The sequence below is a fragment of the Pholcus phalangioides genome, unplaced genomic scaffold (genome assembly GCF_987345545.1).
Source record: "Pholcus phalangioides strain wild (caught in Gottingen) unplaced genomic scaffold, Ppha-v1.0 ptg000002l_1, whole genome shotgun sequence".
In the NCBI taxonomy this organism is placed as follows: domain Eukaryota; kingdom Metazoa; phylum Arthropoda; class Arachnida; order Araneae; family Pholcidae; genus Pholcus; species Pholcus phalangioides.
Genome location: NW_028301595.1, coordinates 12,979,330 through 13,123,508, shown reverse-complemented (window position 1 = coordinate 13,123,508; position 144,179 = coordinate 12,979,330). Strand labels below are relative to the sequence as shown.

The 144,179-nt window shown below is 36.0% G+C and overlaps 2 protein-coding genes across 4 annotated transcripts; both read left to right on the top strand.

The window, feature by feature from the left end:
- The first annotated feature begins 48,080 nt into the window (after positions 1 to 48,080).
- On the top strand, positions 48,081 to 97,505 carry LOC149089434 (uncharacterized). Its single transcript, XM_089238542.1, has 6 exons — positions 48,081 to 48,682; positions 80,573 to 80,822; positions 87,045 to 87,280; positions 90,659 to 90,948; positions 95,771 to 95,905; positions 97,068 to 97,505. Exons 1-6 carry the CDS (start codon positions 48,467 to 48,469, stop codon positions 97,237 to 97,239), a joined length of 1,299 nt encoding a protein of 432 aa, XP_089094668.1. The 5' UTR covers positions 48,081 to 48,466; the 3' UTR covers positions 97,240 to 97,505.
- A 16,785-nt stretch (positions 97,506 to 114,290) lies between these two features.
- LOC149089433 (beta-1,4-glucuronyltransferase 1-like) lies at positions 114,291 to 143,656 on the top strand. 3 transcript variants are annotated; one of them, XM_089238540.1, is made up of 3 exons: positions 114,291 to 114,631; positions 128,585 to 129,722; positions 143,069 to 143,656. In XM_089238540.1, exons 2-3 carry the CDS (start codon positions 128,598 to 128,600, stop codon positions 143,261 to 143,263), a joined length of 1,320 nt encoding a protein of 439 aa, XP_089094666.1. In that variant the 5' UTR covers positions 114,291 to 114,631; positions 128,585 to 128,597; the 3' UTR covers positions 143,264 to 143,656. The 3 variants fall into 3 exon arrangements, with proteins under 3 accessions (XP_089094666.1, XP_089094667.1, XP_089094665.1); XM_089238541.1 differs by lacking the exon at positions 114,291 to 114,631 and adding an exon at positions 118,024 to 118,213 and having other exon boundaries at positions 143,069 to 143,655; XM_089238539.1 differs by lacking the exon at positions 114,291 to 114,631 and adding an exon at positions 118,067 to 118,172 and having other exon boundaries at positions 143,069 to 143,655.
- The last annotated feature ends 523 nt before the right edge of the window (positions 143,657 to 144,179 follow it).

The following is a 144,179-nucleotide window of genomic DNA, read 5'->3' as shown; positions in this document are numbered from 1 at the left end:
ATTGGTGGAAATTCTTTGAAGCGGGTTTTAAACCCACTTTTTCTATTTCCCATGTGAACGGGCCTATAGACTCAACAGTTCGTCAGTGAAATGATGCACCTAGTATATAAAATATTTTGTCCTGATTGATTGATTGATCTGATTCATCATCGCCGAGTCGGACTGACTGATTCATCATCACCCCGCTAAGGGGATCATAAGGGAGAGTAAAGGTTATATAGAGGGCCGCGGCCCGGTCCCGGGCTCTGACACCTGTCAAAGCCGCTTGAAGCAGCAGCTTCGCATCAGCCAAACCCGGCCGCGAATAGTTAACCGATTCATTTTTACCCATTTATGACCCATTAGGCGTGCGTATGACCGGGACTTTCACTCGCATAAAAGCCGCACTGGGCCGCGGGCTTCCAAAGGTTGAGAACCACTGATATAGAGAAATCACACAGAGCCAAACCCGCTGAACATATAACTATGAAATTCGATAAACTGTTTTATTTTATGATGTAATGACTTAGCAGAAGGTTGTTTTCGAAATTTGAGTCCCTAAAGGAGTCATGGGGGCGGCGCTCAAAGGTTTTATGGGGAAATCATCGCTGAACAATTTAACAGATTACCAAATCCACGCAAACGAAGCCGCGGTAAACTGCTAGTTTGATACAAATCAGTGTTTAAATAATAATTTTAATTATATCATCCGATATCCCACATTTAACAAAAAATCTCCACAGAGAAGAACACTTAACAGCAACAGGCCTCTACAACGATATAATTATTCAATCATTACACTTCACTCATGGAGAAATTGATGGCAGATGGCAGCACTACACATAGCAAGCATTACACTGACACAAACTGCACAGTTAGGTTCACAACACTTACACGCACATTCCAACATGTACCGATGAGATGCATGTGCGATTTAATGGTAGTGTCTCTCGGTCGAATTCAGAAAGGGTGGGAAAAATGACACTTTTAGCATTTAGTAAAATTACGCTTACTATTAGCACGTTCTAGAGATAGAAGGCCTCCGCACGCTGCTCGTGACGTCACGCCAGTAGTGGAAAAAAAATTCGCTGCTCGTGCTAGTATCATCGTTGTGTGGAAAGGAAACGATAAGGCACCGAGTTGGTGATTTCTCTGTCTCAAATCCAATCATCGTGTGGTATTTGTGCACCAACTCGAAAGATTCTACGCCAAAATAAGAAGAAACGAAACAGGATGGTGTGTTTCAAAATGTGTCGAACTTGGTAGGTAGTCTTACCGGACTACTCTCATGACGTTCAGATGAACTTGGCGACCCGTACTATCTAACCCGCACCTTCTGTCTCTAGGAGGTGCTGCCTACTAGATCCATTCAAAACCAATCATTTTGTGAAACTGGAAGTTAAAATTATCTCTATCCACCTTTCTGTGTGTGTGTGTGTCTTGAAAAGATGCATAAGCACAATATTTGAATAGTTTAATGATTTCGTGAAGATTGCTCATGTCTCGTAGGAGAAGTCAAACAAAGATTCTTTGAAGACTCTGAAACTCCATCGTCGCGTCGTTTGGACATTGAACAACAACAATTCCTGGAGATGGAAAATCTTCTCCACTCAGTTCTTGGTCAACATGGAGAAATATCGCCTTGAGGAAAAATAATTCCTTCTATCGAAGGTATTCAAGAAAATGTTCAAGGTGAAATATATTTTGAAATTGAACTCTCTACCCCCCCCCCCGTATTTCCCAGAGAATACACATGTATACAGAAGCACGAGAGCAATGGAAACAAAATATTGTGACGGGAAGGGAGGGGGGGGGGGTATATACCTCCTTCTTGAGTTAACATTCAGTCAGAATCATTCTTGAGATTATCCATTGCTGTAGTGTATAGTCCCCGTACTGATGTGTTTTTCCTCGCGTGCGGAAAATTCATCGCCAACGATTCACCGACGGGAAAATTTACCCCTGGGAAAATTGGCCTCCATGCGATTTACTGAAAGGAAAATTAACCGGTTGAGAATATTCACCGCCACGCAATCCAACGACATGATAATTTATTATAAGGAAAATTCGCCGTCGAAAATTCACCACTAGGAAAATTCATCGTCAGAAAATTCATCTACAGGAAAATTTAACGCTGTGAAAATTCAACGCCACACAATTCGCTGACATGACATTTCACCTCTAGGAAAATTCACCAACACGCAATTCACCGAAAATTTACGGCCACGCGTTCCACCGAAAAGACAATTCTCCACTAGGAAAATTCATCACTAACAATTCACCACCGGAAAATCCACTGACAACAATCGGAAAATTCACCGACAACAATTCACCATAAGGAAATTTTGCTGATGAACAATTCATCGGCAAAGTGACATAGTGAGTAAGTGGATGAGCAGGTGAGTGAGCCAGTGAGTGTGTGAGTAATTGATGACGTGAGTCAGGGAGTAAGTGAAAACGAACAGGTGAGGAAATGAATGAGTGAGTGAATGAGTAAGTTGCTCAATCGCTCACTCACTCACTCAGTCATTCATACTGTCACTCACTCACTTAGTCACGCACACGATCGCCGGCTCACTCGATCCTTCGTTCCCTTGAGCTCTCACCCATTCACATGTTCACTCATACGGTCACTCAATCACTCACGCGATCACTTACTCAATCACTCACGCGATCACTTACTCAATCACTCACACGCTTATTTGCTCACTCAGACACTCACCCAATCAATCGATCACTCATACGGTCTCTCAATCGCCTTACCCACTCGGTCATTCATACGGTCACTCACTTCGTCATTCATATGATCACCCACTCCATCACTCACTTCGTCATTCATATGATCACTCACTCGCCCACTCTCATACGGTCATTTACTCACTCCCTACCTAATTCGGTTATTCACCAATTCATTCTATCGCTCACACATTCACTCACCTGCTCAATCACTCTGTCATCGGGTACTCACTTGCTGTTGGCGAACTGTTGTCCGTGAATTGTATATCATTGGATTTTTCCGCTGTTGTGGTCGAGTGGTCATAGTGGAAGACTCGCCAGGTTCGAATCGCACCGTCGCCACAGTGGTGGAAGGCTGAAGTTGGTTTCCTGTGATTCCCAACTTCGAGGCGCAAACGCGAGGCGACCACCTCATTAAAAAAGTCTCGCCGCAGGGAACAACAGGCCTACAACGGTACAATTATTCAATCATTACATACACTCACTCATAGTTAAAAAAAATTGATGGCAGATGGCAGCACTATACATAAGTTATTACACAGAAACAAACTTCACAAAACGTACACACATTTCTACATGTACCAATCGTTAGAAGTTTCACGGAGGAATGTAGACGAGGCGCATTTGTGGTTTAGTAGTAATATTTGAATTTTGCCAGTGGTGATTTTTCGGTCGGCAAATCTTCAAATTACGTGTTACTGGATTGTTGGCGGTAAATTTTCCGTAAACCGTGATTTTTTTTTTCAAATAATTTATTCATACAAGAAGAAACTTAACGGGGAATAGAATATATTTTGAAATTTTGCAAAGTACACCCCTTGAAATTTTTAATTGAATTAAGGAGGAGACGTGACGATTTCTTATTACTGTATATTTCTTTGCTAAAAATACTTTAATGACATTTCAGTATTGATATAATAACAAGCTGGTGTTTCAACAAGCTGGTGCGTTATTTTGATGCCAAACTGGAACGGTAATTTTTTAGTCATTTTTTGTCCCCTGCATCTCAAATTTGATTTAAAAGCATCAATTTTTGTTATTTCGCTTTGTAGCATATATCAATGATTTTTAGAATCCATTTTGTATTATGAGAAACCATTAATGAATGAAAATATATAAACCTGGTTTTATGGATTAACTTTGCAAATTTTCCTTCATGTTCACCGTATTTTTTTGGTTTTTTTTGCCAAAATTATCATGGAAAATAAAACCACACAGTAAAATGTGTGTGTGTGTGGGTGCTGCTATTCATTGATATAAAAGTCTACATGTTCCAGACTCTGTCACGAAGCAGGGCTGGAAGAGATCTCGGCAACGGGATAAGTCCAGTGGCAAAATTCTGGCGTTCACATATTTATATAAGCCTACAGAGCAAAGTAAAGAAAAAAAATAATGTTTTTCAATGAAATTTGAGACTCGGGACAAAAAAATGCCTCCTTCAGTTTGGCACCTTTTGGTGGCTAAATAAGTCGCCAAGCTTGTTGAAGCACATATTTTTTAAACTAAGAGACATGAAATTGTTATTATATTGATACTGAAATGCCATTAAAGCATTTTTAGCAAAGAATATAAAGTAATAAGAAATTTTCATTCGAACGTCATGTGTTCCGCTTAAGGGGTCTCATACCTTTTAATATGGCGGAAATGCTCTCTAATAGAAATATGATTAAAAATACTATTTAGCCATCAATTTATTCCAAATGTTTTACACATGTTCTTCATTTTATGTGATATCCTATGCTCGTATAAAATTTTACTTATCTTAGATACTCAATCTTTTGTAAATTTTCAAAAAAGTGCAGTAAAAACAGCTTGTGCGCATGATAAAGCATCATGACATCAATGTAATTGAAGAAAAAGTGATTAAAAATAAAGGAAACCTTTCAATTCATGAAATTAAGCAAAATTTTTAGATTTCATTAACTCAATATTATTTAAAATTCAATTTTAATTTAAAAAATTTTTGGAACATAATATTAAAATTTTAAAATTTAATTTTAAATAGGATTGAGTCAATGAAATGTCAACCTTTTGCTTAATTTCATGAATTGGAAAGTTTCCATCATTTTTAATCACTTTTTATTCAATTACATTGATGTCATGATGCTTTATCATGCGCACAAGCTGTTTTTACTGCACTTTTTTGAAAATTTACAAAAAATTAAGTATCTAAGATATGTAAAACTTTATGCAGCATAGGATATCACATACAATCAAGAACATATGTAAAACATTTGAAATAAATCGATGGTTAAATAGTATTTTAATGATATTTCTATTAGAGCATAGATTTTCACCATGTTAAAAACGTAAGAGAGCCCTTAAGTACTATATTAAGACGAGCAGAATTCAATACTGCTTGAAGAAATCTCACGAAATCCTAAAGAAATTTATAATTCAATCATTTAGAGGAACAAAAATCTCCCTTGGAATATCTTGTAGTATAATCGAATCATTTAAAATGAATATCGCAATGGAGGAGGGATGATAAATTGAATATTTTAATGACGAAAAGAGTAAGATGATATATCATTAAATGGCTCAGTGAATATTAAGATGCGACGTTAACGTCGTTATCCCTCTTTCCTATTCATTAATGTCATTATATTATCGTTAAATCATGTTGGATAGTGTGTATAAGTTGTGAAAAATATACAATCAAATCTCGATAAGTCCAATGTGTAGCGGCCGACAGAAAACTTCGAGTTATCGTTAGTTCGACTTATCGGGAACTCCAATTTTCTGAGTGCGATTTATTAAAATGAATGCGCTATTTGTACGAGAATGTCGCGTTATTAAAACATGCCGAACTACTTGGAGATGGAAAAATCCGAAAATATAAGTTATCCTAACTCAATTAAATTTAGTTATTGAAGCACAATGTTTAGAAATAAACTAGACGTATATGTAAATTCTGAACTTATACGAGTATCATGTGTATGTGTCCGTTTCCATAGTACATATACTGCATCATGGAAACGGGCGCATACACATGATACTCGTATAAATGAAACGAATTATATATAAATAAAAGTATATAATATATACAACATTATTTTCTGTCAAAAAAATGCAGAGATTTTTTGATTGTCCTTCTTGCGGGATAAAGTCATTCACTTTTTGCAAGCACATAAATGAATCTGTTAAATTCTATTGCTATATGCTGGATTCTAGTGCTAAATGCTGGATTCTAGTGCTCAATGCTGGATTGTAATGCTAAATGCTTAATTCTATTGCTAAATTCTGTTGCTGAAATATATTGCAGAATTATATTGCTAAATTCTGTTGCTAATTCTGTTGCTAGAATTATATTGCTAAATTCTGTTGCTGAAATGTATTGCAGAATTATATTGCTAAATTCTGTTGCTGAAATGTATTGCAGAATTATATTGCTAAATTCTGTTGCTGAAATGTATTGCAGAATTATATTGCTAAATTCTGTTGCTGAAATGTATTGCAGAATTATATTGCTAAATTCTGTTGCTGAAATGTATTGCAGAATTATATTGCTAAATTCTGTTGCTGAAATGTATTGCAGAATTATATTGCTAAATTCTGTTGCTGAAATGTATTGCAGAATTATATTGCTAAATTCTGTTGCTGAAATGTATTGCAGAATTATATTGCTAAATTCTGTTGCTGAAATGTATTGCAGAATTATATTGCTAAATTCTGTTGCTGAAATGTATTGCAGAATTATATTGCTAAATTCTGTTGCTGAAATGTATTGCAGAATTATATTGCTAAATTCTGTTGCTGAAATGTATTGCAGAATTATATTGCTAAATTCTGTTGCTGAAATGTATTGCAGAATTATATTGCTAAATTCTGTTGCTGAAATGTATTGCAGAATTATATTGCTAAATTCTGTTGCTGAAATGTATTGCAGAATTATATTGCTAAATTCTGTTGCTGAAATGTATTGCAGAATTATATTGCTAAATTCTGTTGCTGAAATGTATTGCAGAATTATATTGCTAAATTCTGTTGCTGAAATGTATTGCAGAATTATATTGCTAAATTCTGTTGCTGAAATGTATTGCAGAATTATATTGCTAAATTCTGTTGCTGAAATGTATTGCAGAATTATATTGCTAAATTCTGTTGCTGAAATGTATTGCAGAATTATATTGCTAAATTCTGTTGCTGAAATGTATTGCAGAATTATATTGCTAAATTCTGTTGCTGAAATGTATTGCAGAATTATATTGCTAAATTCTGTTGCTGAAATGTATTGCAGAATTATATTGCTAAATTCTGTTGCTGAAATGTATTGCAGAATTATATTGCTAAATTCTGTTGCTGAAATGTATTGCAGAATTATATTGCTAAATTCTGTTGCTGAAATATATTGCAGAATTATATTGCTAAATATAATGTAAATTATATTGCTAAATTCTGTAGCTAAATGTCGAGTTCTATCGATAAATTCTGTAGGTAAATGCCAAATTTTATTGATAAATTCTGTAGGTAAATGCCAAATTTTATTGATAAATTCTGTAGGTAAATGCTGAATTCTATTTTGCTAAATGCTAAATTATATTGTTAAATGCTGAATTCCATTGCAAAATTCTATTGCTGAATTCCATTGCAAAATTCTATTGCTGAATTCCATTGCAAAATTCTATTGCTGAATTCCATTGCAAAATTCTATTGCTGAATTCCATTGCAAAATTCTATTGCTGAATTCTATTGCTGAATTCCATTGCAAAATTCCATTGCAAAATTCCATTGCAAAATTCCATTGCAAAATTCCATTGCAAAATTCCATTGCAAAATTCCATTGCAAAATTCCATTGCAAAATTCCATTGCAAAATTCCATTGCAAAATTCTATTGCTGAATTCCATTGCAAAATTCTATTGCTGAATTCCATTGCAAAATTCCATTGCAAAATTCCATTGCAAAATTCCATTGCAAAATTCCATTGCAAAATTCCATTGCAAAATTCCATTGCAAAATTCCATTGCAAAATTCCATTGCTGAATTCAATCGTTAAATGCTGAATTCAATCGCTAAATGCTGAATTCAATCGCTAAATGCTGAATTCAATCGCTAAATGCTGAATTCAATCGCTAAATGCTGAATTCAATCGCTAAATGCTGAATTCAATCGCTAAATGCTGAATTCAATCGCTAAATGCTGAATTCAATCGCTAAATGATTCGGTATTATTTTTATCCTCAAATGGCATTAATGCATTAACAGCTGAGATCAACCATGCCCTTCGTTTAATTAGAAAATGTTTTGCTGCAACTGATCTAACCCTAACTCTTGCTAAAACGAAATATATTCATTTTAATTTAATTAACACTGAAATTGATCTAAACTTAAAATTCCGCAGCCCAACCTGTTCTATAAACCCCTGATTGCTCTTGTAGTAAAATACTTAAAGTCGAAGTAATTAAATACCTGGGTCTCCATATAAATCAGAATTTAAAATGAAAAACACATGCTCATGTGAAATTTCAAAGAAACTTCGTTTCATTGTATATAACCTTTTTTATCTCAAACACAAACTTACACCCAACTTCTTGAATGATTTATATTATGCACTGCTTCATTCTGCTATATATATATATAAGCTATGGTATAATAATCTGGTGTGAAGAGTATACAACAAATTTGCAATTAATAGTGTCTATTCAAAATAGATGTTTTAGAACCATTTTGTAGAGGACTAATACTATTAGTACTAACAGTAATACTCCAATATACAGAACCTTAAACTTATTACCTTTGAGGTATAATACTTTATATAACGTATTCTTCTCACTTTATACCGGGATAAATCATTATGTGTAGCAAGTAATAATGCACCTTTACGACGACCAACTGGAAGTTTTACTATACCGCACTGTCGAAGAGAATTTTCCGGAAACATTTTTACTACTTGGCTCCTAAACTTTACAACGCATTTACCTCTAGAGAAATTCAAAAAATTTACCTACCTACGAAAAAAGCCCATCCGCGTACGTTCACCGCGTGTTAAACATGGCTACTTACAGGTTGAAGAGGACAATCTTGTTCAACAACACAGAGATAGAAGAAGTAGAAAGCTATGTATACCTGGGACAATAAATTACCATGGACAACGGAATCAATAATGAAATAAACATAAGGACCAGGATTGGATGGGCACTTTTGGCAAAAACTGTGTAATTCTGAAGAGTCACATACCATTATGCCTGAAAAGAAAAGTTTTTTACCTGTGTGTGTGCTACCAGCACTGAGTTATGGAGCTGAAATATGGACACTCACAAGCAAGACGATACAAAGGCTACAGACAACACAAAAGAGCATGGAACGATGTATGCTAGGCATCAAAAGGAGAGACAGAAAACGAATCATTTGGATAAGGAACCGCACAAAGGTATATGATATCATGGAAAGAATTAAACGTTTAAAATGGAAATGAGCTGGACATATTGCAAGAAGACAGGACAACAGATGGACCACAAGTATTCTAGATTGGTACCCCCGCAAAGTTAAACGTCCGAGAAGGCGTCCAAACGCAATATGGATCGACGAGATCAGGAAAGTGGCAGGAGTCAACTAGATGGCTAAAGCATCAGACAGAGCAGAATGGAAAAATTTCATCCAGCAGTGGATTGAAAATGGTTGTTGATTATGATGATGGATATCAAATACAATGGCTGAGAGAGAGAGAGAGCATAATTTCATCAAATATGCCTGCGGACCACCCATGCCATCGTCACGGACCAGCGGACCATAGGTTGGGAAAGGCTGATGTAGATTCATTAGCATATTTCCCAAGGACCCTAGGATAAATATCATCCAGTCCTAGTGCTTCACTTGACCATACATGTTTTAGCTTTAGGACTTCCACATCTTCCACTAGAATATTATCCATGACATTATCACACCATGACACAACCGTACTTTGGATATCGCCTTCTCTAATAAAAGCTGACGCGAAAATGTCATTGAAAACACCACACATGCTTACATTGCTCTATACCCTAGACCCTTCTATCTCGAGAGGGGGCCGGCTGATCCCTTACACCAGTGTTTGTCAAAGTGGGCGGTGCATCTCCTAAGGGGCGTCGCGGCGAGCTAGAGACATTGATTTGTGTGCCTATTCATGCTTTGCAGTGGTTCTTTTTAAATGGGAAAATGTCTACCAAACTTTTCTGGGGAGCTGCAGATGAACCATGAATTGGGCAATGGAGAAACGGGTGACAAAAGTTTGAGAGTCACTATCTTACACCCATTGTTGACATGCTTCAAAAATTATTTTTCGTCAGCGACAATGTTTTCTGTGATCCAACTTCCTTTTTAATATCTCTCTTATCGTTTTCTAGAACTTCCGTCTTTTTTCTATAAATCATGACTGGTTAGCTCCTCCATTTTCATTTGAACAAAGAAGTTTTCAAAACTAAAAATCCGGTAGCAACTACCAGCCACGCAGAAAACTGAACACAAAATCAAAGAAGACACCAAAGACTTCAATCCAAAGAAACACACAATAGTGAAATCACATGAGAACGAGAAAAACCATGAAAATAGCGACCTAAAAAAGACCCTACGCAGAACGTAAGAACTAAAAACGTAAGTAAACTACCAAAAACTTAAGAAGTCACGGCTCTTATGTCGAATACCAATGCGTACCATCCCGCGACGCTGCTTCAGCTAGTTGAAGGCAAAGGCAGAGAAGAAAAAAGACGTCCTTATTACTCGGCGGGAATGAGACATCGAAAGAAGTACTGTATGTAATCTTCGAAATATCGTAAAATGTAAATGCATAACAGTATTTTCATTGTGCTAACAGTGAAACCTCACTATAACGATACTCGATAGAACGATTAATCCCTCAAAACGATATTTTTTCACATCTTGTTTAGAGTTGCCTATAGTCTCGTCAAATTCATCTCGATACCACGATATCCGATACTCGCTACACAATATCAATCTCGATTCTACAATAAAATCCTCTACAACGGCATGTTTTATATTGCATTAAAAATTACCTCCAATATATTTTTAAATTCCTCACCAGTTGTTTTTTCCTTCGAGTGTGTTTAACTTCTTAATTGGCAAGAATGAAAATATCCAGAGGAGCAAATTTTTGAGGGGCTATATATTAAGCAAACGAGGTTCCCCTGAATGCTACTTACATGGCAAAAATAAAATTATTGCCGATATTTAAAATATCATGGGATATGTCGCACATCAGGGAACAATTTTTATTTATACGATTCACATAGATTTCGAATATTTAAAAAATGTAATTTATTGATTGTCAAATTAATTTCCCATCATTATTGAAGAAGACACAGCAATGTGTTTTCTCCACAAATAGTTGAAATTAGTTCTTGCTTGGATTGTCAAGCAATAGGAGACCTTTGAGCCATTCTGCTGGCAATTATAGAAACTTCATAAACAGCTCAGAAGAGTACGAACAGGGCCGTCTTAAGAGTATCATGGGCCCCAGGGCCAAGTGTTTTTTCGGAGGCCCTACGTCGCAAACCCTAGAAAATTTCAACTGGATCTCATTTTTGAAAAATATAATTTATTTGAAAAATATAAGAAAACCATGGAGCTTTTTCTTTTGAGAGCCACACTGTCAAATAAAGATTAAATAACATCGGTACTTCACACTATCAGCCCTCTAAAAGTGCTAATTAAGTTTCCGTCAAGGTACTTTCTGTGATATACAAAAATGTGTGGTGGGTAAAATTACTATTTGTACACTACATTCACCACTTTTTCACTAACATTAATCACAGTATTATCTTATACCCCATCCCATACAGTTTTTTAGCCGAAAAGTCAGCCCACACCGGGATGGGAATCGGAAAATGACCTTTAACTCTGGTAAGACTACTTTTCAGGGTAAGACTGTTAAATGAATTTTATTCATCAACTAATCAATTACAATATTTTACCGCGAAAAAATGCTTATAAATGCATTTTATGTTGGTGCCAACAGCGCCAATTCAGAGGAGATGCCAGCAACTGCATAAATTTGGTGGCGCCTGATAACAATGGTACCTCTCGATATAACGATAGACCCTCTAAAACGATATTTTTTCTTCATCCGTAGAATATCGAAGTTTCGCTGAATATCCCCATTTCCTTGTTTCATTGCATTTCATAGTAATAATAATAATGATAATAATAAACTTCTATGAGCGCAGTTTCCATATCACAGTTATGGCTTCATTCCGACATCGAAATTCTGCGAGGTCCGTATTATCCGGATATTACCTCGGATACTCGGAGGGTACTATACTGTATATTAAAACTTATATATGAAATATTTTCCACCATTATTCAAATTCTCTCGGAGAAAAGTGCTTTTTAGGATACTCTCGGTATAAATTTGTCTCATTGAACTAAATCCAATTAATGCATACGTGGATGCTATTAAAAAAATCCTTGAAATCCTTGCAGTTGACATTTTCCAAGCTTTAATTAACTAACTATCACGTCTACTATCGTTGACATTTTCAACATTTTCATTACCTCTCCGCTAGGATACTAGTACGTTCAATGTTTGTTCGATGAACGGATGGGAAAATATACTAAAAGAGGGAAAAAACGTTATTTTTTTCCCCCTCCTTTTCACAGTATCCTCAAACTTTCCCAGAAGATTTTTATACTGTTGGTAACTCTTCCGACAGGTCTAATTTCCTGTCCGTCAAAATGCACAAGATGAATTCCCTGGCAAACCAAAAAGTCCGCACAAAACTTGTGAAATCGGAAATGTTATTATTTTTTTCTCTCTCATTGGAAAAAAGAGATGATGAAGTACATTCAGGTCAAAGGAAACAAACATTCAAAAGAATTTAATTTCTGATCCTTTGAACTCAATATTTCGATCTTATAACTGATGATGGCACTGACCGTTAGGATTTCAGTGAAATAAATTGCATTTTTTTTTCCAAGTGTATATTTTCATTGCTATTTTTCAGAATGTTTCTTGAATAGAGGCTGTCACAATTGCTTGCACAGCGGACATCTCTGCAAACGTCAAATTTAGAAACACTCTTTCAATGACAATAACTTTCCAAATTACGTCAATAACAGAAAATGTGTTAAATTTCGTACAGGGGTCATATACATTTAAAAAAAAAATCGGACTCGCGATGCGAGGATCCGTGTCGAACCCCACAGTGGTGGTCGGCTGAAGTTGGTTTTCTGTGGTTTTCTGTGTGGGCGGGGTGCATGTGTGGTGTAGCAGTAGTAGGTAGGGCCTCCAAAAAATGGCTCGGGGATCCATGATGTTCTTAAGTCAGCCACCTCGTTGGGCAATTTGCCTGTTGTGGCGTTGTATTTGTATTTGTAGTGAAGATCCATTCATTATGGACTCAATTATTGACCTCAATTACAAGTCAATTTCCACACTGGGTACCTATCAAATCCAAAGCGTGTTATTTTTAAGTGCTGTAGTGGTGGGTTGGTAAGATACAGAGTTATAGATGGGAAGAGTTCAGGGTACATGGGTTCAAACCCACCCACCTCCAGATAATTACAGCCGCTGTGGTGGTCGAGTGGTTATAGTGCCGGACTCGTGATGCGAGGATCCGGGTTCGAACCCCACAGTGGTGGTCGGCTGAAGGTGGTTTTCTGTGGTTCCCAACTTCAAGGCGCAGATGCGAGCCGATCTCCCCGTTAAAAAGTCTCGCCACAGAGAGCAACATTCCTATAACGGTAAATCATTCAACCATAACACTTTACTCATAGTTAGTAAAACTGGGGGCAGATGACAGCACTACACATAACAAGCATTACAGAGAAAAAAAACTTTACGTCAGGTTGCACTACACGTACACGCACATTCCCGCATGTACCGATTCGTTGGGGGTTCCGCGGGCGGGGGGGGGGTGCATGGGTGGTGTAGCAGTAGTAGGTAGGGGCTCGGGGATCCATGATGTTCTTAAGTCAGCCACCTCGTTGGGCAATTTGCCTGTTGTGGCGTTGTATTTGTATAAATGAGGCTCTGAAACGATTCCCCGTTCATAGAGAAAATTGCATCTTATTAAATGCAAAGTAATTTGATCATGAAGTTTTCATCATTTGTCGCCAACGCAGGCAGAGAATGTGGTTAACAAATTACAAAACGTAAATTAAATTCAAAGTTGAAAACCATAAATTAAATTTGAAGTTGCATTTATTCTGCAATTGTCAGAATAACTCAAAACATTTAACGGTTATTCATTACGAATAAAGGAATAAAATGGTTGAGTTCATTATATCTGTGTACAGTTCCTAAAAATGGCAACTTTTGAGCCAATGAAAACTTTCCAACACAGTGATAATATGTTGAAAATATAAATTTTTTTCGCTCAATATGAGTTTTCAGAGTGACATCTACAGTTCAATATTCAAAGTTTTAGTTCACGGAGACTGTTTAAATCTCTATTATTTTATGTATACGACTTCTCAAAAATTTTGCGATTTTAAGTGACTCAACGTCATTTCAAAACTTTTTGTATTTGAAAGTGTGTTTCTAGTTTCAAACGCTTGTAGGGCAGAGATATCTTCTGTGCAAACAATTTGGGACAGCTTGTACATATTTTCAACCATGAGACAAACCACCTGCGCAATATGCGAATTCTTACACCAAATCAGCTCGTCTGAAAGGCATGATGGGCCCCCAAGAAAAATGGTCTTCTCGGGTCCTCTAGCTCAGTATATCTCAACAGCCGGGCCCTGACCTCATTCATACCGGGCCGCGAATGATCAGCCGTTTTTCATTTTTCCCGAATTCATTTGCCGTTGGTCTTGTGTTTGACTGGGCCTTCCACTCACAAAAATGAATGAAACTGGGCCGTGGGCTTGCCAATGTTAAGAACCACTGCTCTAGCTGGTATAAAGTGCGTGTTTAGAAACTTACGCATTCACTCTCTATCTATTACATATTCATTAAATATTATGCCACTGAAGATTTTCGAATCATACACAGAAAGTACAATACCGCTTATTTAAACTAACTGGTACCTGAACCTGTTAAAATAAGTTTAAAGTTCTGATTATTGGGGGGTTATTCACTCTTTTTCTTCTTTTTTTTTTGCATTCAATGACTGCGAGTATCCCTACGTGTTAGACAAAACATGCAAGACTAATGTATTTCGTTTTATCAGGGCTACTAGTACTATTACTTAACCGTGCATGAACCTTGTACGCATTCCTTCACGGAATTTCTAACGAATCGGCACATGCCGGAACGAATGTTCTGAGTATATGTGTTGTTTCATGTTGATGTTAACATCTGTCTTCCGTTTTCTGAAGTACAGATAGAAATGCTTGAATTTTCATGTTAATGTCAGTGTTGTAGGTCTGCCTGTTTTCTGCGGAGAGACTTTCAAATAGGAGACCGGCTCGCATTAGTGCCTCGAAACAGGAAAACCCCAGATTACCAGCCGATAACCACTGTGCCGTCGACGGGATTAAAACCTGGATCCCCATGACGGGAATCCAGCACGATGCCCACACGACCGTTTCATCAGGGCTAATACTACTAAACCAGACGTGCACATCGTCCATATGAAGCTTACCTAAACGAGTTTAAGGAAAAATCAGCGCTAAAATTTATTTTTAAAATTTTTTTGAAACGTATCAAAAATATCAACTTCTTAGGATACTCGACTCAGTTTTTTTTCATATTTTGTCCGACTCACTGCCTCGGGTAGATACATTTCCTCAGGGCGTACCGAGTCTTTAAGACTCCCATAAGCTTCCCTGCTCGATGCTGCTCCGTACGAGCTGGATGAAGAAGTTAAGAAACTGTTTGTATGTGATAGTCGAGTGTGCGAATGTACGTGTATAATAGGCGCGTCAATAAAAGGTAATACAATTTACGGCCTATGCATGACTCAGAGAGTCAGTATGTGTCAAATTAATTGCGATCTTTTCAAAAAAATATAAATTCGATAAGGTGTGGCTATATCACAGAAATTTGGATTTTGTAGAGCTATGTCCGAAGGAGGTGAAGTATCAAAATTCAAGAACACATTTCATATGCAATTACAAAATCAAACTGTCAATTATCTGAGCTAATAATTGACAAAATGTGTGGAATCTTGCACCTAATGGTTACAACAGAATATAATACTATATATATACACGTCCATTCTAATGAATTGCATGATTAAATACAATATATATGATTACATGTGGATACAAGATAAAATGCGATAAATATGAATAGGCGTTCAGTATATATGCAACACTATGCCTCCAATCAATGAGGAAAGAATTGGAACTATTTACACTTTTTACAAAAGCAAACCAATTCACTGACCAATATCGGGCCAGTATGTTTTTAGGCCGAAGAAACCTCACCATCTCTCCCGCAGGATAAGGCGAGATGTCTCTTATGTGCTGATATTCTGATGTTTCAGCCCTATCGAAATATCATCTATATAGATTGGCTAAATAGTCATGTATGGTTTCAATGTTCAAATCCTTCATTATGTCAAGATTCCTGAAATACCATTGTGCCCCGGTTATATAGCCGAAGTATTTTATTTTGTTGCACTTGTAATTGTTTGATGACAGAGGGTTTCGCTGTGGGAAAACATGGTGCTGCGTAGTACATAATTGTTCTAATGACTGACTTGTACATAATGGTTTTGTTTCTGAGGCTCAATGTAGAGCGTGTGTAACAGACTCTGTTTACACACGAGTCCTGTAGCATCAGCGGCTCGAATTTACGCCTCATGAATGTGAGCTTTTTATCCAGCAAAACACCAAGATATTTTGCCTGAAACTTGGTGTGTTAATGGTGTGCACTCTGTGATAATGGTTCTCGGCAGGAGTTGCCTTCTTGCAAACCATATAACGTTACATTTGCTCTCGTTCATAGGCGTAGCAGAATTTTATCGGGGGGGGGGGGGGGGTGTTAGAACTCCAACCCCCCCCCCCCTTTTGCTTACGCCAATGCTCTCGTTTAAGACCACTGCATGTACCTGACGCCAGACCTCGATCCTCCGGACCATTTCTTGCAAGTTCCTCAGAGCTTGCTGAGGGTCCCTGGATGACATAAGGATTTTCGAGTCGTCAGCATAAGAAGCCGAGATTCCTCTTTGTGGAGCCGGAAAATCATTAATAAAAATATTGAAGAGCATTGGGCCAATTTTATAATTAACTTGTACTTTGTAAATTTAAAAAGTTAAATAAAGTACTAAATTTGTTTTTGAGAAAATGAATCAAATAATTTTTTAATATTTCTCAAAATGGTTTAAAAAAATTATCTTATATATTTAATGCAAATTAAATTTTAAATATTAAAACTTTCAGAATAAAAATCAGTATTTTTATAGCAATTGGTGTAAATAAATTCACTAGATGGCAGCACCAAACTCTATGAAAATTCGATCTTTTCCCCCATCGATTTTCCCGTAGAAAATTTCCAAGCATCTCTTTCTCTTGTTTCCTTTATTCCATTAATTCATTAAAAATTTACTTCTAATGACTGAATGGCATAACAGCATTGAAATGTAATTAATAGTCTGCATCTATTTTTTTATATCATTAATAATGTATAGCATAAAATTTGTTATATTTTATACCTTTGTGTATAGCTTTCATTATAAGAAAGACACCCCCCCCCCCCAGCGAAAAATAGAATATAGGTGCAAAACACAGTAGCCTACATTGAAACTTCCACTTACGGACACTCCCCGTTTACGGACGCCTCCCGTTGACGGACACTTTTCTGATCCTCGGTCCGGTAAAATAGGACTATAATGTGCTAAATGCGCTGCCCCCCCCCCCATTAACCAGGGCCGTCTTAAGAGCATCACGGGCCCCTGGGCCAAGTGATTTTTCTGAGGCCCTACCAGGAAAATTCTCGATAAAATTCGACTACTTCTCATTTTTCTGAGGCCCTTATTCTCTTGAGGCCCCCGGACCGTGCCCGGGTGGCCCCCATGCGTTAAGATGGCACTGCCATTAGCAGACACTCTCGATAACGAACAGTAAAATCAAGCAAATTTTTTTTTATTTTTTCCCAAATTCATTAACTTTTGATCATAAATCAAGAATTTATCATATTCAACTAAGATTATGTTTAAGGTCGTGGTGGGTTAATACGACAAATCGTCAATCAATTGCTTAATTAACTGAACATAATTATGGTCCAGGATGGTGAATTCGGGTAGTAATGTTAGTTTTGTTTGTTGATACGTGTGACATAAACCAATATTACAACACTGATATTGTTATTATAAGAATGTTTTTATTTTCTTCACAATTATTTTAATTTAGTTTAATTTTTATTGCAAAATATGTGCAGTGCACGTATCATGTGAGGGTGAAAATAATTAATGGTTTAATGAAGATAAGAATGGTTATAATTTTTTTCTATATTTATCAGAATTTCCAACTTTATTTGGGAATTATGCATAATCGCCGGTAAAAGTGGTGAATGTAGTGAAAATTTAACGAAATTTCCTTTATTGAGACGATTGGTGATTATGCATAACCACCGGTATGTGCCATTTCTGCAGTAACATATACATTTGGAACCAATCGCAATCGAAGCCAAACGTCGTATAAATGTGAAAGTGGTATAAGATTCCACTCTATATCGCTTCTCCTAATTAGCGGACAAAACTTTTCGCCCATGGATGTCCGTTATAGAGAGGTTCTACTGTACTTGCAGCAATTTGTGGGCTGGCATGAAATGCATAAATAGGAAAATTAATTTATATATGTTTCCCTTAAGAAAAGAATAAATGCGGGAAAAACAAATTGCGATATAATTTTAAATATTTGTAATATATATTTGCAATAATTTGGGAGAGGGCAGAAAAATTATAGATGAGAGAAATAATTTGGCGGACCATCAAAAAATGAATAAATAGGAGAAATAATTTACGGATAAATGAAAAAAATAATTTTCAAACTGTCAAAAAATATATATATATAATTTGCGGACTGACAAAAATAAATAAATTGTATAAATAATTATTGAGCCCGTCGAAAAATGAATAAATATAGGAGAAATAATTGGTATTATTTTGCAAACCGGTAAAAACAAATAGAAAGGAGAAAAAGTAAAAAATGAAATAAATACGGAACGGCAGAAGAAATAATTTGCGGACAAGAAAGGAGGAAGAAAATAACAGTAGCAATAGTAATAATTTGCGGACCGTCAAAGAAAAACAAATTAGGGGGAGAAATAAGTGGAGAACCGGCAAAAAATAAATAGAATTAATTTGCGGACAAGAAAGGAGGAAGAGAAATATCAGTAGCAGTAGTAATAATTTGCGGACCGTCAAAAAAGAAAATTAGTGGGAAAACCGGCAAAAAATAAATAAATGAAAGAAATAATTTGTAGAAATAATTTCCTGGACCCCTCAAAAATTAATAAATGAGATAAATAAATTGGAGACTAAAAATGAATGAACGAGAGAAAAAAAAATTACTTTTAGTGATGCTTTGTGGCCAGCAAGAAAATAAATGAGAGAAACAATTTGCGGACAGGTGGGTAATAAATAAATATTTTCCTCAGACGTTCTAACATCTAAGACGGAAACAGAAACCAATACACAGGGTAAGTAAGTCCTAATTTGTTTACATGCAAGTCCGAATTCGTCCTTTACCTCGTGAACCGTCGGTCGTAGTGGTACGGTTCTGATTTAAAAAATGCTCGAAATGTTTTTAGGAACCATTCTGTACCAGTAACAAGAATAAAAATATAGCTTGTCATAAAATAAATTTAAAAAAAATCTAAATTTTTGTACGTTCCCCCGTTCTCTAATTTCAAATTAAAAATCTCTCTCTAGCGGCAACAACAAATAAAAATCCCATCTTTCAAAATGTTATATTCGTTGACATAGGCGTACGCAGAATTTTCTCGGGGGGTGGGGGTTCAGATTTTTTTTCTTCTGGGGGGGGGTTTACGTTTTTTCCCATCAAAATAACACTATAATTTTGGGGGGGGGGGAGGTTTAGAACACCCCCCCCCTCTTTGCGTACGCCAATGTTCGCTGAGGTATTCGAATTCAAAAGTCTCAGAAAAGTTTGGAAAGAACAGCATAAAAATGAAATGAAGAAGCGTTGTTCGTCAGTTTATATGCTGTTCTTTCTGAATTTTCTCCGATTGTTGAACTCGAATATCTCAGCGATATCGCGCTTTGATGGTGCTTTTTTTTTCTTTAGGGGAGACAAGCCAACAACTTTCAAATTGGAAGAAACAGGACATGACGACCGTATAAAAATTTATATAATTTTTATTTTATTACACACTGTATTTTTTTACTCTTGAAACTAGCACAGAGTGATTGCTGAACACATTTTGAGCATCTTTTGAATTAGAACCATAGCTCTACGATGGACGGTTGATGAGATAATTAGAATTAGCACTTACAGGACATACTGTATACAGTATAAAATTTAAAACTAAATTTAAAATTAAATCTAAAATTACGTAGTGTCTACATGAATTGGGCGAAATATTTCGTTGACATGCAAGAAATTTTATCTCAGAAATTTTTTACTATTGGTTGATGAACACTGATGTATTGAGATAGGCAGACATCAGTGCCACGAAATACTTCGTGTAGTTCCCAGGGTGGATTAATTCGTTAAAAACAGAGAAATATTTTCCGTATTTTTTTACTAAAATTGTGAAATATTTTTCCTTTGGATGGCACTAAAAGCAAATATTATACTTGCCCATTTTTTTTTCTTTTTACTTCTTTCCCTTAGAAGATAATTCCAAGGGGGAGCTGATTGATAGGGCAAAAAACCAGTAACGGCAAAAAGAAAGTTAACCCGAAACCCACGCGGTGATAACCACAGTGATAACAAAGTGGTGAAAACGATGACGCAAACCATAAATGTTGAGGACTTAATTTCAGACGAGATGTACAGCCTGTGTGCGATCGGCCGAAAGATACCGTGTTCCTGAACATCTTGGAAACATGCATTGGTGGTTCCACTGTAAAACTTACGAATGTATGGTATGCCGCGAGGGATTGTTCTTGAGCATTATTTACGGTCATTTGCAAGTTCTCTCGTGGAATTCTCGTTGAAGCGTCATGGAATCAATCGAAACGCCAATTTATATGAGGAATAAAATTTTCTAATATTTTTCCTTATTATATAATATTATACAGGGTGTTCAAAAAATGAATGGTAAATTTTTAAGGGCAATAAAAGTAAAGAAAAAAGTAAAGAAGGAGGGGAGTGGGGTGGGTGCAGTGGAACTTCTCTATAACGGACACCTATGGGGACCAATAATTTTGTTCCCTAACGGGGAGTGTCCGCTAATTGGGAGGTACGACGCACAGTGTAACCTCGTTTATACGACTTTTACATTTATACGACGTTGGACTTCTATCACAACGGGTTCTTAAAAGTATATGTTACTGTAAAAGTGAACACCGGTGCAGTGGGTATGCCTAATCACCAATCGTCTCGATAAAGAAATAGTGATTAAATTTCACTACATTTATCACTTTTCTTTGCGATTATGCATAATTCCCTAATAAGAATGAAAAGTTTCATAAATATTTAAAAATGTATAACCTATCTTCTGTTCGTTAAACAATTAATTATTTTTGCCAGTACATGATACGTGTATTTTGCAATAAAAATTGAATTAAATTAAAATAAGTGTGAAGAAGATAAAAACATGAAAGCCATTATCAGTAGTGTGAAGTTGGCTTTCTTCAGACGTATCAGCATGTGCAAACAAAACCAACATTACCCGTTGAATTCACTGGATCATAGTTATGTTCAGTTGATCAAGTACTTAATACGATCTTGCGATTATGCATATAATCACCGTTGAATATGATAAATTCTCGATTTATGAACAACAAGTAAAAAATTAGAGTTTGCCTGCTTTTACTGTCCGCTAACGGGAAGTGAAATACTGTACATTAAAGCCCTATTCCACGGGACCGGTAATCAGAAAAGTGTCCATTAACGAGAGGTGTCCGTTAACGGGGAATGTCCGTTAGGGGAGGTTCCACTGTATATTCATCGAATGTATCAATGAACCAGTGCTGAACAAGTTTCCAAAAATTTTCAGGTTCGGTCGGGCATATAACTTGATATAACCGAGATTTTTGAATCAATATTTTACAATTCTTGAAAAATATTATCACCGGATAAAAAAAATGAAAACAAATTTGATTTATTTGCATAAATAACATCGAAGGTGATATAATTTTTTAAATCGAAGTGAAGGAAATACGGAAATTTCAAAGGAATGTGGTCACCAATTGAAAATATGAAATTAGTCAACATGATAATTCACACCGTTGGCACCGGAAAAAAAATTCACCAAGTTATGATTGACCTCTCTTACAGGTTCATAACAGAGTACGGAACAGGAGCAGCCTGGTATAAGATTGCCAGGTCGTGCGAAACCGAAAGAAATCCTGATAAAACCGGGACGTAACGCAAAATCACTGCTAAAACTCGGGACATCTTGAAAAGAAATTTCCAGAAGCCATTATAGTATCGAATTGTGCAAGCAAATCGATAAAATTATCTCTCTGCACTAAAAGCCTGGGACTTGTACAGTTTAGTTCACTGTTCTTCGACCTTTTCCTCATTGCTGACCGCTGAAATTAATTGAATATTTTCGCGAACCGCCATAAATGCCAAAAATAATTGCCGAACTGGCGAAGAAAATTATTATTAAAAGGAAAAATTTCTTAACCTTCTGTGTAAATGTTCAATATGTATAAATACTTTATAAATTGTAAAGAACTTTGTGCATACAGTATTCATATACTGCAACCATAACCAACCATGAAAATCATAACCGCACCGGGATGTTAAATATGAGGACCGTAAAAATAGCTCAAAATACGTTGACGACACATTATGGCTGCAAAAGAAATGAAAGTATTACATGCTTTGGGTATGTGCAGCCTTGCTACGAATAAAAGCCGAAGAGCCCGATATTTGGCCAAATAACTGCCGAATCGTGAAAACGGAAGCTTTACAGCTTTCAAACAGCGGATCTCTCAGTGTCAGCAGGAACTCACTCACTCATTCCAGCTTCCATTGTGACAGTACTTTCCGAACACGCATAACTTTGACGTTATGAACGCAATATATGCACACACAACATATTCCAACGCACACAAATTGGTAAGAAATTTCTCGGAGGGATATTTATGAAATTCGCACGAACGGTTTAGTGATAATAGGCTGGGAACAATCCCCATAACTCTTGAGATAGAAGGAACAGCCTTACATGCAATCCAGGTAAATTTTATCGCAAGAACGAAAACTGTTGGACTCGGCCGAAGCCTAAGCCAGTGGTGGACAACTTATCCACCCGTACTTGTTAAATGTTCGCAACCAGGTGTGCGTTATGGCCGCAATTTTAAGTCGAGGTTGGCTTTAGGGTTTGAACGGTTCAGGTCATTGAGATGAGATTTAAGCCTGATGAGGATTTGTTAACTGTAGGTGAAAAGGAATAAAATGAAACAATGAAGAACATGGGTAATTTTTCAGGAAGAAAGGATGTTAAGTTAGAAGACAAAATTCAGGAGATATACCGCCACCAGGTGGTGCTCAGCAGTCTAAGAGCTGCACAACTTTAACGCCCCTTACACCCAACTATGCCGAAATTTGCACATCTGCGATTGCAATAGGCAGAACAATGAAGTGGTTATACAGTGCCATAATGGCACTGAGACACCACATCTGACAAATCATGGCTTTGAGAGGTACGAAATCGGTTTAGTGGAAGTTAGTAGGAAGAAAATCCATACAACGTGGACGAAGTTCCCACAGAAAGCTGAAATGGGCACCGGAACTAGAGAGAAGGACCGACCCACCCAAGCAGGTGTCGAATTAAAAGGGCACAAACAATTCAGGTTGTACAAAACATGGAATTACATGCAGGTGCGCCCATCAAAGACTCTCACTCAACACCCGGAAGGTACGCCTCGCGAAACGTACCGATTCGTGGAAAGAACGCCAGTTTTCTTTAAGGTCGTTCTTCAATGAGTCGGTAGTTCTTTTAGTTTCCCTTTGATATTATATCCTCCTTAAATTCCTCTAAATTGTTTGACTGAAGCACCTGGTTTTTTTTTTCTTTTGAACTCATGAATAAAACCCATAAGTGAAGAAAATCTCATTATTAAGAAAATAATTTAAAGCGATTCAGTGCAAGAAAATTAAAATTAATAAAATACTGTAGAGAGTTAATTGAAATAAACCAGAAAGCTGGACCTGATTGCATTCAAACGTGCCAATCAAGACCAGATATATATATACAGTCAAACCTCGTAAGTACGTCACCCGGTTAACACGTCACTCCGCTTACCGAGTCACTTTTTGGAAGTCCTAATTGTCCTCAGGCAGGAACTGGCACAGATACGACTTACTCCGTTTAACGAGTCACTCCGCTTACTAAGTCATATTTTACTCTCCAAAGAGTGACTCGTTAACGAGGTTTGACTGTATATAATACAATTTTTTTTCCATTCTTATTTTTGAAATTATTTTAAAATTTATTCGTTTTTCCTTTATTTCATTTAATTTCTTTCCCGGTTATAAATTTTTTCACTGCCTAATTTAGTTTTTTTTTCTTCAAATTTCTCGTTTTGCCATTTTTTTATACTGATATTGAAGGACCGGATACACCCCGCTTCCGATTTCGAGGAGATATCTAAGCATTCGCGAAAGATGGGTGCATCGGGAATTTTATTAAAGGAGTATATGTGTGTATACAGGGTGATTATAAAAAAACTATCCCAAACATATGGGGCCCCTAACTATCATACCATTCACAGGAAACTGAATGAAATTTTGGCATAAGGTATTTTGAGGTATGCGCTCAAGAATGATATGGAAAACAACAGTGTCACTCTAACAGTTACGGTTACAGTGAGAAAATTTCGAAAATATCAAATGGCAACACCAAGATTTTTGTATTGGAATGTGATCTCCATTGTTAAAAACAGTAAATAGCGTTCGAACGGCAACTGTAGCATGAAAATCACCGGCGGTAGATAGGCTAAAAGTGAGGACAACCAATAAGGACAGAGAAGCAGCATAAAATAAAGCATTTTATTGTGTTTCACAAATTTTCCACATGACCTTGTGGAGGACTAATCAGGCTGGGATCTCAGCCGAAGAAACGGTGTGACGAATGAAACGAACATTAATGCTCTGGTGCACGGCAAAGTCCTTTTTCCTTGCCTAGCTCCGGGGATTTTCGTGCTACAGGTGCCATTCCAACGCTATTTAGTGTTTTTCAGTATGGAGATCGCATTCCAATACAAAAAACTTGGTGTTGCTATTTGATATTTTCGAAATTTTCTCACTGTAACCGTAACTGTTAGAGTGACACTGTTGTTTTCCATATCATTCTTGAGCGCATACCTCAAAATACCTTATGCCAAAATCTCATTCAGTTTCTGTGAATGGTATGATAGTTAGGGGCCCATATGTCGGGATAGTTTTTTTATAATCACCCCCTTATATAAAGTATATTTATAAAAAATTGCATAGCAGAGTAATTCCGATTATAGGAGTGTAAATCAACCAAATAATTATAATGAAGCGTGGTCTAAGAAACGAAGTCTAAATTGATATTGTAGCGTCCTTGGCACGTCTGGACTCGATAACCAAAGTTCCGTTGTTGGCGGTCCGTTGTCCGCGTGCGTTGGATGTCACAAGTTGTGGTCGTGTAGGCCGTACAACGACAAATCGATGTCGTGTTTGCGTTACACGGAATCCTGGTCCAATTCAACCAATGTTCGGACACCCAGGTGTTTCAGCTCGTTCCAGGCGCACATTTCCGTTCCATAAGTATCCTACATCTTAATTCTCCTGAGCAAATAGAAGAATTTCATCATTCCCGAAGCCATATTTTAGCTCGATTATGGGTGACATCGATTCACCACGTTTACATGTTAAGTGTTTATTGTTTCTCTTATGAAGTTCGCCGTTCAGCGACGTATCAGTTTCGTGAATTTCCAGTACCCCTACGTAGCCGCAAGTTGTAGACTCTCCCTGGTATCAGCTTTACTGGTCTGGAAGGCTGAAATTCATCGTGGTTCTTCCGTAGTCTACCCTTCTTGCCGTGCACAGCAAATATAGGTTACGGTCTAAAAATTAAATAAAATTTCGAATGCGCGAGAATTTCATCGGACTTTTTAGTATTCTTCTCTTGAATGCCGTCATCTGACTTAGTGACATCTGACCAAAATGAAAACCTGATGTGTGTGGACAATGGCAGACGTAATGTATTTTTCTATACTGCTAATATTTATTTAATTTCATAAATTCTACAACATTTATTTAATAATGACCTTCACGAAAATCATGCTTTAATATACAGGGTGTCCTATAAGTCCTAATTCGGCTTTTTTCTCATCAAACGTTCATCATAGAGGTACGGTTGTGGTTTGAAAAATGCTTGAAATGCGTTTAGGAATCGCTATGTGCCAGATTCAAGAATGGAAATAGAGTGTGTAATAAAATAAAATATTAAAACTTTTATAAGGTCTTCCTTTCCTCTAATTTTCAGCTGCAATATTTGCTGAGATAATTGAATTCGAAAAACGGGGAAAAAAGTTAAGGACGAAAAGCACAAATTAATGGACAACGCTGCTTTCCTTCATTTATGCTGTTCTATCCCAACTTTTCACCGATTTTTGAATTAAAATATCTCATCGAATATCTCTCTTAGAACCGTGGCACTTCTTTTGTTGGCTTCAAGAAAGACAGGACGGTAACTCCCCAAATGGGAAAACAGGGAAACGTACAAAAATTTTAGATTTTTTTTCCTATTTTATGACACACCGTATTTTGACTCTTAAAACTGGTATCGAGTGATTCCTGAACACATTTTCGGCATTTTTTAAAGTAGAACCAGATTTCAATGTCGACCGGTTGATGAGATAAAGGCTAAATTAGGACTTTCAGTACACCCTGTATATTTTTGAGTGTGACACTCATTCTTTTTTATTACTAGCCTTTTTTTGAACGTCTGACATTTAATATATACATTACTTTCCCGTATTCTAGAGAAATGTCCCAGTGTTCCAAAAAAAAAATTCTAGCTTAAATTTAAAAATAGCGAATATAACTATTCCAGCAGAATATTCTTTTCCTTAGAGATTCGAAACATCGCAATCTTATGATTTCCTCATCCTCCTTGACTGTAATCGTGTGTGTTCATAGTTCAAATTCAAATACTCTTGAGTTAGCTCAAGAGTATTAATTAAACACAAGAAATCCAGAGAATTACATTTTAAACAGAATAGAATAGTTTGAGATGCACTAATTAAAAATATTGATAATTATAATTTAAATTAAGAGAGGCTATTGAATTAGGTTTTTCAGATTATTCAGAGAAACACTCGAATAAAACTCAATAAATTGGTAATTAAATTGAGTAAACTATATTATTATCTTGTTCAAGATAATTCTGTCACAATTTTAAGTGTTTTCATCTGAATCTTATCTGACTGAAATCTTATTCGTAGTTAAATAATTCAATAATATATATTTTTAAATAGAACATTTTAAGCTGTATTTTCGAAACCGTATACGAATCCGAATCAATTTATTCAGCTGTAAGAATCTGTTGTGAATTCGGTTACGAAACTGTCTTGTATTTCTCATTGCAGTATTATTTCAAGATAATGATATCCGGAGAGACATTTTGAACACATAATGGGTTACTTTGAACAACACTGGTTGAAAAATATTGGTTAATATAACTTATAAATTGGCAGACGATATTGATTAGATTTTTCAATTTATTTAAAAAAAACGACGGTCAAATAAAATTCAGTAAATTGCGAACTAAATTAACACTATAACCGCGGCACTTTCGGTATATCTAGAACAGCGGACTGGGTCAAATTGACCCAAATATTTGAAAAAACAGTGTTTCACAGCGAAAACTGGATATTTATTTTTGGTTTCTGGGTTTCTCCCTACTCTTAATCATTGTTTCTTAACTGCGTATTCGTAATGAAAAATTATATTTGTTTATGAATGTAAAATAGGCTTCAAAATTAGCTAAAAAATGATATAATTCAATAAAAATAAGATTTAGTATACATTATTTACTCTATTTAGTCAAAAAAAGATTTTTCAGTAATCCCATAATATGACAAAGATGTAAAATAAGCGTGTCAAATTGAGCGTGAAAAAGTCTATAATATAATTCTGTCAAATAAATATTGATTTCTTACTGATAGTGTAATTTATGATGAGCGGTTGAGCAATTTTTTTTTTCAATATTCTTGCACATTCATCGCATGTTGAAGTTGCACAGCCCATGCAAAAATTAACAGTTTTGTTTACACATTTTTATGTTACCTGACATATCAGACTCGTTTATTTCTATTTATTACTATTAGTATTATTATTTTGATCGCTCACGAACAGATACATGATCAAGAGCGCACGAACCTTTCATTTTGCGCAAGGGCAACACGTATGATGAACACAGCTCTTCAATAAGATTTTAGAGGAACTGCTTTCAAAAAATAGTTCTGGCCTTCTGTACTGCTCTATACAAAATGCAGGAATATCTTTATAATGAGATCCAGGATGTTATACAAAACGTCTATGATGCCGAATATTTTCTGGTCATTTGACCGCTACAACTACGATCGTTACACTTTGTTGAATTGTAGTGTGAAATGGTTTCTGTGTGTGTGTGTGAGGAAGCTTTTTGGGGCTAACTACTTCCAATATCGACGGCCAGGTGAAGCGTGCTGAGTAATGAAAAACTGGTATCGTTCTTTCCTTGATAAATTGCCATTGTGGCATCATTGTTCCGTACAAATGTAGTTTCACTATCTTTATTGTGTGACATAATATTGCTCTTCGATTTTGTCTCATCGTCTCTACTAAGCTCGTATTTCTTGGCTTTTAGCATTTGAGCCAGCTTCAGTGTAGTGAAAAGAGATGTCGGATGAGGCATTTCTGTCCTTGTTCTCAAATGGCTTGATCAGTTCTTGATTCATTTGTTGGACGCTGATACTTCCCAAGATTTCGAAATGCGTGCGAAACATATTTGGTGCTAACCCGAAGTTTACTCTTTTTCTGTGACATCGTTTGCCTACAGAACTTTCAACTACACGTTTTTTCTAGAGATAAGCTTTTACTCTCCCAAAATCTTCTTTGAGTCAGAATTCCAGGTATTCAAGTTTACAAAGGAAAAAGAAAATTTAGCTCTACTTGTGCCATTACCCTATTGAAAAAAAATAATCTGCTTTGACAATGAATTTGCCTTGATCTTGAAAGACCTTTATCCTTCACTATCTTCATTTACAAAAAAATTTAAAAAGGATAATCACTTTCAAGAAAATTCTACTCCCTTTTTTTCCTATAGAATAATATGTTAGGTCAAAATGACCCAAACCGCGGTTCTAGGTATAAGTGTTTATATCTCTGAAACACGAAATGTGAAGATAAGAAAATTTTCGTGAATTAATATCCATATGATATCATGAAAAGTCACAAAATTTTATCAACATCTACGTGTAAGTTTTTGAGATAAATGAAAACGAAGTTTGATTTGGGTCAAATTGACCCACTCCGCGGTCCTAGTGTTAAATAAACAATATAATTTTCTTATTCGAAATTATTCTACCACAATTTTGAATGTTTACCTCTACCATGATTTCTATAACCCTATTTATATAGATTTATTTTCCCTCCCCCATAAAATATACACTATTTTAAACAGAATCGTATATTTTGGCAGTATTTTCTTTAAAAAATATACGAATCACAACCAATTCATGCAGCTGTAAGAAACAGTTTTGAATTCCAATTTGCCAAGCTTCTATAGACATATAAAATCTTATACATAGATTAATTATTCCATAAAATATATTTTGAATAGAATATCTCGACGGAAACAATTCATGAAGCTTGTAAGAAACAGTTTTGAGTTCGGTTACGAAACTATCTTGCATTTCTCTTTGAGGTTAGCTTTAGCGTATTATTTCAAAACAAGATATTCAGAGAGACATTTCAAACAACACTGGTTGAAAAATATTGATTAATATAACCTAAATTGACAGATTTTATTAATTTTTTTTTCAATTTATTAAAAAAAACGGTCAAATAAAATTCTGAAAATTGCGAACTAAATTAAGTAAAACAATATAATTTTCTTATTCGAAATTATTCTACCACAATTTTAAATTTGATAAAATAATTTCTGTAACCTTATTCATATATTTATTTTTTCCCCATAAAATATACACTATTTTGACCAGAATCGGATATTTTGGCCGTATTTTCTTCAAAAAAAAATTTATATACTGTATATACGCATCGGAATCAATTCATGCAGCTGTAAGAAACGGTTTCGAATTCGGTTTGGAAACTGCCAATTTGCCAAGCTTCTATGGACATGATGGAAGAGAAAAGAAATATGAGAAAAGATAAATAACAAAAGAATGAAAGGATGGATAGACCTAAAGAAAAATGATAGGAGATGTGTGTTTTTCCGACTGGAAACAAAAATTGAAATATACATCACGCATACGTCAACCGCATGAAGTAGAGCTATTGAAAGATCGGAGAAAGTCTCACATTTTCGAGAATAAAAGGTCATGGACAAGTGGACATTGAAGTGACCGACGGCAAGAGAAAATTGCAGTTTTCAAGGATATCTTTCTTGATGTTAAAATGTTTGTTTTCGGGATGAAAACTGTTGAGAAACTTCAATGCGATAATACTTTATTTCCTCTTATTTTTTCGGAAATTGTGATCGAAACGTAGAAAACATTTGGTTTCATAGCTGAAATTGAAGATAATAAAGTCGCAAATCCATAATACATTCAAACTCATTTATAACAACCTCGTTTGTAACAATATTCGGTTATAACATCAAGAACTGCTGTTCTGAGGTGATTCTCATAGAGAATAATGTTAATGACATTTTTACAGGAATCTTTCTCAGCCACCTCGTTGGGCATTTTACTTGTTGTAGCTCTTGTATTTGTACGTTTATTTGTATACGTAACGTTGATGAAAACGTGATGACATCGGATATAAGGACACATGTTTTGTTGCGTATGCTACCGTTTTCACGACAAATTCCTAGAAGTAGAGTTCTTCGACTTGAAGTAATGTTTGTCTGCCGCTGGTACTGTTGTGACGTTAGATTATTTTTACACGCAATTTCACACTTCTCTCCTCCTTTTTTATTTTTTGTAAAAATGTCTCGTATTCCCCAACAAAGCTTACTGACGACCATTACTAGAATCAGGAATAAATATAATTTTCACAGTTTGTAAAAATTGTATCAAAATGAACATGAATATAAACATTCATATCGCATATTTGTCGTGTTTTGGATTTTTGGTTCCTCAACACCTTCCCCGTGAAATACACTTTAAGTCACTGCAGACTTGGTGCAGCACTTCATTTCTCGCCAAAAGTTATCTGTAAGCAATATTTTTGTCAATTTTGCTGACAGTTAGCAGCAATTTGAATTTCATATTTATTCGATAAAAGTTTTCAAAGTATCAACCTCGGCTGCAACAACACCTCGTTTTAATGGCAACATTTCACTGAATCTCCAAAGTCTTTATAACGAGTTTGACTGAATGTCTAAAAATAATCTCTCCTTATTTTTAGGAAATTTATATATGAAGTGTTTCATTCATAATAAAAAAAATTAATTCGTTATTAAGAATTACCATTCATATTAAAATTATGAAAAATATGTCATGAGGTGATTTATGAGATATTTTAAAAATTTTATGGAATTTTATTTTTTTAAAACGTTCTCTATTTGGTCTAACTTTCTCTCCCAAATTAAGATAATTCTTTTACGTTTTCTCATATCTTAGTTTACGAATTTACTACATCTCAGTTCAATGTACCGAGACAGTACATTGAACTGTCTCAAGTTTTTTTTTTGTTGTCGCAAGACAACGTAAGTGGAGGAGCCAGGCTTTTTTATTGAGAAACTACAGCTTTACTGCGTCTTGTTAAAATAACGGAACTTGAAGTTAAGTTTACGAACCTCATGGGGTGGTCTGATACAGGGGTCATTAGAAGGTCGATAGTTAGGCCCCTTTAAAAGATTAAAACCTCCTTTCCCTCCTCTTCTTCTACTTCATGCTTTCTCCTAAGGATTCCACCATGAGTCAACAATCGCACACACAAAAAAAGTATGTCGTGGTATCAGAGAGCAAAAAAAAAAAAAAATCCTTGAGCACGAGAAGGGATTATGGAACTATCAAAACATCCCCGTATAGTAGTAATCCTCCCAAAAACCAAGCAATCATGCGAAAACATAGATAGCAGCATGCTAAAAAAGGAAAATAATATATTTGAATTCTCGCATTGAACAGATGTTTAGCATTAGTTAATAGAATAATGAAGCTATTTTGAAGTCACTAGGGAATTTTTCGATTAGCATTTGAAGCCCGAAAAAAATTGAAAAATATATACAGGGTGCATAGCAAACGCTGGGTATGGCATTTTACTGGTGAACCGTTGATTCTGGAGGTATACTTCCAATTAGAAAAAGTTTCCAAATAACCTATAGTACGCAGATATCTCGTTCATGTTTCAAGGGGTTGTATAGTTATTAAAATTTAAAACAAAATAACTTCTCATACAGTCCCCGTGTGCCCCAAAACCCAGTTAGAAAATTGTTGGTGTGTCTCTCTTGATGACAACAAAAGAAATTTAGTGTATTCACTGAGATATTTGTTTTGGAATAACGGAGGAAATTTGAGAGAAAAAGCAACTCTAAATGTGGAAAAACCATTTTACCCGCGTTTAAAACTGTTTTTATTCCCCCAAATTTCCTCCGTTGTCCGAATTCAAATATCTGAGTGATATTTGAATTAGTGTACTTAGAAACGTGAATTTCTTTTATTGCTGGCATCAAGAGAGGCAGGGCAATAACTTTCTAATTGGGTTATGGGACACACAGAGACGTATAAAAGCTAAATTAATTTTAATAACTAAATAACCCTTTGAAATATGAATGATATATCTGAGTATCATACGTTATTTGGGAACTTATTGGAAATTGTAATTGGAAGTATACCACAAATACCTCTAAATTCAACGGTTTGCCAATAAAATATCGAAAAACAATCCCTGTTTGCTTTGATTTCTATTATTTCTATTAATTATTTCTATGGAATCAATATAATTCACACATCTATATCGTAAAATCAGTATGCATAAAATAAGTTCTTGAGTACTGTTGTGTAATTGTATTTATGATATCTCCGTAAATAAAATGACACATTTTCTCTACTTTCCTCAAATTTTATTGCATCAAAATACATACATTTATGAACATTCAACGAATATTTGAGCATTTTCACTTGTATTACAATTTCTATTTGTTACGTAATCCGGAATTTTAGTAATTGATGGGAAAAAAGCCAATGGAATAGGCATGTCATATTCATAATAATTTTCTAAGGAAAAAATTTTTCCTGTTAAGCGCGGTAACGTCGAATAAGCCACTTGTGGTTTTCAGTCTAGAAATGGAAAATATTTGTATAAAATTTAAATTTTTTATATAGTTAACTGACAATTATATATATATATAAGTTCAATATTTTAAAATTTTATAGTAGTATTGACTCAGCATCAGACGTTGTCGTGAAGTAAAAAATTTCTAACTGTATTAAAAAAAGAAAAATTGAAAAATTTATAAAATTTCATTTTGGAATCCTAGTCTTAGGGAAAAATATTGAATCGGCTGTATGTTTTTGAATTTGCTACAAATGCATAATATCAACTTTTAAAGCTATATAAGAAACAAATTTGTAATAAACGAAATCATAATACTTTTCAAAAACTATCTTTAAATTCTGAATTTTTTCAAATTTTTTATTGAATTTCAAGTTTTTACTTTGTTTTCTCTCTTTTCCTTTTAATTTATTTTTTTATTCTTTATGACTTATTCTTTTCTTTTTTAATTTATTTTCTGCGTTTTCCTTTTAATTTATTAACTATTTTTTATTATTTTCCACTAATTTTGTTTTATATATTTTTAATTTCTTATTTCTTTCATTAATTTAGTTTTTGTATGATATATACTTTCTAATTTATCTTTCCCCTCTATTTTTTTCATTATTCTTTAAATTTCTAATCATATTCGATATTTACTTATTTTTTAAATTCTAATTATTTCAAATCATTTACATTTTTGTGCTCATATGGAAATATTTTATAAGCTATATTCGCAAAAAATTCATTTGTTCGCATTTCGGAGTCTCGTTCGTGAAAATTTTAGAAGGTGGTAAAATTTCGTCTTTCTCTTTCAGTTTATGATGGAACAACGGACCCAAATTGTAATAAGTCAAAAAGCCACAGTATTGCGTATTAGCAAAATATTATTTACAAATTTGTCACAGTGAAATTTTGAAAAAGTAACTTATAAAATGTTGCCATCTGAGATCACAGATTTTGTATATTATATTTTATCATTTCTGTTCAAATTAGGTTCATAAAAAAAACAATAATCATAATAAACTATATATTCGGAAATGCAATAATACTAATACGCCTCTGACATTTCAAATACAAATTGCACCTTAAAAGTTTTTTGAACCAATTGGCATAAATCATATAATTTCATTTTTAAATATTTTTTGTAGATCCAAATTCAAAATAATATGCATTTTGAATTTTATTATATTGCATCAAAAATTATTTTTACGAGAATTCACACTAGCGCTCTCGATAAAACCAGTTATATTCGGAATTTTGTATCGAGAATTTAGACCCATTGCGTCTGTAACGAAATGCATACACCGTATAAGGAATGTAAATCCTGGTATGCGTATGAATTTGTACTGAACAAAAAGGAATGTGCGGAGAATGTCAAAGTTCGACCACCCCTGGTGCTAAATTATCGTGGATATCACCCATCAACCATTCAAGTGTCTACGCGAGACAACATCGAGCTAAAACGGACAAACGAGGCTAATAATAAATACTAAGAAGAAGACAAAGAATCTGGAAAAAAACAGACTATTATTAGATAATTGAAGTTTTTCTGCCAAATTCCTACGAGTTCATCAGCTTTTTTGGGGGTCCTTTTTTTCCTCTTTATTAATACTTCATGATGAAATGTCATCGGGAGAAATAAGGGTTCAATGAGTTCACCAGCGATCGTAAGTCGAGATATGACACACATAAATATTACTCACCGAAAAAGGGTATGACGTAAATACTTCACGACATCGTGTCATGAAATGATATCCAACTTCAAATAATCCATCTTAGATAATTACAACAAAATTAGTTACCTAACAAAAATTTTCAATTTTCAATTTGTATTGAAGTTCATTAAATTGCTTTGCAACCCGATGTGATTAATAACAATTCAAACCACTCATTTATGACTATTTTTGTACAAAAAAAACAATTATCTATCACTTAACATGAATGTTCTCGAGGAAATAATGAAATTGTAATTTCAAATTCATAAATTACGTAAAATTAATGAAATTTATGGAACTAGTTGATTTAAAAAGAAATTCCATTTCGAAACGGATTAATCCCTGAACTACGAAATTAATTATTTCAATTATGAAAAAAATGATAAGCAATTCTATTATTTTGATGATAATTGTTATTGAAAAGATGATTGGATGAATATTTTATAAATAATTTATATATATATATATATCAACTTCATTATAAGTATTATTTTTGTAAATTGGAGATAAAAATACTTTTTAAAAAGATGAAACTTTATTATTTATTATAATACTTTCCATAAATGAAATGAATTGATTTCAATAGTTTTCTGAAATAATTTCAATAACGAATAAATTAGTTTAAAAGTTTTAATTTGTTCTACTTATGTACGTATTTTTCAAATTGTTATTCACTAAATAATTCACGAAATAATAATTTAAGTTCTCCTGAAATACAAAAATTTCACTTGGTTAAATCAGTATGAGACTTGAACTTTCACTTGAAAATGCAAAAAGAGCAAAAGTCTCTGCAGAAAATAGAAAATGGATTACCTTTTGGGTTTGATAATGGCGGGCCGTGTTCGTTTTCGAATTTTGGGTAAACCCAAACGTGGACTATTTAATCGTATTAAAGTCTCTGCGTTTGCTAAATTCTTCTCACAATAAAATTTATTATAATTATCACAATAAAATTGTGATGGGTTAGAAAAAACCCATTAAGTCTAGTAACTTTTTTTACACGTCCCCTTACCATTATTTACATACTGCCGTGTCTGTTTTGTATATTGCATACTGCCGTGTCTGTTTTGCATACTGCCGTGTCTGTTTTGCATACTGCCGTGTCTGTTTTGTATATTGCATACTGCCGTGTCTGTTTTGTATATTGCATACTGCCGTGTCTGTTTTGTATATTGCATACTGCCGTGTCTGTTTTGTATATTGCATACTGCCGTGTCTGTTTTGCATACTGCCGTGTCTGTTTTGTATATTGCCGTGTCTGTTTTGCATACTGCCGTGTCTGTTTTGCATACTGCCGTGTCTGTTATGCATACTGCCATGTCTGTTTGACATACTGCCATGTCTGTTTTGCATACTGCCATGTCTGTTTTGTATACTGCATACTGCCACGTCTGTTTTGTATACTGCATACTGCCATGTCTGTTTTGTATACTGCATACTGCCATGTTTGTTTTGTATACTGCATACTGCCGTGTATGTCATGTTCAGGAGCTTCACGAATCAAGAAATGACGTTATACGATAGGGGTATTCGAAGCAGGGCTTGCGTGCCACATATTGCCCTCAGAGCTTTTCGCCGTGGTTAGCGGATTTTTTTTTATAAAATAGCGAAAAACCATAGTAAGACACTAAATTGAAAAAAATAATAATAATTCGATAAAACCTACAGGACAGTATATTGTCTTATTTAAAATTGCGAGACGTTCTCCAGATTCCAGTAATGTTGTGATTACAATAATTAGAAGGACCACGGGCCAAACACTTTTTGAGGCCCACTGATTTCACATACACAGTTGAACCTCTTTATAATGACACTTTGCGGACCAAGAACAGATATCGCTGCATATAAATTGCCGTTATATCGAGAGACGGGAGTTAAATATTACACGTAAGTACTTCTAAACAAGCCTTGAAAAATTATCGTTGTAGTATCGTTTATCGTTATATCGAGGTTTTAGATCGCTGTAGTGATGTTTCACTGTACTTTTTCTGTGAAAAGTCGGCATTCCAGAAGGTATACGCACGTTACAGAACCTACAGTAATTCTGAAAACACCTTAAAAAATGAAATAGTTTCAGAATTTTAAAAAAAATAATTTTAAAATTATTGAAAGAAACCATTTCAAGAATTTTTTCAAAAGCAAGGAATATTTCAAGAACATTTAAAAAAAGGGAGGAATTCGTATTTATAATGGAAAAATAATTCCAGAAATATACCGAAGCAAATAATTACAGAAGCATTTGCAATACTTTCAGAATTTATGAAAGTATTAATTATCAAAAACATTTTCAGAATAATTGAAAGAAATGAAAGCGGAATCAATCAAAACTGATAATTTTAATTTATGACAGAAATAATTTCAGAATAAATAATTCTTCAATTATTTAGGAGCCTGTTGAACTCGAGACCCGTATGACCAATTGATCATTTTCGTCGTACCACGATCATTTTCTGCACACTGGGGGATAATTAGACCGGGATCTGCAATTTATTGGCGGTTCCGAACGGCAGTCTTTTTTTTATACTCACCGACAGGTTGGCGCGCTAACCCAACGGTGTGGGACTCCCTGCGATAGCAATCTTTCTCTGTGGTCGTGTCGCCGTTTCTGTCGTACCCTTGTGTCAGGAAAGATTCTGACAACGGCCAACTTGGTATCGAACTCGCGACACCTTTAAACATCCTTCGGTACTTCGATTAAAATGTTTAAAAAAATTAATGAACAAATTAAAGCAAATCATTTTTTGCAGCCATAATTTACGGAAAAACAAATTATTTTAAACATTTAAAATATATTTATAGAAGATGAAAACGTTTTCACGTAATGGAAAAACTAAGATGTGTTCAAAAAATCGCGTGAAATATATTTGACATCAATATTAAAACGCATTTACTAAAAGGAATAGGGAAAAACAAAATCATCTCACACACGTGTCAAATTTCTGCGTAATGCCTCTAAATGAGCACCAGCTGTTTCGAGAGCGTTTCAAATACGTACACTGTGAGCACTAATTAATTTTTGTTCTTTTTAGTCGTCCAATGTTGTTATATATTAGTTTCATTTTTCACCAAATGCGCAATACGTGAAGAGAACGTCCCGTTTTTTTTTTATATGTGTATTGCCTTCTTTTTTTTAACATCAAGAGCAAAACTGTATTTAAACATTAGTGAACGTGGTAATAATGTAGGAGAGAAAAGCCTATGAAGACCTTGGTATTAATTTTTTTTTTTTATGATAAAGGTCGTACGGTTATGTTGTCTTGATCATGATTTAATTACGTTTGACTTAACCTCGGTTGTACTTGTACGCAAAAAAGAGGTAAATTGCACTCTGTTTCACTCAAACTTTTTTCCAAAATGCTCATCGTTTATTTTCTTTTGCTCTGGATAACGCTTTGAATGTAGGAAATGTTTCAAAATTTGCAATAAAAAATATCAGTGATAGCAAATGCTGAAAAATCAGGTGAAAATCTCAATCAAAAGATTTTTTTTTTCGAAATTCAGGTACATAGTATAAGTAATATTTCTTTTAATATGTTTAAACATGTTTCTCATGAAGTCATTTCAAATTTTCTGTGTATATGAAATAGAATATTAAGAAGTCATCAACGAATAAGGCAAATACACGAAAAATACAAAATTCGTAATGCATTTCAACACACAATGGGTGTAGTCTTCAGAGGAGAAAATATTAAACCACTTATCACGCTGACCGAGTATCCCACTTGGATTGAATACCAAATCTTAACTCTCGTGCTGAGTGGAAAAAAAAGTACGTCTGTTCACTTCAAACGTCGTGGTCAGAATAAAGGTAAGAGCCTGTTTGTGATACTAATGCAGCGTCCTCATTGGATGCTTGCGGAATGGAGCTACCTGATTGTTGTATTCGAATATATTCTTGTCTGCTCTTCCATGAAGTAGGCTATTCCAAAGCTGAGCTGAAAGAGATCTCGGCAATGGGATCAGTCCGGCGGCAGAGTTCTGATGTTCATTCTTTCAAGTATATATGAAATTAATAAATTCGATTTGATTAATACCCTGATGGTTCATGCATCATATCAGTCAATGATAGCCAATAATAAGTGCTGTTTTTCTACTTCAATGTTTGTGAAGTAAAGTGCGTAGCGTTTCTCATCTTAGGTTCCTTGAAACATCTCTACGAGTTTCAAGAGAAACACTAAGGTATAAACGCGGGAAATTGTGAAGAACAATAAGAAAACGTGGAGAAAATAGGTTATTCTGAAGTAATGCTAAGAACTTCCCAGTCAGTAAAGATGATTTTTATTACAGTAGTGTGTATTACTTAACAGCGCAAGCGCCTCGTAAATATTCCCTTGAAGAATTTATATTTATTATATAGAATAAAAATATTATATAAAATGATCAAAAGATTAAGAAACCACGGATACAAAAGCACCAGCTTTTGAGCCAATCTCTTGCCCATTTAAAAATTTCATTCCACTCTCAAAGCATTTTGGGGAAGAAAACAAATTACATTGAAATATACAGGGTGATTATAACTGAGGTCCCCGTACTTCGTGTGCGTAGTTCTTCTCAAAAATTGCTTATCCGAATACAGCCAAACTTTGAAGATACATTAGCATGACCGACCGAATTTAATTTTTCTCGTCGTTGCCTAGCCCTAAGGGACTGTTTGGCGACTTACACACTGCCATAATCGAACACATTCTTGTTTTAAATAAAATTGCAAGATATTTTATTAAATAAAAAGAAAAGTTTAATATTCGATCACCAAAAAAAATAAGTGGCGCTTTTTTATTGCATTTTACATTTTTTCATGGTTCATATAGCGTATGGTTACCAGATTTGAAAACTGAGAAAGCAAGACGCCTGCGCACGCACCCTTAGTGACGTCACTCATCCCAATTTTCCAATAGATGACGTCACTATTCCCACCAATAAAACCGGCCACAACAATAATTTTTTACCAACTCTAAAACAGAACCAGTAAAAAATAGCAGAAACAGAAAAAATTATTCAAATTTCGGCGGCTATTAATGGATGCGTGGGGGGGGGGGGGGAAAGACACAAAAAAACACTCATCTCAATGAAGAAATATCTTTCAAAGTAGCGAAAAAACATTTCCCACAGCAAAAAAGAAAAATAATTCCGGAAATTTGAAAAGGAGGACGAAAGGGCGAATTTTCCGAAACGTAGGATGACGCTTGAAATGACGTCTAAAAGGAGGACGGTTGGTAACATTAATATAGCGTATATACCAAGTTTCAATGGAATGCGTCTACCAGTACGGGCACTATGTAGGTCTGAGTAGTTTAATGTTTAATATACTGACACTATTGCGACCTATATAGCTCCCATTTTGGAATTCGTATTCCATTGAAACTTGGTATATGTGTTACCGGCAAAGTATGAAATCCTATACAATGCCTGGTCGTTTCAGGCAAAGTATGAAATACCGGTTTTATTCTATACTTTGCCTAGGCATTCTATAGAATGTCTAAAAACAATACAGGCAAAGTATGAAATATCTTCTTCCACAACATCCACTGACAAAATTTTAATTATATAAGCCGCAGGATGCCAAATGCACCTAACAAAATAACAAATTCTTCTTGAATTATATATTTTAATAGATTTCTGATGAATGACACGGTTTTTTTTCTCCATAAAAATTTCCTTAAGTCATTCTATAGAATGCCTAGGCAAAGTATAGAATAAAACCGGTATTTCATACTTTGCCGGTAACATATACACTATATGGACAAAGGGGGAAAAGGAAACTCAATATAAAGTACCACTTTTTCAACTAGTGGTGAAAAATTGAACTTTTTTCATGTCACAAATCTTTCTCTCTCTCGTGGTCTCATTAAGACGTCCTAAAAATTTGGCTGCATTCGGAAAAGCAGTTTTAGAGAAAATATTCAGAATACGGGTTCCTTAATTATAAAAACCCTGTACGTCCATTCAAACCACTCCCAGGCGTCGGCGAGATATCTCGGCTTCATAAAAAGTTATTTCACCAATGATAAGTTCAGATATATTATGTAAAGCTGATTTCAAATTTATAACAACCATACTTTGAACTTTGCTGAAAATCGGAAAAAAAGCCTAAATAACGAAAATAATAGTAATAATAAATTAATAATTGGCTAGAAGTTTCCACAAACAATAGACGAAATTCAAAGATGTCCACTAATGCATGGATGTAGCACAACTTGTAGTTTACTATAGACCAAGTGTGTGCGTGCGTGCGCGCGCGCGCAAGCTTTTCAGTCCGCGGGCGAGATATGCGGTATTTCTGTCGCTCGCGGGTCAGAAACTTGCATGTATAGTGTGACCATAGAGAAACCTATGTTTCATGGGACACTTCCGTAATTTTGGACGTCCCAAATTTTTTATAAAAATCTCCCGTTTTCTCTTTTATTTTCAATGAGACTCACTTAAACGTTTGGAATCAAAAATTAAATATTTTTTCATGATTTCGTCATATAATTTCCACAGTAAAATTTATATCATAATTAATTTCAGTTAAATATAAACATACTCATCTCACATATTTGTTTGGTAAATTATAGATTTTGACCCTTTGAGTCTTGTGGAAGATTCCTACTTTCCGCCATTGGCGGTTTTTCAGCAATTCTAGAGATAGTTGGTAACTTCACTTACCTTTCAAATTTTCTTTTGGCTATGATTAGCAAGTTAACCCTTGCATTCTGACAATTTTTTCTATGATAATTTGTCATATCTCTTATAGATCCCGATTTTCTGCTTCCCATATTTTTATCAAAGAAATATGGTCGGCTTAGGTATTTATTGTGCTATGTGTATCTAAGTGTTTCTAAGACATTTTCTATCTTTCAACTTTTCTTTCTTTTTTTTTTCAAACCGAACATGGCCCAGGCTGTATCAGCTTTAGAAAATTTTAGCTATTGCCAGTGTGAAGGGCGGGACCGTGTAGGAGAAAACTTTATTATACACAATCATATGTAATTACATAGAATCGCATGCACGCAAAATATTACAACATGAAAAATTTAAAAACAAAAATGAGCAAAAACAATGTTACAAAGTCGGTACAAAACACAAAAACAATGCAAATACACGAACACAATGAAGAAATGTGAAAACACAAAGTCACTGAAGAAATGCAAAAACACAGACACTGGAGAAATGCAAAAACACAGACACTGGAGAAATGCAAAAACACAGACACTGGAGAAATGCAAAAACATAAAACAGTGCAAAAAATATAAAAACAATGCAAAAATGTAAGAACAATGCAGAAATTTAAAAACAATGCAAAAATTTAAAAACAATGCAAAAATGTAAAAACAATGCAAAAATGTAAAAACAATGCAAAAATGTAAAAACAATGCAAAAATAAAAATAAGAAAAACATATATATATAGATATAGATTAAATGCTTAAAACATTTAGCAAAAATCTATAGAAAAATCGATCTTTCAACTATTTATCACTCGAAGACCAAAAAAATAATTTCATCAAAACGGATCACTTTCTAGACAAATTGCATTCTCACACTATAATGTCAACGGCTCATAACTCAACACTCTTGAAATGCAATAAGCTGCTTCTGGCAGCACTGGGTGGTTCATCGGAAGCCGGTGGCAACTACGTGTTATCCAATCTGGAAACATAAATGCCGGTTAGCTAATACTATATAAACACCATTAAAAACACTTCAATTTCCGCTTCAAACTAAAAATAACATAGACCTTGGCAAAACGATTGCAATTATTGCGAAGTGGAGTTTCCCCCTTAACATCGGAATAAGACCTTAGATGTTTATGTTGGACATTTGGGCACGTGGGTGGTAACTCGACCAACATTCCTTTTGATCATTACAACTATAGCGTACTAACTAGACTAGAAGCATGGGTATTTGTCGAGTCGTATCAAATGTCGTCGTTTTCATCTTACTCCTCAACGTTTAAGATCTACGTCATACCTTCAACTTTTCCATGCCCGTGGTGTTATCTTCAAACTGGAAGCCTGGTAAGTATCCCGAAAAAAAAAAATCAACACATGTAGACCACGTGAGAATCATCAAGTTTATTATTATAGGAAAAGTGAAGGCTTATCATAGCCATAATCATTAGGAGAAGTAGACGAAAACTTCATCAATGTGCTGAACTCGAATTCCAACAACTTCGTAGAAAAATACCACAATATCGGAGGTCAATACATGTTCTGGAGGTTAAAAGTGATGTTAATTAACATTATATTAGCTTTGTTATCACCACATCCAAAAAAGTTATAGAAAATATTTTTCTTTCACGGAAGTGTTCTTACTCCTTTAACTACCAGTTTTTTATTCTGAGAAAATAATGGGAAATAAGTACTTCAAAATAATTCAAATACTATTATTGGTAATATGTCGAGATAAGATGAAAATTCAAAAGAAGAAGGTATTGGGGAGGGGAAGGGCATATGTGTGCCCCCCATTCGTGTTTTTAGTGGGACACATATGCCCCAATGGCATTGTAATAAGTACTAAAATGCAATGAACAACAAAGTTTTTGTTGTTCAAATCAATTTTGTGAAAGATATTAACCCTTACAGCGACAATCACGAGATATCTCGTCAAACCTGATCTGCTTGACCTAAATGTCCCGGATTCTTAACACTCTTTTATTTCCAATGTGGCAGTTATACTGCGGATCACGAAAATCTTAAAAAAGTCCAAAGAGTAAATAAAAAATAACAAAATGGCTACTGGACGTATATGTCCCATTGGTAGCGGAAGGATTAGGATATAAGAGTATTTTCCATCTCTTAATTATTTATCTTTTAAAGAACACAAAAAAAAACATTCCATCAGATCAAAACGGACCCCTTTCTAGACAAATTGCAATCTGACACTGAATGTCAACGGCTCATAACTCACCACACTGGAAATGCAATAATACGATTCTGGCGACATTTGGTTCATCGGAAGACGGCGGCAGTGACACGTTATCCAATCTAGGAAACATAAATGCCGGGTAACTACTAAACACTATTTAGAGAAAAGAAAGAAAAACAACTTTAATTTCCGCTTCAAGCTAAAAATAACATCGACCTTGGCAAAACGATTGCAGTTATTGCGAAGTGGAGTTTCCCCCCTTAACATCGGAATAAGATCTTTTAGATGTGTATGTTGGACATTTAGGCACGTGGGTGGTAACTCGACCAACATTCCTTCTGACCACTATACCATAGTGTACTAACTAGACTAGAAGCATGTATATTTGTCGGGTCCTATCAATCTTCTCATCTACGTCATACCAGAAACTTTTTCCATATAACCGCAGTGTTATCTTCATACTTGAAGCGTGGTACGCATCCCAAAAAAATTATATAAAGGCCGGAACATCAACAACACAGTAGCAGGATATCTGTCGCCATGTAAAGCTCATTATATTTGAATAACTACCAATTTGATAGCCTCGAATGTCCTTTCATGATATTACAACATAAAGAAAATACAAGATTACAAGTAGTCTTATTTCTTGTTTGCCGCGCTTTTTTCTCTCCGATTCTGAACGTGTTGTGATAACTGAATATGTTTGAATCTCTAATAAGTCTCTCTGAAAGAGTTTTCAACATTTGAGAGGCGAGAGAGAGATAGAGGGGAAAAAGTCTTTTAATGGGAAATCATTTCGTAATTTTTCGAGTGTCCATTTTCATCTGGAAACATTACACGCATTTCCGGAATGGTGATGATATCCCATTAAACAACATTATCATGGTCTAGTTTTGCATTTTGTCACTTTGGACATTAAAAATGCTGTGTTGGATATAGGTTAAAATTGCTGTTGATTAACGCGTATCAAACTGGTGTTGCCGGTAAATGTTCTCGCGTTTAGTTACTCGAGATTATGTGATGATGTATCGTATGGACGGTTTTCTCTGACGCAAGTTTCCGGATTATGTAATATGATGAATGTGAAAAATGTTTTATGTTGGCTTTGTGTGGGTTTAAAATTAGAAATCTATAAGGAATTTCTAGCTTTAGGGCCGCTTTTGCCAGGCTATGTGATCTTCTTCGGCTGTAGAGTCTTGAAGGTTAGGCAAACGGGAACCAGAAATTCAGGGTTTTCGTTCCGCAAATTAAGCAAGATATCGTCCTGAATAAACAGTGGTCCTAAAATTATTGAAGACTTTCAATAATTCTGAAATTTTTTGTTTCATAAAGTTTTTATAATTCTGTATTGCATTATATTTCATAAATTTAAATTAATAACGACATTATTTCACTCATTTATTATTAATTTTCATTAACATCAAGTTCTGATGAGAGTTGAAAGTCATTTTATTTTCAATTACTTCTCTTATAAGTTTTGGAGAGAATTACCATTAACACAAAATTTTTATTAATGGTAAATTGTTTCATTCTCAATTACTTCTCTCATTAAATGTCAATTATTTCTTTTGTTAATTTTTGGATTTTAATCGGTTCTGAATTTTTTTCTTTCATCAATTTTGGATTTTCATCATATCCGAATTTTCGTCAATTCTCAAATGATTCTCTCTTGTTTATTTCTGAATTATTTTTTTTATCGATTCCGAATTTTCATTAGTTCTCATAGTGCATTTCCTAATTCCTTCCCGTTAGGTACGAAAAAGAAAAAAACATCAAAAACTATGCCCTAGTAGAGATATCATTAAAAATATTATTTAGCATTGATCAATTGATCAGATTCGGTGCACATATACGATTATATATGCTATGCTATTGACGCAATGTTTTAAATATCTTCAGTATTTTGTTTGTTTGCAAATTTTCGAACATTCTGGAAGAAAAAGATTTGTTAGCATGGGCTCACATAATAAATTCATGTTAAAATAGGTAATTGAATAAAAATTGATTTAGAATGAAGGAAACTGTGCAGCATCAAAATAAGGTAAAATGTTGAAATTTTAATGTGATTCGATCTTATACATATATTTAAAGTTCAAATTTAAAAAAAAAAATCTGAATAAGTCTTTTTCGTTTTTCAAACATTTACAAATGAATTACAAATATTTTTTGCCTCATTTGACGGAATGAACAGTTTTCTTTACTTTAAATCAATTTTCATTCAATTACCTTGACGTTACGCTATTTTATCATGTGCGCAGGGCGTTAACAACACATAATTTTTTCATCGTAATTCGGAAATTTCATTAATTTTTTTAATATTTTGCACTTTTGTGAGTGAATTTCTTGTGAATGTGAATTCTTATTTTCATATTTTTCTGCATTTTTATATCTTCAAATTGAATGTTTTGTTGTTTCTTTATTATGATATATTGGTGTTCACCACCGTGAACACCAATTGGGCTCAGTGGGAGGGGGGGGGGGGTTCAAAAAATATTTGGGCCTAAAATAAAGTAATTTTATGGCCTGATTAGTGGGACGATTTACTTAAGCACATTTAGCTTTTATAAACATTTTCATTATTGAGGGGACACTTTTTTGACACAATTACTAAAAAAATTAAATCAATATATTTTTTTTTTCGTTTCTACTGATGCGAATGTTGGGCCCTCTTGGGCGTGGCCTTCAGTGTCATTCACACATCACTAACTCGCCGGTGTATCAGTGTCATTCATGCATCACTGAATCACCAGCATGCCAGTCTCATTATTACATCACTGAATCGCAGGTGTGCTAGCATCACTAATACATTACCGAATCTTTGGAGTGCTAATGTCAGAAATGCATCACTGAATCGTAGTTATCAGACGTGCATCGCTGAATCGTAGTTATCAGACGTGCATCACTGAATAGTAGTTATCAGACGTGCATCAATGAATCGAATGTATCAGACGTGCATGAATGAATCGAATGTATCAGACGTGCATCAATGCATCTGAAGTATCGGACGTGTTCCACTGAGTCTCCGGTTTGCCAGTATCATTCACGCATCATTGAATGGGCGATATGCAAGTATCAGATATGCATCACTGAATTGGCGGTATGCAAGTTTCAGACATGCGTCACTGAATCGCCAGTATCAGACATGTGTCAATGAATTTCTTGTATGCGAGTATCAGATGTGTATCAGTAAATCGTGTGTATCAGACACGCATCGTTTAATTGCCGTGTGCCAGTGTCAGGCATGTATGCATCACTATATCAATAGCGTACATGTGTCATTCATACATTACGAATTGGCGGTGTATCGGTATCAGACATACATCACTGAATCACTGATGTGTCATTATCACACATGTATCTCTGAATAGAAGGTATCATACATGCTTTACTAAATAAGAGGTGCGTCAATGAATTTCTTGTGTGCTAGTTTCAGACAATTCTGTGCCATTTATCACATCATTTTTTTAATAACTTGGAATGAATGATTCAAAAATCACTTATATGGCACGGAATCAATTTTTAAATTAGAAGAAGTTATGTAGCACGGAATCAATTTCTAAATCTTTAATGTGGTACAGAATCAATTTCTAAATCATTTATGCGGCACTGAGAACTTTAATTTCTAAAAACCACTTACTCATATCACTTTCTACCGATTTCTAACTCGATTAGCTTGACTGGAACAACAATTTTAAAACCATCACTTTGTGTAATTCACATTATTTTTGAAAAGCTAAATTCTCTCTTTTTTTCATATATATTAACATGTAGGCCTACACATTTTGTTCCTATTTTGTTAAGTGGAGATAAAACAACACCAGAAGCAAATACCTTAAAAAGCATCGGTAAATACCTCCCCGGAATCAGTTTAAAACACTTTCCTTTCCCACAATTACCGTGATGATAAAAAAAAACTCTAAAAATATATATTATTTTACCGCAAAGATAAACGTTTTCCTAAAAAAAAACCAATTTGTAAAACACATCGTATGGGGAAAAAGTGCTATCTATTGACAGCTAAAAACTCAACAAATTAGTGCCTCAAGAATGACACGGTGTCTCTCCCTCGTAAAAAAAAAATATTCTTTTTTCCTCTTTTAATAGGAAAAACCATGAAAGTAGAGAAGAGGATATATCTTTTATTCCTCACACGGACACATCCATAGATATAAAAATGCCCTATAAATAACTCACTCTATTCAGCATCAAATCGCCAAAAAAATAATTCGTCGCCAGATCAGCCACACGGTTAACCACTTAAGACCTTGAAAGATCTTCAAAAATATTTCTTTTTCTTACCACCAAGAAAACACGCCTTTTTCCCTCCATAGCGACTTTCTGTGTATTTTTTTTTTTTTTTTACTCACCGAGGTGATCCATCAGATCACATCACACAACTCGTCGGGACGGACAAGGCAACTATACAGCCTAGGCTAATCATTATTACATAAAAAGAAAGAAAAAAAAGATATATAGCATAGGCCGGTTTCCGTCGAACGAAAAATTTCTCTCTCTTCTGTTATAAGAGAAAATAATGTTATAACCATTTCCACCACACCATCTAGTCTCATGGTTCACCAGCTCAAAGAAACCGAAACAAACGAGAGACGGTTCCCACTTTGTACTACATGGCCCGGAACAAGTGCGATCTGCCCCTTTACGACACACACGTGACTGGAGGGCCATTCCCATCATCACCATCTTCGCTCTCGTCGTCGTCGTCGTTATTGATAAGTGAAAAACTAAAAAGTTCTATTATTGTCGGTTATGGAAATTATTCGTTCCGGGATTCGAAACTGGATTATACGTCACTTCGCCCTGGTTCTCGCCCTGTGGTTCGTTGCTACGATGGGGATTCGAACAACTGACGCGGATGGAGGAAGAGCGTCCATGAGGAAACAGAAACTGGAGGAGTTGCTGAGGGTTTTAAAAAGTTATCCTTCGAATCATCAAGATGTCGAGTCGTCATCGGTAGTCATAAAGGTATTGTTTATTATCATTGGTATTATTAAAAAATAATAATTTATCATTTAATTCAATTTTTTTTAAAATTTTTGACGATTCATCATCAAATATCTTATTATAAAATTAATTTTAATATTTCAAGTCATATATTATACTTTTATATATTAATAATAAGTGTGTTATGAGACTATAATAATCGTAATTTTCTGCCTGGAGGTAGCAGGGGCGTATTATCGATGTGTGAACGTGCAATTCATCAATAATGAGTTCTAAAGAAGTAAAAATGGTTTTTTACGCTTTTATGGGAAAAAAGTCGATTTCTTTCTTGACATTCGTACACCTTGTCAATAAATATGTTTTTGTAAAATAATTACTGAAAATATTTTTAATTAATTTATAATACATAATGAAAAATCATTATTTCAAATTAATTTCTAAAATATATGATTATTTACAATCAAATCTCTTAGAAGAAAATTGGCTGATAATACACAGCCGAACATAATCTGCACTAACAGATCTAACGTAGGAAAATATATACAGTACAGGCGCATTTAGGAAAACAAGAAATTACACAGACTGAATTACTGAAACTACTCTGAAAAAAACTCGAACAAATTGTGTAATGTGAAAAATATTTTCAAGAATTAAAAATTTAATATATTCGGACTCTTAATATTGAAAATTATACGGCTTAATTGACCTGTATTGTAATCTTGCAGAATAACAGAGAGGCATGGCTTAAGGAACAAATAAAGAAACGCTGCTTAACCTTTAAATGCTCAACTTTTTTCTTGGCGTTAATAATTTTTTTCATAATTAATGACACGTATTGAAAGCCAGGGGGGAAATCATTAAAAAAAACTATTTTGAATTGCACTTCTTTTACAAGGCCTTATGGAAAGCCTCAAAAATCTCACATTAAATAGATGTATAGAAGTGTAATATCGCTTTCCAAATAGGCACATAACTATTTTATTTGTGATTCAAACTAAGTAAGAAAATAATCCGGATTGCAATCTTCAAGGTAAAAAAGAAATGCAACAAAAAAAGCATTTTAACAAATTAGCGAACGAACAACTAACTACACATGTTCTGCAACATAGATTTGTTGTCGTTAATTGCGACATCTACTGGCGAATTTCAAGTATAGAATGGAAAGAATATGACCTCACCTGCACAGTGATGAAGATTCAAAAAACTCTTTTCACGTATGCAAAACTACGTATTTGAGAATTAGTAAAAAAAAGCAATCAATTAAAATTTAAAGGAGAATTTTTCGAATTTTATTTAAATATTTTATTTTTAAGTTTCGTATAAACGTATTTATTTTTAATGCATATCATCGGATAGCCCGCAGTATAAAGTTCCGTAGCTTTTAAGCGTATAAACACGCAGAAAAATATTGTATGAGCGTGTTTGACAATAAAACTGTAAACTTTTTAAAAATTTCAACAAAATGCTCTAATGCGAAAAGTGTGTTTAGAGAGAATTAAAGAAATCGAAACTTTTGATATATTCAAAGCTACAAAAACTTCATTGGCCCGTGTATTTTATTCTTGTAGCATACGGGAAGACACGACTGGAGGAAATAAATTTCTCTATGTGTAATTTTACTATTAATTCATTGCCGCGTGGTTTTTTCAACATGACAGCCTAGAGAATAATTTATTCAAATCGATCAAACTGAGAGATACCCAAGCCACATTACCATGTGACAATTTTCGTTCATTATCCTCCCGGTCTGAGTATCTCTGGTAATTTTATTCCAGGGCTTAATAAAATTTTTTACGTATAAAAATATATCTCTGGACACGCGAGCCCAACTTTTTTAACAGAGACAAATTTCAGCCTTCGTTGAGGATGAAATTTCACAGATGACGGTGGCAAGGACTTCCACTATCTCTGAAGCAGAGTTAAGTTACTCCAACAGAATAAAAACTATTCGGCCATGTTATAACACACGATGTTCAGATATTACGTTGAAAGACGAGACGACATCCCGACGGTAGACATAAAAATAATTGACAAAAATCCCGGTTCTTACTATAAATCATTTGCTTTTTGGTTGTACTGAAAGGCCGCTAGAATATATTTGATAAGGACCAGATTGTACTGGTTTTCTTCCCTTGGAAAAAAATTATATAAACCTTGAATATATCATGTCTAAGTAAATCTTCTAAATTAGATCTATCCGCATAAGTGATGATGATAAGGTGCTTTGCATCAGTCCGGGGTTGTGAGCAATTCTATCTATCTATCGTATAAGTGATGAGTTAATACCCCTAAACTTTACAATTCAGAAGATATTTTTTTTATATTTCTCACGCTTCTAATACTTTAGCAAAAATATTATTTAATAGAATATATCCTTTTAAATCATGAAGAATGCTACCCAGACAGATTTTGGTCTCTTATTTTCCTGTGCAATTAAGTATGTTACGTTCTTTCCTCGCTGAATACATCCACAAAAACCATTATTAAACCTTTAAGCTTCAACCCTCATAGAAACGTTGGCCTACTACATTTTTTGCTGTTTTTTGTGCAAATATGGATGTAAAATCAGCACAGCAATTTGACTAATTACAGTTGACTTTTAACTAGCTATAATGGCCAGTTAAGAGTAAAATGTATAGTTTGATTTTATTTTGATGATAAATATATAAATTACTTTTATAGTTTCGGATAAAATACTTTTCTATAATCAGATAATACCTTGCTTAGCAAAGTTGAATTGTTTTTATCTTGAATTTTATTTCCGATTCCCTTAATATTTGGTGCGATTTTGTAAATCTCTAAACACGTAAAATTACAGCAGCTGTCAAAAAAAGACACCGACAACATCTAGACAAAAAATATACTTCTAATTAGAAAAATACTTTTAATAAAAAAAAATACTTCTACAGCCGTATTTAGAACTGAAATTACACTAAATGACGTACTGTACAAAGCACCAAAAAAAAGAGAAAGAAATTGGTATATTGCATTTTTCTACTCTTTATTGATATGTACATTTAAATATACACCAGAAAATTTCCCCAGACAATTTTCCACCCCCTAGTACAATTGCACAAGTTCCGAGTTTCTTAATACATCTTGTGCCAGTATCTTATCATATCACGCATGCAAATATTTAATTCAGGTCTATTTTAAATGAAAAAGTTACCAAGGGGATTCAAAATCGCTCCGAACAGCTTATTTATCATCTACCATTTCTTAGCAAGTAAGAATATAGTCTGTTCGATAAACTTCTGTCACATGTTATTTCAATTATCTTGCTCATAAATTTTTAAAGAAATTAATTTTTAAGCATTAATTCATTTCCTGAAGTCTTAAGTGCATTTCCTAATTCCTTCCCGTTATGTAGGAAAAAGAAAAAAACATTAAAAATTATGCCCTAGTAGAGATATCATTAAAAATATTATTTAAGCATTGATCAATTGATCAGATTCGGTGCACATATACGATTGTATATGCTATGCTATCGACGCAATGTTTTAAATATCTTCAATATTTTGTTTGTTTGCAAATTTTCGAACATTCTGGAAGAAAAAGATTTGTTAGCATGTGCTCACATAATAAATTCATGTTAAAATAGGTAATTGAATAAAAATTGATTTAGAATGAAGGAAACTGCGCAGCATCAAAATAAGGTAAAATGTTGAAATTTTAATGTGATTCGATCTTGTATATTTAAAGTTCAAATTTAAAAAAAAAATCTAAATAAGTCTCTTTTGTTTTTCAAACATTTACAAATGAATTATAAATATTTTTTGCCTCATTTGACGGAATGAACAGTTTTCTTTACTTTAAATCCATTTTCATTCAATTACCTTGATGTTACGCTATTTTATCATGTGCGCAGGGCGTTAACAACACATATTTTTTGCTTAACGTGTGGAAATTCGCAAAAAAAAGTATTAGAGATATGTGAGAAACATTGTATTAGTATATCGTATCACATATAATCGAAAATATATTTACAAAATTTGAAATGAATGGATGGTTACATAATATTTCTACCAAACCTTCTACTAGTTTTCGAGGTTTTGTCTGTGCTAAAAAAAAAGTATGAAACCCTCCTTCGCCTGAAGTACCAAAGGATGTTTAGAGGTGTCGCGAGTTCGATACCCGGTTCGTCCTTGTCAGAAAGCACAACAAAAAAACGGCGACATGACCGCAGCAAAAAAGTGCTACCGCAGGGAGTCCCCCATCGAGGGGTTAGCACACCAACATCTCGATGAGTATAAAAAAAAAAGCTTGCCGTTCGGAATCGGCAAGAAATTGTAGGTAACGGTCTAATTAACACTCGTGTGCAGAAAATTACCGTGGTGCGACAAAAATGATCAAATGAAACCCTCCTTCCCCCACCTCCCGTAAACCAAATTTTTGCAGCTGAACAGAATATTCATTGAGATTAAATGAAATCATATTAGATGATTGATAATGTGGTGAAAAATTAATATTCATAAATATTATGTAATTACTTTTGGTTTTTTCGTAGGAATTTATTATATAAAACATCCATATTCGATAATAATTAAGAAGAACTAGTGAATTTATTGGTGATCTTTGAGCCGACTTGATTCAAAGTAAATTACACGCTGCTTAAGGGGGGGGGGGGGGGGTCTCCTACCTTTTAATATGGTAAAAAGCTTTCTTTTGTAGAAATATTATTAAAATATTATTTATATGTTCATCAATTTTTTTCACATTTTACCACATGGATTTGATTATGTATGCTATGCTATCCTATGTGAGTGCGAAATTTCATCTTCACAAACAGCTTGCACGTGATAAAAACGCATGAAACCAATGTAATTGAATAAAAATGATTCAATGTAAGTTTATAAAATTATTAAAAAAATTGCGGTTTTATCGCCTCAAAATTTTGCATCTCAGATAACAAAATTCTCCAAGCTTAAAATCAGAAACCTTTACTTTCTCTGAAAAATGACACGATTATTAAACCTTTCTAAATTGAGTCGTAACCAGGCCGGTATATACCAATATATACAATTCCGAATGCTCCATTACAAAAAAATTTTTGTTAACTAATTCCCTTGCTCCGAAAAACTTTCCAGCCATAATTGTCAACGTATGCCCAATGTGCATATTCACAATTTGTTATAAATGTATTTACAGTATGTCATTCATTGTCCATTCGATTAGAAACTTGCATGCTTGCCAACCATTGGCACGGGATTGGCTCCATGGGCGAAGTATAATTACTGATTCATTGATTTATTGATTCAAACATGTTCAAAATTTAATTTTAAAGTTTAAAAAAATAAATATTTATAACCCAAGTTGCTATGAATGGATCTCAAATATCTTCCTTCATTATGTAAATTGAACATTTTCTTTTATTTTGAATCAATTTTAAATCAATTTCAATAACGTCATGTTATTTTATCATGCGCGCAATTTGTTTTCGTTAGTCTTTTTTTTTGAAAATTTGTAAAATATTAAGTATTCAACGTATGTAAAATTTTGGCTAGGCATAGGATAGCATACACGATTAAATATATCCGGTAATAACGCGAAATAACATTTCTACATAAAAATGTTTTTTTTACCATATTAAAGGACAAGACCTCCTTAAACAGAAATGGAACTGAAAGCATTCTATTTGCGAAGAATCTACGCGCCTCATTTTCTATCTTACCACGAATGAATTCCGGAGAGATAATAAAATGAATAATAGTTATCAATGCGCTATTCCTTCATGGGAAAATGCACAAAGTTACAAAGTCTCAAAGTGTACTTAAGTGCTCCGTTTTTCATTGCTCGACATCCACCAATTGTCTTCTCGCATGTCTTTTTTTTTTGATGGAATATTTCGACGAAAAATGTAAAATAGCCTCTTCTGAAAAAAAAAAGGTAGATAGACATCCAACGTCAAAGTGACGCAAAATAAGCGCGCACATGGCTCCTTTAGTCTATCGATAGAATTTTAAGGTGTCGCGTCGTCGACGGCGGAAAGTGGTTTAAAAAGTTCTCTGTCTCTCTTTCTTTCGCTTGGAGAACGGAAAGTGTCACAAGCTTGACGATGACTATATTAAAAACTTGCTGACAAGGTTTGTGGAAAATATCAAGGGCTCTATTAAATGCATCGAAACCACTTTGCATGTAACACCCCTAGAATACTCATTTTTCCTTTTATCAAAAAGGAAGAAATGTAATAGAACGCAATAAACCTATAAGCCTTGTTACGTGAACTCGAAGAAGTATAGTTGGTTATGACAATTCCAAATAAAATATTTTCTGTACCATCATCATCAACGACCATTTTCAATCCACTGCTGCACATATGAAGTTCTCCTCTAAATTTTTAAATTCTACTCTGTCTGATGCTTTAGCCATCTAGTTGACTCCAGCCACTTTTCTGATCTCGTCGATCCATCTTGTGTTGGGACGACTTCTAGGAAGTTTAACACCACCGGGGTACCAATCCAGAATATTTGAGGTTCATCTGTTAGTCTGTCTTCTTGCAATATGTCCAGCCCATTTCCATTTCAAACGTTTAATTCTTTCCATGATATCATATACTTTTGTGTGGTTAGTTATCCAAGTGATTCTTTTTCTGTCTCTCCTTGTGATGCCTAGTATTCATCTTTCCATGCTGCTTTGTGTTGTCTGTAGCCTTTGTATCGTCTTGCTTGTGAGTGTCCATGTTTCAGCTCCATAAGCCAGTGCTGGTACTGGTTAAACACTTTTCTTTTCAGACATAGTGGCATGTGGCTCTTCAGAATTACGCAGTTTTTGACAAACGTGCTCAATCCGAACCTGATTGTTCTGTTTATTTCATTAATGATTCTGTTGTCCATGTTAATTTCTTGTTCCAGGTAGCTTTCTATTTCTTCTATCTCTGTGTTGTTGAGCAAGATCTTTTCAAAGCAAAGGAGTTGAACATAACTTCAGTCTTTTGCAGATATTATATATTCTTAAATAGTATTCCGTAGATAGCACTGGTCGCCAATACGCATCAAAATTCAGTTTTGCTCCTCTAAATTTTGTTGAGGAGGGAAAATACTGTTTCGAAATTCAGGTAATTTTTTTATAATAGTTATTTCTCTGTTTTTAATAAAAACGATACCGCTCTCTTTACAACGTTATACCTCGAAATTTTAAGAGGTGCGAAATTACTTTTCAAAATTATTTTTTCGGTTATCACTGGTACGTAGTATTCTAAAATAATGAATTTTAACACCTGAGACAAAACTGACTATTAAAAAAAATGTTTCGGTTGATTTATGTTTATTGTATGTCAAAATGTCCTTTATAAAGAAATAATAATAATTAGTTCATTACTCGAACCAAATTAATTATATAAGTAATTTCGGTCGATATCTTTGCTAGAACCATTTGAGTTAGGTACACATGGGCACATCTCAGGTGTATACTTGAAAAAAGAGTCATTGAAACCATTTAAAACCGCTAAAAATGAGATACACATATGTTTACCTCTGAAGCGAAGAGGTTACTTAATTAATGAAAATTACCAAAGATGCATTCAACAAGTAACAAAAATAATATTCACTCTTCGTAAGCAATATACTTCAAAATATTCTCCGAATATTCCCGATATTTTTTAAAAGTTATTATTTTTTCTTTTACATTTTTCAATTTTTGATCATTGTATATGGAAGGATTTTTCATTACAATTTTTTATCACATTTCTCTTGTCATCTTCCCTTTTGTAACCGTGTAAAGTGTTCTTCTGCCTTTTTACAACCTTGCGTCCGTGAAAGTAGTCGAACAATGTGAGAAATAGTTTGGGGGACTAACAAAAAATAAATGAATGGGACAAATGTCTCAATAAATAAGAGAAATAATTTGAGGACCAAGTGAATAATGAATGGGGAGGTGTAAGTTCGAGGGATGACGCGGCACAAAATTAATAAATAGGAGTATATATTATGGAATATATAATAGGGTGATATGCTCGTAAGTTAAATGGGAGAAATATTATATTTAAAGTAAATTGGAAAAATAATTTGACTGAAAAAAAAAGAGAAAATATTATTATATATTCTCTCTAATAAAAAAATTGAAGAATTATTCTAATGAAAATAAATTTGAGAATTATTCTAATGAAAATAAATTTGAGAATTATTCTAATGAAAATAAATTTGAGAATTATTATAATTAATAAATTGAAGAGTTATTATAATTAATAAATTGGAGAGTTATTATAATAAATACCGGTAAATTAGATAATTATTCTAATAAATACTGGTAAATTAGATAATTATTCTAATAAATACCGGTAAATTATATAATTATTCTAATAAATACCGGTGAATTGAATAATTATTAATTATTAATGAATTGGAGGAATTATTATAATAAATAAATTGGGGAGTTATTCTAATAAATAACGGTAAATTGGATAATTATTATAATAAACAAAGAAAAATAATATGAGTACCGGACAAAAAATAAATAGAATAAATAATTTACGGGAAAAACAACACATGTGGACAAATAATTCGTCGGCCCGCTGACGGCTAAAATAAACAAAAACCAATATAGAGTCGCTATGATATTTAAAGAAATTCAATAGCAACTATAGAAATCGATCGAAATGTTTCGCGGACCAGCGATTAAAGCATATATATAGTGATGTATAAGATATAAAATTCCCCTATTTTCTGAAATTCCTCTTCATATTTGTAAAAATAGGTATTCTAAAGAGACACTGCACTAACTTTTGCCGAGTAGCATTTGTAACAATTTTAATTCGATATTAGCAAATTTTTGTCGAATAAAAAAGTAAGTTGAACGGAACGAAACCCTTTTATTTCTGTTCATCATGAGGTCATTGAAAGGCCAGTTTAGACGATGAATGTTATCTGATTAATTAGACGTTTCTCCTAATTAATCTTTATTTCCTTCTCTTCTTCCATATCGAATGACACGCGCTTCGCAAAGGAACACAAAATAAATATTCCTTTTTACAGTATCGGTCACTGTCTTCATCGTTACGCGTTGAAGATCTCTTTGGCATGTTGAATCAAGAACAAAGTTTGCATTTGATTGATTCGATTCCCGGCTGTCAATCGTTCTCTGAACTTTGCTGGGAATTTTTTTTTCTTTTTTATCTATAGCGTATCGCGTAGTGTGGTGTTTCAAAGTAACAAACCTGTCATCTCTTACAATCGTCACTACGCTTATAAATCGATCGTATTGGTGATTGAATTGCAATTTTTACAACTGCTACCGAAATGATTGTGAGAAGAATATATACTGCAACACGAAGAATAGATGCTTGTTTCAATCGGTCACTTTATCAGAGATCCTGGGATCTTGTTTTTCTTATGGGCAAAACAACTCGATATATAAACATTTCACGAAAAATATATTCCCGGCAGTTTATGTCTTCAATTAGTTATCTGATCAACTAATTAATTATTGGCCAGTAATGGTAGATTGCAATAAAAATGCCAAAAAATTCTATACAGAGTTTTTTATTCATCCACTGATAAAAAAACAACAAATCCTAATTAATTTTATTTCGTAAATTCGTTTATAAAATGTCGGTTTTTGTAGGTTCTCCTTAAGAAAAAATGAATTTGATGATTTTCTCCACAAAATTGTTATATGATATGAAAACTTTTGATCATTTTATATGATCTTTTTTTCAACAGCAGTATTAATAAGAATTATAAGCATTATTTATCCATTTATAAGCATTATTTTAAGAGAACAAATTAAATATCTATAGTATAGCTCGCAACTCAAAATTGATTCTTAATTTTCTTAATTGCAAAAGAAGCAGAACGTAAATTGATGCCGAAATATGATTTAAACTTGGATCTTTATAATTTGTAGTTTTATCGCACAATTCATAGATATTTATTTACTTAAAAGATTGAAAATTATGAGAATCCAAAAAAAATGATTGTCTTTTTATGCAACAAGCATGTTAATAAAAAAAAGGGCTGAAATATTTTTTCACTTTATTTTTTTAAATTCCATTTTCGAGAAAAATCTTCAAAATTTTAAATGTAAAAAAAAAATTAATTCAAAAATGAAGAAAAACATTTTTTTTCGATTTATAGTCAGTTAATATGACTAGAAATCGATGGATAGACAAATTAAACTCTGAGGAAACAGAAATTAAATTGATGGGGAAACAAAAATTAGTCAAGTTTTATATATGAAATATATGTGATTTTTGGATATTTTTGCTTCTATTACGCGACTTGAGTGAACATGAACCTCGTAAACGCATTTTTCCGGGTTATTTCTAACGAGATGCGTGCGTATACACGCAGAGAACATGTAGAGGGCATCACCTGCTAATACTTGTATCTGTAGACACATCCATTGCAAAATTCTAACGCAACTCACCTCTTTAGGGAAAAGTCGATGGTATACAGGGTGGCCCTGAACTCATTGGAAACTTTACGGGAAGGTAAAATACAAATAAAAAGCACTTTTTGTATGGCAATGGTGGGTCGGAAATTTAAAAAAAAAATTATTTGCATTAAATAATTACAGTAAATGCTCAAATGTGCAGCCACCACCAACATCGATACAGGCCTGGCAGCGTCCGGCAAGTGATTGACGTACTCTTTCTAAGATGCCCTGGTGTTTCACGAACAGTTCCAGCAGCGATTGTAAGTTCTGCAATGAGGTCCTCATTTTCCCGCCAACACTTTTCATTTCCGATCCACCAATCCTATACAAAAAGTATTTCTTTATATGTGTATTTTACCATCCTATAAAGTTTGGCCCATGAATTCAGGCACACCAAGCGCGTAAAACCACACAAACAGGTACAGGGTGTTTCAGAAAGGGCTCATTAACTTGGAAATGACATAACTTAGAGACAGCGATGAAACAAATTGTTCGTTCAATGGGCAAGCCTGGGATTTCAAATACGCCGGCGTTTGAAATTAAGCTGAATATGTGTAGGTGATAGTGTATCGGACTTCAAACCTACAGACTAAGGTTCGAATCCAGTTCACGAAAATTTTCCGTATTTTTGTGCCCGAGTGGCGCAATGGTAAAGATGCTCGTCTTCCACTATGAAGGTTACCATGGGTTCGAATCCGGGCATAGAACATTCGAAGCAAGTTCTTTACCTACCGAGCCTAGGACGACCACCGATGGATGGAGCTTTCATTTCCCACCCAACTCCGCTGGTCGGAAATTGGCGATATATGATTTGAAATTAGTTACAACTTCGACTATACCAGACGGCACCACAGTCCTTTAAGGATAGAGTGATACTGTCCTTTTTTGCAAACATAAATCAAATCATATATAGATGGATTCGAAATAAAAGTTAAGAGAGAGTAGAGTTTTTTTGGAGGCAACTTCCTTGCAATATCTCTCAATGGATACGTATGCTTCACAGATGAACCGTTCAAACTGATACAAGAGTCATGCCGTGAATAATGGGCTTCAAATGGCCCCACAGAAAGAAGTCGTTAAATAAATTGGCTGTGGTTAAAATGTTTTCTGTTAGTTAAAATTTTAATTCATTTTCCAAACCGGTGTATTTAAAATTCTAGGCCTGCCCATCAACGAACGTACCGCATTTTTTCATTAGTCTATCTATCAGTTTCCAAGTTATATCATTTCAAAGTTAGGAGTCCTTTCTGAAACACCCATTCTGAACTTCATTCGTACTCTCACTTATAGATAGAATGTAAACTTTCCAAGAAACGTAACTTCTCCCTCTCTCTCTCCACCAATCCATCAACAATTTAATTACTTCCGAATCTATTGTTTCCTCCATTTTCTTTCTAATTATCATATGACCCTACAGCAATGAGTATTCATGAGTTTAGTAATTCAGCATTTCAAAACTCCAAATACATAAGTAATAAATTGAACAACGTGAATACAAGAAATATGATGCCACCTGCTAATAATTTGAAATCATTTGTCCATGATGTCTCTCGTTTGGAAGTACGTTTCCATCAAATATGCTAATGTGAATACACGCAGTAATGTCTGTGTAAAATGCTCACGCGTAAATATTCATGAACCTATCAATTAACGCTTCCTTAAATTGCTTTCACGAATTAATGCGATGCAAATTGGAATGCTAATCACGGTTACGCGAGTGGCTCCCAATCAAAAGGAACGATTTTCTGCGATTCCGCTTCAAGGCTACTTGCTGTCTAAGGAACTGGAAATGTTGTTGATTTCCCACGAATACGATGTCGTCATTACGCTCGTCTTAACAATATTCGGCTGTATTTTTCTTGCAATAATTGCAAGTCGTTAGAAGTTCATTCTTTATGCAATTTTCTCTTCTTCTAATCAAGCATTTCTTCCGTCAATATCTTTAGAGTTTTACACAAATAAAAAGTAGGTAAGTTAGAAAACTTTAGTAAAGTCAGTCACTTTTAATAGCAATAGCAACTTGCTTGAATGCTTTTAAAAGCCAAAATCCCATTAGGTTTTTAATTATTTCCCGGGGAAAAAAAGATATTCAATAATAACGAAATATTTTCTTTTCATAGTAAATAATAATTTTATTACAAGTAATATTTATTTGAATTCAAACATATTGAAAAAGGTGTGTGCGCACATAAATAAATAATGGGCCTTTGAGAGATTCACACGAAAAAGTTTAAATATATTCATGCATTGGAAATATTTTTGAACTATTTCCCCCTTGAATATTCAGAAAATACTTTTGAAAAATACATATTTTAAATTGCAAATGAAATTCTCAAAATTTAAAAAATAAAACAAAATTGAAGCATTTCTAACTGCAAAATAAAAAACGTCAAAAAAAAAATTAGAATTATAAGAAACTGAATATTTCCAAAATTATGAGATTAATTTATATAACTTTGTGAAAATACTTTCTATAACTATTAGTAAAATATCAAAAATTCAAAGAATTTAGAGAAATTTAAAAAATTTAGAGAATTTTATTGAGTTTAAAAAATTAAAAACTGAAAACAAGCTGAGCATTGAATAATCAAAGAGATTTTCCAAATTATTGAAATAATTCACATAACTACTAAAAAATACTTCTAGAACAAAAATAAATGAGAAAAAAATTTCAAAAATTACAAAAAAACTCCAAACAAAATTAATTTTCAAAAATTTTCAAACCGTAAAATATTTGAGAATGTTCAAAAATTTTCGAGAAACAAAATGTAGCGAGTTAAAAAAAATTACTATAAAAAAAAGTTCGACAATTTGTTCCAAAAATACAGAAAACTCGTTAAAAAATTAAACTTTTAAAGAATATCGAAGAAATCAATTAATAATTTTATTTTAAAATAATGAATAGGAATTTCAGTAACATTTCAGTAACGCAACGTGCATTCTAACTACTTGCGATGAAAAATTTAGACTTACATAATTATATTTCTTCCAGAAGAAACTTTATTTTTAAATGTGCTATTACTAGGTTATTAAACTGTCTAGTAAATTTTTTTTAAATAATTCTTCTACGTGTACTGAACCGATCATTAGCTTCAAATATTCATTAATTTTGGAATCTTCATTGAACATTTTGACGTGAATCGAAATACATTCCAATGGGAATCAACAGTTTCCTAAGGGGGTTTGGTGCAGAATATTGGCTTCCCATGCTTTCCTATGGGAAGAATCTCCTTCCTTTAAGGCCGGGATTACACTATAAAAGTTTGATAAAAGCTCTCTTATAAAACTTGGAAAATCCAACCAATAAGCATATTGATTACATTCGAGAAAATGCAACTGGTGATGTTATTGGTTGCATTTTTCAAGTTTCATAAAAGAACTTTTCTAAAACTTTTACAGTTTTATCCGGGCCTAAGGAACATTTAAAAAATTTTCTACCCCCATTAAGCACTCAATTTTTTTCCACAAATACTATGAATATTTTTATGCAATTTAACTGGAGCTTTTAGGATTTTAATTGTTGGTTATTTTTTGGTCGAATTTTTGCTTCAACAACATGCAACTTTTTCAAAAATCACCAAAATTTACCCATATTTTGTACCATAAAAGTTTTTAAATAATTTCAATAAAAAATCCTCCGGTTAAAGTATCTAACACCATAGTGATGAGAGACCAACAAAGTCTCGAGACATTTGAATGAATGATGCTCGAAAAGATGTTCCTTATCTAACAGAAAAACTTAGTTTTGAAAAAAGAGCATTTTAGTGGAAAACATTAGCATGTGTAATGCCCGCCAGCAGTTTATGTTAAAATATTTTACAAATATTTCTAGTACAGGGTAGCAAAATAACTTGAACGCAGTTAGAAGCAAAAAAAAATTCATAGTTTTTGAAAATTGAAAAATTCGAAAATGTGTATATTGGAAAACTTGCGTGCACACCAACCAACTTAAAACCAATACTATTAAATTTTCTGAGAAGAGGAAAATTTCGAAAATAAGTGATAAATTTTTATGTGACTCAGCGGGACGTTCGGGAAATGTTTTAACTTAAAATAACATTTTTTTTTGTCAAAAGGGTGTGTTTCCATTTATGTCCTTTCTTTATTGCTTATTAAAGCGATGAGTGTGTTGATGTATTTTTTTCTCATCAGTATTCCAATGTCGTCTCATTTCAGTGAAAAAAGCAAAATGCATTTTTTTACTTCTTTCTCTCTCCATTTCTCTTTGAAATATTTTTGATCCTTTCCCAATTCACAAGCTGAAAATAGGGTTAGCAATACCAATCACTCATTCTTAAAAAAACAAAAATTCCACCAAATATGCCAATAGCATCGCCAAATGTAGTTGACTATGCAGGGTGCATAGCACACAAACAGAAAAGTAGGGCATTTTACTGACCAACCGTTGATCCTAGAGGTATACTTCCAATTAGAAAAAGTTTTCAAATCACTTGCAATACTCAGATATGTCATTCATGTTTTCAAAGCGATTGTACAGTTATTAAAATAAAAATTAAGTTTTTATACAGTCCCCATGTGCAGTGGCGTCTTAACGCATAGGCCCTACCCGGCAAAGGCCCGGGGGGCCTCAGGGAAAATGAAAAGCAGTTGACTTTTTTGAGAATTTGGCAGTTGAGGGCCTCTGTCAGTGAAATAACTTGGACCGGGGGGCCCGTGATGCTCTTGAGACGGCCCTGCCCATGACGGCCCAAACCAAAGCGTATTAAAGACCCAAACCAAAGCGTATTATTGATACGCTTTGGCCCAAACCCAACTAGAAAGTTGTTATCCTGTCTCTTCTGATGTCAGCAAAAAAAATACCATGTTTCTATGTGCAATATTCACTGAGATATTCGGATTCGAAAAACGGAGGAAAGTTGGGAAAAAACCAGCATTTAAATACGGCGCATAGCCGTTTTACCCACATTTAACGTGTTTTTTTTCTCGAATTTCCTCAGTTATTCCAATACAAATATCTCAGTGAATATTGTACTTAAAAACACTAAATTTCTTTTGTTGTCATCAAGAGAGATAGAGAAAAAACTTTCTAACTAGATTTTGGGGCATAAGGGGACTGTATAAAAATTTAATTTTTTTATTTTAATAACTAAACAACCCCTTGAAACATGAATGACATACCTGGGTACTACACGTTATTTGGAAACTTTCTCTGAATGAAAGTATACCTCTGCACCCTGTAGAATCTAAATCACTCGTTCACACATTTTGCTTTCAACTTAGGAATCAATGCTTTGAATCAAAATTAAATTATATTTGTCATGAAAATGAAAAACAAATGATAAAAAGAAATAATATCCTTAAATTAAAGTTAAAATTGAAAAATTAAAAATGATTATGGGATAAATTTTATTGATATCAAAAAGAGTTTAATTGAAACGGAAATTTTTTGGATGCTCAGGAAAAATGGCGAAAATGTGTTTTCATAAAATGAAATAAAACCCAAAATATGTTTTAAAAAATTGGGGTCATCAAAAGGAAAAGTTTTAAAATATGTATTTTCAAGTGTGAAATTTAAAAATAACTGAAAAATACTACTATACTTACAGTTGATTGATTTCTTTCGTATCTCAGTATTATGCATAAAAGTTTATTTAAAATATGCATTTATAAGATGGAAAAATTGAAGAAGAAAATTTTCTAAATATTGGAATTTGAATTATGAAAATATTCTCATTGATGTTATTGAATATTACAGTGTTTTTTTCGAAATTTTATGAATCATTGAAGAACTTTGATAATTTTCAAACTTCAAAAACATAAATTTTACTTATTTTCACAATCGAAATGTATTTCAATCATTCCATTTAATAATAAATTATAAAGTTTATTCACTAAAATTAACAGTTAAAGGAAAACAAAGCTCTTCTCCAAAAAATTCAAATTTTATTGCTCCTCCCTAACCAAAATTAACGCAATCAGCGAGAATTTCAGACTTTGAGACCAATTATCATTGAAGAACTTTGATAATTTTCAAACTTCAAAAACATCAATTTTACTTATTTTCAACATAAAACTTTTCATATACTGTATAGCAGGTGTATAACCTATTTATTCCGCGGGCTAGATATGCGGTATTGCTGCCGCTCGCGGGCAAGAAACTTATACATCGAATTACCATATCACCCGTATTTCATGGGGCATTCCTATAATTTTGAGTGTCCCGATTTTTCTTATTTTTCCTATCTCTAGGATAGCTGTATTTCCTCGTGAAAAATACAGGAAATTAGGATCCCAAATACGGGAAATCGCCAGAATTAAACAAAGTTGAAAAATTATTGAGAAAATCACCAATGAAGGAAAATGGATCACCACTGCAATCTTTCCACATGACATGCATGTAATATGAATATTCATAGTCGCAGTCATAATTATCAAAATATAATTTATAAGATGGGAAAATAATTTCAATCTGAATTCAGTGGAGACTAAAAATACGGATAATTTTCCGGATATGCGAAATATATTAGCAAAAAAAAAAGTCGGGACGGCCAAATTTACTGGAAATTAGGGAATTTCCTATGAAATACGGGTGTTGATTTACCTTTGACAACTTTTACGGCTGTTATTTACAACTTCACTTACCTTTAACAATTTGTTGGCGATAATTGGCGACCGCCCATATTCATCCAGAATTCCTGCATTTTTATGAATGGAATATGGTGTAGAGCAGAGTTCTTCAACACAACCTTTTTCGAGTCACGAGCACTGCCTATACCCATCATCAAAAGTAGAGCACCCTAACGGCTAGTTTGACATAGGGGACGTTAAAGTATTACGTCATCATCGATTGGGGGGGGGGGTTCCGATTTGCTGACTTTTGATGACAAGGGGGGGGGGGTTTGGATAATGCTTACGTTATCAACCACCTTTATGAAAATATGAAATATTTTTAATGGCATCTTACTCGGAGCGCCAAAAACGAGAAAACCCTTTCGATAGTTTGTGGGCACTTGGAGTAACATTACCCCATTGCTAAGTGCTCTACGGAGCCACTTTAGTGATCTCTAAGTGTTTCGCAGATCCAAGTGATCTGGAAATGTGTCCAGGCCGCTTAAGTGCTCTGGAACTGTGTCACGCATCACTCAAGTGATCCGTAATTATATGCCGCGGATCACAAATAATCTGAGAATCTGCCACGGTGATGCAGAACAGAACTGGGGACCACTTAGACTACGTCAAAGAGTAAGCTCTAAGACTACATCACATGTGGGGGATCACACACACTTAAGGGATCTCTAAATGTGCCACGGATCGCTTAAGTGTTCTGGAACTGTGTGCCGGGTCATTTAAGTGATCTGAAAATTTGCCATGGGCCTCTGTCGGTATGGTCTTCATAACCTTGCAGCAATGTTTCTCTAGGTGGGCAATATCGCCCCCGGTAAGAAACGAAATGGTCCAGAGGGACTCTAAAAGCTACGAGTATAACATAGGATCCTATGGGTTCTCTGGAGTCATTGCGGGGGGGGGGGGAGGTGATGAGAGTAAAAAAATTGTGAAGAAAGGGGCTATGGAACAAGAATTTGGGAATCCATGCTTTAAAGCGTACTTCAGTCCAGGACGAACTAAGCCTCGGAATGGCTTTAGGTGAACGCGAAGAAACTTTTTCGATAATGGAAACCGAGTATTTTATTCGTTTTTTTTTTAACCACAGCTGAACAGTGATCAGAAAACCTAAGCCGCGCATCAATAAGTATGCCCAGATTGGTGATCCCATAGTCGCATCAGGAATAATAACACCATTCAAATTCGTTCTCCATGTTTTATCTTTTCTGGCCATCACTTCTTAGGGAGTACTGTGTTTTTATAGACGTAACTTCAGACATAGAAATAATAATAATAAATGGCCGAATTCGGTAGTCAAACCTAAAAAAAAGGAATCAAAATTGTAATAATAACAATAATTCACCCTCAATTACGACTTTATCGCTGAATTCATCTCGTCACAACGTCGTCCACCTTCACATCTCACAGATGATGACCTTCCGTATAGTACGTGGCTTATCTCATTTTCTCTCAGATTTCTTCCTGAAACGGACCTTATCAGTCTGAAATCTTAAAAGGGTCTGCAGATTAGAGACACATTAAGGAAAAATATATATAAAGTTTAATTTCGTTAGAAGTGTCGAGAACATCTTGAGAACAAATCACTTCTCTAACTGGTGTAATGAATTGAGATGTCTTGGGAATTACTTTTTTTCCGCTTGAAATTCAGGTGGCATATTAACAACGCATTGTAGAGAAGAGTCATTACGAAACCATGAACTTTTTGGCCTTTTCTGACGTAATAAACATTTATACGCTCGAAAGCCAAATGAAATTTCGACTTACAACTTATTTTGCGTTTGACATGACTCTGGGTTCTTATACTTATGTCGCGAAAGTACCATAACCACCATTATCTTCATTATTCTACGAGGTAATTCAAGTTTTTGATTGGGTATCTTTTCTTTTTCAGCCGCCTCGTTGGGCATTGTGCTTGTTATGCCTTCCGTATTTGTAGGAAATGAATGGTACAAAAGAAGAAAACATTCCTGTGGCTGAAGTGATTAATTTAATCAACGGATACAAATCTAAATATTAAAGTTCAACTCTCTGAGTTTAGTTTGCTACATTGATGACTACATTGAAAAGCTAATATTTATTTGCCACACTTGTGCCAGCATAGCTCCTGAAAACATTAGACTAATCAGGCAATTTATTCAACAACATCACCTAGTCTAAGTCTGCGTACGTGATCTTTTTTATATACTCCAAAATTAGTTTTAAAAAATCGCATGCAGTTGATTGTTTAGCATATTCTATGGCCCCTGTGTTTTGATTATGAATAATGGCACTTCTAATGAACATATACGAGGTGGCAGCTTTTCAGTTTTGTTAAATGGAACTTAGAGAGCTGACCTTTAACATTGTGTTGATGTGTGTGAAATAAAGTTATTACAGAAGTCACAGGCATGTTTCCTTTTGTTATAATTTATTTTGGATTGCTCTGTATTACTTTCCCGTTTCTTATAAAAATATCTATGATTTTATCCTGATTTTTTAATATGTTGGATTTTGCAGCATTGAACGCGAATACTGCGCGACAGTGTTGATTTGAATATCAAGAAGGTTAGGCTACACCAAGTAATCCAAATAAAACTACAGGAAACGAGAAAAAAAAACTTCTAATGCTTGTAGTTTGGAACATAAAAATTTACGTAATTTCATTTTACATATGCGTCGTTCATTTGAAGACCTCATAAATGAAGGCCAGTTATTTGTTGATCCACGAAAATTGTAGATCCACCGAGGTCTTCCTGACTGACTGGACTGACTGACTGACTGAGATAGATGCCTTATCTCAGAGGTTGTCGAGCTTATTAGCTCCCTATGCCTCCCTAATAGATGCTGTTACATACGAGCTGTATGAGGAGAAGAAATGATGATAGTACTGTACAATAGAACTGTTTGGTGTGCGAGCCAGGTTAATGAAGCAAGGTCTGAAACCTTAAGCTCAATATGTTGTTGTCTCAGTAGTGACTCATACATCAGAACCGAGACGTTGATCTTGAGTATTGTATGCATAACAAAGTACCTGACACCGCCCAACCCCCTCATCCTGGCAATGGCTAAAATTGACAATGGTCGATAGAGCCTGGGCGGTGCATGGTATGAAATGAAATGAAATTATCTTGAGTATTTTCGAAGCCAAATATTTGTTTACTACTTATCAGATACAAGTAGAAAAGATGATGTCTCAAACTCATTCCCCGAAATTATTTGAGAAGAATTTTGATCGATTTGAAATAAATATGCATACATAAAAACATCTATCAAAGCAATTTACTATCGATTACTATTTAAAGCAGGAGGGTATCGGAAAAGCCTTTATAAGCAAGGGATAATGTACAAAAACCATACAATACAATACAATATGATACAAATACGTATAAAATGACAGAATAATAGCAATGTATTTTACATCACTACATGAAATCATCACAAAAATGGCGCATTTCGACATATTTTAACAATTTAAAAACAAAAATTGGCATGCACAACACCATGGCTGTGAATAATGATCCATTTACGGTGCATAAAATCTGAATTTTCTTGCAGGAAACTTATTATTTTGTAAATTCCTTTCAATGAATGTTGATGCGATGTGGGGCGTTGATAGCATACATTGTGTTCCATTCAAGTTGGTGATATTGCACCCTAAATAAAGGAAGGATTTTTATTTACATGCAAAAATATGTTTGAAAAAAAAAAATTATAAGAAAGCTTTGACAGATTGCTAATCCCTAAATGAAATGATAATTCGAAGAATTAGCTCATTGTAAGTAATGAAACAAACGTTCGACAATAAGATTCAATGTTGGAAAATTGTTTGACTTCTGAGGATACGTAAACCTGTTTGATTTGCGCAATGGTGGAATTTTACGAAGTCACGAGCATGGACATGGATCTTTCCATCGCCTTATTAAAATGGGTTATACATTGTTTTTCAAAGCTACACATGAGCGGGGACACAAATCAAAGGACAAATTTCATAATTTGTACTTTTAGATTACATGAACACTTGTGACTTTTTGAAGTACCACTACTTAAAATTTTTATTTCTCTTATTTAATTGGACACATTGTTCATATCGATAACTTATCATACAGCGTTCGAAATCACTGGTGGTCTGCTGGTCCGAATAAACGACCGAGAAAAATATTGTGGTGGTCCTTATGAATCGCTGATCTTCAGTCGATTTATGTTGTCTCATCCGTTTAAAATTCGGATGATAATCGTTTATTTGCAGTAAAACATGTTTAGAAAACCGTATCTTCCGCAATTCATAAATTTATGAGTGAAACTGATTTTGATACGCTGCGTGTATACATACAGTTTGTATACCATCTGGTGCATCAATCCGTTTGCATTCATTTGATGAATCAACATTTTTCCGACATTAGCATGCCACCCTAATCTCTTATGTTCACATAAAATTGGAACTCGTGCGCACTGAACCGTCGTGTACATGGACGGTCGAACACAATTCAGGTCAAAGCTGACAATTGCTGACATCTGGTGGCAATATTCGTTGCCTCTGTAATCTAGCGCGTTCACCCGGAAAGTGAAAGGACGGGGGTTCGATTCCCCGCAGGGACAGTTGAATTTTCACTCTTTCCTAAATATATATTCGCATCAGCCAGCTGGCTGTTAAAAACCTTTTTATGGATAGCGGAGAGTGACATCATCCTCCAATATTCAGTATATATTCTTAGAAGAAGTATATATAAATTTCCATTATTCAGAACGCATTTCGTTTATGGGACAAGTCATGATGTTTGCGGACCGGTATGTTATCATATAGACTTTAATTTTCTTTCCTAACGCTGTTATTAATGTCCAAAAACTATAGGTGATGCAAATTTGTAAAATTTCATTAAACCCGACTTTGTATATGCACCCCAAGAAGTATGAATTCTTCAGGAAAGAAACAAAAAAGTGTGAGAATTTCGCGCGATTTAAAGTGAAAATTGCAATTGAAATTTGGAACTAAGGTAAGTGATACGATGGTGGCGGATTTTAAAACAATTTACAGCTTATTAAATCCATTATAATCTTTTTTTGTATTTACACTGATTGTTTACATAGTCTGAGAATGTCACAATTTATTTTTGGTTCCTTAAATAAGACCTATTAAAACATTTACACCGGAAATTTCCAAATATCTCGCAAATACGGGACGACGGCTTCAAAATTCAACTTATTTTTCACTGTGATTTTAACATAGAATCTAGCCTCTTCAAAATTACTTCCGTGATTTCAGGTTCCAAAATATCCAAAATTGATGCAAATATAGATTTTGCACCCAGCTTACCAAACGCCGAGTGCAAACCCACTGCCATCGGCGCGTTAATGATGGAAGGTGGAGACTATGCCACTACACCATCCCATGTGCTTAAAACGTTTCGTTATCAGACACTTGTGTATGGATGGAGCGATAGAACCATTTGAATTTTCGTGATGCTTATTTTATATGAATCAAATTCTCTCCGTCGTGGCTTCAAGATTCAATTTTGGTTTCAAGAATGTAGGTTTCATTGTGCCTTTGAAGACAAAAAAATTTTCTGGATGAGGTTTCTTTAGAACCTCGTCTCCTTTGGCGATATGTCTGATGACCAAAACTGTACAGTGGACGAACGCTGGGATTATTTCCCACTGAAATTCATAGGCCCAAATGATACATCGTGGTTTTCCTAAGAGTACACTACACGTCTCCAAATAATACCCCAAAATTATCAAGTTCTTTGATCTCACGGCCTTAAATGCTTTCCTATATCCATCAGCTAAGTAATAGGCTTTATTCATTCATTCGTACAATAGTTTCAAGAATCTCATCATCAATAACAACAACATGAACCTCACCTACGTGAATAGTATCCATCCTCCGTATCAAATTTAATCGACTATCCCAAGCCTTATTTTTGACAGATGTCATAACATCTGGCACACCTGTTATATTTCCAGTTCTTCATTCTATCTCAACCCCGAAGGTCGAGTAAACACGCTGAATATTGATTCGAAACGCTTTCAATGATTCTATCAAATTCGTAGTCGTTATTATTTTAAGAAGGATTAGTTTTTTGTTATTATTCACTGACGTCAAAAATAACATGTACGTCACAGTTTTAGGGTTGCTTCTTGATTAAAGATCATGAATAATATCAAAAATCATTAAAAATCGGGAAAGAAACACTTAACCTTTTCTACAAGGTGTTACCGAAATGGAAAACCGTGTTAGCATGATATATACATATAATTCAAATAGGCGATAACACGAATTAAATAGGCGAGGCACGTACGCTTTGTATTTGAAAGAGAGACCTTAGCGTATCTGGTCTTGATAACGGTAACTAGGTTCGAGTCTCTCTGGGAAGTAATAAGTGTCGGCGTGCAATTAATTTACCGGCACCTCCGGTTAGAGAGTATGAAGAGCATCGTATGAAGGACCATATCTGCGTTCTTGACAGAAAAAGCTCCTCTGGTGAGGGGGGGAGCCCGTACAAGTGGGCTCGGGCTCGATTAAGGAACAGACGCGTCGTTCGCAACATCAATCGCCGTCGTCGTCGCCGGCTCGTGACGTCAAAGCCTTCGGTGATAGGTAACGTCATGTGATGGGGATTTTTCCCTGGCGCTGCCTTTTGTGAAACCTACACACATCTGTAGATAAATGCAGTTTGCAGAAGAAGAAAAAACACAAGTTGCATAAGAGATTTTTTTATTTCTTCCCCGTTATCGTTAGTTGTCATTATTGTCTTATACAGGGTGTCTCATAAATTTGTAAATACAGTCGAATCCCGTTATAATGAACTCCAAGGGACCGGAGGAATCACGAAATTTCGTTATAAAGGAATTCCAGGGTTTTACATTGTTCCTATGTTAACTTATCTGGGTTGATTAGAAAATTATTCGTTAAAACGAGATTTTTCGCTATAGCGGTATTCGTTAAAACGGGGTTCGACTTTAGTTCGAAAATTCGTAAATATTGAAGTAACTGTCCTATTCGAATGTAGTTTGCGAAAAAAGTTAATTTTCCTGTTACTGTCACTTATAAAAGGTTTACATTGAGATATTGCGATGTGTGTGTGGACAAAGCACTATTAGTGAAATTGTTTAACCTCAGCCATGAAACGCAAGCTGAAGTTTTACGGAGGTTTCGGACACCAGAATTTGAACTAAAACCTCTTTTCCGATGATTAATTTGTCCTGCACTGGAGTATGCCGTAAGGTTTAGGAGACCACACCTATACAGGAAGACATAGGCTCGGTTAGTGGGTTAAAGAGAAGAGTCACTCGTGCTCTTGATTGCACATGGGGCTTAAGCTATGAAGGGAGACTTTGAATATGCTTACATATCTTTTGAATATGCTTACATTGGTAGAACGCAGGTGTCAAGGAATATGATGGAAGTGTTTAAAATTTTCAACGGGATGTATAGGATGGACCATGACTTATTGATACACCGTCAATCAACTGCTTCGACAAGGGGACACCAGTATAGTTTTTTCGAGCCAATATGTGAGCCGGTCTCCCATTTAAAAAAGTATCTCCGCAGAGAAAGCAGGCAGACCAACAACACGATACTGACACAAGGGCATAGCCAGGAATTTCGTTCGGGGGGAGGCTCAAAGTGATAGAACAATAGATTTGGTCATTTTCCCCTTTTTTCGGTCATTTTCTCCATTCCCCCCCCCCCCTACGCCCTTGTACTGACATAACATGAAAATTCAAGCATTTCCATCTTTACTTCAGATAATGGAAGCCATATGTCAGCATGAACACGAAACAAGCGCAACTCCACAACATAGATACGTTAAGGCCGCACTTCCACTCAGAACACACGTTCCGGCACGTGCCGATTCTTTAGACTGCATTCTTTGAAGCAGGCAGACCTACAACACGATACTGACATAATATGAAAATTCAAGCATTTCCATCTTTACTTAAGAAAATGTAAGGCAGGTGGTAGCATGAGCAAGAAACAAGCGCAACTCGGCAACATGAATACGTTAGGGCCAACACATACACCCAGAACACACATTCTCCGGCATGTGCCGATTCGTTAGAAATTCCGAAGAGAAATGTGTACGAGGTGCATGTGCGGTTAAGTAGCAGTAGTATCGTTTTCTAAGGGACAATCTAGGTTGTGGTGCCGCAGAGAATATTTTCCTCTAATAAGATTGTTAATAAATGGAATAACTTACCACTCGCGGGTCGGTAACCAATTTCTAACACAATTGACCCGTTTAAAAAGAAATACGATAGACATAGTGGAATGAATCGAGAAGCTCTAGCAACACTTCTTAAATAAGGCAACCATAACCTCTCTTTTTTTATGGGCAGTGTATTATATAGTATTAATTATAAGTTATGCAGTGTATGCTTTTATATTGGGTTGCTTTATTTTGTTTCTACTTGGCATCCATATTTTTCATGGGCATAATTCTTTCCGCCACTTCGTTGGGCATTTTTGAATGTTGTAGTCTTTGTATTTGTATATTTTTCATTTTCTTTATGCCCCAATAAAAATCACCTTTCGTGAGAATTTTCGCAAACCCCACATCACCAATATACCAATTCCTTCAATTTCTATGAATTTTTAATCTATTTCCAAATTTATGTGATACTCTGTATATCAGTAGATGTCTTCATTCTCATTTTAGGCCATAAAAATTATGATTTAGAATTCCTGAGAAATGCAATGAAATAAATAATTTCGTGATTATTGTACAGATAATTTCGTGATTATTGTACAGATAATTTCGTGATTATTGTACAGATAATTTCGTGATTATTGTACAGATAATTTCGTGATTATTGTACAGATAATTTCGTGATTATTGTAAAATTAATTTCGTGATTATTGTAAAATTAATTTCGTGATTATTGTAAAATTAATTTCGTGATTATTGTAAAATTAATTTCGTGATTATTGTAAAATTAATTTCGTGATTATTGTAAAATTAATTTCGTGATTATTGTAAAATTAATTTCGTGATTATTGTAAAATTAATTTCGTGATTATTGTAAAATTAATTTCGTGATTATTGTAAAATTAATTTCATAACTATGGAATGAAGTTATTTCAGGAATTGGTGAAGTAAGCAATTTCGGGAAAAAAAATGAAATGTTTCCAAAAGTAAAGTAATTATGAAGTTAGTATTCGATGAGAGAAATAATTTTAGAATAATTTTTTTTTATAACCACGTATTCCCAAGAGATTTTTACGATCTGTCCAGGGAATTTGTTAGTATGTTAGAAGACATACACATGTTCGAACCCAGGCCTGCCCAGTCAGAAGTTAGCTGGACTGCAAGGCGGCGTTCAGTGAAAAACATTAATTTCCCCAAATTGGTGAAATATTTACAGCAATGTCTAAAATAGTGAAAAAGGAATTATTTCATCTATGATGGAAGTATTATAAACATTTTCGCAGATCAAGATCAGTTATTAAAAAATTAATAAAAGAAATACAGTAATTGATCAAAAATAATAATTATTATTATTATTTCAGATTGGATGAAAGAAATGTTTTTCAGAATTAATATAAAAATTCTTATATAATTAAAGACATGAATCCTATTTCCAAGAGCCCTCGGTGACTTTGACCCTGTTAGCCAATCCGGTTATACACTGCTTTACATAACATTTTCAAATTTACATTAGAAAATGAAAAAAATATTTGAAAAAAATTAAATTTTTAAATTCACGAAGACTTCATTAAGTTATTTTGGATCCCCGATACCATCTTGCAATTTCAAATACAGATACAAAGCCACAACAGGCGAAAAATGCCCAACGAGGTGGCTGAGAGAAAGATGCCCATGTACAAATATGGATGTCATATACTACTAAAATACAGCAACCCCCAATTAAAAAATGCAATTACAAAAACCAGAAACAATATGTATACAATATTAGCAATGCCCATAAAGTATTATAATATATATACATAAAATATTATACAATGCCCATGAAATGTATTTATGGTTGTCTTATTGAAAGTATGGATAGCTTCTCCATTCACCCCTTAACATGTTTATCGTATTTCTTTTTTGAACATGTCGTTGTGTTAGAATTTACATTCGCTACTTCCGCGGGTAAGCTATTCCATTTATTAATAACCTTATTAAAGATGAATTCCCTGCGACACCACGACCTAGAACTATCCCTTACCAATCGATACTGGTGTGTCCTTGTCAAAGCAGTCGTTTGGCGGCCTATTAATGATATTCATGGTCCATCCTATCCATCCCGTTGAGAATTTTGAACACGTCGACCATATCTCCCCGACACCTGCAGAGACATATACAAATACAGCAGTGTGACTTGATGGCCCAAGGGCTTCATGGAGAAATTTAGATTGGCCGGTAATGTCTGGAAGGTTGGAGACCCCTGTACGAAGGGAATTTGTTTATAATGCATATATACGCATTTTTTCCCCCCCTTAAATAAAACTCAAAAATTGAGGTTTGTCCAATATTCATACGGCTTAGGCCTCCCTCAATCGGTCGAATACTAAACCACACATGCGCCTCGTCCATATTCTTCTGGGGAACTTCTAACGAATTGGTACGTAGAGTGAGATAGATGGTTTTTTTCTCAGCCCGAGATATCAAGGAAACAGTTATTTTCCGTATATGATGCTGAGGTGAACTCGGAAAGAAAAATCATCACGTCTCCGCCGGGACTCAAACCCAGGCCCTCTTGCATACCATACAACCATCTACACCACTGGAGACATGACCCTACCTTCCTTATTTCACGCCCTGTGGCGTGAGGTAGAGGCATTAGTAGCCTCTACTAATGCCTCTACTTCAGCACCGACAAGCTTATGCAGCACATAACATCATGAATATAGATTTTGATTGATCAATATACGCGTCACCAATCAATAATACAGTCGAATCCCATTATAACGAACGCCAAGAGACTGGAGGAATCACTTCGTTAAAACGAAATTTCGTTATAAAGCAATTCCAGGTTATCTAGCATTGTTCCTATGTAATCTTATTTGGGGGATTAGAAAAGAATTCCAAGGATTAGAAAAAGGGATTCGACTGTATACTTGAATTTTAAATTAGCATAGCTTTTCAACAATGGATGGGTGGATTTACAACAATTGTTCTTTTATCCCCGCCATCCATAAAATGATCACACAGTAACAAAAACAAGTAAAAATTCAATAATTCAAAAAGCATAGATGATGTAGTTTCCACAGAAATGTAGGATTTTATTAAACGTCAAAACTTTTATTATCATAATAGTTACATTTATTACCAACAGGTGGTGGTAAAGGAAAAAAAATTAAGTGATATCTCTTCACCAGAAACGTAACTATTTAGGCAATGCAATTTCTCGTTTATTGAAGAAATTCCAGATCTTTTTGTGTGAGAATGTTATACAATGAAAGTTGTACAAAAAAGGTTTGTTTTTGACTATATTTTTCTATGTTTTTTTGCAGTATGTTATATCCGAATTATTTTCTTGGTTAAGACCATTCTTTTTGTATGTTATATCAACAGTGTACGTTTTAAGCAGGGCAAATTATAACAGAGGTAAAAATATACAGACGCAAATGGAACCAAATTTGAAGGATTACACAATCGTATGTTATACCCGCAGTGAAAGTTATAAGTGTTCTCGACCGAATGTCAAACATTCCGGTCTAAAAGGACTCGAATTTCTCAGAATTTTATACATTCCCGAAACTATAAATTACGATTCTTACTTGATTTAAATGAAATAGGAAACTATTATGGGAAAATGGATGAAAGGAAAGACATGGAAGTCAAAAGCACCGTTCAATTAAGACCCCGTGTCATCGTGACAATCAAGACCAGCCTGTGCCACGAATAAATCCAATTCAACTTCTCCTCATACTCGTAAAATAGGGCAATGTGACAACGAACAAGCATTTTTAATGGAAATTTATTCTCGCCGGAAGAGACGGACACTCCTTTTGCATGAAACCGAAGGAGTCACCGAGGAGTCACTCAGCGTATTAAATCACGAGAAAGAAGCCTAAAATCGCAGTTTGTCCTTAAACTTGACTCCACGTCGGATCGGTTCAACGACTCCTGTAATAATTAAAAAGACAGATTTAATGTGTTTATTTAGTGTATTCAATAAATAAAGAAATAATGCACGCCGTTCTCTTGATGCGATTTTGTCAACAAGTCGTGAACTCGTGTGATATGATCATGATGGATATTATGCATCGTTACTGATGTGTTGAGTAATAAACGACCCGAAAAGCGGTAATTTCAGATCCATGTTGGAGTTCGTTTTTCGGTTCTACCCATAAAGAGAATAAATTTATAAATATTGACTTTATTTCAATATTGAAATTTATTATTTGATATTGACTTTATTATTTGATATTGACTTTATTATTTGATATTGACTTTATTATTTGATATTGACTTTATTATTTGATATTGACTTTATTATTTGATATTGACTTTATTATTTGATATTGACTTTATTATTTGATATTGACTTTATTATTTGATATTGACTTTATTATTTGATATTGACTTTATTATTTGATATTGACTTTATTATTTGATATTGACTTTATTATTTGATATTGACTTTATTATTTGATATTGACTTTATTATTTGATTATTAGATATAATGAAGATACACTATCCCTAAGAAATTGAATTAAACTATCATTTTTAAACGAATTCAGAGAATTGGTTCTTAAAATTTAAAACAAATATTTGATTTTAGAATGTAAGTCTAACAATAATATTTCAATTGAATTGATTTTTTTTCCATAAAAGATGCGATGCGTACAAATACAAATACAATGCCACAACAGGCAAAATGCCCAACGAGGTGGCTGATAAAAAGATGTCCATAAAAATATGGATGTCATATGTTTCAAAAATACAGCAACCCAATTAAAAATGCAATTAACACAAATTATAAACAATATATACACATGATAAAATATTATACAATGCCCATAAAGAATACTTATGGTTGTCTTATTCTAAGAATGGATAGCTTCTCGATTTACCCCAACATGTTTATCGTATTTCTTTTTAAACGTGTCAATTGTGTTACAATTTACTACCTCCGGGTGTAAGCTATTCCATTTATTAACAACCCTATCAGAGAAAAATTCCCTGCGACACCATAACCTTGCATTGTCCCTCACCAATCGATACTGGTGCCCCCTTGTAAAAGCAGTCGATTGGCGGTGTACTAAAAGTTCATGGTCCATCCTATCCATCCCATTGAAAATTTTGAACACTTCGATCATATCTCCTCGACACCTGCGTTCATCCAATGTAAACATATTCAAAAAATGAAGTCTTTCTTCATAACTCAAGCCCTGTGTGCCAATAAGGACACGCGTAGCTCTTCTCTGCACCCCTTCAACCAAGTCTATGTCCCTCTGTAGGTATGGTCTCCAAAACCTTACAGCATACTCCAGTCCAGGACGAACTAAGCCTCGAAAAAGCGGAAGAATGACTTTAGGAGAACGCGAAGAGACCTTTTTGAAAATGAGACCAAGCATTCTATTCGCTTTTTTGACAACCGCTGAACAATGTTCAGGAAACTTAAGTCGCTCGTCAATGAGAATTCCCAAATCGGTGACTCTAGTTGCATCCGGGATAGTGACACCATTCAACTCGTAAGAGAAACGTGGGTTGTTCGAACCAAAATGAGCGACCATGCACTTATCTACGCTAAACGTCATGCTCCATTCATTTGCCCATGCTGCAATCTTGTTTAAGTTGGTCTGGAGCAACTCGCTATCGCTTTCATTCCCGATTACCCCCATTAGCTTCACATCATCTGCGAATTTGCTAGTAATTCCATCGATACCCTGATCGAGTTTGTCGATAAAAAGTGAAAAAAGTATGGGGCCAAGGACACTTCCCTGAGGAACTCCACTTGTGACGTCTGTCCAACCAGAGAATTCCCCGTTCACCATAACTCGTTGCGACCTATCTCTTAACCACGATTCTATCCAATTCAGCAAGTTGCCCCCTATTCCAATCTCGTGTAAACGCTTCAAGAGTTTGCCATGTTGTACCCGATCGAATGCCTTCTGGAAATCAAGGTAAACAATGTCGACATTTTTGCTCTTACCCAAAGCCTTAGTCACGTAATCATAGAAGCAAAGGAGGTTAGTTACACATGACTTCCCCTTCCTGAACCCATGCTGATTATCCGACAATACATTATTCTCGTCTATCCACTTCACAAATTGCCTTTTGATGATAATTTCCAAAATTTTCGAGAGGGAGCTCGTCAAACTCACTGGACGATAATTAGACACCACTTCTCTACTACCCTTCTTAAATATCGGAACAACGTTAGCCAGTTTCCAATCTCTCGGGACGATACCCTCAGCAACACTACTCCTGTATATCTGTGCGACTGGCCCCAACAATTCATTAGCACCTTCCCTGAGAACCCTTGATTATGAAATTATTTCAATGACTCATTCTGAAAATATTTCTTTTAGAATCGTCCTGAAATTATTTCTTTGAATCATTCTAAAATAATTTTTGAACGGTTAGAAATTATTTCTGAAATTAATTACGAAGTTGTTTTTTCAATGGTTTTATCAGGTTATTTGAGATTATTTTTACCAATTATTATTTGTATAAAGGTTATTATACATGTTAAAATTAACATTTATGCTACATTATTTCAAGAACACGTATTTGGAAAAAGTTAATATGAACTTCAGTGAAACCCCTCTATAAACGTTCGCCTTTATATAAGTAGTTTTTCCTGATCCAGAATTTTCCAGGACAAATAAGTTCAACTCTATTACAAGGCCGCCTATCATAAAGATCAGTTATTTTTGGCCTCCGGTTTTAATGGTAGTCTCTCTAAGTTTTGCTGTAGTTTTATAATTATATTCAATGAAATAAATGAAATTGATTATTTAATGGAAATTATTTTTCCTTTAATAATTAATTAATTGTTCACGTGTATTGTTCTTTCAGAACCAGTCAAGCAAATTAGCGCCAAATTCATTAGAGTACGATCTTTTGGCGCCTCGTCCGACGCCCATAAGCATCAAGGAGGCTGCAGCTAAAGAGGCGGCGATCGAACTTAAGTCACAACCTGTCAGTTCCTACGAAGATTTCTACCGTATTTTTTACGGGACAGAAGAAGGTGTAAATCACTTGAAACGGCATTACGGGCCGGAAGGGCTCAAAAGAGCTCGAGCTCAGTACCGAGCAGTAACGAAAGGTTCGTTTATACTAGTGATGGGCAAACTACTGCCCGCGGGCCAGATGCGGTCAGCCAAGGTGTTCCATCCCCCCCCCCCCAAAAGTGTTCCGGTAGACAAGTATCAATACACATAACACAATAAAATCCTAGTCTGACCATATTTCCTTCATGAAAATAGGTAAAATAGAAAATGGGGATTCATACGTGTATATAAATTATCGCCAAAAATTTTTCAAATGCAAGTTAAGTTGCTAATTCCAACCAAAAATGTTGTCAAAGGCACGTTAAGTTGCCAATTGCAGCCAAAAAATTGTCAAAAAGACAAATAAAGTTGCCAAGTATAGCTACAATTGCTGAAAAACGCCAATAATGCGTGAAGTAGGGTGTCTATAAATGACGCAATTGGTGAAAAAATTTGTATGATTCACCAAACAAAACGTATTTGCTTGAGATTTATATGGTAATATGACTGAAAATAATTATGATATAAATTACATAACGACAATCATGCCAGCCATGAAAAAAATTTCTTAAAATTCACATTGGAACGTCCAAAATTAAGGAAATATCCTGTAGAATACGGGTCATATGGTCACACTACATATAGATTTCCGGCCCGCCAGAGACAATGAAACCGCATATCTGGCCCGTGGACTGAAAAGTTTGCGCACCACTGGCTTATACAGCACTTATAATCAGAATTTATAAACGATGACATTTTAACGTTTACACACACACATGCAATGCAATATTTACTCACTGAGATGTGTTGATTATTTATATCAAGTTTTTCGAGACATTCAAATTATGGCGTGGAAGTTAATTAATACTTCTAGTGGTTCTAAGAAGACATCGGCCGAAATGACACGTGACACAGAATGTCTTTCATGTCACTGTCAATCCGTTTCTTTGACATGTCCTCATTTTCTTGATGGAGATGTGAAAGTTTATGCCACCCGATTTAGATTTGTACAACTCGTTAGGGGGGGGTCATTCAAGTATTGCGTCAGCATCGACAGGAACGCAGGGGGATTCCGAATTTGCTGACTTTTGATGACAAAGAAGTGGGGGAGGGTGTTGAGAATGATGTTTACGTCATCAACCACCATTCATAAAAATAAGAAATATTCTTAATGGCATCTTACTCGGTGTGCTGAAATTAGGAAAACCCTTCCGCTAGTTTGTGGGCACCTGAACTAATTGATACAGAGCCGCTTTGGTGATCTCTAAATGTTCCGCGAATCCTTCAAGTGATCTGGAAATGTGTATGGGCCGCTTAAGTTATCTAGAAATATGTCACGAGCCACTTCAGTGTGATTATTCCGCGGATCAATTAAGTAATTTGAGAATTTACCGCGGATCACTTTTGTAATATGGGAATGCGCTGCGGGGTTAATTTAAGCATTTTCCACCGTGGCCCAAGTCTCCTGAGACGAACCAGCTTATATCGCCTGGGGGGGGGGGGGAAGAGCGTGGGCCATGGTTGGTCTGGAGGTTAACTTGAGAGAGAGCTGCACTGGGGGGAGAGGCCTCTTAAGTGCTCCAAAACTGTGCCACATGTGCCTCAAGGGATCTCTAAATGTGCTATAGACCGCTTAAGTGTCCTGGAACTGTGTCGCGGATCACTTCAGTGATCTATGAATATGTCACGGGCCACTTAAGCGATCTATGAATGTACCGCTTGGTTATTTCTACAAAATTATGTTTGAGTTGGCGGGCCACATTTGACACGAGGGTAATCATATCTGCGGCTTATCATATATGGCTTAGAGGGTGAGTCGCAATTAATTTTTTAAAAATAAATTTAAAATTCTTAGCCTTCAAATACCATCGAAATCAACGCAAATTGATTATAATGTAATTGATATGTAATAACATATAAAAGGTATTTTCTTCCGAAATTTAAAATTTCTTTTTAATTTTTTACATCAAAAAGTAAATTTTTCATTGCCTGGTGGGGGCATGAGCCCTCCCCCTGTGACCCCCCTCCCGCGTATGTCTCTGCACCCAATATGCAGTGCCAATATGCCACCCAATATGCAATAGGCTGTAGGGTACAGAGCTGATGAAAATTTTCTGACAAGGGACAAGGGGTCAAAAATGGCTAAAATCTTCTGACGTAATACTTGAACGGCCCCTTAACAAATGCTGTTGTCGCGTTTAAAAGTCTATTTCACTTCTGAAATTATTTTTTTTTTTCCACAATTACGGCTTTGTGTGTATGTGATTTACATAATTATTTTCCTGATAATTATGAAATTATTTCATATCGGTAATTTCGAAATTATTTCCAAAAGTAATTATGAAATTCCTTTCTAAAAGGAAAAAAATATGAAAACCCTGTCTAAAAGTAAATGCGTAATTATTTCTTTCAATCGTTCAAAAATTATTACTCCCAATAATTATGAAATTATTTTTCTCAGAAAAATTCTGAAAATATTTTGTTCAATGATTGTTAAATTGTTTTTTTTAAAAATGCAATTACAAAAATATTTTACTTCACTTAAATAATAATAATAATTACTTCACTTTTCAATATCCTGGAATTATTTCTTCTATGTATTAATTCCAAATTATCATTCACACTGAAAAATTACTTGCTTAATTTATTCTTAATCATTTTTTGTTATTTGATTATGTATTTATTTATTTTTTGTTTGTTCTGAAATTGTATTTTACATTTATTTTGAAATTATTATTATTCATTTTTATAATTCTCTGAAAATTGAACGTGTGTGGAATACCCAGGGCGCTGCAGCAGTGTTAATCAACCACCGGGGAGCGGCCCAGTGCCGTGCCGGCCATTTCATTTTTACTCATTTATTCCCTTTTATGCTAAGACCTCTCTTTTGCGGACACTGGTAGGACAAAGAAAAATCGTCCATAAAAGAGGGTTGACCGTTAAAAGGGAGTTTTACTGTAATCGTGTGTATGACCCCGCCCTTCCACACATGAGGGAAAAACAATCCCGTGCCGCATTATTCCATCCTATACATAGGATTTTAACATGGGGTTACGCTCATTGGCTAAGATCATGATTACGTCACTAAACAGCGAGGCAAGGGGTGGGTGTGTTTTATTACTATAGCGCCATATGGATTGTCACTCAACTTACATTTGCTTATACTATTATAGTTATAGCGTGCAGGTTCTTGAAATATTATGGGTCACGACTACTTCACCAAACACCAACTCTGGCCATATCGCTATATTGCAATTTACTGTCATTAGTGAGATGGGTTGGAAGTGAAGGTGCTGTCTATCGGTGGTCGCCTCGAGTTCGTTTGGGAAAATGTCTTATCTATATCCTCCCTTGGGTTCGAACTCGGGACCCTGACAACAACCTTCACGATGGTAGACCAGCATCTTACCACCATGCCACTCGGGCACTTATGGGTCACGACTGTCGCTCATTCAAATAGAGAGAGAGAGAAATTGAAAAATTGCCCAGCAAAAATCTTCTTTGCTATTGATAAGCCAAAATAAAACCGGTGATTATGCATAATCATCGGATTTATCACGTTTTTGCCCCATAATAAATATAAATTACACGATAGATGTAATATATCCAGTTATTACGCATAATCAAAGGCCATTTTGTTTAGATTTATAACTTTTTAAATTTATCACTTTTACCGGTGACTATGCATAATGCCCAAACGTCGTTGGTAAACATGATAAATCGTTCTAAATCGATCACTTTTGATAAATTTCAAGTGTTTATCAAATGAACCTGTTGTGCTTGGGTATTATGCATCTTCGGTAAAAATTATGTAATTTTTTTTTAAATATTTATCAAATTCACCAACGATGCTTGAGTATTATGCATAATCGCCGCAAAAAAAAAAAATTATCAGACGGTGACGATCAGCAAATAAATCGATCAGTTATGCGTTATAGCCGATTGATTGAATTCGCTGTAACATATTACATACTAAAACATTTTGGCCCCTTGCCTCTTTGACCCCGCCTTCTATTTTAGTGACGTAATAGTAATCTTAGCCAATGAGCGCAACGCCATGTTAAAATCCTATGTATAAGATGGAATAACGCACCAGGGCCGCGGGCTTCTAAAGGTTGAGAACCACTATCCCGCAGCATACGGTTCCGTATAATTGAGGCCGAATTTTGACACAAGAATTGGAAAAATCATTATATTGATCTGTCAAAATACCCAGAAATTACGATTCCCACTGAAATTTAATTTCTCTAATGCATTTGTTCATATTGACAACTAACCTTTGAATTAGGCGCCATAACAAATTCAGTTTTTTTGAATTGAATCACGTAACTCGTGCTGCCCTCTTCTGTTCGATTCGCGTACTTTAAACTAAAAATTGTCGACATTAACCAGAAATCCTCTTGTCTATCTTTATTCGTATTTATTGAAAGTACACATGGGTGGAGATAAGAAGGGGGGGGGCAGCGTCAAAGATGGAGTCGACTGATCTAATGTAGATATGTATATATGAATTGACATCATCATCATCATCTTGCCCCCCCCCCCTCAGCAATAATGACCGTGCCCTCCCAGACTTCCAACTCTATCTCCGCCTATGAAAGTACATATCATATTATTCTTTTCTGAAGCCTTTTTCTCTGACAAAATTGAAAGCTTTCACCATTTCGACGAATATATGTAATGCAGTAGAACCTCCCATAGAAGACATGCTAGCGAATACCTGCCGTTAGTGGATAAATTACGTCGACACGCTAAGAGACCGGAGGAATCACTTCGTTAAAACGAAATTTCGTTATAAAGTAATTCCAGGTTACCTAGCATTGTTCCTTTGTAAACTTATTTGAGGGATTAGAAAAGTGTTCGTTAAAACGAGATTTTCGCTATAACGGTATTCGTTAAAACAGGATTCGACTGTATAAAGTAACGGACACTCCTCATTAGCGGACAGTGGTGCGTTTACAAGGGGGGGCTTAGCGAGCTATAGTCCAGGGTGGCAAGTTCGGAAAGGCGGCAATATTTGTAGAATGAGTGGCCAAAGAAAATTACAGTAAAACGCTTCTTAACGGGCACCCATCAGATGCTGTCGCCGCTCTTTTTCGGTAAAATAATAATTTGCCCTCGTATAATAAGAGCATGCATTTCAAACCCCCCTCATTAACGGTCACCGCTCTTTTACGGATAAATTTTTGTGTCCCGCCGGTGTCTTCAAAAGAGAGGTTTTACTGTAGTAGTAGAATGGGATAAGAGAGCAACAAAATCATAAATCAACCTCTGCCTAGAGAGTGAGGGGCCCGGTCAGTGAATGACGCAGAGCGATGCTTGCCAAGTCAGAAAATAATTTAGGCGCCAACCAAATTTCTTAGGAGCCAAGAATATTTTATTTTTCCACAAAAATAATGGCTTTTTCTCGAGCTTGTTCAGGACTTAGTCACCCTTTTCCGTGTTGGTAGACACTCACTGGCGTAATTTCCGGACGTTTTTGTGTTCTAATTAACAATCAAACATATAAAATTTTAGGCGACAATGCCAGTCTTCAGGCAATGCCAGTGCCTGGCGTGTGCAAGCGTTGTGAATGACCGAAAGAGAAAGCTGGAGAGCGAGAGACCAGGTCGGTGAGCGATCAAAGGTTTGACCCACGGCGTTGCAAGTATATGAATGACCCAAAGAGTGACCTAAAACTTCAGCAAGCATGTTAATCACCAAATGAAAGACCTAGACAGTGAAAGACCATGTCAGTCATCGATCAAAAGTTTGACCTACAGCATGTGCAAGCACGGGAATGACCCAAAGAGTGACCTAAAACTTGAGCAAGCATGTTAATGACCAAATGAAAGACCATGTCAGTGAGCTATCTAAAGTTTGACCTACAGCGTGTGCAAGCATGTTAATGACTAAAAGAGTAACCCTAGGGGGGCCACGTCAGTGAGCAATCAAAATCGCGACATAGAGTGTATGCAAGCATGACCAGGACAGTGTGCAAATACGTGGATCACCGAAAGGGTGACTTCAAAGGGTATTCAAAGGATCGGGAGGCCAAGCCGGGTATTGCTCAAGGTGGTGAATTCGAGAAAGAAGTGGTCAAGAATATGAGGATAGAATGGGAGAAGGACGGCGGAAGAGTAAATACGCCTCTGTTAGCGGACACACTTTACGCTCCAATAGGCACTCGTTATAAAGGGGTTGCATTTTATGTAGGAAGTTTAGAATTTTAAATCGTTTCTATTGGTTTTTTTTCTTTGCCCCCGGTGTTTACAAGTGTTTTCTGTTTTTCATTATAGAAATGGAAGACCTGAAAAGTGCTAACGAGCACTTCCTGCGGATCAGAACCAAAGCCAGGTGTAAGACGCCAGTTCCTAGACTGATCCGAGTTAAGGACTACTATCCAAATCCTTCCAAGATTTATCTGCCGAGGTGCACCCTTCTTCACAGGTGTGGTGAAACAGCCGGTTGCTGCGACAGCGACGCCTACCAATGTGTGCCTAACACTGTTCAGAATGTGGCGCTGCATTTCTACGTGAGTAATAATAAGTGGTTGGGGACATTCTTATTGGGTTAGATACATTATATAGCCATAAGTCAGTGGACACTTTGGAGTTCGGAGACTTTTTCAGATATCTAGAAGAATACTTGAATTGTTTTGAAATTTTGGTCATGTAAACCCTGTGCTTGTATGTGTTACTGCCAATGCCTGAAGTACGGCCAATTGCCACTTTGTGAATTTGCCGAAAGTTTTGGCAAATGTTCGATTTTCAAAAATTATTCGGTCTTTGGCCGGCCAATTCGCGGAGTGGCCGGAGAGCCCTGGTCAAATTTGGAGGTGCTCCGAACTCCATTAGGCGGTCCGGTAGGCACCAAATTCATGTATTTTTTTCCTCGTCTCAAACGCGTGGTACATTGCTATATATATTAGCTGTACAGGATTAGCCCCATGAGAGGGAAGAGAGAGAGAAAAAAAGAGAAACTTCAGAGAAAAAAACAAAAAATTATAAAAATATAGACGTAGTGTTTGTTATGTCAAATTTTGAAGAAGAAACAATGATTACCGCATCGTTACTGCAATTTCGTGGGTTGTCATAGCTAACATGGGCTCAATTACCACGAAAGAATATGCCAACTTTTCGATGACCCGGATTTTAATGAACTTTGGCCAGGGCTCTCTGGCTGGCCAATTCAGACATTGCCGGGCCAATTTACAACGAAATCGGCCACTTCGTGAACAGACCAATTTCGGCTTCGGCAATAACATATACACAATTTTTAGTGAAAGTTTAATCCCGAGAGCATTCAGGGAATCGAAAAGATAAAATTGTTTTTGATCAATCCCCTGTATCAAAAAAAGCTACAAAATATGGCTCTTTCATAGAATATTTTTATTTGTTTTTGCGCAATACGTGTGTGCATTTTCGTAAACACACGCATATTCGCAAAGACATGGCTGTGTATCTAAAAATTCCAATTTTTTTCATCGCATGTTTTTTACTTATAACCTGCGATGTTTCCCACCAATTTTTACGAAACTTACAGAAATTTTGACACCACACATGAGACACTGCAGAGAAAATTCAAAATTAACAATTGAATATCCGATTAGATATAAGCATTTTAAGTAAATGATTTTTATCATGCATAAGCGGGAAACATCAATTTTAATTTTTCATAATTTGGTTGCTAGATACATGTTGCAACTGATATAAAAATTCCAGTTGAATGTCGTGAAAATTAAGAAAAATTATGACGATATCGTTGAGCTGTAATTTAAAAGTCACATGCTGAAATTAGCTGAATGTTGAAAGATTTTCTATACAAATCGATATTTCGATTATTTTCTGTTATTTGATTATTTTCTGTTATTTGATATTTCCTTCGAGTTTTTTTGTACATTTTGACACTATGCAAGTGCGTTATGCTCAAATATTTCCCTTATTTAGCGTCAGACACACGTCTTTGCCGATTCACGTAATGCTGAGGATTAACTCTCGAAATAATCAAATGGAAAAGTCAAATCAATCGGAATATCATTATGTGGAAAATCCCTCAACATTCAGCTAATTTAAGCAAGCAACTTTAATTACAGTTTACTATATCGCCGATGTTTTTTCTGAAATTTCAAGACATTCAACTGCAATTTTTATGTAACTTGCACTTTATGCCTGGCAACAAAAAATTTTGAGAGAATAAAATCCATATTCCCTGCTCATGCATGATTAAAATTCGTTCACTTAAAATGATCATATCTCACCTATTTAGCATTCAATTGTTCCATTATAATATGTCTCATTAATATTGTCTCTTAAATTTTTTCTTCTAAATTCCGCAAGTTATAAACAAAACATTTGTGATGAAAATCGCAACTTTTAGAAGGAACATTCGTATCTTCTTGAATATATGTGCTATTTTCACATAAATACATTAATCATTATCTATCATCAAATCTGTGAATATGTTTCTCTTATTAAATCTGTGAATGTGTTTCTCTTATTAAATCTGTGAATGTGTTTCTCTTATTAAATCTGTGAATGTGTTTCTCTTATTAAATCTGTGAATGTGTTTCTCTTATTAAATCTGTGAATGTGTTTCTCTTATTAAATCTGTGAATGTGTTTCTCTTATTAAATCTGTGAATGTGTTTCTCTTATTAAATCTGTGAATGTGTTTCTCTTATTAAATCTGTGAATCTATCTCTCTCTTCTCAGATCCAGATCTATTTTTATCTCCAATTTTGAATTATCAGTTCTGCTTTACCCAGTTTTCCTATCAATATTGAATATACGCAGTATTTCTCTCATCAAATCTGAATATATTTTTCTCCTCTCAGTTTTGGATATATTTCACTCTTTAATTCAGAGAATTGAAGAGAATTATCATTCTATTATTCTACCGATTCGTTTCTACTCGTCAGTTCTGAATATATTTCTCTCATCATATCTGAATTCCCATCGAATTCGAATCTATTCCTCTCATTCTAATTCCTGATTATCATTTTATATTCCTAATTCTCATTGTAATTCCTGATTATCATTGTAACATTTACATTCTATGTGCTTAATTGTCATTCTATGTGCTTAATTGTCATTCTATGTGCTTAATTGTCATTCTATGTGCTTAATTGTCATTCTATGTGCTTAATTGTCATTCTATGTGCTTAATTGTCATTCTATGTGCTTAATTGTCATTCTATGTGCTTAATTGTCATTCTATGTGCTTAATTGTCATTCTATGTGCTTAACTCTCATTCTATGTGCTTAATTGTCATTCTATGTGCTTGATTCTCTTAAATTCTGAATCTAATTCTCTTAAATTCTGAATCTAATTCTCTTAAATTCTGAATCTAATTCTCTTAAATTCTGAATCTAATTCTCTTAAATTCTGAATCTAATTCTCTTAAATTCTGAATCTAATTCTCTTAAATTTTGAATCTAATTCTCTTAAATTTTGAATCTAATTCTCTTAAATTCTGAATCTAATTCTCTTAAATTCTGAATCTAATTCTCTTAAATTCTGAATCTAATTCTCTTAAATTCTTAATCCAATACACTAAAATTCGGAATCTAATTATCTTATCAGTATTGTTCAAAGCAAACAAAATACTCTATAAAAATTGCAAATGATTTGCAACTTTTGTAACTTACAGGGTTTGTAAAATCTTTTTTTTTTAATTTAATTTTTCATCAGTCCCCTCAAAACACTCACAACTAAATTTGCACTGGAAATTGTGGGTACGTAAGGTTTACACGGCAAATATTTTAGAACAATTCACCAACTGTATTTCCGAAAATTCCAAGAGAATCTCTGAGTTCCAAGGTATCCGTTGACTTACATAGTGTACCTATTTGATGTAATCTCAAAATCAGTCATCATGCTTGACGTTATGACTCTGATTATTCATTGTTCAGAAACTGACAGTCGGCAAGAATGGGCTCGGTCACGGCAGGACCAACAAGGATAACATCGAGAGGTTGGTATTTGTCAATCACACGTCTTGTCACTGTCAACCGATCAACGACTTGCCACGTGCCAAGATGATGATGGATCACGATGGACTGCGGCCGCACCCGCTGGACGGGACCTCTACGACGACGACAACAACAACTACTAGCGGCGGCGACGACGATAACAAAACCCACGATAGGAGGACAGTCAGCCTCCACCATCACCGACATCACCAGACACAAAGCAACTCGAAGTAAGTGACCGAACACACTTTATACACTTTCTCTTTGTCTAGTACTGATAACATTGGTATTGGAAATACACTGTCCGTAACAAGATAGGAAATAAACAAGAGACTCGTCCACGGGAAAAGATACTAGCGTGTGTCTACTTGTTCAATTCTTAACCGCGGTTCAACGACAGATTACAAGACAAAACGATTTGCTTTTTTTTTCACTCACTCAAACCCCCACAAAGATCTCAATTATCTCAAAATGGCGGCATCTCCTTATCAACGCTTCCTGGAACAACAACAACAAAAAAATTGTATGAGAGGAATCCATTTACGAAAATGGCTTCTTCCTTTTGTGTTTATTAAAGGTCTTCTGTGCGTGTGGGATTTTTGTCCTGTGCCATAGATATATATATAATACGACTACTTGTAATCTTACGTCTATGTCCTACACACGGGGGAATCGCAACCCTTTCGCTTAGACTTGATGTCTCAGCTTTTTTCGATAAGGATAAATATGGAAGACAAGGGTAATGGCATCCATTTTCCTTACTGCTTATGACCAGGAAACTGCTTATCTGGTTTGTTTTGTGTCCAGGTCATTTTCTTCCTATCATTCTTATAGAATCTCGAGATAACTCCATACATATCAATTATTTTTTGGTTGTGTCAGTGGTGTCTTAACGGGTTGGCCAAGGAATCTGAGTGGGAAAGAGGATCCAAATTATATAAGTCCATCATTTATTCTGAAATTACATCTTAAAATTCTGAAATTACATCTTAAAATTCTGAAATTACATCTTAAAATTCTGAAATTACATCTTAAAATTCTGAAATAACATCTTAAAATTCTGAAATTACATCTTAAAATTCTGAATATTTCTATCAAATCTGAATCTATTTCTCTCATCAAATCCGAATCTGTTTCTTCCATCAAATCTGAATCTTTGGACAACTACCGCCCTATATTTGTCCCCATAGCACTCTTTCACAGAAAACTGCTCAACTAATTTGTCTTGTGTCCAGGTCATTCCCTTTCTATCATTCTTACAGAATCTCCAGAATACTCCATACATATCGATTTTTTGTTTGTTAATGGTGTCTTAACGGTTTGGCCAAGGGACCTGAGTTGAAGTGGTAAGGAGGATTATTCAAATCTTTCATTTTGATCATTTCTGAATGTATTATTTATTTCGACTATGAATTCTAAATCTATTTCTTTCTTCAATTCAGAATCGAAGACGATTATTATTCGTTTTATCTGTTTCTGTTGTCAATTCTGAATGAGTTTCAGAAGAAATTCCAAATTTTAATCAATTCTGAACCTTTTTTTTCTATGAATTCTGAACCTATTATTCTATGAATTCTGAATCTATTTTTCTATGAATTCTGAACCTATTATTCTATGAATTCTGAATCTATTTTTCTATGAATTCTGAACCTATTTTTCTACCGATTCTGAACCTATTTTTCTACCGATTCTGAGACTATTTTTCTCTCTGTTATGAACCTAATTATGTATCAATTGTGAACTCAATTTCCTGTTAATGGCCGATGTTACTTTTCTATCAGTACTGAATATACTAGTATTTCTCTCATCAATTCTGAATCTATTTTTCTCATCAGTGCTGAATCTGTTTCGTCCGTTATGAGTCCGTTTTATCAATTCTGATTCTGCTTCTCTTGCCAATTCTGATTCTGCTTCTCTTGCCAATTCAGATTTCTGATTCTCTCGCCAATTCTGATCCTGCTTCTCTCGTCAGTTCTGATTCTATTCCCCTTGCAAATTCTGATTATGCTTCTCTCGTCAATACTGAACCTGTTTCAGTCAGCAATTCCGAATTGTAATCAATTCTGAAGATAAGTTTCTCTCAATTCAGAAACTTTTTCCTACCAATTCCGAGGCTTTTTTCTACAATTTTTTTTTAAGCAATTTTTTTATCAAGTTTGAATCTATCTCTCTCTCTCTTTATCATTCACTGTGAATCTGTTTCATAAATGAAAGAAATAATTGAAATAATTCTAGAATAAATGAAAGAAATGATTGAAATAATTCTAGAATAAGTGAAAGAAATGATTGAAATAATTCTAGAATAAGTGAAAGAAATGATTGAAATAATTCTAGAATAAATGAAATAATTCCAGAATAAGTTAAAGAAATAATTGAAATAATTCCAGAATAAGTTAAAGAAATAATTGAAATAATTCTAGAATAAATGAAGTAATTTTGGAGTAAGTTGATGAAAACTCAGAATTAATGAAAAAAAATAAATCCAGAATTAACGAAAGAATTAAGTTCAAAATTAAAAATTAAAAATTATTGAAATAAATAATTTTAGAAATTTAAAACAAATATAATCTCAGAGTTAGTTAAAAAAAATAACGTATAAATCAATGAGAGAAATAATTTCATAATTTCTGTGTGATCGAAATTATTTCACACCAATGGAAAAATAATTCCATAATCATTCAGAGGAATTATTTTAAGATATATTGGGAAGAAAAATAATTTCATAATCAACCGATATAAATAATTAAAGAATAATTTGAAGTGATTACCAGTAATTAATCATAAACTTTTTCAGAATCAGTGAAAAAAATTATTTCAGAAATAGTAAAAATTGATAATTAATGAAAGAAATAATTTCAGAATAAATGAAAGTAGTTACTCTATTTTGTCCCTGTTCAACTCATGGGCGGAGATACGGGGGCCCCAGCATCAAGGGTAAAGCCGACTGATCTAATATATTTGCGTGTATATGAATTGGTATCATCATCATCATCATGCCCCCCAGCAATCATCGTGTCCCCCCCCCCCAGATTTTCAAGGCTATCTCCACCTATGGTTTGACTCGGAATCCCATTGGTCACTTCAATTAAGACAGTATTTCTCAAAGTGGGAGGTGAAATGCTCCGGAGAGGGGCGATAAAAGCTACGAGTATAATATAGGATCTTATGGGTGAAACGTCACCCATCAGGGTGAACATATGGGTGAACGTCACTTGAGTTTAGGGGGGGGGGGGTGGCAGGAGAAAAAATTTTTTTGAAGAAGTGGGTGACGTAACAAAAAGTTTGGGGAGCCGTGAACTAAGGTGTCGCTAAATTACACGAGTTTGTGGCCCGTAGACTTCGTGTGAAGTTTCAATTCGCGAAAGGTTGAGGACCCCTGGGCTAGGGAATAACGTCTCTTTGGCTCCTGCAATATTTTCCAAAGGAACTTCAAGTAAATGCTAATTGAAAACAATGTTTTGGGGAACTGAGTAACTTTTTCTTTTCCTGCATGAGATGAGTTTCCGAAAGTCCTCCAAACTAATCACAGCGATGTCCTCGATCATTACACTCGTTAATTAAACTATCTTTAGGAAACCGATCGGAATTCTTGTGAAATGGGAATTCTCTCGCGTGAAATTCGCCGACTTATCCCCTTCCTCACTTTTCAATTCACCCTTAGACCATGCATGCTGACTTTCCCCCCCCCCTTTCATTTTCCTCATCATTATTATTATTATCATTATTCGCCCCATTTATCGCATTTATCCGCCCGAGTGAATGATACTCGAACAGAAAGAGAAAGAAAATAGCTCTAATTACCAGCGTGGATGGAACTCACCTAAATTATAGGTTTGCGGTGAACATCATCGTCACCTTCTCCCTCTAACCGTTGTCAACACTGTCTTCCAAGGTTGGTCATTAGTCATCCATTGATCATGTTTTTTTTTTCTTGTTTTTCACTTCTCCAACTGTAACGTGACATAGCGTTTTCCCAATAGAGTTGATCTCATTCTGTTCTCTTTCTCTTTCTCTTTAATGTCCATCGTAATTTTCTAGAGTATCAGTGTTCTTTCATACTTCAAAAATACCCACTTGAATTGCTATCGGGTCTGTGTACCCTTCGTAATTCGTAGGAGGCTTGCTCATTTCCTCATATGCGAAACATACGTGCGTACTCTCGTAAATGCCTCTGAGAGCTATTCAAACTCCTAGAAATGCTTAGGAGGTGTGAGTGTTTTTCCTAAATTTTGCAAATTTTGGTGACAATTGGAAACCTTAATTTTTTCTGGCATTTATGATCCCAAATACTTATAGTTACAATACGCATATCATCAAGAACGATACAGAAAAATGAGATCCTGAAGAGAAATAGAAAGGAAATCGCCAGTTTTTTGTGTGCGTGCGTGTGTGTGTGCGCGCGCGCCGCCAAAAAGGTTGCCAATGATCAGCAAAGTGAATATCAAATTGAAGTATAAATAATATACATGCATTGCAATTGGCGAGAAATGAAGGGCTAAAACAAAACGCAGTATGCTAAAATGTAGCTTACGAAAGAAAACGTTGAGTATGAAAATTATTTGAGATCAATATGACTATATTATAATTTCAAATGTTATGAAAAAATTATTTTCTGACATGATTAGAGAAAAGATTACAAGTTCAACAAAGCTTTGTCAAAAAAACGGGACATGTTGAGAAAAACAGTCGAGACGGCCGAAAGAAAAAGAAACGTCTCGTTAAATACGGGTCATATGGTCACCTTACCATTCCGGTCAAGGGCGTCGGAAGTGTTCGGAACTTGTTGGTGCTCCTCTTGATGTTTACAAGGAAAAATGTCGATTTCTGAATCAGTTTGGTGTGTACTCAGACACATACTATAAACTATCGTGGGTGATCGAACCCCCACAGAACCCCCAGCTCCGACGGCTCTGATTCCCGTTATTTTAGCCGAGGAATTATGATCACCCTTGTCAGTAGTCTCAGTGCCTTCCACAGGACACAAAAAAAAAATTGAACACATCAATTGAAGAGACAAAACAGCATTGCAATATTTATTTTATTTTGTTTCAGGTGTCGGGAGTGTCCAGTACCTTTCAACAGCAGGACATACAGGGACGGTAGGTGTGGCTGTGACTGCTTTGACCGACAGAAGCCATGTCTGAAAATCAAGAGAGGAAAAAATCCATTGAATGAAGTCGAAAGAAGGTATAAGCCTCCTTCAATTAATCAAATCGAATATTGTATTGATTGAAGTATGTATTGTATAAAGGTCTCTTCGCGTTCTCCTAAAACAGTCATTCTTCCACTTTTCCGCGTCTTAGTTCGCCCTAGACTGATGTATGCCGTAAGGTTTTGGAGACCGCATACGTACAGCGGGATGTAGACTTGGTTGAGGGGGTGCAGAGAAGAGCTACGCTTGCTCTTGATGCCGCACAAGGCTTGAGCTACGAAGAAAGACGGTTTCTTCATTATGTTTGGGAGGGAACGCAGGTGTTGGGAGATATGATCGACGTGTTTAAAATTTTCAACGATAGGGATAGGATGGACCATGCGTTATTACTACACCGTCAATCAACTGCTTCGACATGCGGACACCAGTATAGTTTAGTCACCACAGAGCGCATCAGGCCTACAACGGTACAATCCTTCAATCATTACACTTCACACATAGTTAGAAAAATTGGTGGCAAGTCGAGCAGCATTATACATAGCACGCATAGTACAGAAACACTTAAGTTCACAGCACGTACACGCACATTCGGGCGTGTACCAATTCGTTAGATGTTCCGCAGAGGAATGTGTACGAGATGCATGTACGGTTGAGTAGTAGTAGTAGTATAATTTAGTAAGGGGAAATTCTAGGCTGTGGTGTCGCAGAGAGATTTTCTCCAATAGCGTTGTTAATAAATGGAATAGCTTATCCCCCGGGGGTCGTGAATTCTATCACTACTGACACCTTTAAAAAGAAATACGATAAACATATTGGGGCAAATTTAGAAGCTATCGATACTAAGATCTAACCATAATATTTATTTAATGGGCAGTGAATTATACACAGTAAAACTCGCTCTTAATGGACACTATTCAGATGCAGTCAAACCCCTCTCTTACGGTCATGTAAGGATTCCCCCCCCCCCCGTGTAATAAATGTATGCATTCCAAACCCCTGATTAACGGTCACCCCCTCTTTTACGGACAAAGTTTGTCATCACGACGGTGTCCGCAAAAGAGTGGTTTTATTGTATCAATAATTACTTTCGAGATGTATGCTTTTATATTTGGCAATTTGTATTGGGCAATTTGCCTGTTTCGGTCTTTGTGTTTGTATTTGTATCAGATTTCATTACACCTGTATCTAAATCCATAGGTGCGTCGAAAGTGATTTCTGCCATCATCCAGACTGCGAATACGGCAAGTTCGACGTCTCGACCGGATACTGTCCAAGGCGTCACGACGAAACGCCACGGGAATCGATACGGAATAGATCTCCGCATGATTCGTTATCATCATCACCTAGACGAAGATGGACGTTCAATTAGTTCGAATATAAACATTATATAGTACTCAACAACTCCCGCAAGAGTATAAATGATCATCATGTGGAGTGTGATCGAATGTATAAGCAAAGAAGACGTACTCTTTTAGCGCGGCGGACTCTCAGTATAGATCATGTTATTTACATAATACGTTTATTCCCGAAGGACCATCAGTGATGTTATTCGTTTATAACCAAAGGCCATAACAACCCGACATTTCTTTTTGGGCAGAAATAAACACATCCAATGCCGTTAAAAAATGATGAAAATATTTTGTAGATGTCTTATTAAAATATGACACAATTGTTGATAATTTTACCATGGTTATTTTCATGAGAGCAATTGCTTCAATGGCCAAAGCCCGAAATTTGCCAGTTCACAGATTGGCCAATTTCGTTGTAAATTGGCCCGGCAAATTTCCAAATTTTGGGCTTCGGCCAGCCGTTTCGGGAAGTGGTCGGAGATGCCTTGCCAAAGTTCGATAACAAAAGGCATGATTGGGGTTCACCGCCAAGTTGGCGTTTTTTTTTTTTGTGATAATTATCACAAAAAATATATACGTTTATAATTACAAATATGAAAATTACATAATAAAAAACATTACTATGTCCACGTTATTGAAAACGTTATTATGTCCACGTTAGCTGTGACAACCCATCAAACAGCGGTTACGATGTGTTAATGATTTTAATTTTCTTAAAAATTTCACACAAAAAAACTATGTCTATCTATATTGTTATATAAATATAGTGGAATCACGTTTTAGCGAATGTCGTTATAGAGAAAATCTCGTTTTAACGAACACTTTTCTAATTCCCCCCCCCCAGATAAGTTTACAATGTGAAAACGTGGAAATCCGTTATAACGAAGTGATTTATCCGCTCTATGAGCTCGTTATAACGGGATTCGACTGTAGTTCTTTCTCTCAAATTTCTTTTATTTTTTCCTCGTCACATTGAGCTAATCCAATACAGCTACCATATAAAGTCATGCATCAAATGTTGAATTAGTGAGGGCCCATGGAAAAGTTACGTCAAACTCGAACAGTCCCTAAAGTCTTAAGAACTTTTGTTCTTTCAGTCGGCAAATATCTTTCGTCACTTTGAGCTGTTCCGATTTGGTACATAAGGCTTTTATGATCACTTTTGAACATACGGCAATATATGCTGTTGTCAAGCTCTTTCTCTCTTTAAAGGGAGCCATAGAAATCATCTATTCCTCTCTGTCAAACTTTTCCATAGTGACGAGTTAACCGAAATTAGCGACAAGTAAACGGGGGTTTATGAACATTGTTATCTATAAAACCTAGGTGGAACAAAAAAAAATGGCAACTTAACCGGAGTGACGTCTCATTGGGGTGACGACTTACCGAAGTTTTACCCCTTTCCCTTGCAAATGTGCAGGAGCCATGCATTCCCTAAAAAATGTTTAAGAGGTTTGCTTACCCATAGCCATACGTTCAAGGAGGCCTATAAATGCTTGGTGAGAGGGAGGGCTTTTTCGAATCCTAGAAATGCTCGGGAAACATGAGCACCACTAGAAAAACTTTTTAGGTCTGCGTATTCCCAGAAATGTGTAGATGCGTAGTCCCAGAAATATGTGGATGCTTACTACCAGAAATGTGTGGTTGCGTACTCCCAGATGTGGTGTTGATGCGTGCTTCCAGAAATGCGATTTTGTTGTGCGTACTCCTTAACCCCTCTAAAATGAATTATTAATCACTAAACCTCCCTTCAAAATGAGTGTGTCGTCTTTTTTAATGAAGTAGACTTTATTCCGATTTTCAGCAGGTGCGAACTCAGTGGTATAAGGAAAAGTTTTCCATTGAAAAATATACTTTACAAAATATCTGGCCTTATCAGTGGTAAAATAAGAGGCTTTTTTTGAAGACGAGATATCTCGCCGATGTCGCTTAAAGCGTTAAAAATATGTGTTGTGCGTTCTCCCACAGAAATGTATGGATGCGTACTCCTAGGAATATACGGATGCATACTCTCTGTGGCTGAATGAATGAACGCTAGAACTTTGCCACTGGACTTATCCCGTTGCCAAGATCTCTTCCAGCCCAGCTTCGTGGCAGAGTCTGGACATTAATATGTGGTACTCCCACAAATGTAAGGATTCGTACTCCTACAAATGTGTGGTATGTTATGCACGCTTCTAGAAATTGGTGGTATGGTGTGCTTTTTTCTAGATATGCGTGGAATGTTATGCGCACAATTATTCTATAAATTTGTGGTATGGTGTGCGTATTTCTGTATGCGTACTCCCAGAAATGCGTTTTGAGTGCTCGTGCTTTCAAAAAAAGAGTTTTAGGTGTGCGTTCTCTACATTAGTGTTTTTTAACCGCTTGTCCGCGGACCGATGTCAGTCCGTGGGAATTTCATGCTGGTTCGCGAAACATTTCGCCAAATTCTTAAACCCACTACTGGAGGGGGGGATATTCTTTTCAATTTCGAATTATATGAAAAAAAAAGTGTTCAGCCATGTTAAAAATATAAACTAAATGGAGAAAAATTTAAAGTAATCATATGTGAATGCGAAACGTTTGTCAAAGATTACTTCAAATGATTCGAGTGTGCCCGCAAGTTGTTATCTTGAACATTGATGAAAATTAGTTCAAATTTTTCCCCCACTTTCCCTTTTCTATATGTTGTATAAAATAGAAATCCCCAGAAAAATAGAGAAACTTTGCAATGGAGCCTCTGCTGCCCTCTATTAAATAAAAACCAAACTATCCGTTATTGTTCGAGTAAAATTGACGATTAATTTTAAACCAGTGCGCAGTATAAAAAATGAATGATATGCGGTATGACGTCGTATGTTGTTCACTTTTATGCCACATACAGGTATAAATTCCATTCGTCAAAATATCAGTTACTATGTTTTTATGTTTCCACCGCAGTGATTTCGCAGCAAACATAAAACAGGTATTTTGGTATATAAAATTTGCATTGTTGTGCACAATAAAAATAAATATATGATATCAAACTACATATATTGTTCATTTTCATGCTCCAAACCAGTTTAAACCCAACAGTCAGTTTCACTTGAAGAATTATTGCAGACAGTTTTCCCTTTTATTCGATAGGTGGCAGCAGGAATCCTATCTTGATGATGTTTTTCGCATGTGCAATTGTAAAGTTTGAAATGCAATGAGAAGGAGGTTAGGAAATTTTCTTCTCTTTTTTTGCGCTCGCTCGCAAATTAATTCTCCCATTAATGCCGGTCCGTGAAATTTTTCTCTTGAATTCACCGGCCCGCTTGTAGGAAAAAGGTTTAAAACGCTGCTGTATAGAGAAGCGTTTCGGGTATCTGCATACTCTGAGAAACGCGTTCTAAATGTGCACACTCCCAGAAATGCACAGGAAGCTTGTGGACCTCTATGTGCGTTACGTCATAGCTGCGTATTTTTGTTATTTCTCTCCTTTTTTTTTCCGCCATTGCTGATTATTTTCCACGTATAGCGTGAATGGCCCGACATGTACTGCACAGGGTTTCAGTACATGTCGCACTGCAACCACTACATACCATAGGGTGGAGGATCATCACTTCAGTGGAAGTATAACCTCTAGTGAAGACATATCCTGGCAAAAACTGAATCAATGCATTAGTCAGTTGTCTCATCGACCTGAACCATTACACCAAGCACGATGTCGACAAAAATGACCCTTTCAGCCTGCGAGAACCATCTGATTCAAATTCAGTACGCATGTCCGGCTTATTTTCAGTATAGACATAATTATCAGTCGTTATTACTACTGTTCAAGACAATTATTATTCCATCTGTGCACGAGTATCAGGTTCGTAAAAACGTAGATCTGGAGTATTCGACCCCGCGAGACCAATTACGGATACCGAAACACCTCTTGGAATTGACCCGGTGCTGATTATAATCTTGATTATTATTGCATTAGATTCAATTATTCAAAGTAGAACTTGAAATGTCGTTCGCGAGATTCGATTTTTTTTAAAGAAAATGTCGTTTCTGGAACCTTCTGATGTTATGTTAAGGAAGTGCTTTTATTATTCAAGTAAATGGAGATATCGCGTGGTTCGTTTCTGGGAGAACAGACCGCACCCTTCACATGCAAGAAATAACGAAATTTAGGGTCTATAACCGTATATATATGTCTTTAGTTTCATTAACTATATACGATGCTTGAATATACGATGTGATACTTACTTATGTATCACCTACTTAGAAAGTTACATTAAGTATATATATATACGTATATACATATTCTTATGATTATATACTCATCATTCACTATACACGGAAGAATGTATTGATGTCTGTAGGTTTATTTATGGTTCAGTATTCTTGTCCTTCGAAGACTAAAATGGAGCTTAGATAATATTTTACCTATGAATTGGCGAACTTTGGCGGTGTGCATAACGCGATGGGTACATTTTTCGGTTTGAAGACGAAGCGGATATAGTGTCGAGTGGGCATCACATGATGGGCTCGCATACAGAGCATCTGTTTCCGATACCTACTGATTAGTGATCGACTGGAGTTAGTTTTCTGTTGTTTCCCCATCTCGATGTGGGAATGTGTGAGCCGATTTCAACGCTAAAATGTTTCGCCACAGATATCCTACAACACTTCTTTTTTCCAGCAGGTCCTACAACACGACAAATATCCAATCATTGAACTTCATTCGCGACTTGAAATGTAGATGGTAGCAGTAACTTCACGCACACAACCAGGGGCGTACGCATGATCGACCTTTGAAGGGGGTGCAAGAATTTCCTTCCCGAGAAACTTCCCGCTCAAAAATAAAGTTGAAAATTCAATAAAATTAATTTTACTTAAATATTGATTTTTTTTATTTCCAATTTTTAGTTTGCTTTTGGGGGGGGGGCAGGGGTGCTCTATACCCCGTCCTCCTTGCGTACGCCTCTGCATGCAATACTCGATTCGCACACACATCTGGCATAACTCACTTATCCTTGAGGGGGGTAAAACAGCAATAGCTAGTTGTTTAAGGTTCGAAAGTGGGCTCGCTACAGCTCATGGCAGACCTGCAACATCCCCCAAAAAAATACCAATTGCGTCAAAATTTCGTTAAAACTTCAAAAATGTATTAAAAAGTAACAAATATTAAAAAAGTCGAAGATCGATGGTGCTGACATGTGTCAATATCAAGCATGCTCAACCCATGGCCCGCGGGTCAAATGTAGCCCTCGGACTAATGTCTCGTCCGTGACTTCAAACCTAATTTTTAAAAATGAACAAAGCGGAAGGGATCACTTAAATGATTCGTGATATATTTAAAGATCACATGACTGACCTGACACAGCACCAGATCACTCAAATGACAAGCGGCATATTTATATATTAATTGAGTAGCCAGCGGCACGATTCCAGAGCACTTAACTTGCCCGTGTCACAATTCTTGCGGTCAAACATATTTACAAATTACTTGAGTAATTCGTGGCAAATTTAAAGATCACTTCAGTGCCACGCGACACGTTTTCAAAACGAGGAAGTGGCCCACCCTCTCGTAAAGGTTGAGCACACTTGTATTATTATATGAAGCACATTAGCAAATTAGCTGGCAGCCTACCGGCATGAAATGAAGGATGCGCGTGCATTCATCCAATTTATTGACGGCCTGATTGGCATAAAAGTGAAAATAATATTTTATTTCTGCACCATCTATCGTTGATTTTTAGAACTATTTTCTTGTTGAGAAAGGAAAAACCATTTTTTACTCTCTTGTTACACTCATTACAAATTTGAAATTTAGGTGGCAGCACACAGTAATGTACATTTCCAAAGTTCAAACACACCAGCATCCACATTAAAACTATGAAAATCCCAAGAAAAAACTGTGGTTGTAACTAGGCTGGCCATATTTCTTCCTAAGAAATACGGGAAAATGCGGGATATTGCCAATTAAAACGGGAAGTAGTTGAAATTTTCGAGAATTTTCCAGGTAGATATTCTCAGGAAAACCCATGATTCCCCTTAAGACGGCGCTGCATAGGTTGAAAAACGCTAAATTAGATTATTCCTGTGAATTATCGACGTTTTCCGAATGAATAAGAGATCTCGCGTTTTTCACCAAAGTCGTCTATCAATGCCAATTCCTATTTACTTAATCGACGGGACGCTACTCGAACACGAAACAAGAATTAAAGTAATTTCTGGGAATTTGTTTTCGAACAAAAACGTTGTCAACAATATATAGGGCATACACGTGTACGCCATCGATATATCTAGCGTAAATACATATACATGGAGTATAACATCTCTTCTGCGGTTACCTTTTTGTTAACCTTGAGTTTTACTTTTTATGGCTTCTGGTAACGACAGACTATTTCAAAAACAACATTACTGCTTCATGTTTCAAAATGACCAATGAATCGTGGTCAGGTAAATATTTTTACCAAAGATCTCGAGGCTATCGGGGTACACACGTAAATATGCCCCGGTTATTATTATCGATCGTCTCTAAGTTTGAATTACGCTTGGAGCACAAAACTCGTCATTGCATATTGATCCGCTATTGCAATGTATTTGTGAAGATCATATTAGCTCATTCCGTACTGAAATTTCAAGCGCAATTATAGTCGTAATAATGATGATGGATTTGTTATTGGACTGGAGAGATTCTCGTATTTCCTCGGTTTATAATTATGCGTGTAATTAGTCAAAGACACCGTCGACACGAATTGAATAATGGGAAAATCTTATACGTATATGCCAAGCAATGATGATGTAATGGCAATTATGTTTTGAACTTCCATAGTTCGAAAATACAGGGTGTCCTGTAAATACTAGCACTTACTTTATTTCCTCAACCGTCCGTTGTAGAGGTATGGTTTCAATTTGAAAAATACTCCAAACACATCGAAAAATTGCCCTGTAACAGTTTTGAGAGTGAGAATACAGTGTGTGTGCAACAAAATAAAACATTTAAATTTTCATGTTGTCCCCTTGTCCTCTAACTTCCAATTAGAAAAATGTTGCCTTGTCCCTCCTGAGGCCAACAAAGAAAATTCAAGTTTCTAAACTCAATATTCGCTTGCATCTGGCTGTCTAGGTCACTCCCATGCTTACACACTCTGTAGGTCGGGGGTTACCAAAGTAGAGTTTCTCGTGGAACCCTTGATTGTTATAAGATTGTTCATAATGGTTGCTCCCTGGGGTAAGATGTAAAGTGGTGTGGTTCTGTTTTTTTTTTGTGGAGAAAATAAATGCTCCCTTCGGGGAACCCCGTATGGCGGGGATGATGAGGATATTTCACGACACTTGAACAAATTTTGGAATATTTATCAAAAAAAAACAATTATCCCTACTGCGGTTTCAACAGCATCATAGTCCTAGGGCAAAATGAAAAAGGATTTAGGCACCCACCTTTTCATAATTATTTAAATCTCACTGGCATTTGCTTTAATTAAAATCATGAAAATCCTTGAAATAAACTTGATACTAATCATTGAATCATACGATTTTTATCTGAGTTGTCCATTTTTTTACACTATAAACTCAATATTCAGGAGTACCACTTAAAGATCTGAGTCTAGGGAGCCTGTCTATGATGTTGGAACGGCGAGAGGGTCATGATGAGCATAGAGATGCTCGCGAGGAAAGAAAAATTTTCATTCCCACTGAATTGTGCCCTCTCTAATTTTGTTTTCTTCCTGATATATAGAGGCGTATTGTCTTTCTTTTCACCTGCACTGACCTGCCTGTGTGTGTGTGTGTGTGTGTGTGTGTGTGTGTGTGTGTGTGTGTGTGTGTGTGTGTGTGTGTGTGTGTGTGTGTGTGTGTGTGTGTGTGTGTGTGTGTGTGTGTGTGTGTGTGTGTGTGTGTGTGTGTGTTAATAGAATTTAAAAATAACATATTGCCTTATACAATATAAGGAAATTTCTTTCTGCGCAGCAAAACATCTCTACGTATGTACACAGAAGTAGTCATTCCCAATTCTCATTCGTAGTCATTCCCAAACGCTAAACGTCGATATTTTGTAAACCATGGAAAAATATGATGTCATTCTTTGTTACTTTTGTCCATAACCACCAAACGGGTAAAACTAAAATTTTATCAACCACAAAATATGCCTTTTAGAAAACAACTATACACTACCGGATGTGTTATATTGAGAGACATCATTAAAAAACTGGGTTTCTTTCTGCCACCTTATCAAATAGAAAACACAACTATTAATAATCCTTAAAAATAGAATTGATGAAGAATAATGTGCCCTTGAAAAACAATATAATGTAATGATAATACGTATATATTTCCAAAAAAATAATATAAGTTCACAAAATATAGATATTTATAGTCTGAGAATGACTAAGAATGACAGTACTTCCGTGTACACAAGGTTTCTGCTGGGCAGAAAAAAATCCACAAATTGTGTGAGGTAGCATGATATTTCTTTCATTCCGCAACAGATATCGAAATTCCGTGCGCAGAGAAACAACAGGTCTGTGCAAGTGAAATTAAAGAGAATGTGCACAATATCTGTACCATGACATACCATGCCATGTCTCTGTGTCACTATCTTTCGGTCGTTCACATGCTTCCACACCCTCTAGGTGACTGTTTTCATCCCTCACTCACCAGGTTATTCTTCTGGTGACTCATATACTTGCGCATTGTTTTGGTCCTTCACATGTGTCCACATTCTCTAGGTTAGTGATCCAAGTGGTCTGGATTTTTCTACAAGCGCAATATCTCGTTGGAATTCAAAAAAATATAAGCTTTGCGAATATCAGCAACTAGAAGTCGTTTCTGGAAGCTCTCCGAGATCCGTGATTTTTAAAGGCTTAGTGACGTTCGATCATGCAGAATCACAAAAAAACTGTCACGAAACCCCAAAAAAAATGTCATGGAATCCCCCAATTGGAAACATGTGCTCTAAGTCATTATTTCGGTCACTCACTGACTTGGTCTCTCGCTCTCCAGGTCACTCTTTCGGTCATTCGCATGATTGCATATGCTCTCTAAGTCACTCTTTTGGTTATTTCCATGCTCGCTCACGCACTCTCTATAGATCACTCTTTTGATCACTCACTAACGTTGTCCCACACTCTCCAAATCACTCTTTCGATCATTCACACGCTTAAACACATCATGCTTGCACACGCTCTAGGTCACGCTTTTAGTCATTCCCATGCTAAAACACTCTTTTGTTCACTCACATGCTTGTAAACCCTCTAGGTCACTCGTTTCGCTACTCACTGATCTTGTGAGGTGGGGATTTATGGTTCCCCCTCCCCATTCTTGACCACTCGTTCCTCAAATTCCTTGCCCCTCCGAGCTTGCCGCCCCGGTCTATAGCCAGCCAAGCAAAACCCCCTGGTAATACGCCACTGTCATTAATAAAGTCCGTTTTAAGTATGTTGTTAGTTATCTTAAAATATACAGAGTGTACAAATTTATCGTTATCCAGTAGATAATTCCTAGCCGCTGTGGTGGTCGAGTGGTCATAGCGATGGGCTCGAATAGCGATGACAAGGGTTCAAGCACCACCACCATAGCGTGGTGGTCGGCTGAAGTGGTTTTCTATAGTTCCCAACTTCGAAGCGCAAATGTGGGCCGATCTCCACGTTAAAATGTCTCGCCACAGAGGGGAACAGGCCTACAACGATTTATTCATTCTTTACACTTTGCTCATAGTTATAAAAACTATGAGTGAAATCTAGGGTCATCAGATCATATTCAAATGACCTGATGACTATATTTCATTTAACAAAATATGGTAAACTGGGATCTTAAATAATAACCCGTAAAATACGGGACACCGCAAATTGTCATCAAAAAAGCATTGCCAAAAGTAGGCACAATCGCCGATTGTAATTAAAAGTGCTGAAAAACTGCGGAAAAACATTAACCTGACAAATATGTGAGATGAATATTTATCTATTGTGAAAACACCGTGTATTACGACTTTAGTAATTATAATCGAATCCCGTTATAGCGAACTCCTACTGCCAGGAGAAATCACTTCATTATAACGAAGTTTCTTCATAAAGGAATATCAGGTTTTTGCATTATCCTTATGTGAACTTAACTGGGAGACTGAAAAATTTGTTCGCTAAAACGAGATTTTCACTGCAGTCGAATCCCATTTTAAAGGTTAAATACCGTTACACCGAAAACCTCTATTTAACGAACACTTTTTCTAATCCACCAGATAAGTTTACATAGGAACAATGCGAAAATCTGGAATTCCTTTATAACAAAATTTCGTTATAACAAGGTGATTTGATTTCTCCGGTGTCTTAGAGTTCATTAGTACACGATTCGACTGTATAACGGTATTCGTAAAAACGGGATTTGACTGTATTACAAATTCAAAACAGGTATCGAAAAAAACGAGACAAATGTATAAAAGAAAATGGTAACAACGAAAATTACAGGTACGTCACTTAATTACGGGCCCGTCAAATTATTTCAGGCATTTTACTGGTCCTTGTTTTCAAAAATGTTCAGAAACACTGTACTCGAACGTACAGGTCAAGAACATTTGTATTTTTGGAAAGTGCTCTTATCAGCAAGCGTTTGCATTTAAAGTATGGGTAGAAACGCAGTTTTTCCGCAGGCATGGCCAAAAATAACTTCCCTTTTTCTTATTTGGCTCAGAAAAATTCGCAACGAAATACATATAAATTTATTAGGAAATCTTATCAAAATTCCGTCAAAGCAAATAATAATAAATGTGAATAATAAATGACAGAAAAATGCATAACGATACATATTATGTATTGTTAAATTTTTTTTTGTCGAATAAAATTGCAAAATTGCTTTAGGGGAATAAGAAAAACACCTTAGGATAAAATCACTACATGGAAAAAGAAATATTTATCATTAAAAACGGGGAAATTAAATTTATCCTAAATTTATACAAAAAGCCAAGAAAAGCATTTTTTTTCCCCTCAATTTATTTATTTTTTACTCTACATTTCGTACCTTGACGTAAAATTACCTTATAAGGCGTGAAGCATGCGCAGTGCGTTTATCGCCGATCAATATGAAAATGAACCGCAACCCTCTTTTCTTGACGTGAAAATGTCGATGGGGGAAAGCCAATATCGCCAATTTCGGAGCCAAACCTCTATTTATTTTCCGCCACACTCTGGAAAAATGTATTTTTTTTGTCTTTATTTTTTAAAAATTATTTTTGAATAAAATTTTGTAAAATTTATTTTTGAATAAAATTTTGTAAAATTTATTTTTGAATAAAATTTTGTAAAATTTATTTTTGAATAAAATTTTGTAAAATTTATTTTTGAATAAAATTTTGTAAAATTTATTTTTGAATAAAATTTTGTAAAATTTATTTTTGAATAAAATTTTGTAAAATTTATTTTGGTGTTTATATTTTTTTTAAATTTGAATGAAACTTAAAAAAATTATTTTTAAATTTTTTTTTTTCTTGAAGCAAAAGTACGACTAATTTCTAATACAGGATGTAATACCTGTAAGTCATAATGAGACTCAACCGTTCGTCGTATAGGTATGGTTCCAGTATGAAAAATGCTCCAAATGTGTTCAGAAACCACCCTGTACCAGTTTTTATAGTGAAAATACAGTGTGTCACAATATTAAAAAAAAATCTAAATTTTTATACGAGCCCCCGGTCCTCTAACTTCCAATTAGAAAGTTGTTGCCTGTCTCTTCAGCGGCCAACAAATAATTTCACGTTTCTGAGTGCAAAATTCGCTGAGATGCATGAATTGATAAATCGGAGCAAAGCTTGAAAACAACACAAAATAAACCCAACGGAGAACGCTTCTCTTCCCCGTTTATGCTGTTCTTTCCCAACTTTCCCACGATTTTTGAATTCAAACGTATATTGCAAGTCAAGGCAAGAGGTTTATATAAAAATTTGGATTCTTTATTTGGTGACACTGTATTTTCACTCTAAAAACTGGTATAAAGTGACATGGGTGGCAGGAATATGCACAATTATCTGAGACAAATTTGGCCCCATTAAAATAATTGAAGATTGATCTTCATATATACAGGGTGTCCTGTAATTCCTAATGCGGCCTTCATCTCATCAACCGTTCGTTGTAGAAGTGTAGTGCCAGTGCAAAAAAATGCTCGAAATGTGTTTTAGGAATCACTCTGTACCAGTTTCGAGAGTGAAAATACAGTGCGTCATAAAATACGAGCCGATCTCCCCTTTAAAATTAACAGTACAAACAGTAACTTACAAACAGTACAAATTCTAATTCAATCACTCACTTCACTTCTGAAACATAGATGGCAGCACTGAAAATCAAACACAACACTACATACGCACTCAAACTGTTAGGTCACACACACACACGCAGTTGCAATTCCGGTACAACTCACTAGGTAGTAAATCGCCCATAGATGGTGATAGACCTGAGTTGTGCTCGGTTTGAAAGAAAGAAAGTGTGTCATAAAATGGGAAATATCTATATTTTATATGGTGCCATCTGCCCTCTCAAGTAAGACGGCGGCCACGGTAAGGAAGTATTGACACCCGGGGGGGGGGGGGGGGGCCTTGGGCAAAAAACAGCGAAGAAACACTACTCCAAGCAACTGAGACTTCCGGGCTGTACCTATATTTCTAATTCTAATTCAATTGCAGACATAGAGGGGACCGTATAAAAACTCAAGACTTTTATTATTTCAGAAATTTGGAAAGCATATGAGAGAAAGTTGTTGTCCTGTCTCTCCTGAGGTCTACACAAAAAAATCCACGTTTGCAAGAGCGATATTTGCTGAGTTATATGCATTAAAAATCCGGGAAACGTTCTGGAAGAACAGCATAAATGAGGGAAACAAGCATCGTTGGTTAGCATAAGCTATTCTTTTCCAAATTTACTCTGATTTTGGAATTTAAATATCTCAGTGAATATGGCCCTTAAGAACAGTGAATTCTTTTTCTGTTGACCTCGGAAAAGACACAGTAACAGCTTTCTAATTGGAAGTTAGAGGACAGCGGGACCGTATAAGAATTTAGATTTTGAATGTGGCTGAGAAAGTTGAAAAGGGCACTATAAAACTTAATTCAAGCCCCGTGCTCTTGTATTCATTAAAAAGAGGTTCTGTATAAAAGGACAAGCATGGCCGTGCATTGTTGGAAAACGCAAATCATTGGAAGAAATACAGTATAACCCCCTTTAACGGACACCCCCCTCAGATGCAGGCAACCCCTCATTTACGGCCAAATAATAATTTCCCCTTTTATAATATAAGTATATATTAGGGGCACCTACAGTATATAGAGTTCCGAACTCATTATGCGACGTTTGTAATAATGGGCTTTGCACCATTATATGCCCTGTAATGAGTATATCTTATGCAATGATGCCCTTAGAAGACACGGACCCGGTGCAAAAATAACGGGGGAAGGCGCTAAGCCCCGATTTTTTCCTCCTGTGAGAGAAGAAGGGAATCAAAAATTCTGAAAGTGAAAGCACCTATACAAATTCAGAATGAATGCAAGAAATAATTCCAACACCAGTGCAAATTCAGAATGAATGCGAGAAATAATTCTCCAGCACCTGTGCAAATTCAGAATAAATGCGAGAAATAATTCTCCAGCACCCCCCATGCAAATTCAGAATTAATGCAAGAAATAACTCCAGCACCAGTGCAAATTCAGAATTAATGCGAGAAATAATTCCATCACCCATGCAAATTCAGAATGAATCCGAGAAATAATCCCAGCACCCATACAAATTCAGAATGAATGCGAGAAATAATTCTCCAGCACCCATCAAATTCAGAATGAATGCAAGAAATAATTCTCCAGCACCCATGCAAATTCAGAATGAATGCAAGAAATAATTCTCCAGCACCCCCCATGCAAATTCAGAATTAATGCAAGAAATAACTCCAGCACCAGTGCAAATTCAGAATTAATGCGAGAAATAATTCCATCACCCATGCAAATTCGGAATATACAAATACAAATACAATGCCACAACAGGCGAAATGCCCAACGAGGTGGCTGAGAAAAGATGCCCGTAACAAATATGGATGTCATATATTGCAAGAAATAGTTCCAGAAAATAATCTCATCACACTCATGAAAATCCAGAACCTCTGAAAAAAATAATTTCAGAATTGGTGAAAATTTTCCGAATAAAAGAAGGAAATAATTATAGAATTGATAGAAATTCAGGGTAAATGGAAGAAATAGTTTCGGAATTGGTGATCAAATTTTCAGAATTTACTTTAAAAAAAATTCCATTTATGATGAAAATAATTCTTGAATTTATGAAATATATAAATACTTCCCAGAATTATTTATTTCTAGTTAAAAATGCAGATTTCCAGAATTAATGGAAATTCAGAAATTATGAACGAAATTATTCTTACCGTACTACATCACTTCACCCTGTATATAACTTCACTAGAAATTTACTTAAAAAATCAATTCAGTAACTATAAAGGATTTTGCCCATGGATGAAGGCAGGAACAGGCCCGTCATTTGGGGGGGGGGGGTGTAACGGCCCTTCCCGGCTTTTGAAAATACACTAAAAATGGTATATATAGAAATATCTATATGCATACATTGAGTACATGTGCTTTGCCCCCCCCCTGGAAAAAGTTTGCCCCTCCCGGAAAATGTTGAAATGACGGCCCTGGGCAGGACCATGCGTAAGACGGCGGACACGGGGAGAAAATATAGACCGTGAGGGGAGGGCGTGCTTGGGCAAAAAACAGCGAAGAAACACTACTCCAGGACACTAAGACTTCTGGGCTGCGCCTGTATCTACTATGTGAAATATAAAACGTTTTCCAGATGGGGAGGGCCCCCCCCCCCCCGGGACAATTTCTTTTTACAAGCTATAAATTTAGTATAAAAAGGACCGTGAAAAATCTGACCTCGGGCCCGTCAAATATCCTATCCTAAGGACCCAGCTCAGTTATTTTAGCATTATTTGGCTCAATTTTTCTACGGCACACTATATGAGAATAGGTTCATCAGTATTCAGTGCGTAACCAAACGTCTTTTGATGAGTGCATCTCAATCTTTAGGAGAAGAGTGCGGGGTCATTTCATTTTTTTAGAAATGTACGTGTGTGTAGGTGGGGGTACTAAATTTAGTGATCTGGAGAAGCACATCGCAGGTTAATTAACTTGGTCTGTAAACATGCTTAGGGTCACTTGAGTGATTTGGGAATGTGCCGTGGGCCGCTTAAGTGACGCGGAATAATGCGGTGCAATACCCGTAATTGCACCACGGGTCACATAAGTGGTTTTGTAAATGTGCCGCGCGTTAATAGATGCTGATAATAAATGTGCTTCCGGTCACTTGAAAGATCTACTTCACCAACTCTAGTCATATCGCTTTATTGCAATTTACTGCCATTAATGAGATGGACTGGAAATGAAGGCGCTGTCTATTGGCGGTCACCTCAAATTCATTAGACTAAATACCTAATCGATATCCTCCCTCGTGTTCGGACCCGGGACCGTGCACCAACCTTCACGGTGGTAGACGAGCATCTTACCACCACGACACTCGGGCGCACTTGAAAGGTCTGGAATTACAACGTGAGTCACTCAAGTGATCGGAAAATGCGTTGCGGGCCGCTTGACAGATCCCTTAAGGTCACAGACCACAGGTCATTCATGTGATCTGGAACAGCGTCGCAAAGGTTCGTCAAACGATACATAAATGTGCCACGGGTCACTCAAGTGAGCTGGAAGTGTACCGCGGGCTATTTGAATGCTCTGGAACTTCACTGTGGTTCACTCAGGTAACCTGTAAATATGCCACGGGCCACTCAGGTGAGGACGAACAGTGCCGCGGGTTACTTAAGTTATCTGAAAATGTGTTTGTATAATATGTGTGTATAATAGAGAGTTTCATAGTAATTCTACTTTGAAATTTGATGAGAATTATTTCAATAACTCTTCATGAAAATTATATTTAATAACTATACGATAAATCCATATCGTAATTTTCTAATAATTCTTTAATAATTCTGTTTAATAATTTTCTAAATGTTATCTTATGAGAATTCCATTTATTGATAAAGAACCCTATAAGAACTCTACAGGTTTTTAAACGAATTCTGTTCAATTTTTTAAAATTATTTTTATAAAAATTTCACTTAATATAGTTTCAAGAATTATATTTTCATAAGAATTCTATTTATTGATTCTTTAAATATTCTGTTTAATATTTTCGTAACTCTTTTTCGTAAGAATTATATTTAATCTATTTTTCATGAATTATTTTTATAGGAATTCTATTTGACATTTTTTAATTCTTTTTTATAAGATTCATATTTAATATATTTTTAAGAATTATCTTAAAAATAAGGTCACTTAAAGTTAAAGTCACTCGCTCACTCCGTATAGATCCCTCAGTCTACGTCTTAGTCGCTCATCATGACACTCACTCACTAGGTCACTTACTTTATCTCTAGATCACTCACTCACTCACTTGTTTGCTCACTGAGCAACACTAACCATTCTGCCACTCACTCATTAACTACTGTATCACTTACTGATTTACTCCTTCGGTCATCCCTCGCTCACTTACTAGTTCACTGACTCCAAATATTTATTATCTTTATGAGAATTCCGATTATTTAATCATCTTTATAAGAATTCTAAACATTTATTATATTTATAAGAGTTCTATTAATTGATTTATACGAATTCTATTATTTAATTACATAACAGTTTTATTTAATTATTCCATAATAATTCGTTTTTATGGGATTTACATTCATTTGTTCAATAATATAATTCCATTTCATATAATTTAATAATTATTTAGTAAAAGAATTGAAATAGTAATAATAACAGCTAGTTCAATTTTTTGCAAAATCAGATTCGTTGGTCGCAGGCCACATCAGCGGACTCTTAGGGCCACAACATTTGGCTCCCTGGCCATGGTTTAAACATGTATATATAAAAGGTAAAGATATTTAGACGTATAAGAGGTTTCTCTCTGAGTTTTACAATTCACTTTGAAAACTATCGCCAAACGAGTGATTTAACGCCAAATAAAACAACTCCAATATCAATTTTGGGGTCCGGGAGTGTTTGAGAGAGGAGGGAATACGGAGGGGGAAAAAAGGAGAGATAGAGTCAAGCCCTGGAGTAGCAACGCTGCCAAAACTCAAACGCGTTTTTTTCCTCCAGGCTAGGATGTTGCCCAGTCATCGACATGATGCTGCTCTCGCTCTCAGTTGTGTCTGTCCTCCACTCTCTGTCTGTCTGTCCTATTCTAATACAATGACGTAAAGAAGCCGGGAAAGGCAACAACAAAAAAAAAACCTGGAAAAGGAGGAACAAAGATCGTCATTTTCCCCCTCTTCCCTTAGGATTTCCGGTGTTTTTTTCCCATTTGAAAAACGCTCGGAAAAGCCCTGGATTTTGCTTGATTTTCCGGATTCCCCTCGTCCCTTATTAGCATAAAGGTAAGATTTTGGCATTTTTTTTCATGTATTAGTTTCTTATAATGTTGATAATGCTATTCTGTAAAACATGATTGTGAGAAAAATGTATTGAAGGAATTTGGAAATAAGACGTTCAATAATCAAGTCAGATTATCTTTGAATATATTTTGTGCAAAATGATACCCCCAAAGAAACTCCGACTAATCAAATCAAGGATTATAATTGCATTCAGGGCCGGGCATAGGAATTCTACCCAAGGAGAATAATATTTTGCCTCCCTCAAGAAACGACTATCTGAAAAGAGTCTTCTTTCTTCACCTCTATTACTTGATATAGTTCCCGAAGTGTTGGTCACGACTCAAGACGATCGGAAATTGAAAATATTTTCAAACATTGTAGTAAAAAAACTAAAATTTCGGAAGAAAACACCTTTATACTGTGTGTTATCGTTATCCCTGTCTGTTAATGTAAAATGCTTTTTTTGAAGGTTTATATCTCAAAATTTGTCCGGGATAGATTCCTTGTGCTTTACGTACCACATATCCCCCCCCCCCTCTGAATGTCGATCTTGTGTACGTCAATGATCGTGACCAGAAGGCAGGGTATCGTAATGTGCATCTTGGGTAACGCAAATTCCACAACCAGTCGCTTGTACCGCTTGATCATTGCTTGGAGCGGTACAAGCGACTGGTTGTGGAATCCTTGCACGTACCAATGAAAACCAAACTCCAATCCGAAGGTGCAGTATATGCACCATCGAACGGTTGACGACACATATCGCAGTAAATCCGTCGGAAAAATATACTTGTTTTTGGTGAATTGCTATTGTGCACTTTCTCCAAAAACGCCATCGACAGCACATTCTGTGATCAAAACTGCGTTTTTATGTGTCTTATATCACCTGTTGAAGTTTTTCCCGTGAATTTAGAATCACCCCGTATTTACATGGGTGAACTAGAACTTCTCAACTCCATAAATGCCTATTTTGGCCTATTTTCAAGCTTTTCTGAAAATGTCTGTTTTTACATCGTTTTTAGTTTATTGGTGTATTTCAGAGGCACTAATATGCAAACTTGGATATTTTGATCATTGAGAGCAAAAAGAAATGTTTTTTTTTTAATTTTTCCCAACTCTCAGTATCAGTTATCATCAGAAAATCTCCCGCTCCCCAGTCCTTCCATCCCCATTCAAACGCGAGTACTGGGTCTGAGAGAAAAGGAACTTGGTGTTGACATGCATTAACTTTTTGCTTTGACCGGATGATGTTAGACGTGAATAATTTTGTTTTGGATGGACGCAGCCCACTTTCAGAGAAAAGCAAAGGAAAATTAGAAATTTTTTTCTCCACACATGTTTCAAGTTATACGCCTCGCTCGCTCAGGCATTAGACGGTATTGTATGTGTATAGTTGACCGATGATTGTCCCAAGAGGTCATCAGTTGACGTCATACTCACACGAGGCGAAGTAGGAGAAGACAGGACTCTGGGGGCCCATGTTGTTTTGATTTTGTTTTTTATATCACAAATGCACTGCAAACACATAGCTATTTATTTATTTGCATTTTTTTGGTATTTGATTAAATTGAACAGAGTCGCCCTCAGAGGTATGAGACAAATGCGGCCACATAGGGCCGCATTCCTGGAGGAGTCCCGCATGCGTATGAGGGAATATAAAAAAAAGTATTTTTTTTTACAACAATAGAACAAGGTATCTATGTATGAACTATAGGAATGATTGTTCCAAATAATATGTCAAATAAACGAGAACTATTCGCAACTCGGAGGCACCCCACAGAGCATTATTTCTTCGGGCCCCGTGTCTGGTAATGGTGGCCCTGAAACTGGTTACTGGAGGGACCTCAATCTCAAATACTTTTTTTTGGCTTGGAATCAATTTACTTGGATAATATAATGCGGTTATTATAAACCGTAATTAAAACGATAGATGGATTAAATGCAATCAGTTTTTCAGCTAGCTTTTGGACCCTTATTGCCTTAGTTTTTAGTTATATTTCCTTCCTTCCAAAAATTAACGTGTCATCATCATTCTAGAACATATCGTCCCTTTCATGCTAGAAGCATGAATGTGCGAACTTTCACTTTCATACCTCATTTTGCTGTCTAAGTTTTGCTTGATACGCGAATGCGTATCCCTATTGAAATATATGTTACATAACATTTTACGAAAATAACTTCCATAGAGCATAGAGTAATATGGGTAGAGTAACATTCAAACGCTTTCCCACGTTCTTACTTTTTCCAAGGGCATTGCACATTCATGTCTCTAGCATGAGAGGAGAAAACTGTACGTTATCGTTTTCAGAAATTAAAACTGTGCTCAGATGGAAAAATGTAACAAGTCACTTTTTTAAAATTTCACGAGGGCAAATTTGTAAACAATATTTTGCAAAAATGTTATACTGTGGCTTTTTGACTTATTGCCGCCGTTGGTTCCTCGTAAACCGAAAAGGGATGGACGAAATTTCGTCCCCTTCCAAAATTTTGACGAACGAGACTCCGGGTTACGAACAACTCAATTTTTTGGGAAAAGTGACTTGTGACATTTTGCCATCTGGCCACAATGAATGAATGAATAAATAAACGCCAGAACTTTGCCACTAGACTTATCCCTTTACCGACGTCTCTTCCAGCCCTGCTTCGTGGCAGAGTCCGGAACACTTTATTTTGTGTCAGAAAAAAAACGTACAAAATTTTTACAACATATTTTTCCCGGACAATTCAGTACTGTCGTGATTATCAAATTTTATGGTGATTACAGACGAGATGGGGTTGGGAGTTGGAGAAAAGTTTCTGGGTTTCGTTTAGACGGATGAATATATGCATATTAGAATGGAGGTATGTTTTAAAAGCAATTGGGGGGGGGGGGCCTCATGTCATCTCATGAGTAATTCCATTACTCAAAAGATTGGTGAGCAAATGGGTTTGATAACTTGCGGACTAGAAGCCAGTATCAGTTTTATTGGGTTAAGTTCACTCGCTGATTTGATGAAAAATATACAAATTATAATTATTGTATGGGTGAATATATACAATTAGGGATCACCCGTTCCATCTCGCTTAGCACCTAATTCAGTGAGCAACATGAATACGACAATATGAGTACGCACGCGTGTTGTGGACATGAAATGCGTGAAGAACTTGAATAGAAGAAAGAGAAATACACATATACATAATATATAACTGCCACACAGAGGCCGAGTCGTCTCGCTCTAAACCTATTTCGGTGCCATCTGACCACAGAAAATATCTATTGACTAGTGAAAAATGGTTATTAAGCATGATTGTATACTCAGCAGACTTCCTTTTTATTACTGACCTTGATCGGGAAACAATTTCAGATCACAACACCTCTACTTCAGTTTGTACAGTAGGCCCATAAAATAGGTTACGGCTTTTATTTGTCATGGAATTGTCTACGTGCTGTGCATTTGTCTCGCGATAACTTCGATTTCAACACTTGAATGCATGACTTTGCATATGCGCAAAGGGTTGCCTTCAACCAGTTTGAAGAAGAAAATTCAGAATCACCTTTGCACATAAGGTGAGATCGTATTCTTTCCATTTTACTCTTAGAATACACTGGTAAGTGTCCCAATTATTACAACAACAACTCTTTGTTTTGTTGCAGCGCATGTGTGGCTGTGATTTCGCCGATTTGTTATAAAAATGTGTCATGTTTACATTTCTTTTTTTTTACCTTGAAACTTGCAACCTGAATTTTTTTTATTTCTTATTCATGTTTTAATCACACAAGAAAAGGTATTTTATATGTATGAAAAGTACTATCACTGCAATACAACTATTTCACGTGTGATTTTTGACGCTCTATACAACGTATTTAAGGGCCTGTATAAGCAGTACAATTTGAGATGGATTTTTTCTAAATCATTCTTTCAGGCTCTTTATAAGTGTCAGTAACTGTGAAAAAAATTATCTGCTCGAAAAAAAATATCATGCATTTTTAAGGTTTAATATCATAAATAGAAATGTAGGCCTATATACCGCAGGACAGTGTTTCTTAACCTTTTTTAGCCCATTCTCCCTTTGCACGATATTTTCCCCTCACGGCTCCCTTGTCTTATCCAGCCGTTCTGCCGCCCCCTCCCCTAATCCAGGAGTGGGGGAACTCTTTCTACTGACCGAATTGAATTTCTAATTGAAAGTAAATTGATAACAGACAAAGTTTTTATGAAAGATTTATCTCTGGACCCCGGGGGGCACTTGCAGATCCAGGAGGGGGAAGCAAGAGGGAGGTGATAATCTCTCTTTCCCAAGAGTGGAACTATATCGGGAAAATTAATGTGTCCTCTAAAATATGGGATGGTCCAATGAAACTGCGCAATAAATTGTCCCTCTCGGCAGATCACCCAGAATTCGAGCTTGCCCCGGGCTGAGCTAGATTTCGGTGAGATCCTTCTAATTACAATACAATACAATACAATACAAATACAACGCCACAACAGGCAAATTTGCCCAACGAGGTGGCTGACTTAAGAACATCATGGATCCCCGAACCCTTTTTTACCCTACCTACGAGCCCTACCTACTACTGCTACACCACACATGCACCCCGCCCACAACCCCTCGCGGAACCCCCAACGAATCGGTACATGCGGGAATGTGCGTGTACGTGTAGTGAAACCTGACGTGAAGTTTTTTTTGTTTCTCTGTAATGCTTGTTATGTGTAGTGCTGCCATCTGCCACCAGTTTTTCAAACTATGAGTGAAGTGTTATGATTGAATGATTTTTCGTTGTAGGACTGTTGCTCTCTGTGGCGAGACTTTTTAACGGGGAGATCGGTTCGCATTTGCGCCTTGAAGTTGGGAACCACAGAAAACCAACTTCAGCCGACCACCACTGTGGGGTTCGAACCCGGATCCTCGCATCGCGAGTCCGTCACTATAACCACTCGACCACCACAGCGGCGGGGGGGGGGGTGTAAGGGTTCTATGCAGGGCAGTCTTAATATCATGCACCCCACCTCCCTCCCGGGTAAAGCACTTAAAGGGGGTAAGTAACTTTTAGCCGGGTAAAGTCTTGCACTTGTATACTTAACTGGAAATAGAGCAAATGTAAACAACAATAGCTCTCTGGCGGCCAGGCGGCCTTGACATTGGATTTTTGCGTTGTTGCCACAAAGAGGAAAGTAATTTTTTGTAAGTGCTGGGAAGACACTTTTTTCCCCCCACTATATTTCATTCTTTACTTCTCCAGTCTTTCCCCCCCCCCACAGCTCTCTGTGGCCCCCTTAGGCACCTGTCAGGGCACCCTTTTCACTTGATTTTCATCTGCGGTTCCCTAGAATACCCCAGATGGGAGCCATGTGGCCCCAGGTTAAGAACCACTGTCGTAAAGCACTCTGCTAATTTGAACTTAATTCTGACCGAAACCTATTCAGGTTAGCCGAAAATGCATATATTACTGGAGTCCATTTTTTTAAACATTTTTTTTAATTCAATGAGTTTCGGCAAAAAACATTGCCCACCTCATAATTTTATTCAATCCTATTTATAGCTCATTATTTCAGAAATTCTGAAAAAATTAAACAGAAACTTTAAAAATTTCGTAAAATCTCTTTCCAATTATTATATAAGAATTCTATTCATTCTATTTATAAGAATTTTACTTAATACCTAATGCGAATTCTTTTCAACAATTTTATAAGAATTATATAATTTTATAATACATCTATTTATATAGATTTTATAAGAATTATGTTTAGTAATTTTATGGGAATTATGTTTAATAATTTTATGGGAATTCTGTTCAATAATTTTAAAATTATTCTGCACAATAAGAGCTTTGTTCAATAATTTCATTAATTCTTATAAAAGTTTCATTTTGTCCTCTATGGCAGTGTTTCTCAACCGTCGGGCCGTGGACTAGTACCGGGCCCTGATATCAGTCAAACCGGGCCGTGAGTTGGTTCACTGTTTCATTTTTACCCATTTATTTCCCATTAGTCATGTGTATGACTGAGCCTTCCACTCGCAAAAAAAGAAATCAACCGGGCCGGGCAGAATTTTACTTCCAGTTTCCTCAATTTTGTGAGACTTTATAAATCTCTGAACTCGTAAAATTTCATAAACTGTCAAAAAATGGCATCAACAAAAAATATGAATTCTTTGTAGATAAAAAAAATGTATTGTAGGCTACTCATGTGTAGCCGTACTGACAAATCCCGTTTTAATAAATACTGTTATAGCGAAAATATCTCGTTTTAACGAATACTTTTGTAATATTCCAGATAAGTTGATACAGAAACAATGCGGAGACCTGGAATTCCTTTATAAAAAGCTATAACGAAGCGATTTCTCCAGTCTGTCGGAGTTCGTTATAACGGGATTCGACTGTATTTTGTACTGAAATTGAGCGAGAAAATTTACTTTACAAAATACCAAAAAAAATGTAGAAAAGCAACTGGTATAATGAGTTTTTTGGCCATGTATTCACCATGTATATTCAATTACATACCGGATCATAGAGGGTTAATACTTTTACAAAAATTATTGCCAGTCATTTTATAAGAATTATATTTGAAAATTTTATAGGAATTTATGAATGAATTTAATTTGTATTTTTTATTCATTTTTACATAATAATTCTTTTCAGTAATATATGTCATTCGTAATGTTTCATCACAATACAACTCTATTACAAAATCTCCTAGGCAACACATTCGAATTTAATTCGCAAATATCTTACTACTTGACGATTACATTCACCATCTATGGTGTTTCGTATTTCTTTGCAAAATATGCGATGTCTTCTTTTCATCGTAATTCTTACGACCTTCTTGTGTCCTGGCAACAAATGTATATTTTCCCGACGACAATAGACGGAGATCTCGGCGTCATTGCTTTATTGATGTACATGTGGCGGAGGGAGAAAAACTCTATTACTTTTGCAATACGTCTTAAAAGAATTAGTCGGCTTTGTCGGGAGCAGTGTTTACCAATACGTGATTCCAGCATCAAAATTAAATATTACGCCTCCAAATATCGTCGAGGAGTGAAAATACTCTTCCAAATTTCAGGAAATTTCTTTAATAGTTAAAAAAAATACTCCCCTCTTTTTATCACAAAAATGTCCCTCAAAATTTTGAAGGGGAGCGAAATTACTTTTCGAATTTGTATTCTCGGATAACACTGGTAAAGAGCATTCAAGAGGATCCTATATCCTTCAAGATGTCCGACTACCTCTTCATTTATTTATACAATATTGTTGGCCCAAGGCCTATACAAGAGGACGCGGTAGATTACTCATATGCTTTGAAATATTTGACGAGAAATCGGAGATCGTGAGGGAGTTAACAATAGTAGAGGGGAGCTTGCTTGTTCCATTCACCTATGGCAGCGGTTCTCAACCGGTGCTCCGTCTGAACTCCCAAGGGGCTCCGCGGCAGCTCGAGAAAAATACAAAAAACAGTAAATTTGGAAGAAATAATTATAAGTATTTTTGAAGAGAAATATTAAATCAGTAACTTCGATGAATGAATGAAAAATAGGCCTACGGGGCTCCTTCTCAGAAATTATATACCAGAAAGGGCTCCGCGAGTCAAAAAAAGGTTAAGAATTGCTGACCTATGGTATTGGGAAAGAAACTGAATTTAAAACAATCTGTAGAGGCTAAAATAGGTTTTAATTTTTTGGGGTGGTCAAGTCTATTGGAAACATAGGAAGGCCTAGACAAAATACCGGACGTATTGAAATTTAAATGACCATGAATAATTTTGTAAAGCATGGCAAAGCGGGAGTTAAGTCGGTGAGTAGCGAGTGGGTGGAGATTAAGTTCGAGTTTAAGATTGGAAACTGAACTAAAAGATGACCAGCAGTCGTGAATGAAGCTGGAGGATTTATTTTGGATAGATTCAAGTTTGTCGGTGTTACTAGAAGTGTGGGAGGTCCCAGACCTCAACTGAATAAGAAAGAACGGGAGAAATATAAGTTTGGTAGCAGAGAAGTCGAACGTCGAGTAGAATGTTTGAGGTTGCGGCGAAGGAAAAAAAGTTTGTTGAGGCATTTCTGGTAGATATAAGCGATATGTGATTTTATTATTATTTTTTTTAACAAGTAGAACAATGGACAAAACAGACATAAAAAATATAAACGAACACTTTTCGACCCAAAGGGATATAAATAACCTTCCATGGGTCGTATTGACAAATTACGTAGAGAATTTCTGGGCAATATACAAAGGTATATTTTACAACAATTGCTGCAGACAAGTCATACCAAATATTTTGCTGTTACACTATAGTCTGATGTGTTAAAATACAGGTATATTTCCCTATAACAAAAATAGAAACGAATTTTACTCCTTAAAATTTACAATTCCATTAACCATCAAATGAAATGAACCGCTCAATATCTGCTATTTCCAGTATACGATCTTTTATAGCTTTTTTAAACATATAAAATGATTGCTGCTGTCTAATAATGGTATCGAATTCTCCAAAGGAGATCAGCCGAGAGTGACTCCCAGATATTTAAATTGAGAAACTTGGGATAAGGTTGTTATTGATCGAGTTCGAAAAATTCGAGGAGGAAGAGTTTTACGTTAACAGTTACTTAGTTCAACAAAGGTACTCTGGAGTGGACTTTAATAACATTTCTTAATAGAAACTGTCTCAAAATAGTGAAAACATTTGGACTTCCTAAATGTCATTTTCTATGAAAAAGTAATTTTCGGGTCGAATTATAAGTGAAAAATTCATTTAAGCAATCTTCGAAACACGATTGCAAATCATTCTATAGATGTTCATATTCCCATTTTTTTTTATAGTATATTTAGTTGGTAATTATTCAGGTTTGGTATCAAAATTTAAAGTATCGTATGCTCTTAAGTTACACACATTCAAATTTGTTGATGTACGTGTGAACTTTTTAAAATTTCACTCTACATATCGTGTATAAAACACTGTAATTAGACAAAAATATGTGATAGGGCTTTAAATTTCGTTCATAACCTAAACAATATATGGCAGAATATCACATTTAAACTTTGTAATAATACAATGAATAACTTTTTAGAAATCATGTTTCAAACTGAAGTAAAATGCCGAGAATAGCATTCTTCGTAAAATACGTTTAAAGTTTTTATTCACGTATTACTTGTGTGTAAAAAGTCAACGCTAAAGGCAAATATGTGACAAAAAAAAAGTTCTTTCCTAAAGGTCTTGATCAGTTTCTTTCAGTTGACCACATTCATATTTCTCTTTCCGAGAGACTTTCAAAGGAGCTATGTATACATTGTATACATAGCTCAATGTATACGTATTGTATACATTGAGAAAAGTATCGTACAGTTCCATTCTAACACCTCAGAATGGCTGAAAAAAACGCATTTATTTTCGTGAAAGCGTCAATCGTTTATAGTAAATGTCAATGATAATTTTTTTACAATTATAAGATAAATAATAATTGATGCCCCCCCCCCCCACCCGGCATAAATTTTAAAGGCGTTTTCACATCTAAGAATGTTTTTTTAAGCAGTCGTCGGCCCCGGTGCAAATAGAATTTCTGGCCCCCTCCGCCGGATCGGGAATGACAAGTTGGACCAATTGGTCTTTGTCGGTCTCTACTGCTCTGTCCATTTAATCAGCAATGAAATCTACAGCCATACTTGGTCACCGTTGTGGTGGTCGAGTGTGGTCATAGTGACGGACTCGCATCGCGAAGACCCGAAACCGACCATAATCCCCACAGCTCTGTCTCCATAGGGGATATAAGATGGTCACCCAGAAGGTTTGGGCCATAGTGGAAGAGCGATGCAACGCCCGTAGCACTAAATGAGGACCCCACCGTCGCCACAGCGGTGGTCGACTGAAGTTTGTTTTCTGTAGTTCCCAACTTCGAGACACCAATGCGGGCCGATCTCCCCGTTAAAATGTCTTGCCGCAAAATGCAACAGGCCTACAACTGTACAATTATTCAATAATTATACTTCACTCATAGTTAGAAAAACTGGGGGTAGATGGCAGCATACATAACAAGCATTACACAGAAACAAACCTCATTTCACGTTCACTACAGGTAGAGTTACCAACCATCCACCTTTTTAAAGGTGGACGACACCTTTTATCACACGCATTCACCAATAGCCGTCGAAATTCCCAGAAAAATTATTTTTGTGGTCGGTTTAGTAACAAAACTATAATTTAAAACTGTAATTTAGTAACAAAATTACTATTACAAAATAGTAATTCCGTCTATTGTAAAGTTGGGAAAAGTGACGATACTAACGATGCGCACGCAGTTGTCTTCCTTTTGAGGTCCCGAATCTGCTAACCCTAACTACACGTACACGCACATTCCAACATGTACCAATTCGTTTGAAGTCCGCAGTGGAATGTGGACGAGGAGCATGTGTGTTTTAACAGTAGAAGCCATACTCGCGATCCAGTCCCGTCAGATGCTGCCAGAGTTGCCCGAGCGCCCTTATTTTGCTTTTGCATCAGTGCTGCGCGTTGGTCTTTGGTTCGGGCCCTGCGTTTGTGGGTCATTCTCTTCGTCGTTGTGCATTCTACGCATTCGAGCGCAATATTTCTTATTTTCGTTGCAGTACTTTGAACTCATATGCCGCGACATTTTGAAGAAATCCGGAAATGCTCAAACTTTTTTTATATTTACAGCCTTGTATCTTTTTTAATTATCTAAGATACAAATTCAAACTTCAGAATGAGTTATAGCAGATATACTCTTCTTCAAAGCAACACTTGGTTCACTAGAATCGGCTTAGTAGTTTCTGAGATATGATTCCGTTTATAGACACGAGTCGAATTAACACCGCCTATAGAAGAAGGCCTTCGCACGAAGCTTGTGATGTAACTTAACAATGTCATTTATCCTATTACCACTAGATATGCTGCAGGTGAAGATACCGCATACGTCGCCTCGCTATATCCAATGGCAATAGGTGAAATGACCTTCTTCAGTGACGTCATGAGCTCCGTACGGAGGCCTTTTTCTCCCTATAGGCGGTGTTGGCCCAATCCGAAGACTCGAAAATCGTTCGTTCACTTTGCGCGTGCGCCGTTCCTGACGTCAGGCTGTCACAAACACCGAAATGGTGTTTTCCACTTTTCTCTTTAAAATGAGATCAAGATGGCAGTCCAAAAATAGACTGCTATCTTGATCTGGACTGCCATAGGACTGCTCATTCTCGATGGAGTTATTAAACGTTGAAATTAGTTCAACAAAAACTATCCCTCATGTGGACGCCATTGCCTCCCTACACCCGGTATCGATTCTGAAGACGTTTTCACGTCAAAAAAAAACACACACACAAACAGGATTTTTTAGCTTGAGGGGAAAAATTCCGTTTTAGAATAAAGGAAAAAAAAGCACGATATTTTTTGAACATTTTACATACAATAATGTGGGAAAGAAAAACAGTTGTCCCGTTTTTTACAGATACATCCGTTTACCATTCATCCCGTACGACCAAACAGGATATATGATCACCTTAGATAGAAACGGGATTTCTTTTGGCTATAGTTATCATCCAGATATTGTCATCAGAAACCTATGTGATCATATTAAGCAGCGTGGACTGTATAAGTACTGACAAATAAATTTCTTTTTTCTGTGCAATTCATCTCAAACCTAAAAATAAAATTTATACGTGACACACACATATCATTGGAAGAAAACCCTTCGGAACATACCGGACAACCAAACCCCCCGATCCGTGCTTGAACGAAGAAGCGCAAAAATAGACCACGAAAGGCTATTTATACGGTTCATAATACGATACAAACGTTAGTGTTACGCGAAAAACATTGTCTCTCCATAATGAAAAATAAAAAGAATAGCTTAAAGGTCAAGTCAATACGTGATTAGCAATTCAGATGAGAAGAGCCTTGCTTGGCATGTGTCAGCTAAAATATAACACAAAAATCCCGCCTAGCGGGGCTATTAATTTTTGAAGAGCTTTTTGCTCGTAAACGCGGAAAAAAATAAAAATCTTTTTATAGCGGGAAAAACACCGCGATCTTCTCACGCACACACACACACGTGCGCCGATCATTTGCGATCATTGCTTTTATTTTATATTTCTGTTACGTTTACCCCTTTTTTAACGTAAAAGCGTCACTGGCTATTCCGAATTCAGTGCTGCTGAAACGGTTCGCACCGTTCGATGACGGGAATCACTGCCGCGCGATGTTATCTTCGGGCCGTAGGCGGGTGGACACGGTCCAGCGATGGTTGACAATGAAAGCTTCGCCAACCAGAACGCAATATATCACCCCTATATCGTATATTTTTGCTATAGATATATGTTAGCTCCCTCCATGTATTTATCAATCCGATCGAGTCTGAAGCTTCTTACGGCGGTTCGGTTTTTTTTGTGCGCGAACATATAAATCATGTTTGGTCATAGATAATTTCATTATAAAGGAGACATTTCGTGAACCTAAACACGTGGTGGTCGTAAAATAACTTTTGCTGATATACGCACCCTCTAGCGGTTGCAAAAAAATCAGCAAATGCCAATGAAATTAGAGATGTGTAGAGCAAGGGTGGCCAACAGCTGGCCCATGAAGTGACTTTGTGTGGCTCGCGACAAGGTAAAAGTACCGTGAAAAAATTAAATTTGTGATCATTATTTGAACTCCAAACAACAGATTTCTTGATTAACAAACTGCTTTCAAACTTCTTATTTCTAGTGACGAAATTAATTCAGTAACTAACTAATTAATTCAATTAGTAATGGAGCGGCCGGCTTATACACCGAAATTGCACCACTGATGTTGCCCGCGACGCTATAGTTGATCATTATGTTGGCCAGCGACGCTATAGTTGACCATTATGTTGGCCCGCGAACAGAAAGAAGTCGGTCACCCCTGATGTAGAGTATACATGCTTAAACCATAGCCCGCGGGGCTAATGTGGCCCTTGTGACTCGCGACCTCAAATCTAATTTTGTAAAAATGAACGAAGTGGTGCATTCACTCAAAGTGACCGGCTGTTCCATATCACTTAAGTGGTCCACGGCACATTCCCAGTTCACTTAAGTGACCAGCGGTGCAGTCCGTTCACATCATTCAACTGGCCAGGGGAGCTGTTCCAGGTCACCTAATTTACCCGTGGACCATTTTCACTTCAATTGAGTGGTCTGTTCCACATTCACAGATTACTTGAATGACCCGCCGCACATCCTGAAATCACTTAATTGAACGGCAGTAAATTTACAGATTACTCAAGAGAACCGGTGGGGGAAGGGGTCCGCGGTGTTTCCAGATCACTTAATTGGCCTACTGTGCAGTTCCACATTATATAGGTGGTCCATGGCATATTCTCAGATCATTTAAATGACCCGCAGAACATTTAAAAAACGCTTAACTGACCCGCAGCAAGTTTACATACGACTCAAGTTAAATAAAACACATTTACTGATCATTAAAGTGACCAGGCGCAATTTACAGATCATTAAAGTGACCAGGAGCGATTTACAGATCATTAAATGACCATGCGCAATTTACAGATCATTAAAGTGACCTGGCGCAATTTACAGATCATTAAAGTGACCTGGTGCAATTTACAGATCATTAAAGTGACCTGGCGCAATTTACAGATCACGTAAGGGACTCGCAGCATATTCTCACTTCAATTAAGTGGCCCGCGGCAAATATCCAGACCCCTCAATTTGCTCGTGGTGCATTTACAGATCACTGAAGTGTCACAGCGGCACATTTGAAGATCACTTGAGTAGCCAGCGGAAAATTTCAAAATCATTTGAGTGGTCAGCGATACGTTTTCAAACCATTAAAGTGGTCCGCACTTTCCAAAGGGGTGAGCACCCTTGCGCTAGATAATGAGAATCTAGCTCTCACGTGGTTACGGTTACAGCAATAAAATTTCAAAAAAATTTATTCACTTTTATGTATGACCCCACCTGTATTGAAGAGATTATATTCACTGATACGTTTATTTCCTCTCTCTGCACAGGTTTCAATGCATTATGCGACAGCGGTGTCGTCCAGCATGCACAAACTCGTCCCTGTTCATTTACGTCAGCGCGGTGGTCCTCTTCGCCGTGTGCAACTTGCTGGCGATGATGCTCATCCAGAAGCACATCTGGAACAAAGGCGGAGGACCCATCGCTCACATATCCGAAGGTGCGGCCGCAATCGACGACCAGCCTTTCGATAGCAAAGACGGGATCCTGATCGAGGACCTCATGAGAAACTTTCCGTTCACTTTCAACCGCACAAAGTTCCGCACAGACCACAGGAGGAACTACTTCATCCACGATTCCGTGGTCATGGGAAACGCCTGGGCGAGCCAGTCTTCCTTGGGATACGTGACTCTAGCTACTCAGTCTTCCGTCGACCGACTGCACTGGTTATTGGAGGTCTCCGAGTCCTGGAAAGCTCCGATATCAGTGTCCGTTTTCGTGCCGGGCATCGACTACTACATAGCCAAAGTTTATATCGCGTACCTGAGGCTCTGCTCGCCGGTCATAAGGACTAACGCGACTTTCCACTTCGTATACCACAGAGACATGGCACCCCAGGAGTCGATCTCGTACCCGAAGCATTACGTGCCTTCCTGCACACGGAGCGCAGAGACGCTGCCCCTGATCATGCGCTACAGAACCAGCAGCTTCCGAAGGTGGTGGACGCAGGCGTTGTACCCGCAGAATCACCTAAGGAACGCGGCCCGGCAGGGTTGCCTGACGACTTATCATTTCCTGACGGACATCGACATCATACCCGTGTCCGGTTTAGCCAACGACCTCCAAGCGTTCCTCAGCAGAGAAGAACAGAGGATCTGCCAGAAATGCGTGTACGTCGTCCCTACGTACGAGATGCCGGAGAAGTTGCCGATCCCTCGGAGCAAGGCCGAGCTACTAGAGAGGGTGCATCGGAAGCAAGGAAGACCTTTCCACGCCAAGGTGTTCATCCACAATCAGTACGCGACCAATCACAGCCTGTGGGAGAGCAGTCCCGGCCCCGGCCATCTGGAAGCTGCGTACAAAGTCAAAAACTACGAGTTCTTCTACGAGCCATTCTACATTGCCAGGTCTGATGTGCCTCTGTACGACGAAAGGTTTATCGGGTACGGCTTTACGAGAAACACTCAGGTAAGTACCTTGAATTATATTTAATACAACCACAACATAAACCACGGTCTCTTTGAACCAGTGACACTATGACAGTAACTACGCTGAAGCAGATATGGGCAATAAATTAATGCACAGAATAATATTCAAGGTATAATACAAAAGCAATAAGTTAATCGTTTGCGCTTCCAAGTTCATGGACCACCCCCCTCTCCTAAAAGCTCTCAAAGAACCAATAGTTAAGAACGACTTATATAAGTTATCATAACTCTTTCCTCTTGGTTTTTGCAACGATGCACGTTTCCAGTCCGTAGACTGAGTCTGGGACGACCACCGATAGATGGCGCCGACCACCTAACTCCACCGGTTGGAAATCGCCATATAGTTTGGTGGTAGTCTGAAAAAAAAAGGTTTTAGCCGACGGGAACTCTTCACTCGTCACTCACTAAGTCACTCGGCAACGGGATAAATCTAAATTTTTATCCAACAAAAATTAATTTGGCCATACGGCCCGCTTTCGAAGATGGTGGCTCCCTCTTCGTGTGAGGAAAATTCAATCATAAGTTATTCATCGACTGAGTGACATAGTGAATGGTGAGCCAAGTGAGTGAACCAGTGAGAAAGTGAGTGAGGGAATTGATCAAGTTAGTCAAGGTTAGTCAAGTAAGTGAGTGAGCATATGAGCGAGTTAACAGTAAGTCACTATCATTTCGTCACTCATACAATTACTCACTGACTTGGTCGCCTACTCAGTCGGTAGCCCATCCACTCACTCGATCACTAATACGGTTCATCACTTACTCGGTCATACACCCAATAACTTGATCACTTATACGGTCACTCACTCAACCACTCATTCACTCAATCGCTCTCTCACTCGGTCATTTATATGGTCACTCACTCACTCAATCACTCGCTCGTCATTCCTACGGTTACGCATAAAGTGACTCGATCACTCATACCACTCACCGAGTGAGTGGCCGTATGAGTAACCAAGTTAGTGAGCGGCCAGGTGAATGGTCATATGAGTGACCAAGTGAGTGACCAAGTGAGTAACTGTTTGAATAAGTGTGAGTGACAGTATGAGTGACCAGCGCCCGAGTTGCGTGATGGTAAGATGAAATCACAAAATCACTTCATGGGCCAGCTGTTGGTCAACCTTGCTCTACATATAGCGCACATTCTGAAAAACCTAGATCTCTCACTTGTTACTTATACGGCCACTCACTCACAAAGTCAATAGCACATTCATATGGTCACTCACTCACAAAGTCAATAGCACACTCATATGATCACTCACTCACAAAGTCAATAGCACACTCATATGGTCACTCACTCACAAAGTCAACAGCACACTCATATGGTCGCTCACTCACTCATACAGCCGATAACACACTCACTTGGTCAATCATACAGTCATTCCCTTGGTCACTCATACGGTCATTCACTTTGCCACTCATACGGTCATTCACTTTGCCACTCATACGATCATACGAACGGCCACTCGCTCATACGGTCAATAACGCACTCACTTGGTCACTCATACTGCCACTCACTCACTCATACGGTCACTCCCCCAATCATTTGGTCACTCACCTAGTCCGTCGCTTACTTAGTCACTCACTCGATCAGGACAGGCGAGATGGCGGGAACGAAACGTCGTGGGAGGGACACGAAATTTTCGGATCCCGTACTCTCTAATCGGTCTTAAAATATCTTCCCATTATAAAAATTCAAAAAACCCATAATTTCTACTGATAAATTGGCACAGCCGATCATATTCCATGTTGAACCAGCCTCGTATATACATACATGGGTCATAAAAAAAACTACTTCTTATGTTTAAAAATTCAAATAATTTTCATCTCGTCCAATTTTTAAATTTCATTCTGAGATTAATTTTCTAGAAGAAATGAATTGTTGGAGAACGAAAACAGAGTTTCACAAAAGTTAATTGTCTTCTTTCCAAGATTTATAGTTGTTTCCTCCACGGCATAAATAAGCAAAACTATCTTGGAAACGAGTCTGATTAAGTTTCTGAGAAATTTATGACCGAGAAGAGAAATTAGAATCCTAATCTCGCGGTGTGACGCGCTATATTGCGAGACTTGAGTTATTAAGTGAGTAAAATAAATGAAACACCATGTGGGAAAGTTTCCTAAATCTTCTCGTGAATTTTCTTAGTGATAAATTGAACCAAAAATTTTTTTTACCGCATGCAATTTTTGCAAAACTTTAAATCGTTATATTTAGTGAATTTGAAAAGAATTTTCTAGGACTTAAATCCGCAGTAACCTTCTTTGGCCTATGGCCCCTCTCTAGGCCATATTTTTTGTGGCCTCCCTCCTACCTTTTAAGAAGCGACACCTTTCTTGTTACTGAATTGATTTTTTGAGCAAATTGATACTAAATAAAAACTTCGTGAATAATGGTAGCGACACCTGATTCAGTGAGGGTTTTCGTGGGGGGGGGGGGGGGGGGGGGGGTTCTATGCAGTGCCGACTCACTTCCATGGGTCTCGGGTAAACAGATATGTTCTGGAGTGTCCCTTGCTGTAGCCGGAAACAACATCTCACGGTATCCACATCGTGGTACCAGATCACATCGTGTAGAACCTCTATTGATATCAGGGCCTTGCCCGGATGGGCCCATGTTTTAAGTTGGCCTTGTTTCTATGCACGGCCATTTTAGCAGCATCAGCAGCCGCCCCCCCCCCCCCAGCTACTTGACTGGGAGTAGCTGTTTACAATTTTACATACTTTTTCTAAAAAACAATTATATCAAATCTCATTATAGTGATGCTTTTATGCGCACTCAAGGCCCCGGGCTGTTCCGAGTGGGCCCATGTGTCATGACGGCACTGGCTCTAAGGGCAGTTCTGCTTCATTCTGAAAGCAGTCACTTTTTACCCACCATACCTCAATTGAGAGAAGCTTCATTTCTTTAATATACCTGAATTTTTTTTTCTCTCACAGCGCTTTGTGGCCCCCCAATCAGCAGCCTGTCATGGCTCCCTTTTAACTTGATTTTCACCTGTGTAACGTATACTATCTATAGAGTCCAAAAATCAGGAGTGCAAAATCTTCGACCCTCAGGCCAAATGCGGCCTTCCATGGGGTTCCATCCAGCCAACGAAGGGTTTTGATTAGAAAAAGCATCAATACACGCACGTAAATAATCATACAAAGCGTAGGCTCTGCTAATTTAAGGCTTGAAATTTAAACAAAATATCGTTGAAAAAAATTAGACATTCTTTCCCAAGTTGAGGTTGTGGCGACGAATATTCCTCGAGATGGCAGTCGTGTCGCGCGCGCCCACTTCGGCTCTACTAGCTAAAACGCGCACACGTTTCTGACCGATGTTCTCGGATGTACTGTATAATATTGTAGAGTCTTCTTCCTGTTGTTGTATCAGTCGGTCGCTTGATTCTCGCTCTCAAAAGTTAATTAAATAAATGTTAATTATTTGTTAACTGTTGACCATGTTATTACATCACGGAATAAAACATCAAAAAGCTGAACCAATTAGCTAAACTGGTGACAACCGGCCGTTTCAATATGGATATTATCGCACCTGCTTTACTTTCGTTTATCAGCACCATGTGGTCTTCTCATTAGCACGGATTTTTGCCGTTAATATTTTTCAGGTAGGCGAAACTTTTATTTCACGTTCAACAATTTAGTGAACTGAACTGCTCTTAATTGATCATGGCAAATCCGAATGCACAACAGGATCAATCATCTCAAGCTGATGTCAACGCACGTGCTTTCGATTTGTGCCGTGTTGCTTTCAAGGCACCTCCATTCTGGGAAACGGATCCTGCCGTGTGGTTTGCACAAGTGGAGTCACAATTTTTAGTTTCTGGCATCTCTAATGACTTAACAAAATTCCATTCTGTTGTCGCGTCATTAGATTCAAACGTTTTGAAATGTGTCCGTGACATTATCGTTCAGCCACCCACCACTGATGCCTATAACACGCTCAAAAAACGCGTGCTTGCATATTTCGAGCAATCGGAAAGTTCACGACTTCAAATATTGTTCAACGATTTGCATTTAGGTGATCAACGTCCATCACAATTGCTTTGTGAAATGGAAAGTCTCAATGGTGGAAAACTAAACGAAAGCGCACTCTGCACGTTGTGGACTCAACGGTTACCCTCGCATGTACAGCAGATTCTCAGTGCTTGTAGTGATGAATCTACAAATATTCGGAAGCTTGCTGCAATCGCCGATAAAGTCTGTGAGGTATCCCGAAACAGTACCGTAGTCGCGACTGTCGATTCTCATTCCGAGGTCAGCACCCTCCGTACAGAAATTGCCGAACTGAAAAATGCTTTTCAACAATTTGGGAGCAACAATTCATCTCATTCGAGTCGCAGCCGCACTCGCTTTCGCAACCGTTCCAGAAACCGATCCCGATCCAGTGCACGTTCTCAAGGGCTGTGTTGGTACCACAACAATTTCGGCGAGAAGGCTCGCAAGTGTGTCACTCCTTGCAACTGGTCTACGGGAAACTAGTCGGCGCAGCTGCTTCGTCGGCGGCAGGCTGTGGTACAACAAGCCGACTTTTTGTCTTCGAACGCAAAACTCGAACACGATTTCTAGTGGACAGCGGTGCAGTTATTAGTTGCTTTCCCAAACGGCTAACGTCCTCGAAATGTCTTCCTACGGAATTCAAGCTGTATGCAGCGAACGGGTCTGAAATCCGGACTTACGGTAAGCTCAGACTAGAACTTGATTTTGGGTTGAGGCGAATATTTACATGGAATTTCGTTATTGCCGATATTTCTACCCCAATTTTGGGCGCCGATTTTCTTGAACGATTCGACTTACTAGTCGACGTCAAAAATAAGTGTATTCGCGATAACGAAACATCCTTATCAGCGGTATGTTCATTTGCTGAATGCCCACATACGAGTTTATCTATTGTCAATGGGAAATCACAGTACGATACCATTGTACGTAAATTTCCCCAATTATTGGGCTCTAATCCCCAAATCAAGCCAGGTTATGACATGCTGAGTCACTGTATAGAAACAACCGGACCTCCCGTATTTTCGAAACCGAGGCGACTCAATCCCGGAAAACTCGCTGCGTTGAAAACCGAATTTCAAATGCTCATGAATCAAGGTATTTTGAGGCCATCAAAAAGCCCATGGGCCAGCCCCATTCATTTTGTGCAAAAGAAAGACAGTACTTGGCGCATATGTGGGGATTTCAGAGCGCTCAATAAAGTTACCGTAGCTGATAAGTACCCGCTCCCCCATATCCACGACTTCATACTGGGATTGCGAGGAAAGAAGATATTTTCAAAAGTTGACCTCGTCAGGGCTTATCAGCAGATACCCATCGAGCCCAAGGACATTCAAAAAACCGCTGTAACCACTCCAATTGGCTTGTTCGAATTTCTGAAGATGCCATATGGTCTCCGAAATGCTGGAAGCACATTTCAACGTTTTGTTGACAACATTCTTCGCGATCTCGATTTTTGTTTCGCTTATTTGGACGATATCTTCATCTTTTCTGAGGATGACTCTTCCCATAAGCAACATTTAGAGACGCTCTTCCAGAGACTCCAGGACTTTGGACTGGTAATCAACTTGCACAAATGCGTTTTCGGAGTTACCGAAATTTCTTTTTTAGGATTCTTGGTATCAGAAAAAGGAGTTTCTCCCTTACCTGACAAAGTTCGTACCTTAGTCGAGTACCCCTTGCCTAAGACAGTTAAAGAACTCAGAAACTTTCTTGCCGTTCTAAATTTCTACCATCGATTTTTGAAGGACGCTGCAACAAAACAATCTTGTTTATATGCTCTCGTAAGCAATAAACGTAAGAATGACAAAACCCCTATCGATTGGACTGACACTACTAAAGAAGCTTTTGAATCATGCAAACAGTTAATTGTTGATGCCACTGCTTTAGCATTCCCAGAGCCCCATGCTCAATTGGTTCTGATGGTCGATGCATCTGACTTTGCAGCAGGCGCTGTATTGCAACAGAAGGTTGAGAAAGGACTTGAACCTCTTGGTTTTTATTCTAAAAAACTTTCTCCCACTCAAACAAAATACAGCACATTTGATCGTGAACTTTTGGCAATTTATTTGGCCGTCAAACACTTCCAACATATGTTAGAAGGCAGACAAGTCGTTATTTTCAGCGACCACAAGCCTCTTACATTTGTGTTCAATCAAAAGCTAGAGAAATCATCTGCTCGTCAAACACGGTATCTAGAACTCATTAGTCAGTACACCACTGATATTCGGCACGTATCAGGTGAAGAAAACGTTATTGCTGACACATTATCTAGAATCAACGAAATAAAACTATCCGATTCTTTAGACCTAGATTCCATGGCTGCTGATCAACAAAATGATCAGGACTTACAAAATCTGCTAACATCAAACACTAATCTTCAGTTGCGTCTTGTGACTTTCCCTACTGGCAATACACCCATCTATTGTGATGTTTCTAATGGACGTGTTAGACCTTACGTTCCAAGTAACTGGTGCAAGATTGTCTTCGACAAGATCCATAAACTGTCACATCCTGGTGCCAAGGCCACTTTGAAGCTCCTGCAGCAACGTTTCGTGTGGCAATCCATGAGAAAAGACTGTTCTGCATGGTGTCGACAGTGCATTTCATGCCAAAAGGTGAAGGTTCACAAGCACACGCGGTCTCCTCTTGCAGAGTATCCGCTTCCATCTGACAGATTTCGCCATGTCCATCTTGACATTGTCGGCCCCCTTTTGCCATCTAATGGGAATTCCCACTTGCTCACCTGCATTGATAGATACACACGCTGGCCTGAAGCCGTTCCTATTCCGGATCAAACAGCCGAGACTACGGCTTCAGCGTTCATCAATTGCTGGGTGTCCCGTTATGGCATTCCTGATGTCATCACAACTGACCGGGGCACGAATTTCGAATCTCATCTTTTCCAGCACTTGTCAAGACTACTCGGTGTAAAGCGAATTCGCACTACCTCTTACCATCCTCAAGCCAATGGGATGGTAGAGAGATTTCATCGAACCATGAAAAGTGCTCTGATGGCAGTAGACCCAGTGCATTGGAGCGAGGCTCTACCTTTGGTGTTGCTATCTCTTCGATCAACAGTTCGTGAAGATCTGCAATCATCACCATCTGAACTAGTTTTCGGAACTGTCCTCAGACTTCCCGGGGAACTCATCCAAAGTTCTGACCAACTGCCACTTCCAGCACCTGTATTCGTCGAGAGGATTCGCCAACACATGTCCAAACTGCGACCAACACCAGCTTCTAACCACGCCAAACAAGCAGTATTCGTGTCAAAGGACTTGAAGAATTGTTCTCACGTCTTTCTACGAACTGATGCTGTGAGACGTCCATTGGTTCCTCCATATCAAGGACCATATCATGTCGTATCTAGAGACTCTAAAAATTTTTGCTTACTAATTAACAATAAGAAAGTTTATGTTTCTATTGATCGGGTAAAGCCTGCATATATCCACCAAGAAGCCAACACGTCTCCCTTTCCCAGCGTTGTTAATGTGCCCATACCTAATGCATGTAACACGAAATCTGGCCGCAAAATTAAGCCCGTAGTCCGTTTTCAGGCGGGCGTTTAATCTACGGGGGGAGTATTGTGGCGACGAATATTCCTCGAGATGGCAGTCGTGTCGCGCGCGCCCACTTCGGCTCTACTAGCTAAAACGCGCACACGTTTCTGACCGATGTTCTCGGATGTACTGTATAATATTGTAGAGTCTTCTTCCTGTTGTTGTATCAGTCGGTCGCTTGATTCTCGCTCTCAAAAGTTAATTAAATAAATGTTAATTATTTGTTAACTGTTGACCATGTTATTACATCACGGAATAAAACATCAAATAGCTGAACCAATTAGCTAAAAGGTCTTCTGTTTACTTTTCCCTGCCCAGGGCCCCTCCACCACCACCAAGTCAAAAGTGTTCGAGATTACTTTGTAGTTGCATCATGAACTACTGATGAAGAATTAAAACACTAAAATATTAAATTTGATGTCTATGTAAAATTAATGTGCAATAGAGAGTTCTATTATGGAGGGAAGCTACTTATATAGCTTTAGACTAGCAGTTGCTCTGTTAGTCTAAATTTCAAATTACTAGCATAAATCAAAGTGTACAGTACATTTTACCACAATAGTTTAAGTAATAAGAGATAAAAAAGGTAAAAAATTGCTGTTATTTATTCTTTCGCGATCTATAAATTTTATAAATTTATTAATTAATGGTTTTATTAATTTTATTAATTAATTATAATTTTAATAATTTTTCGATAACTTCAGGTGACGACTTATCGAGGTTTTACTGGAGTTCAAATTTTTGTCGATTGCAAACATTGCAAGAAAGCAAATCCCTGGAGGTATTCAAAGTCCTATAAACCGTTGGGTGTACCATTATCACCTCATTTCTTTATTTCCCTGTTACTGGCGCTAATATATAAGGTTTTCATTGTGATGACGGCGTAAATTTTGGATGCCATATTATTAGTTACTATGGTTTTATGTTTGTCGCAGAATTTTAGCAGTAGGTGCTGCTATCTATATCTAAAACTGAGAATTATAAATCAGTCGTTAATGAATGTATTATTTGATGCATTTCAAAAAAGTACTCTTTTGAAAGTGGTAAAACTGACATCTAAATGTGATTCAATCAATACGCAATTTATCAAAAACTCAAAAAAGAAATTGAGAATCATTCTTATTAATTTATAGCAATTTACCAAAATTTCATGTATCAATCGGGGGGGGGGGGGGATCTAGAGCTCGCTATTGAAAGGGGTGATTTTACAAATTGTCGTGAACGAGGCGACCATACGTCCTGCATTTTAGTCCGTATTTTCCCCATTTTTGCTGGTTTTTTCCCCCTTCGTTCCGATTTTCCCCGTTTTTTAGTTAGTTTTCTTGAATTTATTATCTAATTAAAAACGTTGATACGGGTAATTTTCAACGGATTGGTTAAATGCAATATTATCATACAGAAGAATGTACGAAAATTTCATGAATTATCGCATTGTGTGGTAATATTTCATATTTCGCTTGGGAGGGTGCTCATCCCCCCCCCCCAGATCCGCGCCTGATATACAATGTAATACGAGATACGCGCGCGCGACACCACGAAACCAATTAATAATGGCTTCCCGTCATTTTTTTCCAAAGTTTCATTAACCTCATTACTATTTTAATATTAATTCCTCCATCGCGATTGGTCCTACACATCAAACGAATAGCCATTCCCATTCTCAAGGACAAAAACCAATTAACAAGCCATTAAACTAATTAAAATACCTTCCAGACAACCAATTATTCTCTATTAACTAATTAAAACCCGAAGAATCATATAATCATAAAAAAAAAGCTATTACTCAACATTAAACATGAATAACCAAGAAAAACATGGACGTAGATATATATATAATACTAATAGCATTAGTTTAATTAAAAAGGAAGATAATATTTCCAAATGTTACAACATTCGTATGACATGGGCCGTATCCATCATGTCACCATTAAATATAGCCGTTAAACGGACCAATTGGACTTGAATCCATTAACAAGAAGCGCAAAAAAATTCTATTAGTATTCCCAGGTGGGTACGGGTGACAGATAATGGATTCGTACTCGAGATATACTTTTTTTTTACATTATTATTATTATAATTCAAGTACATCCATCTATACATGTACGTACGTGCGCCATAGCAACGTTTCACCTCCTAAACATTGCTTAATGAATCGGTAATGAAGCTCATATGTATGCCGTGTGGCGCTCCAATGTTAAATGCGTTTAAGGAGAGCAAGTTTTTGTTTTTACCTTATTTTGATGGAAATGTGTAGCAATCACTTGTACCATATCCTTATTTATATATATATGTATGTATGTATGGGATAAGTAATAATAAGGGACTCTTATCTCTCCCCGCACGGTTTATCACCGGCGAGTACGAATTTCTCGTATTAAATGTACGGTATCCGATGTAGTAAATGTAGCGTGATGGGACACGTTTCTCGGTTTGTCACGCTATCGTGAATGATGCTGTGGACTATTTTGTGTGTCATGTCGGGGTGTCCCGACACCTAATGCCATTATCTGATGCCAGGGCCCGGCCATTGCCAGCTCGATGCGTGGATAATAGCAGGGCCACATGAGCGTATTGAAAATTTAGGAGGGGGAGGCCTAAAAAACGTTTGGGATGAGGTGTATTTTAGTCCTGGTATTTATATATGTTATGATAAATGTGGTTATAATAAGATCTGGTTATTATGCATACTTACCAAGCATTTTTGGTAAGGCCGGGATTACACTATAAAAGTTTTGTAAAAACTCTTTGATAAAACTCGAAAAATTCAACCAATAAGTTCACCAGTTGCATTTGCTGGAATGTAACCGATGCGCTTATTGGTTGAATTTTTTTCCAGTTTTATAAAAGATCTTTTATTAAAATTTTATAGTGTAATCCCGGCCTAAGTTTGATAAATTCCTCTAAATTTATCACTTTTACCGGCGATTATGCATAGTAGTACCCAAGCTACTAAAAATCTACCACTTTTACCGGTGATTATGCATAATACGAAAGCTTTGTGTCGTTCATAAACATGATAAATTGTACTGTGTATGTTATACTATACATGATAATTCATACACAAATTGTACCATTATATCGGGGTACAATGGTGAAATTTATAATAATTATATCTCTTGGACCGATTATATTCATCACCCATACTAGACTCATTTCGATTTTTTTTTTTTCCATATTTATCTAATCCACCAATTACACTAGGCTAATATACATAATCACAGATGAAAGCAGTAAATTTCAAGTATTTATCAAATTTACCAACGACGCTTGGGGGTTAGGCATAAACGGGATAAATTTAACAAACTTACAAGACGATTGATAAGTATGCATAATAACCGATTCATCACACACACACATTCACCGTAACATATATATTTTATGGGGGCAGGGGAGGCGTAATCCGAAAATTCATACATTATAGAATATACAGGAATGGTGAAAAATATTCATACAAAAAATTGTGAGCACCTAATTAAATGCAAATTAACACAAAAATTAATGATATTTTGAATTCATGAAAAATTCAGAACTAAAGGAAACTTTAAAATAATGGAAGAGATATTTCAAAAAACATTAAATGACGATTAGAACCTAATGAAAGAAATAATTTCAGCACCTATGCAAGTTCAGAACAAACGAAGAAAATAATCCCAGAATTGATGAAAACTTTGAACTAATGAAGAGAATTATTCCAGCACTGACGAAAAATCAGGAATTATTGAAAAAATAATAATTATAAAATTGATGGAAACTCAGAATTGATTAAAGAAATAATTCCCGAATTGATGAAAATTAAGAACTGATGTGTGTGTGAAAGAAATAATTTTAAACTTAATGAAAGGCATTATTTTAGAATTAAAGAAAGAATAATGAATTTTTTAAGAACAATAAATTTTAGACCATTTAAGTAACAACGGATTTTAGACCATTTAAGTAACAACGGATTTTAGACCATTTAAGTAACAACGGATTTTAGACCATTTAAGTAACAACGGATTTTAGACCATTTAAGTAACAACGGATTTTAAACAATTTAAATAACAATATATTTTAAGCAACATAAGTCGCAAGCAATAAATCTCTAGCAACTTAAATCGAAAGAAATAAATCTCTAGCAACTTAAGTCGCAAGCAATAAATCTCAAGCAATTCAACTAACAATACATTTTAAACAATTCGAGCAACAGTAAATTCTAAATAATGCATTTTTTGGGTAAAATGGGATAATGCATTTAGATAAGAGTTAATTTTAAACAATGCAATCTCATTAAAAATGAGTTAGCATGCATTTATGTAAAAAAGGTTTAAACAAGGTTTAAACAAGGAACTGATCGGTTTCACCGTCCATTGCACGGTTCCGTTCGGCATATATACGCTCTAGCGAAGGAAAATCTCTATCTCCTCTGTAGCTTAGTGGTCAGAGCACTCGTCCGGCAATCGAGGGACCCGGGTTCGACTCCCGGTAGAGGCAGAGATGAGTTTTTTCCTTCCTTAAAAAATTAACATCTCAAGTAATAAATATCTTCACAACATCCAGTCTTCTGTATATCTTGTATTAACAAGTGGAGAGCGACATTCATGCCATAAATTTTTAACAGTTTAGGTACCAATGAATTACTAACAATGCTTTTTTCAGATAACAATAACTTTTATATAAACAATGCATTTATCTTAATAGGTTAAGTAATAAGCAATCGGGCAAATAAGTTCAAACAATGCATTCATGTAAAAATTAGTTCAAACAATATATACATGTAAAAATGGGTTCAAACAATGTATTCATGTAAAAATGGGTTCAAACAATGTATTCATGTAAAAACGTGTTCGAACAACGCATCCATGTAAAAATGGGTTCTAATAATGTATTTAGATAACAAGGAATTTAAAAAAACACATTTAGATTAATAGGTTAGGTAATAGGTAATTAGGCAGATGGGTTCAAACAGTGCCATTCATATGTAAAAATGGGTTCAAACAGTGCATTCATATGTAAAAATGGGTTCAAACAGTGCATTCATATGTAAAAATGGGTTCAAACAGTGCATTCATATGTAAAAATGGGTTCAAACAGTGCATTCATATGTAAAAATGGGTTCAAACAGTGCATTCATATGTAAAAATGGGTTCAAACAGTGCATTCATATGTAAAAATGGGTTCAAACAGTGCATTCATATGTAAAAATGGGTTCAAACAGTGCATTCATATGTAAAAATGGGTTCAAACAATGCATTTAGAAAACAATGAATTTCAAACAATGCATTTAGAAAACAATGAATTTCAAACAATGCATTTAGATAGATAACAATGAATTTCAAGCAATGCATTTGGATAGATAACAATTAATTTTAAACAATGCATTTAGATAGATAACAATGAATTTCAAGCAATGCATTTAGATAGATAACAATGAATTTCAAACAATGCATTTAGATAGATAACAATGAATTTCAAACAATACATTTAGATAACAATACATTTGAGTAACATTGTTTTCTGTAACTTGAAGAACCTTATGGTTTCACGAAACTGCAGATGGAAAACACTGCTTTTTCAGAATTCGAGTCGAACCAGAGATTTGTGTGCTAAGCACATGAAAGCTTATTTAAGTGAAAATAGGCACAAACAATTCTAACATACAAAACAGTGCATTCACGAAACAATGGATTTTAAACAGTGCTTTTACATGAAAATGTATATTAGAAATAGTTTTCGAATCCGAAACAATTCTTATATAAGTAGTAAAAGTATCTTTTTTTTTTCCTTTAAATAGGTTTTCGAGATGTATCTGGCAGGGTTCGAACTGTGGGTCCTGAACCCTGCATTTGCAGTCCATAAGGGAGTCCAGACAAAACGGGGAAGAGGTGCATGGCGCGAGAGGCAGAACGTTATGAATAGAAAGCAGTTCATCCGGTTCAAGCACGAAATGGCCATCAAATACAAAGCCGCATCCAAGAATCGATCATGATCATGTAGAGAATCTGAATCGATCGGAAAATAGAAGGAAAAAAAGAAATCGTATATCCGAGATCAATCGATCTGAAAATATAAAGTATTACGTGTAAAATAGGGAAGCAGAGCTACAGGTCGATGTTCTTCAAGGCTGTTGGCAATCATCCATATGCAGCAACTATACTTACATTCCGCCGGTGTTGTCCAGTTGCCATCCGGACTATCATCGAGTGCTGTTTGTTTTTTCTGCGTCGATGTCAAATAAATCTGTTGAAAATGCGTGTAAAAATGGCAAGATTGGGGAAAACTTTACACAACGAATTTTGTACGGGCCGATTTTTGTGTGTGTATATCCTCTGTGTATCGTGTACTAGATAAATTAAAAACATATTATATAGTTTTGTTCACAAAGATATTTTGTCTGAGTTGATAACGGATTGCAGTAAAACCTCTCGAAGAATTTCACATCTTAAGTTCCACAAGAATCTCCTAAAAAATATTTTTGGAGAGATACAGTGGTGAAACCCTTTTTTTTGCGGACCAAAAAGAATCGTCCGCAAAAAAGAGGTGATATACAAAATAAAGCTAAAATAGGAGGCTGTTTAGGAGGCGAGATATCTCGTCATTGCCACTTAACCCTTAGATGCATAAACGGGGTCATTTCAGCCCGAGAAGTCAGTCACCTTTTAAGCTAACTTTCGTAAGAATTTTTTTCTCACGCCCTATTTTCATGGCATCTCCTATCGATTCCATTTCTTCACATTTTCTACCTCTGGAAGATAAATTGCAATAAAGGGGTCATTTAAGTATTACGTCAGTATCGGGGGGGAGGGGGTTTCGGATTTGCTGACTTTTGATGACAAGGGGGGGAGGGGGGTTTGAAGGTTTGTTACGTCATCAACCACCCCTTTTTGAAGATATGAAATATTCTA

Bases quoted from the DNA above. Each gene is read 5' to 3' on its own strand.
- LOC149089434 (XM_089238542.1), top strand. From the start codon at position 48,467: ATGGAAATTATTCGTTCCGGGATTCGAAACTGGATTATACGTCACTTC. The intron at 90,949-95,770 runs GTAAGTGACCGA...ATTTTGTTTCAG, and splicing joins CAGACACAAAGCAACTCGAA to GTGTCGGGAGTGTCCAGTAC. The intron at 95,906-97,067 runs GTATAAGCCTCC...CTAAATCCATAG, and splicing joins TTGAATGAAGTCGAAAGAAG to GTGCGTCGAAAGTGATTTCT.
- LOC149089433 (XM_089238539.1), top strand. From the start codon at position 118,093: ATGCATGACTTTGCATATGCGCAAAGGGTTGCCTTCAACCAGTTTGAA. The intron at 118,173-128,584 runs GTGAGATCGTAT...CTCTCTGCACAG, and splicing joins GAATCACCTTTGCACATAAG to GTTTCAATGCATTATGCGAC. The intron at 129,723-143,068 runs GTAAGTACCTTG...TCCTTTAAATAG, and splicing joins GCTTTACGAGAAACACTCAG to GTTTTCGAGATGTATCTGGC.